Source organism: Panulirus ornatus, chromosome 23 (genome assembly GCF_036320965.1).
Source record: "Panulirus ornatus isolate Po-2019 chromosome 23, ASM3632096v1, whole genome shotgun sequence".
In the NCBI taxonomy this organism is placed as follows: domain Eukaryota; kingdom Metazoa; phylum Arthropoda; class Malacostraca; order Decapoda; family Palinuridae; genus Panulirus; species Panulirus ornatus.
In genome coordinates this window covers 2,659,235-2,803,413 of record NC_092246.1, presented here as the reverse complement: position 1 = coordinate 2,803,413, position 144,179 = coordinate 2,659,235, and the positions used below count along the sequence as shown (strand labels likewise).

Genomic DNA, 144,179 nt, shown 5'->3' with positions numbered 1-144,179 from the left:
GGCATTTATAAATGATAACCTAATCTCGCTGAACAGGTTAGGTGTGTGTTCTTGGGTGTCATTAATGGCTCAGAACAGCTCTTATGTGACTAGGATATTGGGTTCGCTTAATGGATTTGTGTTGTGTATAATGTGTCTTTTCATTCACGGTTGTCATTGTCTTGTGCAACTAGACGTGCAACTAGACTGGTGAAATCTTCTGGAAGACAGAATGTATAATTTTAGATTAAGAGTGTAAAGTTCTATGATATCTTTTTCATGTTATAAGGCATTAGATCTCATAGCTGTAGAATTCCACGAAATTGGTTTTGCCAAAGTACTTAGTTTACCTGGCAGTAAAAGTTTATATACAGTGATACGTGAGATTGCTGAGGATGACAGATGCATAGAACTTTTGTATCCATTTTGGAGTGAACCCCTACCATCCCATATAGATGTAGTTTACTTGAAGGAAAGTGAATATTCATCACTAATGTAATCGTAACTTTATGGCCACATGGAGAAATGACATAGACCAGTAAAACTTACGATACACATTAGCTACCCACGAAGAAGATCACGTTTTTCTTCGGTTGAAATGCATGAAAGAACATGTAAGAGCCTGATTATATGATGGGGTAACTGAAGCAAATGACTATGATTCTGTTAAATATTTTTCAAGGCCACTACATATACATGGTCACCTAAGTGGCATCTATTTTTTTCTTTTCCTTTACAGGGACGAGAAAAGATACAGTGACTAAATCTGATTTAACACTTTCCGTGTGATTATACGCAGGAACGTTGGCACAATGTGATTTGAATTCTGTCGAAAACGCGAATGGATGGTTTATTGTCAACAACAGATCTAGTTCGTAGTAGGGTCTTGGTCTCGAGCAAATTATGCTGATTAATGATAGATGTACAATTATTACTTCTTTGGCGACAATCGTTGGTTATAAAGACCCTTGTGCAGTTATCGAAAACATAATAATTTGTGCTCTGATAAGTTATTCAGGTGTTCAATCACAGGATCTTAGCAACAAAACTCGTAGTTTGTGTTGGAATATATATATATATATATATATATATATATATATATATATATATATATATATATATATATATAAATATATATATATGGGTGTGTGTGCGTGTGTGTGGTTTCAGTGCCTTGTACAGCCAGCCATAGCGTGGATATGAACAAACAAGGCCGGTTTTCGTTTGTTCTTAGTGCTACTTTGCTACTCGGGAAATTCCCTGTTACTGCCATGCCAGAGCAGACACTTACCTGACTTTAAAGGAAAAGTGGATGGTGCTTTTTCGTTAAGGTGGGTTGTGTGGGAGGTGGAAACAATCTTTGATGATGTTCGTTAATAGGGTGGCCGCAGTTTCAGTAGTAATCTCAGTACGCACACACACACACACACACACACACACACACACATAGATAGATAGATAGATAGATAGATAGATAGAGAGAGAGAGAGAGAGAGAGAGAGAGAGAGAGAGAGAGAGAGAGAGAGAGAGTCGGGAGCTCTGCAATGTGACGGAAGTGCTGAACAGCAACCGTGAATGATAATCACGGATCAGTTACCCAAGCTGCCATGCAGGTTGGTCCCCGAGATCAGGGTGCCACCGAATGTGATGACTCTTCACTTGTGGGAGACTTGGCCGCCACCCAGTCTGTAGTAACTCTCCATTTTCTAAGACGTCTTCTCGATCTTCGCCAAACTGAAGAACAGTGAGAGTTAGTTACTGATCTTAAGGCCCCACCAGTATAATCCGTACGTATCAGATAAAGAACGAATTCCCCTCTAGGAAGGTTACATCTATTGTTTGTATGTCCATTCCAGAAGGTGTTTGGGAACTTATTTGGCTTTATGATAAATGATAAAGGCATGGCCGCGATGCCCTAAGGAGCCTGATTGCATTCGTGGTACTTTGTATACGTTGTATAATTCATAAGTAATTTGTATATAGGTTACTTACCTCCTCTTACGTATTTATATGGCAGCATGATGCCCTTCAGTTATTTTATGCCATTGCCCTAAGAAAGAAATTAATCCTGGCTACTCCCGCGTGTAGTAAGAGAAATACTGTGCCACTCGACTTTATTACTCGTCGTAATGACTAGAAATTATTACTTGATGGAGCTGTTCGGGTGAAATTACTGTGGAGGTCCATAGCCATGGTTTAAGTAACACCCCTTAATAGAGACATTAATGACCCAACTAAGCTAATGGACTGCCAAGCATACTTTGACTACTCACTTTCCTGTAGGCTAAGGAAAGGCCTATAACCATCTTACATTTGATACCTAATGAAAATGAGTCCACATAATATGGCAATTAAATGTGCGTAAGCACGCATTCACTGAAATAGCATCTATATGGTTGCAACACTGCAAACATAATTTGCCATCATGCATGGGTCTGCGGATATCATTACTTTTGATATCTAAGGCTACTGATAGTATCAGAAATGATGTGTTATGCATCCTAACACAACTGCTAATGATAACTAAACACTAATTCGCAAGTGCAAGGGAATTCTTAATGATGCACTTAGACTCTTCAAAGTAAGCAGTACTCTATAATTCCTGCCACTCAGCATGATACTGACAAGCGAAGCGGTTCTGTTTAGTCACTGGTGACAAAGGTTCACATAAGACGGCATCAACTGGTTACCCATGTCTTTCCGGTTAGGTTGGTCTGTACGTGCACGGGGATCCGGGCGTGCATCGGCCAACGTTCCCCAGGTCAAGTCGGCCTTTATGTGCAATATTCATGTGCAGCACGGCGCGCTCAGCGTACGACCTTAGCTTACTTGTTTCCGTTCACACACTTAAGATTCTCCTTAGTCCCAAACTGGCGTGCGGCACGACCCCAATTGTTGTACGACCTTGATGCACAGCACCAGTTAAGTTAGCGTTACTGAATGTGAATCAACACTGCTCTCCCGTGGTCAGGCTCAGATGGCGTTTCATTCGACCATCACCTAAAATAGGTGTTCATTCTCCCCTCGGGGCTCTTCGACAAAATGAGGTTGAGGATGTGTTTGTGTGTGTGTGTGTGTGTGTACACGCATAGGAGTAAAGTCATAGTACCTCTACCAGTGTATAAGGTTATGCTTGATAGACGTGGCAACACTAGTAGAGTAGAAAAACGATTACTGCCTTGTAACACAGTAACCACATTTAGTGACCTTCCAGTAAATATTCACATAGACATACAGTACGTACATAATTACAGTCATACTTGCAGCCATGCCATAAAACGTCCTTATCATACCCTCATTTATAAGATCTTTTTATATAACTGCGTTGCGATGACCTTATCTGTTATATCGAGGTTATGTGGTGGCCCCCTGGCACTTTGCCTTATGACGTCACACACACACCCCTGGAAATAACCACTCAGGAGCTTCGCCTTGATGTCCCTTGTGTTCATACATATCATTATATAACCTCCGAAAGTATATATAATGTTTCGTAAATGCAATAAGGTTAATGAATCTATTGTAGAAACAGTCGCATTATCGGTGCATTGGCTGTGAAACACGTAACAAGAGTTGCTTACCTAATGCACATACGACCTTCTTGTCTCGAACACTTCGGGCATAAACTCTTCAAAAGAATGTCTTAAGTTCTTTTCTTAGATATTCTGCAGTGAATATCGGTGAAAATATTCATAGAATACATTGAGAATATGTAAATAGATATTTGCCTCGCCTAGATTGCGCAAATCGAGCAAATCACATGTATTTTTTTCGCAATTGTAATACGCAGTTGTGAGATTAGTAAAGTACTTGAATTAGTTTCTCAGGGGAAAAATAATTATAGTATATAAACATCAAGAAGATTACGTAATGAAAAGTTTCAGGTCATATAAATATCATCAGCTGATGTGAAGCTTAGTTGCATAAACCTCAATTTCAGTGCGAGTTGCCAGCTGCGTCGTTGGCTGATGCCTGTTGGAGTCAGGGTAAGCAACCATATACTCGTCCATTTTCGCCGAGGAGCCTGAGAGTTCAAGAATGGCGCTAAGCAGAACAATCCTTCGCAACCTGTGCCTTAGAACTGGCCCACAGCTTCTATCAAGGGCCCAACAGAGCTCTGCAGCAGCCCCACAAATAGACCAACAGAGTATCCTTTTCTTATGGCATTTGTCTCTTGAATGGTACTCCTTGATCTGTCCTAAGTACGTGTTAGTGAGACAATTTGTGATGCAGGGAGTCCCTCTGCATAATACAAGAGCTGTACTCAAAGTGCTGTTGCAGTTTCGTCGTTTCCATTTTTTCCCCGTGTTGTTATGTCGTCAAAGTGATGTAAGTGTTTATCATATGATTATGTAATGTTTCTCCTGAAAAGTGAAATTCTTTTTTCATATCGTTAACTAAATCTATGTGTTTGGTGTGTACACCATTATTTTCTACCATCTATAGTGTTTGTCTTTGTCTACTAGTACGGCATTTAGCTTTTGTTTACATATGTACCAGTTAGAAGTTTAACAATCAGACAAGTGATTTCCTAGTTTAGGTCTATCACTCTATTACCCTTGCATAATGACAAATAATTTTGCAATGGAAGCGTCATCCAGAAATAACAAAAAAGTATGCCAGTGTGATTTGGAGCTATGTCTCGTTCGTGGATAATAGATTTTGTGGGGAGGGTTGTGAAGCTCAGGGAAAATAATTGAAATATCTTGGTGAAGCATCTGTGAATCAGGAGACCCAGTGAAATTTACATAACTTACCAGGCAGCCCACATTTGCCATAGACTGTGATATTGTACTTAAGATTTAACATTTTATCCTTGTCTGCTACAAGATGCTGCGTAGTTATAACTAGATATAATCTCATGTATGGAAACAAATACAAGGCTGCGAAGTTCAGAAAAAATAAGAGGTTAGATGATTGGTTATTTTCTTTATGCCACTTTATCACAAGATTTATTAACTTTTTTACTGAAGAAAAGTTGTGATTATTGAGATGCAACTATCTGCATAGCACATAATTATGGGCGTAGTGATCTTGTTTTGCAGTGATTGTATTATGTTCAGAAAATACATTTCTATGTTTTCTCTAATGTTTCCTTAACTGAGTTTGCAGATGTGGCAAAACCAAAGACTCCAAAAGGTGCGTAACCCTTCAGATGTGTTTTGTAGAATAATGTCAATTCTTGATTATATAGATATCTTCTCCCATGATTGCACCCTTGATTACAGCATTCTTTCCATATGTCCAAACCACCTCAGAGTATTATGTTCCACCCACTATCCCTCCACAATTCATTCCCTTTGTATTCCCTGCCTTACCAAATGTATTAGTATGATTTTCTTTATGTTGAACTTCTTAATGATAGTTATATTTAAGAAACGTGAATGTGAGGTGAAGTATTAAATTTGAATGTTCGTATTTTTCAGTCAAATTTGACTGGCGTGATGCGCTTAATCTGGAGAGCCAACTCACAGAGGATGAGATCATGATTAGAGATGCCTTCAATCAGTATTGCCAAGAGAAGCTAATGCCACGTATTAAGGATGCAAACAGACATGAACGTAAGTGAATTCCAAGGTTCCAAGATTTTTAAAGGGTTGTAGATTATGCTGTATAGTGTGTACCTATCAAAACTAGTCTTCTGGCATTTTAATGTGATTTTTATAATTACAACTGCTCAAATATTTTGTATGTATGTAACTTCAGGAGTTAGACTGAGACTTTAGAACTTGCATTAAATTTTTAGATTAACCTGTATCACTTCTTTCGTATGCATTTCCTCATTCTGTTCTTACATCATGCCATTTCTGTTTTTTTGCCTCACTCATATAGTGAAGCCTTTTGAAGATAAAGTTCTTGTATTTAGATTTAGTGTTTAGAAATGGAGTTACCTGAGTTATATGTACTTCACAGTGAACCTTATTTTGAGCCGGTGAAGAAAGAATATTCATGCATAAAGGAGTTTTCTGTTGGATTTCAATGTGAAATGAAGATACTGATATACACTTCGCAATAAAAGAAAATAGCTTAGAAGGTCAAACAGTTTGGTGTCCAGGTGGAAAACATGAAGTGCAGCCTTAATGGGGTTGCCCTTTGACTTGAGAATTTGATGTTGATTTGAGGGGATTTTTTTAGTTTCAATGAGAAATTTTCAATAACGTCATATTTCCTTGTCTGTGATTTCTTGTAGGTGGACTGATGAAGCAGATGAAGTTAATGCAATTTTTTTCATTTCCTTGTGCTAGAACATTAATGCAATTTTTTTCATCTCCTTGTGTCTAGCACTTCAAACTGTGTTAATCCTTTATCCCTAGAAGGTTGCTACCTTATTAAAAGTTGGAAAGATTACATTTTGTTATTGTCTTAGATGCTAAAATTTTGTTTTACTCATAATTGTTTCCAGTTATTTGATTTAATAAAAACTCCTCTTTCATTCTAAATAGTATTTCTTTTACACCCTTTTGTGACTAGCCCATCTCCCATGATCCTTAGAGGAAGTTTCTTGGGAAGCATCACTATCATTACTTTGAATGCTATCAACAATCCATAACCCCCCAAGTGCCTTCATCACCATTTCTCTTGCTAAACCAGCCTCTTTTCTTGAATTTGTGAAAACTAGATGTTTACTAGGACATTTATTGCAGATTTTGATCGAGAGATTATGGCAGAAATGGGTGCTATGGGTGTATTAGGACCAACTATTCATGGGTATGGATGTCCCGGTGTCTCATCTGTAGCATATGGCCTCATAGCACGTGAAGTGGAGAGAGTTGATTCTGCATACAGGTATGCCATACCTCTGAAGTATTTTTATATACATTGAATATTAGCTTATGTTGTTAAGAATTTGGCTTGATTTTTCATCAGATTTAAGGTTGGCAAACTTTTCACATCTTTTTGTATTGTTACAATATTTCATGCATGCAAGTGGCAGTAGCTTCATTTGGTAAACAGTTCAGCAGAATCTTGTTGGTCTGAAATTTGATTAAGTGTAAATAGTCAATCAGAGAGCTTTGTGGTGATGCTACAAGTGCCATCCTACTTTGCATGAAGAGGAAGAGAGCCTACTTTTAATTGGATAATTTTGTTCTTGCTTTTTTTTGTGTGTGTGTGTGTGTGTGAAAGTGGTCCTTGCTCCTACATGTTTGATGTATCTGCCTGGCATAATGCATCCTTTTTTTCAAAGTACTTTCTTAACTACTCAGTGATACCCCATCTCCTACATTTCCTTCTCTCTGAGATCTTGGTGTTAATGCAAATAATTTAGTGTGTAACATCTTTCTTGTTAATGGGACTATAGCCATTGATGTAAATGCTTAAAAACTCAATGTTCAATTTGTTCTGGATGCCACACCATGAGAATTTCTTGGACTGTTCAGTGAATAGAATGTAGGATTTAAGGAGTCTGTTGATAGTTTATATGATAGGTTTTTTGTTAATTTTCAGCTCTTTTGACTTGATTTTTGGGATCATTTGTCCACTGTGCCTCTTACAGTGCTGAAATCATTCTTGAACCAATTTTGTGATGGGTTTGCTTCCATATTTGTCTATTTTTTACGACATCAAATGTTTCTTGGTCATAATTCCTGGCCATGCTTTACAAATGATAAAGCATACAGTTAGATACAGCATGATGATGACATTGTGGGAGATCATGTAGTTACTGAATGAAAGTCGCCAGGTTTTCAAATTTTTAGTGCAGTTTAATTGGCTTAGTGTGGTAGGGGGGATATGTACTGTCACTTGTATTCAGAGTTATTCTTAACTATATCATTATGATAACTGTTGACCCTTTACAGATCTGCAATGTCTGTCCAGTCATCACTGGTAATGTACCCTATCTGGGATTTTGGCACAGAAGAACAGAGGGAAAAATACCTTCCCAGACTAGGTAAGAGGATTCAACATTTGTTCTGTACATGGTCCCTGCAGAGAGAAATTAGAACAAGAAGGGAAGTAGGGAAAAATCAGAATTTTACCAAGACATGAAATGTTATAATGCCATATAGGGATTACTGGCCATTTTAACCATGTCCTTACCTCAGTAGATATGTCGAGGCTTCCCCTAAATGTATTAGTAATAAGTGTTGCCTTTTTTTATTTAAAGATTTTTGTTTATGATTGCTCCAGGACCTCTTTCTAAGGAAGGGTCACAATGTTAATCAAGATATTCTTTCCAGAGGATTCTGCAGCTCAAGTTTGTGCTACTTTTAGTAGCAGGGAAAATTAAGGACTTGGAAGTTGTTTGATGAGACTGTACTCCTAGTAATGCAGCCTTGTCAAAGATGACTTTTTATGCATGTTGTAACCTCGAGCTGGTGGGGCACAGTAATGCCTCAATTTTAGATTAGTTAGTCCATATACTTGATTTATTTGACATTACAATTTCATGAAAGACAAATTATTTTAATACAATTTCTTGCATAAACAGAATTTTTGAAAAGATAAACCCATTTCAAAGTATAATGTAAAATCTATCTATCTGTGTTTCTTATACACGTTCCCTTTAGTGATTCCCTCGAGTGGGTGGCCCTGGCAGTCTCCATGAATGTTGAAGTTCAGTGCAGCTTCTTAGCCTCAATTCCTTACTCTAAACAGGCCACTGGCAGAGGCCAACTCTAGAGTAGTGTTTTCAAAGGCTCTTTCTTAAGGTTCCTGCCAACTACTAACCACTGTGTTTGCTTAATGTCCCATCCTCCTACTTGTACCAAATGCTTCCACTAATAATACTTTTGGAAGTTCCTATCAACTACTACTGTCTATTGCTTCTAACGTTTTACTGAAAGGCAGGCTAGTGCATTATGCTCACTTTAGGAAAATCAAGAGATATATAGAATGAGTTGTGTGTTTAAGTGTCATGTGAGACAAGGAGAAATTGTATGTTTGTGGACAGAATGCTGGCAGTTCATGTATAGGTGAGGCAGAAAGAAAAGACAGCGACCTGGGTCATGCATATGTATGTGTTTGTATATATGTACACACATGACAGAGAATATGTGTGAGTGGATGTGGCCTTTCTTTAGTCTTGGTGCTGCTTCATTGTTGCAGGGGATGCCGATACTGTTTCCTGTTGGGCAGGGTAGCACCAGGAATGGATGAAGGTGAGCATGTATGAATATGTACATGTGTATATGTTTCGATATGTGTATGTGCATATATATGTATATGTGTGTGTATGCGAGTGCATGGATCTCTTTTTGTCAGTTTCCTTGAGCTAATTCACTAACATGAGAAATGGTGATCAAGTATGATAGATTATAATGATAATAATGATAATAATAATAATGGTGTGCAAAGTGAGAGGGTTAGGGAAAATGATTTGGTAAACCGAGAAGAGGTAGTAAAAGCTTTGCGGAAGATGAAAGCCGGCAAGGCAGCAGGTTTGGATGGTATTGCAGTGGAATTTATTAAAAAAGGGGGTGACTGTATTGTTGACTGGTTGGTAAGGTTATTTAATGTATGTATGACTCATGGTGAGGTGCCTGAGGATTGGCGGAATGCGTGCATAGTGCCATTGTACAGAGGCAAAGGGGATAAGAGTGAGTGCTCAAATTACAGAGGTATAAGTTTGTTGAGTATTCCTGGTAAATTATATGGGAGGGTATTGATTGAGAGGGTGAAGGCATGTACAGAGCATCAGATTGGGGAAGAGCAGTGCGGTTTCAGAAGTGGTAGAGGATGTGTGGATCAGGTGTTTGCTTTGAAGAATGTATGTGAGAAATACTTAGAAAAGCAAATGGATTTGTATGTAGCATTTATGGATCTGGAGAAGGCATATGATAGAGTTGATAGAGATGCTCTGTGGAAGGTATTAAGAATATATGGTGTGGGAGGCAAGTTGTTAGAAGCAGTGAAAAGTTTTTATCGAGGATGTAAGGCATGTGTACGTGTAGGAAGAGAGGAAAGTGATTGGTTCTCAGTGAATGTAGGTTTGCGGCAGGGGTGTGTGATGTCTCCATGGTTGTTTAATTTGTTTATGGATGGGGTTGTTAGGGAGGTAAATGCAAGAGTCCTGGAAAGAGGGGCAAGTATGAAGTCTGTTGGGGATGAGAGAGCTTGGGAAGTGAGTCAGTTGTTGTTCGCTGATGATACAGCGCTGGTGGCTGATTCATGTGAGAAACTGCAGAAGCTGGTGACTGAGTTTGGTAAAGTGTGTGGAAGAAGAAAGTTAAGAGTAAATGTGAATAAGAGCAAGGTTATTAGGTACAGTAGGGTTGAGGGTCAAGTCAATTGGGAGGTGAGTTTGAATGGAGAAAAACTGGAGGAAGTGAAGTGTTTTAGATATCTGGGAGTGGATCTGTCAGCGGATGGAACCATGGAAGCGGAAGTGGATCATAGGGTGGGGGAGGGGGCGAAAATTTTGGGAGCCTTGAAAAATGTGTGGAAGTCGAGAACATTATCTCGGAAAGCAAAAATGGGTATGTTTGAAGGAATAGTGGTTCCAACAATGTTGTATGGTTGCGAGGCGTGGGCTATGGATAGAGTTGTGCGCAGGAGGATGGATGTGCTGGAAATGAGATGTTTGAGGACAATGTGTGGTGTGAGGTGGTTTGATCGAGTAAGTAACGTAAGGGTAAGAGAGATGTGTGGAAATAAAAAGAGCGTGGTTGAGAGAGCAGAAGAGGGTGTTTTGAAATGGTTTGGGCACATGGAGAGAATGAGTGAGGAAAGATTGACCAAGAGGATATATGTGTCGGAGGTGGAGGGAACGAGGAGAAGAGGGAGACCAAATTGGAGGTGGAAAGATGGAGTGAAAAAGATTTTGTGTGATCGGGGCCTGAACATGCAGGAGGGTGAAAGGAGGGCAAGGAATAGAGTGAATTGGAGCGATGTGGTATACAGGGTTTGACGTGCTGTCAGTGGATTGAATCAAGGCATGTGAAGCGTCTGGGGTAAACCATGGAAAGCTGTGTAGGTATGTATATTTGCGTGTGTGGACGTGTGTATGTACATGTGTATGGGGGGGGGGTTGGGCCATTTCTTTCGTCTGTTTCCTTGCGCTACCTCGCAAACGCGGGAGACAGCGACAAAGTATAAAAAAAAAAAAAAAAAAAGTAATAATAATAATATGCATATATATGAGGGGGGGAGGGGGTTGTTATTCCATGTGTGGCAAGGTGGCGATGGGAATAAATAAAGGCAGACAGTATGAATTGTGTACATGTGTATATATGTATATGTCTGTATATATATGTGTACATTGAGATGTATAGGTATGTACATTTGCATGTGTGGACGTGTATGTATATTCATGTGTATGTGGGTGGGTTGGGCCATTCTTTCGTCTGTTTCCTTGCGCTACCTCGCTAACGCGGGAGACAGCGACAAAGCAATATTAATAAATAAATATAAATAATTAGGAACATACAATCAGTGGCCTTATTTGTACCAATCCAGTCTTTTGTTGTAGTGTTTATTGTATTGAAACCAGAGCCTACACTACAGACAGGACCCACAGACTACTTTAAGGTTTACTTTGCCTCATATGTCCTGGCTCAGGCCTTTGACAGCATGTCTTCCCTCATGTACCATATTGATTTAACTCATGCTCTCTGATGCTCACACTTACCCCCTAGACAAGAGTTGAATGTATAAAGTTTAGAAATTCAGAGAAGTTGATATGTCTTGTTTTATTAGGTACTTATTCCTCTTGTCACTCTTTACATATTTAGGATATTTTATAAGAAATACCTAGAAAGATAGAATTTCTGCACACATACATTCATATGGTTTTGCATATCTGTTGCTCAGGTTTGTAAGTTATTCCATTTTAAGTATCATCTTACATATTTCTTAAACTGGTATTTTGTCTTTCATAGCAATGGGAGAAATAATAGGTTGCTTTGGACTAACTGAGCCTAACCATGGAAGTGACCCAGCTGGTATGGAGACACGAGCGAAGTACATTCCTTCTGATAAGGTTTACATCCTTAATGGATCTAAGACATGGTAAGTTTCCAAGAACATTGAAAGATGCATGTGATGTAACATTTTTTTTAATACATACCCCTGCTAGAATCTCTTCTATGCCTTTGTTTGCTGAGATTAGGTATTAGAAAGAAAGAAATGTCAGGTGTCACATGTTACTGCTTGTTTAACTGCTTGATTTTGTATCCTGGAGTCAGTTTTTGGTACAGCTATAGTTTTTTATCCTTGTTAGTTATATATGAGGTATTCTTTTGTGGAATGCTTCTTGTTTTTCAGTCATAAGTAGTCTCACTGTTAAAGTACCAAGTGGGTCATGATGACAGTGAAAATATTCTGACACCTGTTTTCCCTTTTTTTTTACTTTCTTGAAAGTAATGCAAATTTACATTTCAGGATCACAAACTCGCCTATTGCAGATGTTGTTGTTGTCTGGGCCAAGTGTGAGGATGGTCACATTCGTGGCTTCATTATGGAGAAGGGCATGCCTGGCCTTGAGTGTCCGAAGATTGAAGGGAAATATTCCCTTCGTGCTTCCTATACGGGCATGATCCTGATGGATGATGTTGTGGTACCTGAGGAAAACATGTTACCTGGAGTTAAAGGACTAAAGGTAAATTCTTTCTTGATAAATATTAGACTATAATTACTATGAATTGTGCAGTGGTTGCTGCTGAATACTGGATATAGAGGATAAGTTTTTATTTAAGTATGTTAGTATAGTTGATATCACTGGACTGACTTTCTTAAATACTATGCATCATTTGATAGACTGCGTTGACTTTTGCATGATACATCGTTTGATAGACAGTGTAGACTTTTGTCTTTATTTTCATTTATTTTTGGGTCAAAGTCCTGGCTGAAATCTTGCAACAGAAATGTAGGAAATTAGAAAATATTTACAATTACATTTACTAGATTCTTTGGGTAGCTTTGAACTTAGTTTTACAGCTTTGGGGAACTCCTCATGACTGAACATAGTCTACATAGACACTTTGTTCATTATATAACCTCATTCCCCTAGATGGTCTTCCCCATCCCTGACCCATTGCCCTCCCCACCCCATGTACTGCTATCTCTTGCCCAGACCCCAACCACCTGCATGGCCTTCCTTTCCTCTGACTCCTACCCCCTACATGTTTCTGAACTCATGGCCCTCCTTTCCTCTGATCCCTACCCCTACATGTTTCTTTGTTCCTTTGACCTTCACCCCCAGCACTATCTTTTCTTCCCATGTATTGACTGTTATGATTTATTTTAAAGGAAAAGAGACAAAATCTCATATATTCTTGCTTGTTTATTTATATATATTTGGCATTAATAAGATGGCCCTGATATGTACTTGAGTAGCCCCATGCCATAGGCAACAATTTTTGAGTGCTAGTGGCATGCATAAGATGGCTTTAACTTAAATTATGATATAAACAATGGTAAAACATAAGAATAAACAAAGGAATCAGCAGGTTGACTTGAGAACGGGAATTAGTAATTGTTGTGTGTGTGATGTAAACTTGAGAGTGAGCAAAAAGGAAGACTGTTTGGTTTCCCAAGGCTGTTTTCGGATCAGGGATGTGTTGATAACCACATCGGCTGTTTGGCTTTTTTTTTTTTTTTTTTTTTAATATTTATGCACCATTGACTTTCACTGAATTTCTTTCTGAGCCTAAATGATCTTGGCATCCATTTGATTTGATTATCGTGACCAATGGATGAAGTGAAAATTATTTTCTGTTTTGGGCTACACTGCTTGAGAAAAAAGTAACATTGTTAGTTGTTAATTTAGGGAGAAAAGCTTAACAACGATTTTTTTACTGCAATGAAGACAAAAATGTTGCTGATGGAAAGAGACTTGCATTAGTCCTTCATAACAAAGTGTTTGATCATGTTCATTTTCAGGGTCCATTCAGCTGTCTAAATAATGCAAGATATGGTATTGCATGGGGTGCCCTTGGAGCTGCAGAGTTCTGCTTGGATGCTTCACGTACTTATACATTAGACAGAAAGCAATTTGGTCGCCCTCTGGCAAACAACCAGCTCATACAGAAGAAGATGGCTGATGCCTTGACTGAAATATCTTTAGGGCTTCAAGGTTGCCTTCATGTTGGACGCCTCAAGGATGAAGGAAAGTAAGAAACTTTTCTCTTTTACTTATTTACTACATTGTTGGTAGCAAACTGAATGGCCAATTTTCATGATTGTAAAAAAGATGAGTGATACAGATAATTTTTAGAAAGATTTGAGAATCAGTGGAAGAGTCTATTGAGCTTGCAGAGTGGAAAAGTGTAAATGCAGGGTAGAGCCCCATAATAATTTGAAGACCATACAACTTACAGTGATACCATAGTAGTTGCTTTGAAAGTAGGGTGTAGTTGATTTTATGGTGATGAGCAAACAAAAAGTATGAATTGAATGATTTCATTTGATGTATATAAGACAAGAGTAATGTTGTCTTGCTATTATTAATACATCAATCCAATATAGGAAAGTTGCAAGTCAAGATTGTGTGATGTTTCCATGGTTAATGTTTTTATGAGTGGGGGCTTTGTTTGAGATAAGAACAAGGTTGGGTGATTGTTTTGTGAAGCTTTACTTAAACATTGATAAAGAAAATGGAAGTTGCTGCATTTGTCGTATGCAGATAACTTGTTGTTAGCAAAGTCGACATAGTAAGAGGAAGAGTTAGATTATCCCCATTTGGAGAATGCTTAAAGTGAGTGTTGATAAGAGACAAGGCTTTTGAAAGGATGAGGTCTGAGCGTAAGATCACTGTGCATGAATGAGTGGAAGTTGTGGATGTGAGTAAATGTGAGTAGTAGTGGGAAATATGAAGTTGAAAGTAGTTATGGAAGGAAGAAAAATTGGGATGCACTGAAAACTTAATGCACTAGAAGCCTGCATGAAGGAATGCAAGACCCAGCACTGATGTATGGGTCTGAGACTTGAATGTTTTTAGCTCAAGATAGGTTAAAATGAGATAAGTGAAGACTGATGATTTAGAAATTATGGTTAGGATAGACAGAAAGATAGAGAGAAGAATGAAAATGTGAGAAAGAGATGTATGTTAAGAAGTTAAAAAATGGCATGGATAAATGTCATTCAAATAGTATGGTTATGTAGAATTTATGTTAGATGATTGGTTGGTCAAGCTGTATAGGAATATAGTAGAAAGTAAAAAGAGGAGCCCTTACCTTTGAGTGCTTGTTGCAGGCTAATTGTAAGCACTCACTGCTGATTCTAATTGTTGAATGGTGCTTTTACGGATATAGCTATATTGGCTTTGGTTGTTGAAAATAGCCAGGGTAACTTAATGTGTGATTGTGGTCAAAATAGCTTGACCATGCTTCACTGCTTTGATATTGGTACTGCACTATTCATAGATAAGTTTTAGGTGTGTCTGACAGTGGTTTTAACAGTAAATGGTAATGCTTCTCTGGATGATGAAATAGTATGCTAATCAATAGGAGAATGTAGAGAAATACTTTCCTTTAGTGAAGGAAGTTGCAAGTCTTCTTTGCTTTGATTTTATAAAGATTACTGTTTTTCATATCTTGTCATCTTCCAGGGCCACCCCTGAGATGATCAGTCTTCTTAAGCGAAATTCCTGTGGGAAGGCACTTGACATTGCTCGTCAAGCACGTGACATGCTGGGAGGCAATGGAATTTGTGATGAGTACCACATCATCCGACATGTCATGAATCTGGAAGCTGTTAATACCTATGAAGGTAATGGATACCTATATACAGTTTATACAGGTTTGCTGTTATTAGAATAGTTGACAATACTATTTTTTTAACTATGTTGGAGGCAAAGAATGCAAGTTTAGTGTCATTTATTGTGTATGTGCTTTCTTTCACGTAAAGTGGGATGACTTACTAAATCATCTAGAAGCTGTTGGGTTTTTGACTGAATAGTAGTGGAGACATTGTTTTTATCTTACATTTGTTTGCTATAAATTGCATATTTGTGGATGTTGCCTGAAAATGCATGTGATTTATTTCCCCCTAAAGACCACCTATTAAGGTGAAAAGAGCAAGTTGGCTATAATGAATGTTTCATTTATTTTTTGCTGTTTAGATTTGTTGATTGGCTTTGGCTGCCCTTAGCTTTTCTTATTTCCTCATGTTCCCATGAAATCTGCCTAGATTAAGGAATGTAAGTTTCTCTCTCTTTTGATGGATGAATATTATCTGCAGTTTCAGTGCAAGAAAGGAAGCCTTAGCAATAGGAGATTTGAATGCAAGAATAGGATATAAAGTATAAAGTAGTTTAGGGAATAATTAGGAGCATGAGATACTCATCATAAATGAAAATGATTAACAGCTTGTCAAGTTGGGTGCTCAAAAGAAATGGTGATTGGGAATACCTAATGTAAGAAAACGTGCCTTCATAAGTGTAAGTGGAGTGTGGCTGTTATGGGATTATGTAAATCTTGATTGGATTCAGGGAGATTCTGTTGGATGTAAATTTGCTGAAATGGGTAGTTGATGGAATGTTTTATCACTGGTTGAGGCAAGTGTGAAAATCTGTTGTGACTTTAGGAAATGAGGATATGACTTTAGAGGGTAGAGGATGGTGAAGGTCAGTGAGCTGGGAACAGGTGCTTTTTTGTTAGCTAACCAAGAGAAATTGGTTGAGGAATGACATAAGATGAGAGTATGTGAATCTAGGTAGTGGGCAAGGAATGGAAAATATTTAAGGAAGCATTCCTTACATATGCTGCTGAAGTGCTCTGCATGTGGAGGATGGGATGTGGTCATTTTATAAAGGGTGGTTAGTAGTGGAATAACGAAGTTCAGATGCAAGTGAAAGAGAAATGAGAGATGTATGGGGTGCTTCCTGCAGGGAAGAAGAGTGATTGATTGGGACCTGTTCAAGGGAAAGGAGGAGGACAGTAGAAAGGTACAGGGTCTGAAAAAGAGGGCAAAGCAGAGGTGAAGTGAGAAGTATAAGCAAACTTCAGGTAGAACTAGAAAATAGTTGTGGATTGGGATTCTGGTTTTGTTGCATTATACATTGCTGCTCAAGTGGATTTGTTGAGGCCATTTTTTGTATGCTTCTGGCAATACCTCTGTGCAGATAATGGCTGACTTATAAATGAAAATTTCAATTATTAGAACTAGGTTTACAGAAGCACCTGTAATTCCAAGAGTTAGATACAAATAAGGAAGTGATTCTTGAACTTCTCTTTTTATAAAGTTTGAAATTAAATCTGTATTTTCTGTTTCAGGTACACATGACATCCATGCTCTTATCTTAGGTCGTGCTATTACTGGACTTGCAGCATTCAGTGGTCAGTAAGTTGTTTCTGCCCCTTCATATGTTATTGAATTACCTGAAGTGCCAGAGTATATTCTAGTAATAATTTAAGAATTATAGTATATAAATTTTTTTTAAATGTATACCACACACCAAAAACATATACTGTGCAATTAACCTCTTCATTGTCACCTTTGAGGTAGTTGTATTGGTTTTACTAAGAAAAAAGTTTTATGGTCTAAGTTTCTATAAATGCTAGCAATGACATGCAGTTGGTGTAGCAAACAGTGACATGTAATTGGTGTCGAAAGGTGAGGGGTTTTTGATTGAATGGTTCAGAGGCAAAACTATTTTTTGTAGGGTCATATATTCATAAAGGTAGAAGTTGAACATGCTAGTGTATTGATTGGATTGAAAGCTAGCCTTAAGAAGAGTTTTGCATTGATGATGCTAAACATGTAGTAATGTAATGAAAGATTACTGTAAAGCTGACCTAAGGATGTAAAAAAAAAATTATTTTTCAGAGCTTCTTACTATAAGACAGAACTATCACTTTATATGAGGGTAGTGAATTGTCAAGTTTAGAAGATTAGTTAAAGCAGATAAGCATTATTTCTCATAATTAAACCAGTTGGTGTAGCAAACAGTGACTTGTAATTGGTGTAGAAAGGTGAGGGGTTTTTGATTGAATGGTTCAGAGGCAAAACTATTTTTTGTAGGGTCATATATTCACAGAGGTAGAAGTTGAACATGCTGTTGTGTTGATTGGATTGAAAGCTAGCCTTAAGAAGAGTTTTGCATTGATGATGCTAAACATGTAGTAATGAAATGAGAGATTACTGTAAAGCTGACCTAAGGATATAAAATCTATTTTTCAGAGCTTCTTACTATAAGGCAGAACTATCACTCTGATATGAGGGTAGTGAATTGTCAAGTTTAGAAGATTAGTTAAAGACTCTGATATGAGGGTAGTGATTGTCAAGTTTAGAAGATTAGTTAAAGCAGATAAGCATTATTTCTCATAGTTAAACCTGCTGGCGAATTTCTTTGTACATCACAAAATCTTGATGTAGATGTGTTGCAGAACACTTTGCTGGTAAGGTTTGTATGTTCTGTATTAAAAAGATATCAAATACTAGTTCTAGTATAGATAATATTCACTAAGGAATTTTTTTAGAATTCTCACTTGATATTTAGACCCATTTGATTTTATGAGAAATGCCATCAGTAAGTAAAAGTAGTTCAGGCTCATGTTGAAATTTGTGACATTCAGTCTGTGAGGTGCGTTAATTGTTAGAAAATGAATTCTCTGTAATGGCTTCGTAATCTTGCTTGCAGACTACAGACTTGCATGAAATGAAAGAAATGAAATGGCTGTAATAATGAATGTGGTGGTCAGTACATTGTAGTTAAAGTGATTATGTAATAAGTTTTGTCATGGTGGTGCCACTTTCAGGTAATTTCATTCATTTTATACAGTCCACTCAGGTTTAGAGAATATAGTTCCTGCATGGGAAAGCCAGGCTGAAATAAATTTGATTGAATATTGCTTTTTTTTTATTTCCTGTGAAATTTGATCTGAAAGGGAGCAAGACCTTTCACATGAAGCCACAGTGCATTCTGGTAATGAAAAAAGGTGAACAGATAGATAAATAGATGAATAGAAATAAGATGATTTGGGTTCATAAACTATATATACAATGCATTATCCTTACGAAAGAGCTCGTCACAATGTAGACTTATATTCAGACTTCATTCTATTTGAAATCTTTGATTTTAAGAAGCTTAACTGTAATGAAAGTAGTTGATAACCAACCAAAGCTTTCTCTCATAATTTAAAAAAAAAGTTCTGAATAGCTTTCTGTCTTAAACTGATTGAGTTTAAGATGTGGAAAGAATGAACATGTCCTTGGCAATTGAAATCAATTAAGTAGTTGCAAAAGCAAAGTAATCATTAATTAAGGGGACAAGAAAGTACTAAAGGAGTGAAAGATTTTCTTTTAAGTGATGGATCTCTCTGACCATGATATGAAAGACCACAATTAAGTACCAGTGAGAATGGGAGAAAGAATCCATGATACATTTTTGTAAACAGTCACATCTTGGGTCTAAATAAATTGAGGTGGAGCCACTTTATATTCGGATTGATAGATTTCAGTATTTCCCTTGGAACTAGCATGAGGTCTGAACATTTTCGTTACCTATTTTGGATTTTAGACGTATTTTAAGACTAGATATTATTTTTAGATTTAGTATCTCGTGTGCAAGCCTCCTCTGTAGAATTGGGGAATGATTGCCTGAAAGAAGAATGTATAGTATGTAGTGGTAGTTTTTAATAGATTTGTAGTTGGGATATTGTTTACTCAGTTCAAAGTACTTTTTGGGAAAAGGATTGCATAGTTATACCTTTGAAATGTAACTTATAGAGAGGATAGTAGTGAGTTTTTTATATCTTGGTTTTCTCAGCACTGTAAGTTTACTTTTGAAATGTAACTTATAGAGAAGATAGTAGTGATTGATATTATTGTATATCTTGGTTCTCTCAGCACTTCTTAGACAGATTTTTTTTGTTTATCCAAGTGTTTTACACACCTTATTTGATTAGAGTACTCTATTAGTCTCCATTTTAAAAGCAAGAATACTCTGGTGTTAAATGTATATTTTCCTCCAAGGCTCTGTCATCTGCTCCTAATGCTACCTTGCTCAACTAGGAAATAGTGAACATTTTTGATGAAATTGAAAAATAATTTACATTTTTTCTCTAACAGTAACTAATATATGTGAAATGAATTTTCATTTTTAGATATTTGTGGCTCAGTTTGACATTTTGTGGGAGATATTGTCATACTGACAATGTAGTTCAAACCTAGTTTTTTGAAGATGGTTTTTCATTAAGTTTAATATTCTAGTCATTGGCATGAGTATGATATGGTCACCATTTTAAGATTTCTTTGATAATTCATTGTTTGAAACTTTTTTTATATAAAACATGCTCCTAATGGGATAGATTTTTGTATTTCTTGGCTTGCTTTAGAAACACTTCAGTTGAACATTTTATCATGCTGACTGACTGCTTCATACCTGGCTCTTTAACAACCAGTTTATAGTAAATTTAATCTGGCTGTGCTTAGTGTTGGTACAATGGTGTTCACCATGATATAAATGAAATGTATGAGTTAGGAGCACTAGGTAGAAGTAGTCATTAGGAATATTAGGTAGGAGCTTCTGCAAACGCTGCATTAGACTTGTCCTCTGTCAGTGGCCTGTTAAGGGTGAGGCACTAAAAGCTAAGAAGCAGCACTGGAGTTCTTTTCTTTGGAGAGACTGTTGCTATGGCCACCCCTTTGAGGGTGTTCTAATTGGAACAGATATGAATAGATAGATAGATAGAATTTCATCTTTGAAATGTACCGTACAATTGTGATACTATTATTCATTGTTTTTTTAGATTTTTTGTGATTTTTTTTTCAGTAGCTTTTTGCTGATGGCTTTGTGGTAAGTTTAATGTGGTTATACAGAATATCACTGTGATGGTGGTTGCTTACTTTAAAAGCAAACAATTTCTAACACACAAGGGAGTTGTGTTCCACAGTGCTATACCATATGACAGTTTCTGACAAACTGATTGAAGTACACAAACAAAACATTAAAGTTAAATACCAAATATAAATCAGTGCATATGCATTATAGATGAATGCTTATCAAGAGCTGGTTTACCCATGTTTCAAATGATAGGTGACTGTCTTGTAGGAGAATGTAGAGCATAAGGTTGTTTGGGATAGTGGGTAAGTAGAGTCCATCCTTCTTTGGTTGTTATTTTCACTGGTAAAGCACGCAAGGCAACAGATTCTTATCCATAGCCGGGTGCATATGTATTGAGGGAATCTATGTTTGCTTGCTCAGGTTAAACATGAGGTCAGCTGTTGTAGGGACATCTCTACTTTCAGTTTGTTTAAGCACCTTTAGCTTGGTTTCACATGGTATCCTCCTTTGTATCTTCTTGTGGAGATCTTGAGAAGTGGAGAGAAAATTCAAACGTTATTAGAGAAACTTTTGGCATATCTGTGGGAGAAGAGGAGAGTATATCACTTCCTGTGGGTAAAGGAAGACATGCTTTCATGAATGAACACGTGTAGATATGTTCAAAGATTTGCCAAGACTGAGCATGGCAAGAGCTCTTATCATTGGCAGCTTGGTCTCAGGTGTACCGTGACCGGGTAAGTCAGGAATGTAGGTGCTCGGCGTGCCATTATTGGTACAAAGCTACACATGTGCAACTATAGTGTGGTGGTCTCCTCGGTGGATAAAATACTTAACTTTTCATTTTTTTTTTTTTTTTTTATACTTTGTCGCTGTCTCCCGCGTTTGCGAGGTAGCGCAAGGAAACAACCCCCCCCCCATACACATGTACATACACACGTCCACACACGCAAATATACATACCTACACAGCTTTCCATGGTTTACCCCAGACGCTTCACATGCCTTGATTCAATCCACTGACAGCACGTCAACCCCGGTATACCACATCGCTCCAATTCACTCTATTCCTTGCCCTCCTTTCACCCTCCTGCATGTTCAGGCCCCGATCACACAAAATCTTTTTCACTCCATCTTTCCACCTCCAATTTGGTCTCCCTCTTCTCCTCGTTCCCTCCACCTCCGACACATATATCCTCTTGGTCAATCTTTCCTCACTCATTCTCTCCATGTGCCCAAACCATTTCAAAACACCCTCTTCTGCTCTCTCAACCACGCTCTTTTTATTTCCGCACATCTCTCTTACCCTTACGTTACTTACTCGATCAAACTACCTCACACCACACATTTTCCTCAAACATCTAATTTCCAGCACGTCCATCCTCCTGCGCACAACTCTATCCATAGCCCACGCCTCGCAACCATACAACATTGTTGGAACCACTATTCCTTCAAACATACCCATTTTTGCTTTCCGAGATAATGTTCTCGACTTCCACACATTTTTCAAGGCTAAATCATTTTGAAAACTAGATTGTTTTCAGTATAAATCAAATATATATTTTGAATTATGTAGAATATACTTTGAAAATATTTCGTCAGTCTCAAAATATACATTAAATTACTAATTATCCTGCAGAATAGGGCCCTGAAAATTTGTCTGTAATGTAATGCCTTTGGAAATATTGTTTCAACTATTTGAATAGAATATTTCAAGAATTTGGTTATTGACTCGACGAAAAAATGTAATTTAGTTTTATAATTATATAGTTGAATATATTTTAAGTGTTTAAACGTGACACGGAAAATTTTTTTCCTATCTTTCAAGGATTCTATCGTTATTGATGGCATAGAACGCTATTATCCAGCTTTAAGGGCCCAAAAATTGTTGCTTTCATGTATGTCTTTCGTTATAGAAGTTTTTGTATTTCAAATATAATCATTTACCCATAGAAATTCGAATAATGACTTTGTATGCAATACTTGTAAAAAGTATTCAGTTTTTACTCGTATATCTTCAAATCTTTTTACTAGTAGATAATTGTATATATACTTTAAAATTCTCAAAACATACTGCAAAAAAATTCATCTTTAAGGCAAAAAAGAAATAGGAATTATGTTGAATGATTTGGGTTATCAGATGTCTTATTCCGCGAGGAAAATGAATCTTGCCGTTTTCTTATATGTTTCTAAATTGGTAAAAGTTTCGTGAGTTAAGTCTGGTATATACTGTGATTACAAGGGTTATCACCCTCGTGAATAACTTCAAGAAAATTATGTAAGGGTGACTGATTTCAGTCGTATCAGTTATCATTCTTTGTTTTTTTTTTACATGCAAATTTGACAATGGAGCTCTTATCTTGAGCTGTAGGGACTTTTCATTTCTATTTTGCTTAAGATTCTCTCTTGTTTTGTGCTTTCTTTATTTTTGTGGCTGGTCTACCCATCAGTAAGGGTTAGTGGCCATTGCAGAAGCTCTTTCTGTGGACTGGTAACGCTCTAATCTGCTAAATTGCAGTCTTCATAGACAAGGGAGATTGGTCTTCGTTCACTTGACACCCAGTCAGTCACTTGGGAATTAGAGACGAGGGAATGCTTATGATGGCTATCATCTGGAAAATATCTGATGACAAGGGACTTGTTCACAGTACTGTTTCACCAGTCATAGTCGACACTTTATTGGGATGCCATTATTGTCCCAGGTCGAATGCGTGTTCCCGCGTGTGCCATTACCGGCACGGGTCAAGTGTATGTATTTTCGGGGTGCCATTATTGGCTCAAGGAGGATTTGTGTTCGTGGGGTTACCATCATTAGAACACGTCAGGTGTGTGCAACAGGGGTGCCATTACTGGCATACTACGTCACCTGTGTGACCGAGTGTATGAGTATATTTGGGTGACTGTATGCTCTGTATGACATACACTTATAATAAAGATCTGTAATATAGCTTTTAACTGTTATTGTATCTATACGATCATATCATATAGCTGTGGGAATTTAGCTGTTATATTTAGTTCCAGAAGAAAAAGTTAATCCAAGGTTTCTTTGTTATCGATGGTACTCTATTATTATTCAGCTTTGCAATTAAATGAAGTAATTATTTTTATTAAGATAAAATAATTTTTTTGTGTAAATTAAAAAAGTTATACAGATAAACCAGATTTACGTAAGGTCGTCAAAAATTTGCATAGATAACTGGTATTCTTTCTTAGAAATGTATATTATATTTCTTATTATGGTAATTCGAAATTTCTGTACACCAATATAGAGAAAGTATACTAATTTCTGAGGGGATTACCCTTAATTATTAATAGAATACTTCATATGTCTTAAAATGAAAAAACAAATCATTGTAAATGATTATCGAGGAAATGCGTAGTAAAGAGGGAAATTTTAATTTGAGTTGCACAAAGCCACCAGCCAACGTGATTTCTGATCATTATTTTTATGGACTCAAAGAGGGGACAGGATTTCCTCAGAAGAGGTTGTTAAATATAATTTTATGCGTAAATCAGTGATGTTTCCTCACATGGTACTTTTACAACAGACATAGCAAGGATCATCTCTGTCTTATAACTCTTGAGTGTATTAGAATAGCGTAGGTTGAGAATATTTAAAGCTTCATAGGTAAGGTAAGGGGAGTACCTATGCATATTTAAAAAAAGTTTTTTAAAGGAGATCCTTCCATTTGGACACACTAAACACTTCATGTGAGTGTATATACAGTTTCCATTTATCCATTTTTTTCTTACCCTCCAACCAACCAGATCATTGTTGATAAGTATTTTTGAATTGGTTGTGGATATATACTTCCATTCAGGTATCATAAATGTATGTGTGTTTTGTGTTAAATGTGATAGAGTAAGAAAAAGAACAGTAAAAATGAAGGCATTTAAAATCTTCGTTGTCGATGAAAGAATACTTGTAACTGAAGTTACCCATGAAATATTGTCAGTATATTTTAATGAAATTGAATTTAGTAATTTGTCACTTGATTTAGAAAAGTGTTGCTAACGTAACATAATTATAAATAAATGTATTTCATATAGAATCAGATAATTTGATTGTGTTAAAGAATACAAGAAATAAAGTATAGATACCTCATTTACTTATTTAGCATTGTAATTCATTTACTTTTCAATGGCCAGTTCATTGTATTGCACAAAATGAATATAAGAACAAACTAAATTTTTGTAAGGTTGCTTTTAACCTTTATAACTGTTAATATACATTTAATTTTGTGCGATAGTTCAGTGACTAAGTAGTACCGCAATTTTTTCCAACAAACACTAGATTTAGCAGGTATGGGGACAGTTCAAAACGAAAAAGTAACATTGTAGTACCAGAATGTTTAAAGCTTCATATCTAAGGCGATGGGAGTAGTTATGCGTGTATAAACACGTTAATAAAGGATTTCCTTTCATTTGGACGCATTAGATACTTCATGGGACTGTTCAAACAGTTTGCTTATCTCCATTAAGTTCTTAGCAACGAGTTTCTGTACCATTTACGTGTTTGTATTTGTGTAAAGTCGCCCAGATTAAATATGGCATGAGTTTTTTCAACAACCTGTTCTCGACGTAACGTGTGGTACAAGTCGTCCCGTGTGCGACTTTTTTTTTTTTTCTTTTTTCTTTACGATCGTCGGACCTCGGTCCGACACGGGCATTGCCTGTTGGCGGCCCGTTCCCTGGTTCCTATACCTGGTCTTCTGAGATGCAGGTAACTTTTTATGGAGATGGTACTGGGTGCGCTATTTTCATCTGGGAGGTGGGTATTCATCTATGGTCCGGAGCTGGTTTTCCATATGGTTCTTTTCGGTCTTTCGAAGTAGAGGCCGCTGGTAGTACATGGTCTTCTTCACTGAAGTCGGGGACTCTTGCGCGGAGACTTTGTGTCACTTGTCAGTCCAGCATATAGTGTTGCAGTGGGTGCGTTGACGGCTCCTGACATAAGACGCAGTCTCTGATGACGCCGTCAATTTTTTGCTAGCTCCATTGGTACCCCAGTCGTAGATAGTATAGATCGACTAGAGTTTTCCTGCTCATGCCTCTATCTTTATATGGTGGGTTAGCTTCTTGGCCACCATGTACCACTTGACTGACAGGGATTCCTCTTGGTCCGAAGCCTTGCTGCTTTCTGTAGCTGGTGCTTGATTTGTTGCAGGCTCACTAGAACATGCACCTGGATTTTGCTAAAACGTGTAGCTGTTTTAGCTCCCTCGTCTGCTGCCTCGTTTTCCTCAATCCCCACGTGGCTGGGGATCCAGTGTATAGTGACAGGACGTCCCTGTCGCTGTAGCTCGTGAAATTGATTGAGGATCGAGGTGACAAGCTTGATATTGTCTTTTGGGAGGCTGTGTTGCAGCCCTTGCACTGATGATTTGGAGTACATGTGTATTATCACGAGCTTCGAGTGCGTGGTGGCTGTGTGTTCCAGGGCTTTAGAGATGGCTACCAGCTCCGTCTGTAGTGTGGAGCAGCCAACCGACAGCCTCCTGAGGCGAGTATGATCTTGTGTGTGGAAGGCCGCCTCCGACCTTCCCTCATCTGTCTGGTCCACTGAGCCGTCTGTGAAGTATGCTACAGCTTCAGCAAGTGTCTCATGCCACAGCTTCAGCAAGTGTCTCAGTGGCCACGGTTCTCAAGGCCAATCTTCCTAGGTCTTCCTGCTGGAGGCTGGACTTCTTGTCTCCTAATGCTGTGACTTCGAAGGTGGCTGGTGGAGGGTCCCATGGAGGCGGTAAACTATACCGATGGTGTGGTGTGTCCGTCTCTAGTATGGATGCCGCCGCTTGACACTTGCTGTTAGGGGTGGCAGCCCAGTCTCCATCTGCAGGTTTGCAGTTCCTGGTCCACATGGGAGCTCCCAGCAGGGTCCTGAGAGCATCATTTTGGATGACCTCCATGTTGGTCACCTGATCATCCCTCAGGTCAATGAGTGCTGGAGCACAGTGGTCTACCAGCGTGATCTGATGGCGGCGGTGTAGTAGGTCTTGAGCACCTCCATGGTAGTAGCCCCAGCGGCTGGCCTAGTCAGCGTTTCCTCTCTTTTATTGATGGTACTCATAATTTTGTTATTCAGCTTTGTAATAAAATTCAAGTAACTGTTTTCAATAGAATGATAATAGAATATTTTCTTTGTTAATTATTAAGAAAAATTATTAAAGTAAAGAAAATTGAAGAATTCTTGTTAAAAAAATTGCATACATAACTGCTATTCTTTTTGAAAAATGTACATTATATAATTTAGTATGGTAATTTCAAATTATTTTACACAAACAGAAAGTGCAATTTTGGAGGGGATAACCCCAAGTTATTAATGGAATACTTCGTATGATCTAATATAAAAATAATCTTTTTCATTGTAGATGGTAATTATGAGGAAATGCGTTGTATAAAGGTCAATTTTGAATTGAGTTGCACAAACCCACCAGCCAACGTTAATTCTGATCATTATTTGCACTGACTCATAGAGGGGACAGGATTTCCCAGAAGAGGTTGTTACATATACTTTTATGCGTAAATCAGTGATGTTTCCTCACATGGTACTTGTACAACAGACATAGCAAGCCTCATCTCTGTCTTATAACTCTTGAGTGTATTAGAATAACGTAGGTTGAGAATATTTAAAGCTTCATAGGTAAGGGGAGTACTTATGCACAAATATAATGTTTTAAAAAGGATTTCCTTCCATTTGGACGCACTAAATACTTCATGTGAGTGTATATACCGTTTGCATATATCCATTTTCTTAACCAACAACCAACTTGATCATTGATAGTATTTTTTGATTTGTCGTGGATATATACTTTCATTCAGAAATCATGATTATTTTTCTCCTTGAGCTTAGTGTGTGTATAAAGATTCGTCAAGAATTGGCTTGGCTAGGATCATTGTCAATGATGGTTTGTTTTCGGGTGTGCCATTACTGGCACGAGTCGGGTGTGTGTGCTCGGGTTGCTAATACCAGGACAGGACGGCCCGTGTGTAACTGTAATGTAATGGGCTTTTTTTTTTTTTTCGATGTATGTGTGTTTTGTGTTAAATGTGATGAAGTAAGAAAAAGAACCGTAAAAATGAAGGTATTCAGAATCTTCGTTGTCGATGAAAGCATACTTGTAACTGAAGTTACCCATAAAGTATTGTAGTATATTTTAACGAAACTGATTTTAATAATTTGCTATTTGATTTAGAAAGGTAATGATAAGGTAATGTAATTATAAATAAATATATTTCATATACATTAAATCAAGATATGATTATTTTAGATTATACAAGAAATAAAGTATAGATAACTGATTTACTTATTTCGCATTGTAAATAATTTTCGTTTTCCATGGCCAATTCATTGTATTGTACAAAATGAATATAAGAACAAACTAAATTTATGTAAGGTTGCTTTTAACCTTTAGTACTGGTAATATACATTTATTTTTGGGCGATAGTTCAATGATTAAGTAATACCGCAGTTCTTTTCCTTTGAATACCAAATTTTAACAGGCATGGGGACTTCAGAACAAAAAAAAAAAAGCAATAATGTAGTATCAAAATATTTAAAGCTTCATAACTAAGGCGAGGGGAGTAGTTATGCGTATAATAACACGTTTTTAGAGGATTTCCTTCCATTTGGACGCATTAAATACTTCATGGGGTTTGATACACTAGGGTTTAATACACTGGGGTTTAAGTCTTTTGTTTACCAAATTTTTGATTTTGAAATATTTTGAAAAAATTTGCACGTTTTTTCTTTTAAGATTACAATGTGATAAGTAAATCAGTTAAAACTGTCAGAGAAAATATGATATTCATGATTGTATTTGAGTATCTGTTGTTGTCTTACTCAGCCGAGAAAATTGCTTACCATTTTCATACGACAGTTGATGGCATCCTGATGGAATTCTAAGGAATAAAATCTGGCATGGTCTGTTATGATAAGATTTGTTACTAGCGTTAATAAGACTTACTCATTCGACCAGAGCACCCACTCCAACCCCAGACTTTATCATCTTGATAACAGCGTTCGTCTCACGCCAACCATGATTGACCATGGAGATTAACTTACGTTCCAGACAGTTAATGGTAATTACCAGAGCTGTTTCTCGTGTCTGACGACAACCTAATCGGCCAATTCTCAAAGTCTCCACGGAAAAAGTAGACCAGTTTGAAGAAATTTCGGGTCATGTCGCAACTGAACAAGCCTCCCAGAATCCAGCTTTGAACACGGCAGTGCCTATGATCTTCAACCAGATGGAGGCTATCATCAGGACAAGGTCTGGTGAGAAGAGGAAGAGTCCACACACTAGCAGTGTGTGTCACCCGAGTCGCCGTTGGCGTCCTGCCGTGATCCATTCCTGATCAGCAGTACTGAAGAGGAGAGAATTCTTTCACTGACTTAACCTTTGATATGTGTGCACCTGAGAGCATCAGGAGGCGGTACAACGTTCCTGTAATTGTATTGTAGCTTCGCATCAACACGTCCCTAGATGTACGAGTTTATGATTGGTATTAGAAAACGGTAAACCAATTTCTTTTCTTCTGTGGGGTAAGACTTTAATATATACTCGAGCTTAAAGATTATAAGCGTAACTTTTGTCATTCCGAGATATATACATTTTCAAATCCTAATGATAAAAACTGAAAAGAAATATAGATAAGATCATTGGAATTTGAGTAAAAGCATTTGATTCATTTAATTATTATAATGAAAAAAGAATCATACTTGGTTTTCAGGGAAAACTTTGGTACATATTGCTGAATTTTGTGAATAAAAGTTGTACAATATATCTATATACACAACTTTTTGTGCCCATGAATTGGGTTGTACGTATTTATGCAGCAAAGTTGTTCTAAGATGAGTATCAATAGTAATACCTCTCAAGCCATGAATTCATTTTTTTGGATGAAGCCATTCATGACATTTTACACAACATGCACCTCCACTTTAAGAGCCCACATTGGTCGCAGAGTGCCAGTAATGGCACCCCGAGTACACACACTCGACCTGTGTCAGTAATGGCGCACCCGTGTCAAGATCTTGTCCTAGTAATAGTTGCTGTCTGGCTGGGGATCATATGCACTGCCACGCCTGCAGTTGGATTCTGATAAGCTTGTATGGCTTTTACGTCAGGTGATAGCCTATGATTCCCATGTGAATGGGTGTTCCGTGACTTGCAGTTACGCACCGTTTAGCAATATCCAGGTGCATGTTCCTGTGAACCTGCAACAAGTCAAACACCAGCTACAGAAAGCAGCAAGGCTCCGCACCAAGACGCCTACAATGCCGGATCCCTGTCAGCCAAGCGGTACAAAGTGGCCACGAAACTGGAACCACCATATAACGACTGAGGCATGAGAAGGAAAACCCTAGTCGATTTACACCGTCTACGATTGGGGTCCTAAGCGTCATCAGAGACTGCGTCTGCTGTCAGCAGCCGTGAACGCACCCACTGCAACACTATATGCTGGACTGACAAGTGATACTAAGTCTCCGCGTAAGAGTCCCTGACTTCATTCCGGACCAAAGCTGAATATTCCCACCTCCCACATGAAAACAGCGCGCCCAGCACTATCTCCAATAGGGGTTGCCTGCATCTCAGAAGACATTGAACAGACACACGCAAGACATCGGCATACCATGCAAAACATCCAGGAAACAGGCCGCCAACGGGCAGAGGCCCGTGTCGGACCAAGCAGAGGCCCAGCGATCTTAAAGTTATCTGGTCGAGTTTTTATATTTATAATGTAAATACGACCGTAACCATGTAAGGAAATGCTGTTTACTAGAATTACATCAGTTCATCTTACGATTGCTATAAGAAAACGGTAGCTTTTTTTCTTTTTTTGTTCTCTTTCGTGTTGAAGATTACAAACTTTCGTTTAACCAATACAAGTGTAACGTTTTGTCAAATTGATCTAAACCATTATATTTTAAAACGTACAAAAGATAGAAGATTATCTAAAAGAAGATGAACATGCCCTTAAAATATTTGGTTAAAGATGATTACATGAAATTTATCATTACATGATTATTAAGAAACTATCACTTATATATATATCTGAAATCCAGGCAAAAGGCATTGTATCATATATCACTGCACTCGTAAATTGAATTTGTGAGATGAAGCAATTCATCACATACGTATTATATGTAGATTAATGGAAAGGCACACTGAAATGCATTTATGCACGAGTCCTTCTACTCCGGGCATACACATAACCGTGATATTCCCAGCCCATACCATAGAACGGGCTGCCATTGACAGAGGCCCGTGCCAAACTTAGTGAATCTTAATACACTTGAAATTCTTTATGTAAGAATAGTATTTCACATATTGTCCATGTAAACCACGAAACTGATATATTGATGTATATAGTACCAAAGCTTCCAACTAATCATTTTATAGAAACATGCATGTTGTTATGAACAGTCGTGATTATGTGTAGCTCGTTCTAATGGAAGGAAATCTTTCTAATGACAGTAAACTGAAAATTCATATACACTCAAGAGTTTATAATCTTTCTAATGGAACAACTTGAAATTCTTATAAACTCAAGAGTTTACAGTTGAATATTAGGAGTAGGTAGGTTGTGTGCGGGTATGTAAAGATTCGCTAATACTAAGTTTGGAACGATTTCTTGTCAGTGACAGCCCGTTCTTAGGTATGTGTGACCCAAGTCCCATTACAAGCAAAGGGTGACATTTGTATAAGTGTAGTGCAGTAAGTTTAAAGATGTGTGTGTTGTGTAAAATGTGATGAACTGTTTCGTTCCAACAGATCTGAGATTAACTAACGACTCGGTAAAGTATATTTCGTACTTTAATGAGAAGTATAACCTTAAGTACCGTTCACCATGATGTAGATATATACAGGACTCACTCCGAAGAGGATATCCTATTCAGGATAAAGTTAAAAGAAATTCAAATTAGACAATACATCTATTGATATTTTGAGATCTATTTTAACTTTAGATGTATTATGCTGCAAGAAAAAATTATTTATGCAAAGTTTATAAAAAAATCTTATAATTTTCAAAATTATGGTATTTTAAGTTTTAACAATATATTTTGTTTTAAATGGCAATAGAACAAATATATACTTAACTATCTTGAAGTTCAAATAGTATTTATTATTACACGAAAAGTTAGAATGTATGGGTAACTTACCGAATAATAACTTTAACCGACAAAGAAACTTTGGATTACATTAATTTTTTCTGTAATTAAGTAAAGCAAGAAAAATCTCTCGTATGGCATTACGATAGCAATTTGATATCCGTTTTCTCGTAACTTTGAAAAGAGAAGTTTGTGTTTTTTCCTAAGGTAAATGGACAATTGGGCTTTTGTATACCCAATTTCATTCATGGTACTATAATGATATATTTCACATAGAGATTTGTTAATTGTTAACAATACATATATTTTGGGAAGAAGCAGTTCATCATAACTTATAGTATACACATGAGCGTCAAGAGCCCACTACACTACAATTACATACGGGCCGCCATGTGCCAGAAATGGCACCTTGAGCACGCGCTCCCGACATATTCCTGTAATGACACACACGAGAGTAGGCAGTCATCGACAACATCTCGTGCAAAGCTTAGTCTCGATGAATCTTTACACACACACACATCATTTTTCATCTATCATTATTCCATAATACATGGATGGAATAAATGTACGCAGCAGCCGAACATCACATACACAACCCCAAGGCGTTCCTACAAAGTTAGTGATAAAGACCGAAATGACAGAGCAAAGCATTTTCCAGTTATGGTTATCTCGTATAAAAGAAAATAGGAGAAAAAAGAACCCAACTTAATGGGTTCCTTAGTGTTTGTGGTCCTAGTGTTAAAAGCAGAAAGACTGTAGGAAGAATGTATGATAAACGTCACTCTTCGAGTGTCTAGTCTCCTCCACACACAAACTATGGGATGCATTAATCGGATACATGCCACTGTCCCATACCTAGATGGCAGGGAGATATGCAGACTGCTTACGATATTTGCAGTTGAAATGATACCCGCAGAAAATTGAGAGGACAGCACCATTATGGTAGACGGAAAGTTACTTGTCAAGTAGATAAGATTTTTTAGGGCAAACGTGTCAATACTCGATTGCATTCGCCATGAAGAACAGTTGTTTGTGTAGTTATGGTACTTTACCCTCTTGTACCAGATGCATTTAACGTAAGATTTTAAAAGGGTTTGAATTCTAGGTAAATGTTTGAACGTATCTAGTGCTGACTTTGTGCGTGCATTGAATGATAGTTTGTATAAGAATTTGTTAAACCGTTGCTTCTCGTAACAAATGTATATACACTTCACACCGTGATTTTTACCAGTATGTTTCCTTTGCATGTCAAGGGGAGAGAGAGAGAGAGAGAGAGAGAGAGAGAGAGAGAGAGAGAGAGAGAGAGAGAGAGAGAGAGAGAGAGAGTTGACATCAAATGTCTCAGTGGTGGATGGACAAGTTACGTGTGGACTCGGGAGCTTCTAGGCCCCTTGAGCTATATTGTGATATCAGCCAAGCAGCTTAACTGTACAGTTTTTCGCCTGCTTCATTGTCCTTGGATGCAACTTATCAAGGCCTGCCGTTTTATTTATTCCGTTTATTGATGAAAATATGTCGTCCGCTTTTATGTCAGTTTGTTGTGGAACGTTTTAGTCTCTTATCACCGAAACTAGATTAGGGACATGGGTTGTCTTTCGATCGTAAATACAGAAACAAAAAAGTCTTTTAAGAATTTTGTGGCTTTGTTGTCGAACCAAATCACTGTTTTTTGTAATTGATTGACCATTTGACTGGATAATGATTCTCTTGCTTCTCGTCGCAAATAGGTTTCTGGATTAATTGAAGTAGAGTACTATCAAGCAAATTTAGGCAGAGTCCACGCCTAGAGCTACTGGAAAGGGATTCTCCCCACCTAGACACCCTTATGTTAAAGTCCCCTGTATTATAATCTTGTTCGTCACGAATTTCTGCTAACTGATCATGAAACCCTCGCACATAGGCACACACACACAACATCACTACACTTTATGACCACTGGTCAGCGTTTAGATTAAGAAGCTCATGATATGGTTTACTAACTATTATGTAACATTTGTAATTGAAGAAAAACTATCTTTAGCAGTTGCGTTTTTATGACGGTAGCTTTAGTGGGACTATAATACGCATGTTACCCCTAAATATAGTTTTCTTTAAAGAATTTGACAGTCAAAGAAAACAGGAATTTGCAAACCCCCATATCTTATATAGGAAACTATAACAAGCTTATGAGATGATTTTATTCTTTTCATAATCTTTGATGTTCGTAAAGATTTTTTAATTCCTTTAATGTTGCTTTTTTTTTATATTTTCATTCCTCTTAAAAGATAAGCAAAGATTTGGATCATGAAGTGATATTCAGCGTAACATTGTTTTCCACTGATTATATCAAGAGAATGAAATCCTCTCTGGCTTTCCGACATCACCATCGCCAGCTAGGCCAATCAAACCTAACATATTCCTTTGAATTTGTTGTAGTGTTAAGAGGAAAATATACACCTTACTTACGTACTTCACCTGTGCTCTTTGCACGGTCATGAAGATGATCTATGTAACATCACCTGATGATGATGTCTGCTGGACGATGCTGTCTGACTCACACATGCCCAGTAGAAATAGCGTTCAGTTCCGCGAATGTATGGCTGTTGATCTGATGATAATCAACTAATGAAATCAGCGATAATTTTTTTCCTTTGTCATAATTTTGCATTTTGGTTTAAATGTTCAGAAGAATATGTCTCAGTGGACAATTCGTACAGCCCTGTCAAATGAACAACATGCTCACATCCATTTCCTGGAGCAGATGTAATGTATTGGTTGCTGATCAGTAACACATCACGTCCTTGCGTGTGGTCGTCCATGTCAAGGAAGTAGACGAAGATTCGATCCTTCTGCTTGAGGGAGTTGAAGACGCGCCGCAATTTTATTTACAAAAGAACTTTCATTATGTGTTGATGTATAAAATGGTCTTGTTTGATTCTTTTGAAAACCATTGTCATAAGACTGAGTATACGAGTTTATGTGATATACGACACCAGCCCAGCAAATGCAGTCATGGTTAGCAGTAATGGAATTTGCCTTTACGTTACGCTTCGTTGTATTTAGAGACGCCAAGTGCTTGATGTGAGACTTTCTTTTCCTCTTGTGTAATTAAGTTTCTCACACTCAGCTTTATGAGTCGAGGCTTATATCCTGCAGTATTAGGATGACTCTACCTGCCACGAACATCAAGGTGGAGCGTATATGTTTCTCACACTGAATTATTAAGTACTTATTCAAGCAGGAAAAAGTAGCAGAAGATGAAGCTTCTTTTTTCCACTATCTTCCGAGTGTGATATTTTTGATCACTTCAGCCTACGTCATCACGAGTTGATATCTTTTTCTATTTCCGCTGTGATTTGACTTTGTTGAAACTGTAGTCTACGTGAGTTGAGGTGTCTGTCCTTTGTGGTTGCTTGAATGTCGTTCTCTCGTTCCCATCCCGTCTCGCTTAATGGGATTCAGTCAGTGTTATTGAAACCTATCAGGTTGTCAGCCACGGTCTTGTAACCCGGACCATCATCACTGCTTTGTCTTGAATGAGTTGGACGTCTGGAGAAGTACATAAGATGTGTTGCTACTAACGAGAGGAAACATTGTCACACGCCCAGAGGCAGCCGGGGATGCAACACTCCGCGCAGCTTACCCGTTGCTCGGAGTTGAGAAAGAGGAGTAAAGAACATGAGCCACCGAAAGCAGATAACATAAAGTTGGTTTTTTAACGATAAACAGTTTCGTCATCGCCAATCGTGTCATTTAGGCTTATCTTTATAAAGAGGTGATGGGATGATATGATAATAACATTCATTCCTGAATCTCTTTTGATTATTGGTAAATTTTGTATCAGGTCCTGATAATCTGGTTGAGTTTAGTGAACCAGTGTGATGATATGGATAAATCTAGATTATCATTAGACATTACTAAAAATGTTGGGACATAGATTACCAAATATTTATATCTAGAACAGACTCCTGTTATCATACACAATATTGTCCATACCATCACCTGAAATCCTTTGTCCATGTGTAATTAAGAGAAATATTTCAATATTGATATGTAAACAGGCTCTACGCACTCATGAGCCCTGCACGCGTTACGTGAGAAGCGCGTGGTCACACATAGTCAAAAACTGGAAGGATGTTTGTATTACTCTTGCACATCCGAGCTTATCATTTCTCCTGCAGGATGAGCCGCGCTCGTATGACCCATCTGCCCACATGCAGCAATGCAAGTAAATGTGTTAATCTGAAACACAAGTTTATAAAGGAAAATCTCGGGAAGATTAAACCCTGCTTATGTCGGGATTCGAACCAGCGAACCCTCAACGCCATTAGCAAATACCTCGATACGTCATCGTTAATATTAGTTGAAACTGCATGAATTACCCTCACCGTAGATAGACTTGCACCATAACCTCAATGGTATAATACCTAGTTGGCGGACATTTTGGAAAATGGTTGCTCCTGCCACTACAAGGAAAGTCCTGGATGACCAGAAAAGCAAAAAATTTGTATTTAAGCTTAGAAAAGATGATTGCGTCATTTAGATTATAATATCCACATATTTTTTTCCCCTTTGTCTCCTGTTCTGCTGATTGTGTCCAGGTGTAGACGGAACTGTGATATGAAAGAAAAATACATAAAATGGCGAATTGATTTTTACCTGAGATCTGTTGCTCGGGAATTTGTCTCCTAAGTGATTAGGTTAATGATTGTTGTAATCTAGATTCCCATCTAAGTAGACTTTTTTTTTTCATTGAGAATCCATCGAGTATGTTCATTTCGAAAGAAATCTAAATCATGTAATGAAATAGATGTGTGAACAGACGCGGCCTAAGGAGTCATTATGATAGGTTTTTAGGAATTTTACATTGTTTGAATAGAATTGCTACTCTCTAACGCCATCTGACAGATCTGTCCTTATGTGTGGTTTGAAATTGAACATCACTAAACTCAACTGTTTGATCTCTTCCAGCACTCGGTCAAAGGATGGACGCTGAGTTATTATAGGAGTTGATCGAGAGCGTTATGACGATGATGGAACTCCTCAGTAACACTGCCTCTGATGGAAGTACAAGGCAACACAGAGGTACGTCCATGACAGTTTTGTTCTGTAGCCTTTGTTTCCACTCTTATGTTTTCTTTATGTATAGAACGCCTCTTGAGCAGCATTCACAGCAGTTGTTAGACGTATGCTGGGTATACCTTAGTCGTACAAGGAAGGACCATATATATATTTATATATAGTGAGAGTATAGGTGGTTTTAAAAGTGTGTTAGATACCTGAATTAAAGTTTTTTGGTCGCTGGTTCTGTCTGGAAGTTGGCGGCCTTTTTTTGTGATTTTTGCGAGGGTTAAAACCCACCTTGCGGAACCACCAAATATTACGGGACAAGTAGCGCAGCGAGTGTGCAGGATCTTACATGGAATACCTGAAGTTACTCGTTTTTTTTTTTTCTTTGATGAATGATTCTAGCTGGACCCTGGTGACTTTAATGACCCTAGAAGTTAATAGGCGTATCAACCAACCATTGTAGAAAGATGCGGTGGAGATGCTCGAGTCTTGATTCTTACAGTTTCTGAGAAAGACTCACATCAGTGTTCGTTTGTGATGTAACGTGATGTATCGTTGTCGTTTGTCTGGACTTAAGGTCTGTAGATTGCCAGGGACATCAAGGCTGTCAGCACTGTGATGTAAAGTGATGTAAAGTTACACATACTGGTTGAATTTCCGTAATATTGCGTTGATATACAGTTATACATCTAATAGCGAACATGAGTGATGAATGTTTGTACTCGAGTTGCCTTACTGTAGTTCACATGTACATAGTAACGAGGAAACGAAGCCATTTGCTTGCTTAGTTGTGCACAGTAGTTGGTGTAGGCGTAGGGTTATTCTTGCATATGTCTGTAGGACCCATGGCTGGTAGGAGGTGACTGCGGTGACGGACGCAGGCTTGACACAAGCTCTTGTCAATGACAGTTTGTTCTATGGCGTGCCATTTCTGGCACAGGTCGTGTGTGTGTGTGTGTGTGTGTGTGTGTGTGTGTGTGTGTGTGTGTTTCGGGGTGCCAATATTTCTTTTCTCGCCAAGGTTGGCCCGAGTTTAGCTGTAGTGTCGTGTGAGCTTGGGTAGATATGTGTGTGTGTGTAAATTATGATGAATTGCCTCTTTCCAAAATAATTTTATGATCAGTTTCAACGTTGATGTGTATGCACTGCAATATATTGCAACGTCTGTTTTTCCCTCGTTCGCACATATAAAGTACTACACAAACATGTATCTGTGAGACGAAAGCGAAACATTTAGGCTGTTAATGTAATTCACTTAGGTTCCATGCCCCTGTTGGTGAAATCCAGATAATCGTATTAACATAATAAGCAAACCGGAAAGTAGATTTCCGCTACAGAGAAATGACAGCTTAACCGACTCATCGCAAATTGTGTTTAACTTCGTAACATTAAAGAGGCGTTACTGGGCTTGGCCTGTGGGTGGTGACACCGCGAGTGGAAAGTCTTCTTCAGCTGGGTTGTGTATCGTCGTCAGAGCGCGAAAAGGAACTTTCCACCCGAAAAGGAGTCCTTCGCTTTCTTGGTACTGATTGCAACGCAGCCTTGAAGCCCTGTAGAAGGGTTCCTGTGGTTATATAACGAAATCGATTCTCATTAGCCACGCTTTATGTGACTGTGCAGAGATGAGCGATCATAACGCCTCTGTAAAGATGATGATTGTAATTCTACTCGTATTAGATATGGATGTAGGATAGACATCATCGTAATTAACATTGAGATTTTGTAATGGACTTGAATCTCTGGGCAAACCACGAATATTTTTTCGTGATTAGGTATTACGTTTCATAATTCTATAATTGCAGTATACATACTTGTGTGCAATGTTCCAAATTTCTTTCCCTTTGATGGCGTCCGAGCATCCTATTTGCTGTCATATACTGTGAATAAGCCAATGTTTAAGACAGGATGTAGCAGGTTATGCATAGTGCACTGATTTTATTCATGTGTTTCTGACTGGGGCTTACACTTGGACCTTAATGTTCGAAAGGTCAGATTATTATAGATTATGACCTCGGTGGATTATTATTATGTAATGTGAAGTAGGTAGCCAAACAGACATTATGGAAACGGAGTAAGATGGACGGTGTAAAAATGTTTATTAACGATAAAGCAATGGCAAGTAATGAATGATCATATCTAAGCTGTGTTTTACGTTCTCTTTTAGATACTGATTCGCATATCATTCTTCCTCTACCATTTTTCGGTCTTATAAGCTGCTGTATATAGCTCTCGTTCGGTTCATTCTTCCTCTCCCATTTTCGGTCTTATCTCTCAAGCTACCGTATATCTCTCTCTCGTCTGGTTCTCTCTCCCCTTTCTTTTTCCTTCTGTGTCCCTTCCCCGCCGAATCCCGCTTCAGTAATAGCCCCAACCTGTTCTCTATTCTCGCTCCCTCATCACCAAACTCAGTCTCAAAATCTAATTTGGTAACAACCTTACGCTTCTCCACAATTGAGGTGGAGCGGGATCAACACAATGCTAACCTCCTGGAGCCCAAAAGCCCGAGAATCCTTATCGGCACACGTGGCTAATTGATCCTCGATGACACCCAACCCCTTGTGGCCCGTCTGCGCTCAGTTTTACACAGAGAGCGCGGTGTTTCTCTTTAAGGCTCTCGCTCCAGTTAAATTGCGTCCACAGGTGTGTAACTGGAAGTCTGCTGTGGTGGTGTGGTGCTCGGCTACAGTGTGTCGTATGTATGAAGAAAAAAAGAGAGAATCGGTGTTTGTTGTATGGTGTTGTGAGGTATGTTGTTGGTGGGTAGTGGTACCTCATTGTATGCTGCCCAAGTAGTGTGGCGAGTTTCATTGTGTTGTCGTATAGTGAGGTGGAGATAGAGTTGTAGGTCAGGGTGAGGTATGATGTTGCTTGGTAGGATGAGGAACAGTGCCGTGTGGTATGATTAGGTATGTTTCCCTTTAGTATATGGCGCTGTGTGGTGTGGTGGAGAAAGATACGGGCCTATATGGTGTGGTAGGAGTCTTCAGAAGATGGTGAAGTGTAGTGCTACATAGAAGTTGGGTTCTATAGTGAAATCCTCATACTCTATTTCAAACCAGGAGACGCAAATAGCTTGTCCAAGTAAGGGATTAGATAGTGATGACTCATAGTATTGGTAATTAGGTCTTTTAAGTTTGAGAATTCATAGAGGAAACTTTATCTCAAAAACATGTATGACAGTTGAGACATGTTGCACAACAGTATACATATAAGAGAGTAGTATTACCTCAAAGAGATGGTTACGAGACTTTTATGTGAAAACGTAGAATATGTATGTAAATGAAGCCTTCACACAATAAACATAAAATGAATCTAATGTTGACGTCATGTGAAAGGAACGCTCTGATTGGATTCTCTCGGTAATTATGTAGACAAACCAGATGAGAGTGTTGTAACGAGGGATTCGGCAGCACTGATTAATATGAATGATGCTGGTTTTTGTGACGGGATTATTCACGAAATGAAAAGATAATATCGAGAATTGAAAGTAGCTGGATCTTGGAGACTCACAGACAGCAGCGTTGAGCGTCGATCTGTTTGTCGTTTGAAGGAAAAGAAAGGGAATTAAGCCAGTAACAGACCACTGGGTCCTTTAGAGTCTGTTTGTGGTACTGGAAAGTGTCATACAAACTCACAGATTAGTGTGGTAAGAGTTGAAAGGCGTGCAGATGTTTCTAAGAGAAAAAGTTTCAAAACTTTCGTGTGATAGATTGTAACAGCTGAAGTCATGACATTAGAATCCGTACCAAACCTTAAACACGAATAAAAAAGAAAAAGGCTTTTAAAGATGATTAAAAAAAAGTCTTTTGTTTTTGTTACATTCGCCACAGCCAAGTGTGGCACAAGCTTCTCTTTTGTCGTTCCGTTGTTGCTCGGTTGTTTGGGCTTTAGGCCTATCAACCACCAGGGTTTTTACAACCATCTACTTTAAGTTGTAGTCACCAACTGAAACTCCTGGACATCTGCTCCAGTTGTTCCATATATCTAAGACTACATAAACTTTCCATATCTACGGCGTTTGATGGAGTTTTTGGTGCTGAAGGGAAGAAGTAGAAATTTGGAGATGTATGGAATTTATTACGCAAAATAATGAGGTTGTGAACAGGATCAAGCAACACAAGTCTGATGTTTCTAAAAGCATTATACTTGTAGATCTTAACTAGAACTAACTTTGAGATTAAAGTCAAAGATTTTTTTTTTCACTGGAACTATATCTTGTTGTTAAAGTCAAAACTTGATTTAGGCCTAGACTTTATACTTAAATGTTATCAAGAAAGCGAAATTTGAGCTTAACGTAACTTTATGATTTACGGATTCTCGGTGAAACGATAGTTTCATACAACTCCTCCCGCCATTCCACTGGAACCCTTTGTAAACATCTCATTGTCAGGCTGACTGCCATTTTCTTCACTCTGGGATATACAGTGACAACCGTATTTTTCTTTTTACAAAGAAATACGCAAACTGACTGGCTGAGCAGAACCATGGACTGTCAGCCGTAATATCTATACTTTTCAATTTAGTAGTTTTCGTACTTATTGCGTAGAGTACAAAATGCTCTTCATCCTCAAGGACAAAGAGATGCATCATATATATATATATATATATATATATATATATATATATATATTTTTTTTTTTTTTTTTTTTTTTTTTTTTTTTTTATACTTTGTCGCTGTCTCCCGCGTTTGCGAGGTAGCGCAAGGAAACAGACGAAAGAAATGGCCCAACCCCCCCCCCCCCATACACATGTACATACACACGTCCACACACGCAAATATACATACCTACACACCTTTCCATGGTTTACCCCAGACGCTTCACATGCCCTGATTCACTCCACTGACAGCACGTCAACCCCTGTATACCACATCGCTCCAATTCACTCTATTCCTTGCCCTCCTTACACCCTCCTGCATGTTCAGGCCCCGATCACACAAAATCTTTTTCACTCCATCTTTCCACCTCCAATTTGGTCTCCCTCTTCTCCTCGTTCCCTCCACCTCCGACACATATATCCTCTTAGTCAATCTTTCCTCACTCATTCTCTCCATGTGACCAAACCATTTCAAAACACCCTCTTCTGCTCTCTCAACCACGCTCTTTTTATTTCCACACATCTCTCTTACCCTTACGTTACTTACTCGATCAAACCACCTCACACCACACATTGTCCTCAAACATCTCATTTCCAGCACATCCATCCTCCTGCGCACAACTCTATCCATAGCCCACGCCTCGCAACCATACAACATTGTTGGAACCACTATTCCTTCAAACATACCCATTTTTGCTTTCCGAGATACTGTTCTCGACTTCCACACATTTTTCAAGGCTCCCAAAATTTTCGCCCCCTCCCCCACCCTATGATCCACTTCCGCTTCCATGGTTCCATCCGCTGACAGATCCACTCCCAGATATCTAAAACACCTCACTTCCTCCAGTTTTTCTCCATTCAAACTCACCTCCCAATTGACTTGACCCTCAACCCTACTGTACCTAATAACCTTGCTCTTATTCACATTTACTCTTAACTTTCTTCTTCCACACACTTTACCAAACTCAGTCACCAGCTTCTGCAGTTTCTCACATGAATCAGCCACCAGCGCTGTATCATCAGCGAACAACAACTGACTCACTTCCCAAGCTCTCTCATCCCCAACAGACTTCATACTTGCCCCTCTTTCCAGGACTCTTGCATTTACCTCCCTAACAACCCCATCCATAAACAAATTAAACAACCATGGAGACATCACACACCCCTGCCGCAAACCTACATTCACTGAGAACCAATCACTTTCCTCTCTTCCTACACGTACACATGCCTTACATCCTCGATAAAAACTTTTCACTGCTTCTAACAACTTGCCTCCCACACCATATATTCTTAATACCTTCCACAGAGCATCTCTATCAACTCTATCATATGCCTTCTCCAGATCCATAAATGCTACATACAAATCCATTTGCTTTTCTAAGTATTTCTCACATACATTCTTCAAAGCAAACACCTGATCCACACATCCTCTACCACTTCTGAAACCGCACTGCTCTTCCCCAATCTGATGCTCTGTACATGCCTTCACCCTCTCAATCAATACCCTCCCATATAATTTACCAGGAATACTCAACAAACTTATACCTCTGTAATTTGAGCACTCACTCTTATCCCCTTTGCCTTTGTACAATGGCACTATGCACGCATTCCGCCAATCCTCAGGCACCTCACCATGAGTCATACATACATTAAATAACCTTACCAACCAGTCAACAATACAGTCACCCCCTTTTTTAATAAATTCCACTGCAATACCATCCAAACCTGCTGCCTTGCCGACTTTCATCTTCCGCAAAGCTTTTACTACCTCTTCTCTGTTTACCAAATCATTTTCCCTAACCCTCTCACTTTGCACACCACCTCGACCAAAACACCCTATATCTGCCACTCTGTCATCAGACACATTCAACAAACCTTCAAAATACTCATTCCATCTCCTTCTCACATCACCACTACTTGTTATCACCTCCCCATTTACGCCCTTCACTGAAGTTCCCATTTGCTCCCTTGTCTTACGCACCCTATTTACCTCCTTCCAGAACATCTTTTTATTCTCCCTAAAATTTACTGATAGTCTCTCACCCCAACTCTCATTTGCCCTTTTTTTCACCTCTTGCACCTTTCTCTTGACCTCCTGTCTCTTTCTTTTATACTTCTCCCACTCAATTGCATTTTTTCCCTGCAAAAATCGTCCAAATGCCTCTCTCTTCTCTTTCACTAATACTCTTACTTCTTCATCCCACCACTCACTACCCTTTCTAAACAGCCCACCTCCCACTCTTCTCATGCCACAAGCATCTTTTGCGCAATCCATCACTGATTCCCTAAATACATCCCATTCCTCCCCCACTCCCCTTACTTCCATTGTTCTCACCTTTTTCCATTCTGTACACAGTCTCTCCTGGTACTTCCCCACACAGGTCTCCTTCCCAAGCTCACTTACTCTCACCACCTTCTTCACCCCAACATTCACTCCTCTTTTCTGAAAACCCATACTAATCTTCACCTTAGCCTCCACAAGATAATGATCAGACATCCCTCCAGTTGCACCTCTCAGCACATTAACATCCAAAAGTCTCTCTTTCGCACGCCTGTCAATTAACACGTAATCCAATAACGCTCTCTGGCCATCTCTCCTACTTACATAAGTATACTTATGTATATCTCGCTTTTTAAACCAGGTATTCCCAATCATCAGTCCTTTTTCAGCACATAAATCTACAAGCTCTTCACCATTTCCATTTACAACACTGAACACCCCATGCATACCAATTATTCCCTCAACTGCCACATTACTCACCTTTGCATTCAAATCACCCATCACTATAACCCGGTCTCGTGCATCAAAACCGCTAACACACTCATTTAGCTGCTCCCAATATATATATATATATATATATATATATATATATATATATATATATATATATATATATATATATATATATATATATATATTTATATATATGGTTTTATAGTCATCCAATTTGTTATTATCCTTATATTATTGCATGTAAATACAGTGTTGAAATTGCTATACATCGTTGCTTTCGAGGGTTTGAAATCATCGTTGTCGAAGTCTTTCTGATGGAGGGGTAAGGCGAGGTTGGCTGGGGCCATTGTTTGCCAGCTAGTTTGGTTGCTGTCTGCTTTAACCCCCGAGCTGGTTGAACCATCTTAAAGGCAAAGACCACATTGCGTGATGAAGGTGTACGTGGTCTTATGCTTTATCTCCAACACCTGAAGGTGTGGATGGTTTTTCGGCTGGTGGATGTAGGTGGAGCAAGACGGTGGGACCGTTGAGCTGGACGGTAAGACCGTTGAGCTAGACGGTACGACCGTTGGGCAGGACGGTACGACCGTTGGGCAGGACGGTACAAATCTTCGGTGTGATGGTGTGACCTTCGACTTGTCCTTTACGGATCAGGCCAGAAGGCTAGGCTATCCTAAGCCAAAGCTGGTACCGTCATACTCAAATGTAGTAACGTCATTCTCATAGTTTCCTGTTTGGATCTACCTGTAGTTCGTCGATTAATCTCTTACATGAAGAAAAAATATGTAATTTGAATATTTAGATGATTTTTGCTTATTGTCAAAAATCTTGTTTTCCTAAACAATTATCTGGTATTCTAGGTCATAAACCTTTGTATTAATCAGCAGTGATTTTTTCTACATACACTTTTATCAGTTTCATAATTGTATCAATATTTTGTTCTTTTGACCGTATCCACCAGTGCAAAAACGTGTAGGTTAAAAGGCAACCTGTTATAAGCCATTTTGTGACGGATGCCTTTAATCACGCTGGCCTTTTGTTCAGATGCCATTGTCTCTAATAACTTTTGTTACGGATACTGAAAAATCCACTGCAGTGAGGCTATGTGAATACTTACATATGGTTAGGTAAATATAAAGACTCAGGTAGACAGACACACGCTGACACAAACAGAGACAAAGACACAGACACATACTGACACAAACAGAGACAAAAACACAGACACACTGACACAGAGACAAAAACACAGACACACTGACACAAACAGAAACAAAGACAAAGACACAGGCACACTGACACAAACAGAGACAAAGACACAGACACACACGGACAGAAACAAAGGCAAAGACACAGGTACACTGACACAAATAGAGACAAAGACACAGACACACTGACACAGAGACAAACACACAGACACACTGACACAAACAGACACAAAGACACAGACACACACTGACACAAACAGTGACAAAGACAGACACACAAAGACACAGACACACAAAGACAGACACACAAAGACACAGACACACACTGACACAAACAGTGACAAAGACACAGACACACTGACCACAGAAAAAGCCACGGCTAAAGACAGAAGCAAAAGACCCACAGACTCCCGTCTTAGAAGTAAAGCGTCTATATAGACGAAACATACACAACCCTAGGCCAGGCGAGGGAGGGAAGGCGTACCATATTTTGCATGTTGGCGATAAACGTCTTCATCAGTTAGAAATTAGATATGCGAAAGTTTAGCCATCGAGTTGTGCGAGTTTGAGGAAAACTTTTCTTGGGCGTTGAAAACACACTCCGTGCGGAGGATGGAACGGGAGGCCTCGCTTCAAAATATTTTTACTCGTAGAGAGCGACCTCCTCTGATTTCAAGGTAGCGCCTTAGAGAGAATTTATATATATAAATATTTTTTATAATTCAAGATGTTTTCCTTGATCTCCTAAGAGGAGGGTTCTATGTTTGTGAGGAGTATATATATGACCCTGTTTTGTGGGCAAAAATTAGTATGACTTATTGACGATCTGTTTGAAACATTCTGGTTTAGGAAGAGATGTTGTGTATCTGATTATATTCTTGACAGGATATTTTAGGAAAAGGTTTCTCTAAGTTCCCGTGTTTATTTCTCTCATATATTGTGTTTATAGAGGTTTTCTCTCTCTTGATATGTTTGGATAGTGATTTTCCTCGTATACTGAGGTTAGAGAAGGATTTCTCTCGTTTACTGTGTTTAAAGAGGATGTCTCTCTCTTATACGGTGGCTCAGAGAGGGAATTCTAACTTTCAGTGAGAGAGAGAGAGAGACATTATACAGGACTTTCTGACATTTTCCTGTTTACTTAGATTAATTCTAGTGTCCTGTTTGCTGATTTTTAGAAGTGGTCCACTTACGTTCGATGTTCAATGTATCGTTTCTTATCTCTTAAAGTTTTTGTACCATTTTTTTTGTCCGATTCCAAGTGCTTAAAGGAGCTATTTGGGATTTTTAGAAGTTTTTGAAAGCCACAGGGATTATTACCTGATAAGGTAAAGCTTTTTACCGTCTGAAGACTATGACAGAAAAAGTATTGGAAAACATGATGGATTGGTCTTTCGTATACCTCTGTTATCTGTCTCTTTCTGATATATATATATATATATATATATATATATATATATATATATATATATATATATATATATATATAAGTGTACTTAACTGCGTTGCCAGGTCGCATGATAACAAAAGTTGTGAATTTGTGTGATACTGAAATTACACCTGTGTGGCCATCAAACTTTTTCATTTATTTATATGTCATAACACCATCACAATGGCCGCTACCACAACCATTGCCACCACCACCTCGAAAACCATCCACTGTTGTCACTCCAACCGTCCTAAACAAACGACCGCCAACACTTTGAACAACAACAACACCAAAAAAAAAGGACAGTACCTTCACCAACACTTAATCACCAAGAATGACCACCATCACTAACATTCATGCTCACCATCACCACCACGATCTCCACCATCACCATTACCACCACGATCTCCACCATCACCATTACCACCACGATCTCCACCATCACCATTACTACCACGATCTCCACCATCACCATTACCACCACGATCTCCACCATCACCATTACCACCATGATCTCTACCATCACCATTACCACCATGATCTCTACCAACACCATTACCACCATGATCTCTACCATCACCATTACCACCATGATCTCTACCATCACCATTACCACCATGATCTCTACCAACACCATTACCACCACGATCTCTACCAACACCATTACCACCACGATCTCTACCAACACTACCACCACGATCTCTACCAACACCATTACCACCACGATCTCTACCAACACCATTACCACCACGATCTCTACCAACACTACCACCACGATCTCTACCAACACTACCACCATCACCACCACCAACTCAACACTTACCCGAACTCGGTGTTTCCTAACTGAATCTGCTACAAAATGAGGAGACTCGGGTCGAGGCCGCACTGTGTGTGAGGGTTTCTCAGGATTTTACCGCGTCTTCCTCACCCACAACCACGTCATACCACGTCTTCCTCAACCACAACCACGTCATACCACGTCTTCCCTCACCCACAACCACGTCATACCACGTTTCCCTCACCCGCAACCACATCATACCATGTCTTCATCATCCACAACCACATCATACTACGTCTTCCTCACCCACAACCACGTCATACCACGTCTTCCTCACCCACAACCACATCATACCACGTCTCCCTCACCCACAACCACATCTCCACCATCATCACACACACATCGCCCTCATGGCGTTAGTGTCTGGTTGTTTTGGTGCGTAAATGAAGCCAGACCTCAAATTACTCTTTTTTTCCCGTTTCTAGGATGAGAATGACGATGATGATGATGGTAGGGGAGAGAGAGAGAGAGAGAGAGAGAGAGAGAGAGAGAGAGAGAGAGAGAGAGAGAGAGAGAGAGAGAGAGAGAATTCTGGCCGCCCACCAGCACAGAAAATTTCTCTAAATTCCCGAAGAGAGGATTTTTTTTTTTCTTTTTTTAAGGCGTTATTTTCAATCAGGAGTGTAGAAGCGTTTTGCATTTTAGATTTTTTTCTTGTTCGTGTGGAGACATGATTCCGAGGGTGGGATTCCCTGTGACCCCGAGCTGTGGGGATTAGAATAGGAGGAGGAGGAGGAAGAAGAGGGAAGGAGGAGGGGGAGAAGGAGGAGGAGTTGGAAGATGGAAGGTAGGAAAAGAGAATTTCACACTGAGAGAAGAGTAATTTTATTGAATATATGAAGATCAGTTACATTTGTACTTGACATGTATCAAACAGACAGACAGACACACATCCACACGACCACACATCCACACGACCACACATCCACATATTTGTAATTAAAACGACCGCGTAACATCCAGCCCCACACACGTAGAAGATCTTGACTTATAATTCAGAACTTTTCCCTCCCGAGTCTGCCAGACTTTCTAGTTATAATATTGCAAGTAATCAACAAGAGGTAGGAGGAGTATTTCAATATCTTCCTGACCAATATATCAAAGTTTTCCCTCTCTCTCTCTCTCTCTCTCTCTCTCTCTCTCTCTCTCTCTCTCTCTCTCTCTCTCTCTCTCTCTCTCTCTCTCCTTAGTACTCTAATCCATCATATCCTCTCTCCTTTTATCTGTGTCCCTTTTCCTCACGTATATCCTCTCTTTCTCTCTCCTTATGTCTGTCTTGAATTAGGCCTTTGGACCTCTCTCTCTCTCTCTCTCTCTCTCTCTCTCTCTCTCTCTCTCTCTCTCTCTGCTCTTCAGAATCATCAGGGTAATGCAGTACACGTAGCAGAGATGCATACATTAAACCCTGTTCGCCTCAGCGACTAATGACAATGGAAAAAAAAAAGACCACCTCGGCAAGACTGTCTACACTTGTTTTCAATGAAGCGCAAGAAATCCACATATTTTGTGTCTTGACGTAGAAGGGCAAACCATATTCCTTTGATCATTGGCGTCTGTGAGCTTGCGGCACAACCACAGTTGAGACAGACTGCCACCAGCCATTAAGGAGCTCAAGATAGAATGGAGTACACCATGTTATACTGTCCTAATACACTGATACCTGTACGACTGACCCACTACACTATAGAGGATTACACTGTCTTTATTGCAGTACATTGCTCTTGAATATGTAATTTCTATACACGTACTTGGTCCCCACTACTCTACGCTATACTCATCATTTAGTATATATTTAGAGAAACCACGGGACGGATTCGAACCCTGGGTAGGGCGCCTGGCTATGTCTGCGACACAGGCTAAAAGACACACACACACACACACACCAAGGTCAGGAGGTTAGGACACACGTCAACTCTCCAGAATTCTGGCGTATTATGTCTTTCAACTTCCGTGTGGCCGAGGTAGTCAAGCGTCCTGCCCAGGGGTCGATCAGACCCGTGGTGTATATACGTTAGTCTATCCATCGCCACCATTACAGTACAGATGTTTTCCCAACGCACGGCTAAGTACACGAGCCCATTCACCCTCCCTGTACATCAGAATTAGGAGGGGAAGACGTCATCATTGCCACTGCTGTAGAAGCACGAAGGATGGTTCGTGTTTAACGTGTAGGAAGACCTCAGGATGTAGGTGGGGATCTGCCCGTCCCTGGGACCTCCTGGAAGAGGTGGGTAAGGCCTTGTCGTAGGTCCTGCTGGAGGACGGTGGGCGTCTCGCCCAAGGCGCGCTTCTTCCTCCTCCTCCGATCTGGAACTCAAGATTAGGTTTAACTATTGAATTGTGAAAGAGGAAATGCATACCTTTGTTACACACACACACACACACACACACACACACACACACACAGTACATAAATGTATTCTTGCAGAACTACATAGATCATGTAAGAAAACTGAAATTGATAACAGAACCTGAAAATATCAGGTAAAGAAAGACGGCAGAAGATGAAAGATGAAAGGGAGACCAAGGAATGGGAGAACATAAGTGAAAGAAGGTAATGGATATCAGTGTGATCGAAGATGGGAATCCGTGTGAAAATGGGTATTTAAGTGGGAAAGAAGATGGGGTATCAGGGTAGACATAGATGAGGATCATTATGAAAGAATAATGAGTAGTAGTGTGAAGAGAATTAGGCGTCTAGATGAAAGATGATGGTTGTTAGAGTGGAAGGAGATGGGTGTGGTTTCTGAAAGAAGTAACAGTATGATTAAGAAAGGTAACGCTGTGAAAGAATATATATTTCTTATTATAATTGTCATTATATATATATATATATATATATATATATATATATATATATATATATATATATATATATATATATATATATATATATATATATGTGTGTGTGTGTGTGTGTGTGTGTAAAGTATAAAAAATGACTTGCCATAGAAATGGAAAGATCAAAGCAGCCATTGGTAGGAATCAAACAGGAAACCAGAACTGAGGGATAGAGAGTAGACTAAGAAGATAGTAGGACACACGAGGAAGGAGAAAACCCAGAAGAAGGCAAAGAAGATAATGAAAACGGGGTCGGGTCGGAAGGGAGTCGGGGCGGGGCGGGGCGGGTCTTGCTACACTGTGCTCGACGTATGAATCTCATATTCACAATAAAGGCCGCTGGGAGAGCATGGCCGGGACCTTCCTCCCCCTCTCCTCTCCCCTTACTCTTCGTCCTCCCCTCTTTTTCTCCCCTCTCACTCTCTCTTTCTCTCCCGCACTCCTTCCCCCACACTCTCCAGCCAACAAGCCTCTCTCACGAAGGCACTGCTACCAACACAAGGGTGTACCCTGGGCCACCTTGCGCCCTCTTGCTGAGGCACAGTCACCAAGGGGTCTCTCGTGGGATCTTGCGTTGGTAAGAGTTGCTCTTACCTAATGATGTAGAGGAAGTTTGTGGACTTCGAAAACGCCGTTGATCCGTCTATACATCTTTCTTTTGTGCATTCTAAGATGAAATTAGTTTGATTCTTATAGTTTGCTGAGTCATAGATTAGATTTTTTTTTTCATTTGTCTAATGAGGTATGCGTGTATTTTTTAGGCTGCCTGTGTAATTTAAGGTAATCGTGGACGTATATTCCCGTCCTGTAGTGTAATTTGGGCTAGGGTGCGTCGCTCCCTCTTCCAGGCTCCCTCTGGAATTCTGTACATGTATTTAGGGAAGGGCGGAGGGGTTCCCACTGTGGAGACTGGCGCGAAGGGCGCGGCCTCTGGCTCCCTTACTATAAAATGGTGAAGGCTGGGGGAAGGAGGGAGGAGGATTTCTCCCTTTGACTTAGAATTCTTTTTTTAAGGAGATGGAACAATGTGTGTGTGTGTGTGTGTGTGTGTGTGTGTGTGTGTGTGTGTGTGTGTGTGTGTGTGTGTGTTGCTACCCCCTCAGAAAAGCAAAGTGGTATATAGGGTATGGTTGATCACCTCCTCATCTCCCTAATACATGGAAAATAAGCGTGGCTCCCCACCTCCCTCATCTCCCCTCCTTAACCATCCTCCTCCTCCTCCTCCTCCCTTCACCTTGGGCACCGCCACCCTTGGCGACACTGACAAGAATCAATAAGGGAGGGGATGAAAGGCCAGCCTCGGAGTCAACTAACGCCACCACCGGAGGAAAGATGGGGGGAAAAAAAGAGAGAAAAAATCGGGTTAAGAGCTTTAGTTTGCCCGGCCGCAGAGCAGCAGCAGAGCGGGCGACCCCCGACGCCGCCGCCGACGACGACACCATCGCTGTTTTTCCAACGTTTCGCTGCCAGACTTACGACGGTCTCAGACTTGCGACAGTCTCACACTTACGACGGTGTCAGGCTTACGGCAGTCTCAGACTTACGCTATCTTATACGCTGTCTAACACCTTAGGGGTATGTTGTTTGTCATACAATGAATGTGCGACAATTGGCGATGATCGAAGGACTACCTTGTTGTTGTCATGCAATGTAACCTATGCACATTCGAGATATAGTGAATTGTGACGAAAGGTAAAGAGTTACTGATTTAACCCATACGTTCAGCAGAATTGCCCTTTCTTCATTCTCTTCGTCTCGTTCCTGTAAGAAAAAAGAAAAGTATACAGAAAAAAGTAAATGCTGAAGATATGCAGTTCAAATGCAAGAATTTGTCAAAGGCAACGGACAGAGGAGAAAGAACAGGTCTCCAATAGACTAGGTAAAGAATCAGGCGTAGAGGAAAATTGATAAACGTGGGACGAATGAAAGCGAGGACAAGTTATGATTAGGGACTTCGCGGTGAACACGGCAAACCTAGCCGTATTCAGTGAATATAGATAACATACAAATTATACAAAACAACGTGATAGATCAAGCAAATTGTGTAAACAAATTGTAAAAAAAAAGTGTTATAGATATCACAGAGTGAGTGGGAAGTATATACACGTACAGAGAGGAGGTGATATGCATGAGTCTGTCAAGTTGATGGTACTCAACGTCATTTCGGCTGCGACGTCTTGTGTACGAAGGTACAACCCTTGAAGCTCGACTATACGACAATTGAGGATGATGTCACGGCCCTTGAGTACGACTATACGACACTTGAGGATGATGGCACGGCCCTTGAGTACGACTATACGACACTTGAGGATGATGGCACGGCCCTTGAGTACGACTATGCAACTCTTGAGCATGGCGGCACGGCTCCTGAGCATGACGTATGATGGCAAAACCTTTGACCTGACCGTTATCGGTCAGGTGAGATGTTAGGCCATCGTATTCAGGGGTCATACTGTGGTGTTCAAGGATCATGTTATTGTGTTCAAATATCTTACCGTGGTGTTCAAGGGTCATAATGTTGGTGTTCAAGGGTCGTACTGTCGTGTTCAGTAGCTCAAAAAAATGGTTGATCTCTCCCTCTTTCTCTCTCTTTCCAAGAGGAGTGTGAGCGAGAAGCTGATGTTTACCAGGGGTCAAAGGTCGATATCATTGCCCCCATCATCGTGGACATTAAGGGCGCGGTAATTAACGACCATTAGCAGCATTCGAAGTCAAGGACGTGGCTCCTTAATATCGACAGCAGACGACTCGCGGGTCCTGACCTTCACATATTGCCAGCGATCAACATCAAAGCCTTTGCCTTCTACGAGAAAGAATGTACATATCGCCAGCAAACGACATTGTTCTCTGGATATTGCCGGCAGTCGATGTTTAAGGACCTGACTCCTCGGCATCGCCTGCACTTTTGATGAAATGATTGCGATCAACGTGCATTTTAGCATCGCGCATCGTTCTCGACTTTAAGTCTGACAAATGTTTTAAGGACACACCCTAAAAGCCTCTCTCTCTCTACTCTTTGAGGACTCTCCCTTAAAGTCCGTAGGTCAGGCGTATTTTAAGGACTGACCTGTAAAGTGTTGCGTTGCGGGAATTTAAGAAAAGTGTCCATATGAGTCACGAGAATCTTAAGTTGTCCATACTTTTATACGAGAGAATTTTTGATATCGGCGATCTTCTAGTGTTCGGGGAAGCCGTTGGACCGATTCAGGGATACGGGCGAACTCGCTGGGTGTGAAAGGGCACCGGGCTGTAAGACCAGAGCCAAGTGAAGCGTGAGAGGAGGGAAGACCTCGTGGCCAAGAAAGAAAAGCGAGGTCTTGGAGGCATAGGAAATAAAAGATCTTTGTGGCGAGAAGGTGAAATTTATTTCTGATGACGTGTTATTTTCTTTTTAAAGAAAATGGTGTCTGCTTGCATTGAAGAGACATTGTGGATTTTGTTTTCGGTAATGTGAATTTTGAGAAAATGGCATCTGTATGCAAAGAAGAGACAGAGTGTGACAAAAAAAGGGTTCGTATGAGTGGCGTTGAAAAAAAAGTCCTTTATCAAAAACTGATGAAATTTTCTGAATTCGAAGAGATTCAGTTGGAAAAAAGAGGGAATTTCATTCAAGGTACAGCAGTAGAGGGGAAAATGTAAGATTTACCCGGAGCGAAAAATTAGGAAAAAGCGAGAAAAAAATCTTTAGGCGAAGCAAAGAGTTAGTTGTGGCAAAGATGATTATATTAACGTATGGGTAAGTTAGCGGGCATTGTCTTTGGAGTGACTGTGGCGAAGGAAAGGGAGTTAGGACCGAAGAAATGGAAAATTTATGTGCGGAAAAAAAAGGAATCGCAACGTAAAGCAGGATTTATCTGAGGAGTAACGGTAGACACAAAGACTTTTTAACAATGAGAAAGGAATTTGGCTGTAGATAAGGAAACTGGTCTTACGCTGAAGTGAAAAACTTGCTTTTATAGTCGAGATGGGAAATCGCCAGAGGCTGGAATTGCTGATAGGCTGATAAACTAACGACGAACAAAGAGTCGATATTTATGAGACAGAGAGAGAGAGAGAGAGAGAGAGAGAGAGAGAGAGAGAGAGAGAGAGAGAGAGAGAGAGAGAGAGAGATCCGTTGGTGAAGACACTCGCATTACGATGATAATGAAATACGTTATTGGCAATTTCTTTTCTTTTTTGTTAGTGACACAGACGTGCATGCCAGGGACAAAAAATGAATGATTACCAAGATCTTTCTTTACATAGGCTGGTGTTTACGTGCACCAAGCGAAGTGAGAATAAAGGTGATTAGAAATTATAAGACGTTTTGCCCAAGAGTAGTAGTTCACGAACAGCATAGAAAATGGGACCTGCAGAATTTTTGTTATATCTCTCCTGGTCTTATTAGACTTCTCCCCTCCTTATCTCCCCACACCACCACTAAAAAAAAAAAAAAGTCTCTCCTCAGTAAGACTTGATAAAGAAACTTCTGATTAGTGACTTGCACGGCCCCCGAATTTTGATGTCGAAATGTCTTTTCATCTGTCCACAAACTATTTTCCCTGGGCTGAGGGAGAGAAAGGAATTACTCACGGGAGAAACGTGACCCAGGAACCCTCACCACCCCGATTAACGCTCCTAGAATCCTTTGATCTCGGCGGGTCCTTCTCCTTCAAGGGGAGGATCCGAAGAAAATGAAAAGAATGAATTCCTCTGCCGGGGATATGTATATACGGGCCGACCCGACTGTCTGGGACGTCCTCTCCCTCCCTCCCTCCCTGTCTGAGACGATTCCTCCCTTTCTCTCTCTCTCTCTCTCTCTCTTCTCTCTCTCTCTCTCTCTCTCTCTCTCTCTCTCTCTCTCTCTCTCTCTCTCTCTCTCGTGTGCCTCCTCCTCTTCTCTGGTCTTCTGTTGTTTCTTTCTTGTCCGTTGTTGTGTTTGTTTCTCGTTTTGATTTTGGTTTCCTTTCATGTTATTGTCCTTGTATACATCTCTCACGTGGCAGGAGCTAAATGTTTTTTATTACTCTCTCTCTCTCTCTCTCTCTCTCTCTCTCTCTCTCTCTCTCTCTCTCTCTCTCTCTCTCTCTCTCTCTCTCTCTCTCTCTCTCTCTCCACTTAATATATTCCCCTCCTGGCGTGGTTCATCTCGCATTTGTATGTGACACTGGAAGAGGAGGAGGGGAAGATGATGATGATGATGGAGATGAAGAAGGAAGAGGAGGAGGAAGAGGAGGAATAGGAAGAGAGGAAGAGTATGAGGAGCAGAAGGAGAAGGAGAGGAGGAGGAGGAGGAGTAGGCGGAGGAGGAGGAGGAGGAGTAGGAGGAGGAGGAAATTGCTGTTCTGGAGAAGGATGTCACTGACGTCTTCTTCCTTCCCTTATGATCGACTCTTGCCATCCCCCCTCCTCCTCCTCCTCCTCCTCCTCCTCTTCATCCCCCCCACCCCATCATCATCCCCCCCAACACTTCCTGCGTCTCTGTCCCGAAATTTCAAAATCCATCTCAAAATCCATTTCCATTCCTGCCTTGCGCAACAAAATTTAACCAATAACCCAAAAGTTTCTGCTCCACTCGTTACAACAAAGGCAAGAATTCAATTTCCATTTGATATTCGTGAGATGGCGAGCTGTGCCCAGGGCGGCGGCGGCGGCGGCAGTGATGGCGGCGGCGGCAGTGGCAGTGATGGTGGCGGCGGTGGTGGCAGTGATGGCGGCAGCATCAGCAGTGACAACACCCTCCCTCCCCCTACTACCGGCGGTGTATCAATAAGTACCTGCGTCGCTGACGTTGACAGTGATGATGGTGGAGGCGGGGAAATGTCACTGCTGGAGACGCACAATTTCACTGCCTGGCGAGGGGAGGAGGGTTGAGATTCACCTACCAACGGGAGTCAACTGCTGCTGCTTCTCATAGTTTGTTCTCTCTCATGTTTGCCCAAGGTCGTAATGAGGTCGCGACCTATTGACCTGAGCCTCAAATCATCATCCTTAAATTCGTACATCCTCGCGACTCCGTTACCTGAGAAATTAATAAGAATCGCGAGCGCGCGTTGCAGCCGGGAACCAGAGGCAAAAAATATTTTCCAACGTATTTTTCAGGCTTACAGCTCACGTATCCATCACTGTTCAAGAAATTTTTTTTTATTTATTTTTTTTGTAAAGACATCGACAATTTTTTCAGCTGGGGTTAATCTTACTGGTAATTTTGCGTGTGTGAGGATGATGATGGGATCATATCCGCCAGGGCTAAAAGATATCAGGTTATTTTCTCAGAAAATGGTGGAGGGGTGTTTATATGTTACGATCCCAAGCGAAAAAATATAAGTGCACGGGTTCGATTCTCCCCTACGGCGTGTGCCAGACGCTTTATATACAAACGGATTTTTTTATGAAAGAATTCACAGTATATTTTATTCGCAATACACCTTTTGAATTTAGCGAACAATTGAAATAAGAGTCTTAGCGTAATGGACAATTTAGGAATATAAACAAAAGATGTTTTCTGTTAAACGCCATCAAGGCATCATACATAGATTCATAGAAATACGAACGTATGTATGATCTAAGGATTATCTAGAACACCTGATGAGGGTCTTCACCTTTCCCCAACTAGTGGTTGTAACGACGTTGACGGCCTTTGATAACCCTGACAGTCGGTAGGCCTGATTCCCCAAATAACCAGCCAATTTCGAAGATCTTTTTTGACGTCATGTAATTAGTTGACATTTTTCTCCTATACTCCTTGTCACCGTATTTTGGTTATCCATATAATGTTGATCATAAACCTGGAATCACTGTAGCTCTCCTCCTTGTTGTAGATGTGTCGCTTTTGTGCTGGGAGGAACAGTCCATTTTGTACACTTAGAGTGTTGGTGAAGAGGCTCTGTAAGAAGAAGGATATTTACTGTGGGTTTTGGAGTCAGAGGAAGATACAGACTCGGTTAAAAGATGAAGGTGTGTGATAGGACAACATGTAAAGAAAGAGGGAGATTTAGACTGAAAAAGTAGATGACTTAAGGTAATACAAGGCGAAGATGTAGAGTGAATAGAGGAACACCCAGCATGAATATGAATGACCTTAGAATTTAAGAAAAGTACTTGATTTACAGTGGAAGTAAGATCTAAAGTAAATTGAGAATAGATCCGGAACAAACCAGGAGAACGCTAAGTAAGGAAAATCTAAGTAATAGAGAGGAGTTAATTTGGAATAATGATGGGTTGATAGACGAAGGTCTGAAACTAACAAAGTCTTCATACAACGTAGTTCCACAAAACGTGTTAAGAAAGTACATTAAGTATTTTGAGAAATATGTGGGCGTATGGTAACGAGACAGTTTTTAAATTAACTGGAGGAATGTTAGGAAAGACATTATTATATTTCTCCTAGGAGAAAAAAAAGAAAAGAGGAGAAAACTCAGATTAGCGTATATCACGCAGCCAGGGAGATTATCAACATACTACCTCATTAGAGTATACGCCAGGCGAAGTTTATCAAGGTATTAGCTCAAGGGAGCAGGAGGGTGGAAAGAGAAAAGGTAATGTGGGTGTGCACTGGTCGTAGGCTGGCTGCTACTGCCTCCTGCCTCCTCCTCCAGGGACAATGACCTAGTGTTTGCACAAGAGATGAAGACTAGAGTGTCGTGTGTGTGTGTGTGTGTGTGTGTGTGTGTCGTGTGTGTCTGTGTGTGTATGTGTGTGTGTGTGTGTGTGTGTAGAATGGTCAGGAGACCTGGGTTTCTTAGCTTATTTTTTTTTGTTTCTCTCTCCCACTTACATCATAACTCGTTCTGTTGTGTTGCTGATACTGTTTTGACTTCCCCCTACCTCCCGTTTTTTATGTCTATGTCTATGTTGATGCTTTTATTATGGTTTTGTTTGCTGGTGATGCCGTTGTTTTATTTGGTTTTCGGACAGTCGTCCCCTTTTCTTGTTTTGTTTTTAGTACTTGTCTTGATGGGAGGATAAAGTGTCCTTGCTGCTGCTGATGCTGTGACTCATGTTTTTGTGTGTGGGTGTTGTCCTTGCGCGTGCGGACCGTTTTTTCTTGTTTTTTGTCTAGGTTTGTGTTGTCGTTGCTGTCATCGACGCTGTGTTTTCGTTGGTCCTGTGGCGGTTGGTCGTAGGTATAGCAGACCAAACAGCGTATCCCACTGTCCCGGGACTGTGTACGCGTCCAGTGTACTGTACAAGCCCAGGACGATATACAAGGCGAGGGTTAAGTACAAAGCAAGGGTCATGCACAAGTCCAGGATAATGTACAAGCCTGGATGATGGACAAGCCAAGGGTAATTTACAAGCTGAGGATAATGAACAAGACGAGCGTAATGTACAAGCCACGGATGATGTATTTGGGTTGATGGACTAAATTGAGATAGTGTACAAGCCGCGGATAAAAGTGTACAAGCATATCGTTATCTATAAGACCCCGCTGTCACTGGTCCAGGAGTTACCACTCTCAGTGGCCGGGAAGACTCAGGCTCCAAGGGCGGTGTGCCCCTGGCAGAGGCTTTTACGAGCCAACCTACAGGATCAGGCTGAGGACGGGTTGAGAGAAGAAAGAAAAATGGGTAAGAAGAAGAAAGAAATTAATCTGAGCCCCTCTGGTGTTTGTATAGACTCGACTTTTAGAGACAGAAAGATTGCAGAAAGAAAAGAAGAGGAAGGATTAGAGTTACACAGCTTTGCTGTTCGAGAGGAGATATCATAAAGGTCATTCTTCGTGTGGCTCGTCGCTACACAGAAACTATGGGAAACAGCAGCCAGACACGAGTCAGGGGACACGACGGAGGCAGCTCATGAGAACAGTGGCCGAAATGATAGCTGTAGAAGAGGGAGAGAAGAGCAACAACACGGTGGACTGTGAGGGTACGGCGGTTGTCACGTGTATATATCTATCCATCTATCTGTTTATCTGTCTATCAATCGATCGATCTAACTATCATTCTATCTATTTATCTATATTTTCATTCTCATGGTATATATAATCAAGGTTTTCTGCGGGATTTGGAAAACCCTCATTTCAATCTTGTATTTCCACTACTGTGTATATTATCACACTAATACGTAGGTCATAGAAATTTAAGGCTCCCTTTTTTATATTGTAAATATTACGACTACACAATTTTCCTACAACCGTAAGAGAATTTAATCTTGGTAAACATTGCGAGGCGGCCTCACATGCTCAGCAGTAGTGAGTCCCGAAATTGTTGGTTCTGTTATTACAGTCACTAAAGGTCCACCAACGTCGGGTGGAGAAAATTGGTTTTGTTAATGACAAGCCCCGCAGGCGCTTCCTCCTCCTCCTCCTCCTCCTACTCCCGACGGAGGGGTAAGGAAAAGAGAAAGATTCCTTCGGGGTTGTGAAGACGTTGGTAATGAACTGATGCCACAGTTCTCTCTCTTTTTTTTTTTTTTAACAGATCTTGGGGAATATTTTTTCTCCTCTCTCTCGATTCCCGAACCACATCTTTTAATTGCAGGGGAATTTCGATATATCCCCCAAATTGCCTTTCTGGTAATGACGTTTGGAAACGTTAAGTTGATTACTTCAGTAAAAGCTTTGTAAAGTAGGAGACTCCTTTGGGGCAAGACGCCCAATTCTGTTGCTATAACTTCCCTATCAAGCGGGAGGTGCTCAGGGCTACGAGCGCCGACCCCGCCACTAAACGATGGAGGCCACACTGCTGGTAAACCCTCAATGGTCCTGGTATCGAGTTACCGTCCAAGACTGAACCTCAGGAATGTAGAATCCTTAAAACAGTCAAGGTGAAATGGACCAAGCATTGTTAAGAACAGATGATGTATCATTGGTGAGATTCTGTCAATGAACTTATCAAAATCTATTCCCACATCATCGCCAGTCTAAGGTGAACATTTCTTTTTAGTAATTTGGTAATCAGGGTCCACAGTCAACCCAGCTGTTCATCCTTTCTTAGGGGCTTGTCAATAAATATAACGAAAAAAAGTCAATTTTTTCGTAGATATTGCTAATTACATTCTCAGTATATGGATCTAGAATGCTGATATTCCTAGCAAACAAATGTAGTAAGCATTTTACTAAGTGCGTTTAATCCCGACTTTTTAAGATGGCTGAGGTTAAACTCAACACGACATTGTATTTAGATTTTACCTGTACTGTAGTAGCCATTATCTTGTTTTTAATCTATTACTTTATGTCTTCAAGTTGATATCTGGTGGGAAAGCTTATTCTTTAGCAGTTCATCTGTCTTCGACTTTTGCTGTTCTCTGTGGATCCGGTCGCGTTCAGGACCAACGTGTAAAGTGTTTGTATTAAGAGTGGAAGGAGCTGTGGGAGTCATTCTGCAACGATCTATGGATGCTTGCCCAGCCAGATGATGTGAGGTACTGCCACAAAAAGGGGCATTTCCTAAGCTGGGAAAATTCTGATGTGGAATATTACAATGAGAGAGAAAGTCAAGTCTCTTTTCCCTCGCTGTTTGTTGGCTTTTGAATATATCTGCTATCGAAAAAAATGCCTCATTCATATGAAAAGAAATTTTTTTTTCCCCCAGTGGTGCTTTGTCGGCCATTGTTGGTACATTCTTCCCCCAAAAAATGGCTGATTTATAACGTTCAAATACCGACCTTTATTTCATTTTTGGGCGCAGAGATCATGTCGAAACCACCAGCTATTGTGTACTATGTCAGAGTGGCGGGCATTGTCGCTACGGGGGCGAGAAAGACTCGTCAGGAACAGTAATGTAATGAGTAATACTGTTTGTTGTTTTCGAAGGTGGATGCTGCAGGAGCAGGCTGCTTCCTCCGCCCGCCCATAGATGGCGGGCATATTCGAGAATTGAGTTCCCCTGCGGGTTCATAGATGGCGAGGATGTAAGAGTCTTCGTTTACCTATATGCTTGAAGATATGGATAATACTCAAGCCCGCAGTTTATATGCATAGTCACTACAGCAGCTGTATTCGAGCCTTTAGTCTAAATGCGTCCTCATATATGGCTGAGTTTTCAGTCTGCATGCGTCCTTATATATGGCTGTCGCATCTGAGACGTTTCTTCATCTTGCTACTCAAACAGTCGTAGTTCATACGCTCGCCCCACAGATGGCATTCGTCATACCCTTACCTCGGGGCGCGCTCATACATGGCAGTCTTGTATGAATCATGAAAATGACCGACCATCTTTCTTGTATTGTGAAACTTGATACAGGCTTTACTCATCCCACATCTTTATCTCTATGTAAGATATTTAGCTCTCGGGTATATATTCTAGAGAAGCAGACTGATAGCAAAGGTATGACTGTATTTCCAAAAAGACTCATTTGATATGATAATGATAATAATGATATTAATGACAAGGATAGTGCTACAACTGCTGCTTCCTCCAATATTAATGAAAATAATAACAATAATGATAATTGAAGAAATTATAAGTATTAGATAATAATAATAGTAAGGATAGTACTAAAAGTGATAATGATAGTGATGGAGTAACGATAATAGTAATGATAGTAATAGTGATAAAAATTCTACCAGTGATAATAATTATACCGCAGAATATTTCCAGTGTCAGCTGTGTAATTAATTACGACAGATCCAGAACTGCGAATAATCAAGGTGGACATTTCGATGCATCGTTGGTCAGAGTTTGATGATGCTGACGTATGATTTTATGAACGCACATTCTTCTAAAATTTTATATCATAGGAAAAAAGAAATGAAATTGCAATAATTTATGGATAAAAATAGAAAGACGTAGATGCAGACTTTGTCCTGAAAATGTTCACTAAAACATTAGGAATTAATTAATGAAGTAGAAACATGATGGCGATGAAGGATGCCAAAGAAATCACGTCTTGGTTTCCAAGAGGCAAAATTTTGAAGCTTGTATGTGTATAGGATCAGGCGTGCCAAATACAGCCATGAGGGCATACAGAATACAGCTGAATCCCGGACATGCAGGTATAGGCAAGATGTGTATCATTTCACGGCAGATAAACAGCGGATGTATATTGTTGTTGTAACGGGAAAGTCTGCCCTTCTTACCCCGTAACTAGGAGCTCCAGGCAGAGTGCAGTCTGGTGGAAAGATGCTGGAGGGTTGGGGATAGCGAGGAGCAGGTGTGGACTGATGGTGTGTGGTGGAGAGGGGGCGGGAGGGAGTGTTCAAGTAGGTGTGGAGGGAGGGAACTGTGGATTTATGGAGAGGACAGATAACAGGAGACCTGATGGTATGTGATAAGGTTATCTACTGTTAAGATGTAAATCGTTGCAGCAGAAACAGGATTGTAAAGGATTAGGCACATCCCACCCACCTCTCCCTCCGGCTCAACAGGAAGAAGGAAAACTGTTGAAATGGACCACCGCCATGGGAATGTTAGAGGATGTGTATGGGCACAGATGTGGCAGTGCAGGGGTGTGGAGTGGAGTGTGGGACAGTGGCGGGCCAGTATGGAATGGAAGGCAGGGATGAGGAGATTGCAGGGGCGTCGAGACGGGAGCCACCGTGAGGGGAAATTCCTTGTGGAGATAATTAATTAAAGTAGCATGGGAGATGTTTGCGATACGCCGCTGTATATCATGTTATAGGTACCTTGGGAACACTCTCTCTCTCTCTCTCTCTCTCTCTCTCTCTCTCTCTCTCTCTCTCTCTCTCTCTCTCTCTCTCTCTCTCTCTATTCTTTCTCTCTCCCTCTCTCCTGCTACGTCTCTTACAAGTCATCACCTGAAATCGACTAGTCTACCTTTTTTTTTCCTCCCTTAGTAACCATCTACCAGCTCCTGTCCATTATTTTAAATCACTACACCGCTTCCCGCAGAGAAGGAAAACGGATGATTTTATTTTCCTGGTAAACTTGAGGGGAAATCATGACGATAATTGAGAACACAGCCGAATGCATTTGACGATCAAATAGACTCGTAAATAGGAGTGCTTTCGCGTGGGCAAGAGGAGAGGGAAGATTAAAGGAAGAACTGCCGGGAAGGAAGAAGAAGAAGGAAGAGGAGGGATGGAAGCATGAGTGAGATGGGGGGAAGAAAGGATGGGAGGAAGGGGAAAGAGGAACAGGGAAAGGCTTGGGAGGACGCAAAGAAGACCAAGATGTTTGAAATGTTACCACTGTCTTACCACCGACGGCGCTAGTGTCCAGGCCCCTCGCTGGTCTGCTGGTGTTAACAAGGCTGCTGGAATCGGCCAGACAGCCTTGGAACTTCACCTCTAATGACTCTCCTACTGGAAGAGTCAGTGATATACCCCCAGCCTTAGCGTGGTATCCAGGTGGTGTTTAGGGCTGATGGAGACGGCGTAGAGCCATGGGCGCGTCGTCCTAGATGACCCTCTCAGGAGATGAAGCTGCTCTGCGGGTCGCCTTCTCGCCTCTAGTTAGAGAGATGGAGAAGGATCGTCAGCTCCTAAGTCTGTTGTTTACTATCAGGTGAGGGCAAGAGGTGGGTGGGGTTTGAATGATTCACTTTGGCCTGAACGTGACATACGGATGGTGGAACACAACCAAACAAGATACACAATTATGGCAGTAATTTTGAGCCAAAAGAACCTGGATTAAGACAGCAAAAACTGGATGTGGTTATCTTAAATGAGTTGTATTCCATAAGAAATCAAAAAAAAAAGGAAAAGAAAAGGAGGGGGAACGGATAAAGAGAGCTTAAACCACAGATTAAAGTATAGAAAGTATGGAAAATTAGATAGTTTAGATGGTAAGAAATGTGATAGAGTTACTTTGAGTCAGTCGCTGGGAAAGACAACAGCTTAAGCAGGAGTCTGTGTAAAAGATTTTTGATCCTCACATTGACTACCACAGCCAATGTGAAGGACTGTGAATCCCTTGTGATTCGGCTGCGTCATATACCAACATTAGAATGACTAATGTTACCTTGTTGAACAGTTAGGTCATTCATGTATGCAAGTGGATGTATAGACGTGCTCACATGAACATTCACGTACATACGTATACATACAAACTAACACACACATAATCCTACACACATACACATATGCATAAAAAGACACAGGTGTACACATATATCAAACACACACACACACACACACACACACACACACACACACACACACACAAACATACAAGAGGTCGTCACCTGACCTTCCTTCCTCCAGCTACAGGTTAACCCATCCTCCCGCCACAAGTCGTCACTCCCGAATAATTAAGCGAGGACATCAAGGCTGCCTCCCCGGCTCTGAGGAAGAGAGAGAGAGAGAGAGAGAGAGAGAGAGAGAGAGAGAGAGAGAGAGAGAGAGAGAGAGAGAGAGAGAGAGAGAGGAAAAAAATAATTGATTAATCAGTTGGTAAAGTGGAACCGTTGGCAGGTTATCGCTTTGGGTAGAGAGAGAGAGAGAGAGAGAGAGAGAGAGAGAGAGAGAGAGAGAGAGAGAGAGAGAGAGAGAGAGAGAGAGACACTTAGCGTTGGTCGTGGAAACAACTTGTTGATTGTCTTGGAGGCAAGTCAGTGCTCCACTTCGAGGTTACTTAGTGTTCCTTATGGAGGTAATTATTTTGCTCCTTGTCCAAGTCATTTACCGCATCTCTTGTTAGGTGGTGAAGTGGGGTTTTGAGGTGAATTTCTGTCGTTTGTTATGATAAGAATTGGTGAAATGTGTGCTTGTGTGTGTGTGTGTGTGGGTGTGGGTGTGTGTGGGATGTGTGTATGTATCAAAAGAGTACACATATGCAAGGTTAAGAGACGGAGCAACACAAGTGTACAACTCTCTCCCCGCAGCACAGAAATAGTAAACACAAATGATAGTAACACACACACACACACACACACACACACACACACACACACACACACACACACATAGTCACCACTCATACCCAGCCAACTTGATCGTACTCATCCTACTTCCTCACCTCACTTCTCCCCTCATTCTCTCCCTCCCCTCCTACGCTTCCTCCAGCATCTCTGCCTCCTTCGCTCGCTCCTCCTCTCCCTCCCTCCCCCCCAATATCCCTTCTCCTCTCTCCTCCAATATCGGCAACATGGCTGTATTGATCACCGGTGAGCACCGACCTCCACCTTACACATATTGCTAATTAATTGAAACTCGGAACCTATTGTGCCCAGTTCAGGTGAGATGCTAAATTAAAACTTTTTTCTTTTTTTTTTTTTTTTGCCTCTGTCGCCTGCGTCGGGCCCCAGCTGCCCAAGGGTACAACATCGTTGCCAGGCTGGCCCCGGACACGGGTTACTCGGTGCCTCCACACGGGGTCAAGTGGGTGCCTCATTACAGGGTCAGTTGGGGTGCCAAAACAAGGAGTGCAATTGGTGTTTCAACGTGGGGTCGTTCGGTATTCAAATACGGAGTCATTATGAGGTTAACCTGAATGTGGGGTTGATTCCTCCTTTAACACAGGGGTAATTGGATTCTCAGCTCAAGGTTAATTGGTGTCTCATCGCCAGGATGTTTGTTTTTCTCAGTTCGGCGTAAGCTATCAGCTCGTATTCTTCAGGAGCCCCCAAACTGGTTGAATTCGTGACCTAAGGTGATGTAAGCTGGTATTTCATTTTGACCTTGTATCGTATTTCATCATGGGGTTGAACTGGATATTCGAAATTGGTTAATTTGGTGATACAAAAGACGCGAGTCTCAGGCTTCAACCCCGCGCTTAATTGGTGCCGCAAATTGGGTTCCCTTGGCGTCTCGACACCGAGGTTAATTGGTGTATCAGCTTTTGAATATTTGCTGCCTCATTAAGAGGGCAATTAGTGCCTCAGCACGTGGTTATTTGGTGCATCGACACGGAGTTAGTTGGCTCCTCTTGTCCTGGTGTTTGGTGATTTGGTGAATCGACACAGTCTTCGCGAAGCCTTCACACGAGACTAAGTGGTTATTCAACAAGTCAGAATGGTGCTTTAACATTTGGATTTCTTGGTGACCGAACGGAGAAGTGCTTCGAGATCCGGCTCACTAGTTTTTAAAGAAGCGAATCGTCGTCTAGATGTGGAATTGACTAGCGCTACCAGCACTCCTGCTTCGACATAGGATTAACCAGTGTTTTGATGAGCGGATGATATGCGTTGCAACACGGAACGGGACGCTGATTTGATGATGGTGGCTCACACCTTCCTAAGTTTAACTGATGCCTTCTTATGTAGGTGACTGACACCCTGGAATCAGGGCTTCCAGTGTTGTGAGATTAAGAGGTTCAACATGGCTCTGTTGCGTGTAGCCGAAGGTGCCAAGACTAAGGAACTGTGGCCTCGAAGGAGCAGATAATGGCTCGAGTGTAGGAGGAGAAGAATAGACGAGAGGATAAGTCATTGCTTATAGAAACTTCATCCTAAACCATCCAGATCCTGCCTTCGTTCTGTTGATCCCATCTATGCAGCTCCATTTTCCATAGAAATGTCTTTATACAGTTTCAGTCGTCAGCTCTCGCTTCACACGTCAGTATAGTTACATTTCTCATGTCATATATTTTTTTCACCCATTTCAAATGTTTTCTCCCCTCTACATCCTAATTCGTTATCTCTCGCTCCTTACATCTACTCACTCTTTCTCTCGTTCGCTCATTACACCTACACCCACCCTCTCTCTCCCTCCTTGAAGCCCTAATTCGGCTTCTGCCTTTGGCAAAAGCCTCATCCTCCCAAGAGGCTACGCTTTGCATCTGTCTCCCTGACAGACAGAATCTCCTCCCTCCCCTCAGCGGTGCCACATTGTACCTCCCCCATCCGGAAGTTGATCCACAGGAGAGAGTAATCCCTCCAGATCACTTACAGATGCGTGTCGTACCACCGGCAGGAACATGGCTTTGAAAATTAACAAGAAGGGTTACTATGAATTTGTAATGCCTTCGACACAGATAAGCCATGGCGAGGTTCCTGGTCACGATGCTGATGTGGATTTCTTAAGAATATTTAATAGTATTTAATCCATCTTAACGTTGTGTAGAAGTAAGTGTTTTCTTTCGAAGGCTTTCCTACGTACTATCCTCCAGCAGTTAACTTTGACATAAACCATCAGGTCCTCCGTTGTTTGGACTTCCCAAGTCTGTTTTCATCTGGCCAACCAATATACATAACACGGAAGTAGAATAGACGAAAAGAAATAAGGAGGTGAGGGAGTTTGGAGGAATAATTGGCAGAATCTCTCCCAGGTCTCTTGATCAAGTGACGTCGCTTTGCCCAATTTCCTGTGGCTTTAACAGAGACACGGGCCAGTCTGAAAATTTTTTATGACCCATGATTATTACACCTAAACTGCTGTTACTTGGCTATGTAGCTTTTTCTCATTACTGGTACGGAGAGCATGGTGTCCAGATTTTGTTGTGAGTGCTGTTAAGAATTCTATTACTTCTTGGGGTAAATATCATTTCAAAATGCATGAATACCTTTGACAGTTTAAAAAAAATGAAATGTTAATGTTAATTATTTTCCGTAAATATTGTCGTTAATGTTCCATACACCGACTAAAGAAACTATCTCTTCATTATCGATTTAGTATTTATAATCTTTCCAAAGAAAAACGAAAAGAATTTTGTCTAAGGGCCATTGTGTCTTCCTTACCCCGCATGTTGAAGTCCGCGACATAGCCATCATTCCCTGACGGGATGAAACACATTATGGAGGGGAACGTTGTGGGGAAAACAAGTGAGCATCGCCAAGAATCCCGCCAAAATACGACACTGTTATCGGATCACCGACAATTGAGAGATGTCGCCTGCGTCTTTATCACCTTACGTGTCCTCGGCTCTTATATCGTGTTGTTATAAGCTTTCTATTTGCTGATACGTAGTATCCACATGTCTTTAATAATCATGCCTAAAGTGAGCTACATGAGATCAGAGAGAAGTCGAAGAATACGGTAGAAAGAAAATAAATGATATAGAGATCATTGGTATCAAGCGCACATCACTCGGTAAACAGCGTCTTGGGCTGGAAGTTTCTGATCTGTCCGCGAAGGCGAGCTTCTTCCCCGCGTCATCCATAAACACTGGAACTGAGATGTCACAAATAGCCTTCTTGTAACACGGCCTGTTAGGCGTCTTCGTATAGATTCATTTTTGTGTTTATCTTGTTAGTCGCCATAGAAGGCGACTGAGGGCGGGAGCGTATACTGGAAATCCTCCCCTTTTGTATTATCACTTTAGAAGAAAGAACAATGGAAGGGGGTAAGTGGGGAGTATCGTCTTCAAAGGCTTTGTCATCTGTTCCTCAAGTTACTTTTCTAACGCAGGAAACAGCAAATAATTATGAAAGTATCTATCTGTCTATCTATCCATCTTGGGGCTTCTGCACACACACACACACACACACACACACACACACACACGGAGCATACGAGGGATATATGTATACGGCACGAAAGATCCATGAAATCATTCACACATCACTCGTCTTTACACACAATAACTGTCCTTTGTATCTCCACTTGACCTTACTTTCCGAACCTTTTTCCCCACACAGCAATTAAACAGAGACAGTTTACAAAAGACTCCTCAAAGAATTTCTTCCCATAACTCGTAGAAAACACCTCAGCAATTGCACACTTATCAAAATCTGTTCCCTTTTTAAAACAAAGCTGTTGAACTGTCCTTAGTTTCTCTCTCATTCTAATTGAAATAAAGAAAGAATTACTCATTGCTCTTGTTTAGAGTGACTTGCTAAAGCATCTCTTACCCATTCTAAAACTTCGACAAAAGGCAGATCCAAATGAAATCACTCCTCCTCTCTCTCCTTCACTCTGCAGAAGCTGCCAACAAACACACTCAAAAAGCCTCGCCTACACACCCCACCCCATGCCGCTCGTCCTCCCGCCTTCCTTCACCTTCTTCAGAAACCCATCATCGACACCTAAACCCCCGCCATCACCGCGGAATTTTCCCTTTATCGTCCCGGAGCCATTACCATCAAGACGTCCATTACCACCACCTATAGTGGAATTCGCCGCCGACAACCTCTCCCTGCGGGGGTGTCATCAGCGTCTTCGTGTCGCCTGGGCTGTCGACCTTGTCTGCTTTACGGACTCTAGAATCTTACGAAAATATCGAAAGCTTCTTGTCACTCGAATATTCTTCGATATTCCGTACCTTACCGTTGAAGAGCTTTGTGGGTGTAATGAATCGCTTTCGATTATCTTTGGGCTTCAATCGTCATCATTCAAAGATTTATGAGTTGAAGTTCCCTCGAAGTTAACAAGCTTAGACTCCAACCAACCAAGGCCTCACAGGCTGAGAAATGTTTTGAATATATCTGGGCTTTGAATTTTATCACCCGCAGCTCCCTGGGCGAGAAACGGCGTTATCTCCAAACTTTGATTCATTCCTTTTGGGACTTCACAAATGGAAGAGACCTCAAAAAACTACCTTAAAGACTTCGGTTCCTTATGCCAGAAGCCTTTTTCACCAGAAAAACGTTTTGATTCTCTCCAAAGCTCTGGTTCCTGGCTTTTTTTGAATCTTCAAGTAAAATAAATGGAACAATCGAATCTGAATCCTTTGGTTCATGATCTCTAGGGGCAAATGGGATGAATGATATATGTCGTGGACGTAAAGCGGGAATTGAATATATAAAGAAAACGTAGCCGACGTTGAGTTGCTCTTAAATGGAATCTGACGGCAGATGGTGTGATGAACTCTGACCCAGAAATTGTGTAAGATGAGAGTCAAGAGGTCAACCAAGACAGCCACGGGAAAGGATCACAGGGACGGGTTGTCAGCTGCGGTGACGGGAGAGAGAGAATTCAAGCATAGTGTCAACAGTAAGGAGGTCAACTGTAAGAGATAGGGAGGCGTTTCCTCTGTTGGTTCCTTGGTTGACGTTCAAGAACATAGTGTCTTGGAGAGGATCCGATGTTGAACTGAAGCTTAGCTACATATGGAAGTCTTAGGCAGGGCTCCGGGAGGAATTCGAAAGGAGTTCACTGAAGGGGCTGAGTGGAACTGTGGAAATGGAAGGTTTAAGTGGATTTGCAGGGAGGGTCTACGAGCTTAGTTTAGGGAGGGGGTACGAGTACTAGAGTCAGGGAGAGGTTCACAGGGAGGTTTCACGACGAGAGAGGAATGGAAGATTCAAGGAGAGGTTTTCATAACGTCGATGTATAGGCAACTCTTCAAGGAAAATAACTGTGGTGCAAATACAATACTCTGAGCTTATGGGAAGTATATTTCTTGATGTTATGTAGGGTTTCCAGGACAGAATAGACGGTGTAGTAATTGCCAGCATGTTTATGTTAATGTGGGGTTGAATTTTGGTATTTCGAAATTTCGAAATTCGTTATCAGAAAATAAGTGAGATAAAGAGATTTGAATAGAGATTGCGTTTTTATATTTTTGAAATTGACCATGTAACTCGTTCTCCATTAGAGATTCTGTGCAGATCCGTATTAAGATTGGAATTATGTTCAGTGCGAGAAAAAGAACAAATATTGAAATGAGGAGGGGAAAGATTAGCGAGCTGAAGTAAGTAGAGGGGAATCGTCGTCAACAGAATGTGAATGAATCGAGTACTTAAGAATGAAAAACTCCTCTAGAAATGATCAGCTAGCCTTCCCTAAGTCATTCTTCGAAGTAAGTAACCACCGCTTCTAAGACATTTAGTCACGGAAAACGTGAACAATAAAACGTGAACAGTATCTTCCGAATCGTGCAGAGGAAGGAGTAAAAAGTGAAAAAAGAGACGAGAGTTAACGAGAAAAGGGAGAGAGCTAAGGGAGGCGAGAGATTGAATCAAAAAATAAAAACAAAATTTTAAAGAAACCATCCATCAGCTGGCAGCCCTGATAACGAGGGCAGCAGCAGGAGGAGGAGGCGACGCAGAAGGCATCTGACATAAACAACAACATCTGGCTGGAGGGGGCCACCCGCCAGGGGATATCATGTTGGACTGTTGATGGCGATGCCTCCCAAGTTTTGATGGCAAGACCTCCGGAATTGCATACACGATGTGTCTTGGGAGCCGCGGCAGAAAGCGAGGAGGAGGCAGAAGGGTCCTTCCCACTCACTACCGCAGGTACCAGTATGGAGATTGGTTGGAAGACGTGGGAACTCCTCTATCATATTAGCTTTTCCCGGCCAGGACCATCTTTTCAGGATGGAGCGTCTCATAAATAAAGATTTGATTTTCCGAGGCGCGCGAATACTTCTGTCGAAATCTGGCGTAAATTCGTTCTTTTTTTTCCTTGCGTTTTAAAGAAATAATTGTATGTAGTGTGAAAGATTTATTTCCATCTGGTTAGATTCAGATACCATAACGTGGCGTCGATGGGTGGTCATTAGGAGTTCGATACGTGTGATCATCTGGACCTTCGTCAAAAAAGGACCTCACCTCTTCGGACTTCGTCATCATTGGTGCTCCAGTTGTGGCCACCGTCATATATAATGGGCAGACAACAGTCAACAAATGAAAGACAAATACCGACACTGTCCTCATCTCTCGCCTTAATCACGGGGGGATGGAAGGTCGGAAATGATTCCGATCAGAGGAGTTATGGATGGTAGGGAAGTGGGCTATCTGAGTCGAATTAATATGGATGGTCGGAACTGAGTCGAATTAAGATGGATGGTCGGAAGTGAGTCGACTCAAGAGTAGATGGTCGGAACTGAGGCGAATCAAGAGTAGATGGTCGAAACTGAGGCGAATAAAGAGTAGATGGTCGAAACTGAATCGAATCAAGAGAAGATGGTCGAAACTGAATCGAATCAAGAGTAGATGGTCGGAACTGAGTCGAACCCATAAGAGAGTCAAATGAAGGCAGCGTTGATTGCAGGATAGTGGTCGGCTGTGTGTCGCGTCAGCAGAATTTACCTGGTCAGAAAGCAGTCAGTCAGAATTTGACACAAGAGATGGCAGGAACAGAGTCATGTGAACCATGGCTGCCTCTGACGATACCCGGCACCTCAGATGATGATCATTCTGTACGACACGCCATCCATTAACTTCTCTTTCAAGAAGAAATTAATGGTATGATATTCTCTTCGAACAACAATACGCCCTAGAGAATGAGTAGATTTAATTTATTATGTTTTGAAATTCTACGTCATTTAGAAAGAGTAGTCGCTACAATGAACATACACACACATACGTGGTATGGAGGTCCATGTGAGCTGCTGGAGAAAATTTTCTCATAGCCTAAATCTTTCCTGTTAAATGCAATACATACAATGAAGGTGCCTCCAAGAGCCATCAAGTTATTAATATTAACTTTTGGAAACTTCCTCGGAGACTAATAATAAAATCAGGTTTGTGTAAGTCTTCTGAAAAGTCAGAAGGATTTTTTTCTGAGGAGGGAAAAGGGAAGGAATAAACTGAGTGATGAAATGAAAATTTTTTCTGATGTAAAGATGAATGAAGCAAACAATGCGGTAGTGATAATAAAAGGCAATTGCGTGTGAAGAGAGAGTGTAAAAACCTGCCCTAGCGTTCAAGACTTGAATATTTCATAGTATTGTATACTCACATATGAGTGTGCTTTCGTCAAAGGTAATTTCCCCCAGTTCTAAGCCCTGAAATTGTTCCTCTTTCTCTTGGTGAAGGCAACTGTCCTATTCCACATCGCTACTGATTCCTTTTAACGCCTCGGGAGATCAATACACCAAGACCAGTCAAGAGACACTGTAAATGCATAGATATAAGAAATGTATGTACATATATCAAGTTTCGAATTCTAGCCAAGATAACCATTTGAAGGTTGGAGGCTATGAAGTCCAACAACATATATATATATATATATATATATATATATATATATATATATATATATATATATATATATATATATATATATATGTTATATATATATATATATATATATATATATATATATATATATATATATATATATATATATATATATATATATATTATCTCGGAAAGCAAAAATGGGTATGTTTGAAGGAATAGTGGTTCCAACAATGTTGTATGGTTGCGAGGCGTGGGCTATGGATAGAGTTGTGCGCAGGAGGATGGATGTGCTGGAAATGAGATGTTTGAGGACAATGTGTGGTGTGAGGTGGTTTGATCGAGTGAGTAACGTAAGGGTAAGAGAGATGTGTGGAAATAAAAAGAGCGTGGTTGAGAGAGCAGAAGAGGGTGTTTTGAAGTGGTTTGGGCACATGGAGAGAATGAGTGAGGAAAGATTGACCAAGAGGATATATGTGTCGGAGGTGGAGGGAACGAGGAGAAGAGGGAGACCAAATTGGAGGTGGAAAGATGGAGTGAAAAAGATTTTGTGTGATCGGGGCCTGAACATGCAGGAGGGTGAAAGGAGGGCAAGGAATAGAGTGAATTGGAGCGATGTGGTATACCGGGGTTGACGTGCTGTCAGTGGATTGAATCAAGGCATGTGAAGCGTCTGGGGTAAACCATGGAAAGCTGTGTAGGTATGTATATTTGCGTGTGTGGACGTATGTATATACATGTGTATGGGGGGGGTTGGGCCATTTCTTTCGTCTGTTTCCTTGCGCTACCTCGCAAACGCGGGAGACAGCGACAAAGTATTAAAAAAAAAAAAAAAAAAAAAAAAAAAAAAAAATATATATATATATATATATATATATATATATATATATATATATATATATATATAACTTATTTCTATACCCAAACTTAGTCTTTCGAACTTATTGCTGTTGATCAGATAGGTATAGAATACATAAGTAATCACCATAGAATCATGTACTCATACGTTCATGTACCTATTGATCTGTAACTTCATGGTGTAAATGATATCAGGATAATCTATAATACTTCTTCAGTAAACCCGTAAGAGCAACACAAAAAAGGGCATTAACAAGAAAGAATCAGAAGACTAGAATGATTAGAATTGGGGGTTAGAGTTATCTGAAGCAATGAAAGTGGTATAAGAGGGGGAAAAAAAAGTCAGGAAAAAGTGGCAAGCGCGTAGCAGAGGTCGTTAATCAGGTACATAAGGAGAGGAGTTGGCATTTAATTTTGAAACAGACTCCGGGAGCCAGCCACCAATTACTCACGGGGGAGAGCTTAATGAGAGACACTCCCAGCTCCTTTATGGTCTTGCTACAATTACCTTCGCTCAGGACTAAATTAAAGTGATATTGCATCCTCGCGAGTAATTCATCAGATATGCCTTCTCTCTGGCGCAATCTCGACGCTCTGTTATAAAATCCCCCTCAGTGATGGTATAGCGGGTGATATGCGCCATATTGCCCAAGGTATATCATGCCCCTGGGGGGGTCCATTTCGACGCCTGGCTGACGCCAGCGCCGCCGAGATGCGGGATGTAGGAGATAAGATGGGATAAATCCCACCATCCCAGGTATTGAGGTCGGGCGGGGTTTCCTCGGAGAGAACAGGTTAATCTGCGGTAATGTTGGGGTTAGTGTCCTTAGAGCCCTCAGCACGGCTAGATCTCGGGGTAATACGGTGGCGACCACCGACTTGCTAACTCGCCCTAATTGTGTTGTTTCTCATAATTGAAACAGAGAAGTGGCATATCATTATCATCCCTGGGCTGGAGGGGTTCTTGCGGCTTCCAGTCAAAACCTAAATTGCCTGGGATGGTTTTCGTTCTTAAGGTCTGGTCGAGTGAGACGATCTTAAGTCTACTTAACCTGTTTGTTGGGCGATATTACAAGGAAGGAAAATAATGTGAAATATAATCATGATTCTTCTTATACTTTCGGTGAAATAGTATTCATATTTCATCACTCTCGAAGGCATTTGATGTATGAGTATTTTTCAAAGTGGTCGTATTTCTTCTTGAATTTCTTTTTATCTGTATTGCAGTAAATTATGTAAAGAAATAATCTCTATCATCGAAGGCTCTTTTCTGCCATAGGAACAAATCTATAACCACAACAGCAATCACTATAAACTCCACATATAACTAAGAAGACGACACATAACATCAGTCATGGACTTGAAGCTAAGTATTTGTTGAGTCTATTCATATACGTATTTACGGTGCTGCAATGAACTACTGTAACCGGTATGTCATCCCATATGTTTACAATCTTTGAAGAAAAGGTACTTCGCCTCATTCGAAGTGAAACGTTTGCCCATGAGTGTTTGTGTTCGTCACTGCGGAATAGACAAATCCTTAGACAGCATTTTAGATCGGGTTCATCAAAGCCTTTGACAACTTGAATACGCGTTTCAGATCACTTGTTGACTTACTCTTTTCTAAGATAGATAAGTTGAAGTCATCCAGTCGGTTCTCATAGGATTTGTTTCTCACTCTAGGAATCATCTTGGTGCGAACAACTATCTCTCTCTCTCTCCACTCTGTTTATTTCTTTTTTCAATTAGCGATCAAAAGTGAGGACAGCATTCGAGGTGGAGACGCACCAGTGATCTTAGAAGAATCAAGATTAGATTCCTTGATCCGAATGCCCTACTTATGAATCCAAGACTATTGTTCGCCTTTTCTACTGCTTATAATCACTGCTTACTTGACTTTAGGTCAATTTCTGTTAACATTTTCATTATCTAGTCGTTTTGTTTGTGTCCTCAGTATTTCCTTTGCTTATCATAATTTACTTCATCACTTCTTTTTCCATTATTTCTATTATTGTTTTCATTGACTTTATTCACACATGGTAAATGGTTTAGTGTACGTAGTCTCTTGGTCGCGCCTTCTAGTTATATTTGTTGTATCATCGATGGTTTCGAAAACCCGATCAGGTTCTGCTGTGCTTTTCACAGGTCTCTGGTGACCTTTTACAGGTTTCGAAACTGTATTCACTTGTTCATAAGTAAGATATCAAGTTCGCTCCACCATTATGTGTTTCGAGAGCTTGTTAGAAAAGTAATATTCATAAGGTCGACGTCTTTTCTATTATGATTGGCTTCCAAGGTTTTCTTCAGGTCCCATGGATTTATCTTATCAGTCTGTTGTTATCAATGTTCCTTACTGATTTCAAAGACTTATTGATTAGTCTCTTTTGGTCATCTTGCGAAGGATCTAAGAAAAAGAAAAGAAGAGGAATGTTTTTCCCTGTTGCAGACCAGAATCCTGCGATATACGAAATTTACATAATTTTTAGCACCAATATATATATATATATATATATATATATATATATATATATATATATATATATATATATATATATATACTAGGCGAAATCTCCGTGAAATCACTTTCTTGTAGAATGAGCAAAGTTATTTTGCTGGAAGCTTTCAGTTGAGAATAAAATATACGATACGTCCGCGTCGGTAGACTGTGAAAGCAAAGAGCCTCCAGTCTGCGCGAGAGGAATGGGTGGGAAATTAGGGAAAAATGTTTTAGCTGGACTGAAATGAGTTGGATACAAAATTCGGTGTGTTGAAGGTCATTTAAAGTCGGTTCGATCCATTTCAAGGCGATTTGACGCAGTTTGAACATCGTTAAAGTGCTGAGAGGAGAGTGATACATTCTATTTGCAATAGATGATTTTGTGGTCTTCTAACGCCAACTCAAGCTGTGCATAGCCAGTTAACAACAGGCCAGGGATATATACACGGTTGAGATATCATTTCAGTACTTAAGGGCACCGCTCTCCTTCCTCCTGTGCAATATAGATGGAGAAAAGAAAGTCATCTTTTGGATAACGATGGAATAATTTATTTTGAGTCTCGCCCTGACGGTGAAGCTGGCTGAACATCGGCCCCGTTAAGGCGAGTGAACGCACTGGAGGTGTACACTCTTCGATGACCCCGAGGAGTGTTAATGACCAGCGTGGCTTGGTGGCCTCCTACCATCCGTTGCCAAGTGGAGGAAAACTGGAAGAGGGCGAGGAGGACGAGAAGGACGAGAAGGGTAGATGAACCTCAGCATCATCAGCAGGAGACGATTATAGTCGTTGGTTTTTGGTCCTTGGTTCTTAGTCCTTAGTCCATAGAATTCACTCTTTGGTCCATCTTTGTGTGCATGATAGTCTTTGATTGTTAGTCCTTATCTCTGTCCTCAAGGTCTTGATATCTCGGTCGTTTAGCTGATAGTCTTTCTCTCGCGGTCCTCAGTCCTTGAGATGTCGTCTTTGGCACTTGATCCATTCCTCATCTTCACATTACGGAATGCAGTTCAATGATCGAAGTTAAGCCAGGAAACAAAGAACAAACCACTAGAACTCTGTTTTTTACCTGCTTAAGAGCTAAACCCTATTGTCCGTCATGCAGTACAGGGGATGCATGTAGATATATGTGCATGGCCACATTAGCTATGCATGCTGTAGGTTTTTTCCCATTTATCATTTCGAATTCTCTCTATATTTTTTTTCGCGTTGATGTCACTGGAAGAATAATTATTTCTATGCATGTGATTATTTCCAGCGTTAGTAGCCATTGTGTTCTCGACGTATGTGTTCATATATCTCACTTCAAAAGTAGATACGAAAAATCTCTTCATTTTAGAGTGTTATCTTTGGCTTAATCTTTGACGCGCATACAGTAGATATTTAGACGGATGACATGTTGGTGGTAGAAGCGAGGTGTATTATGCTCATTGTGTGTTCCTGTTTTTGAGGTAGAGCATAAAAGTAAGTGAAAAAGCCTCTTCATTATTTCATTTTGATATTGCTATATTTAAGCGTGTACTGATTATCTGTTTATAACGATAGGAACATATTTCTGCGCCTCACTCTCTGGACTGTTGTCTTTCTTGCTTCTTTGTTGTTCATTGTCTATCTATCCGTCTGTCTGTCCTCTCTCTCTCTCTCTCTCTCTCTCTCTCTCTCTCTCTCTCTCTCTCTCTCTCTCTCTCTCTCTCATATATGCTTTTGCCTCCTCGGGCCATTTGGCGTAGGATGAGCTGCGTCTTATTTTTCACGCCGTGGGCGAGTCGATAACAACATCTCTTTGATCGAGGGTTGAGAATGTGCAGGGAGATGGGGGAGGGAAGGAAGCAAGGCCTGAGAGAGATGGGGCTAAAGTGAAAGGGTGATGAGAAACGGAATGTTGAGAGAGAGAGAGAGAGAGAGAGAGAGAGAGAGAGAGAGAGAGAGAGAGAGAGAGAGAGAGAGAACTGAGAAAGCCTTGCCGAGATGAGGCAGCGAGAGAAAATGACGTCGTGGTGAGGAGAACGAGGAGTGAGAGAAAATAAGAGTTATAAGATGAGAGCGTAACTGTGAGAGTGGGAAGTCTATTGTTAACGTGGGCTGGATGGAGGTGGGAGGATGGGAGAGGGTACAGGAGGGAGGGAGGGAAAGGAGGGACGGAGGGAAGGAGATGATTGTTGCTTGTTAGGCGTGTAAGATGACAGACGAGAGAGAGACAGAGCCACCTCCTTCTGCATGAGGTGACATCGCAGAGGAGACGTTGCTTCTGTCAAGGATATATCACTGTCAGTGGAGGAAAAATGACAACAATCTCTTTGAAGAGCCTCTCTCTCCAAAGGAGTCCATCATTTCCCTGATGTTGACTGCGGCGCAACCTAGGTGATGTAGGAGCCCCATAAAAGGGGTCCAAAGATTGTATTATATATATACATATATATATGTGTGTGTGTGTGTGTGTGTGTGTGTGTGTGTGTGTGTGTATAGGTTCTTGTGCTACCGGACTGTTTAGTGGTTATACTGTAAGCGAGAAGTAAGCATTAGGAAGGCTGTATCATCGTCATTAAATGAAGGGTCCATCATTTCCCTGCTTCTGCATGTAGTGCAGCCTGGGGACCCCATATATGGAGTCCTGGAGTTGTACAATAATAATGATGATAATGATGATAATGTTAATGATAATGGTAATGATAATGATAGTAATAATAATAATGATAATAATAATAATAATAATAATAATAATAATAATAATAATAATAATAATAATGATGATAGTAGTAGTAATGGTAATAATAACAATATGATAATAATGATAATAATAATAATAATAATAATAATGATAATAGTAATGATTACAGTAATAATAACATAAATGATGACAGTAATAAAATGGTTTAATTACATATGTATATATAAATAATCATATGTTGAAAATCGGCTTAACTGAAGAAAGCTCGTAATAAAACAGAAATAAACATTTCATAACATCAGAACACAAAGAAACACCGTGACTATAACAAGATGCAAACACCGCAAACAAGAATTCCTTACAGTCGAAATAACAGCTCAAGGGAAGGTGTGCGACGGATCGGATGTAGTGAACGAAGAGCTTAGGGGAAAGGAGAGGTGGAAGAGGAGGAAGGGGTGGGAGGGAGGGAGTGAAGGGGAGAGGCCCTTAGGGAGAGGTGAAGGGAAGAAAATAAGGAAGGAAGGGCGATACGAAGAGGTGGGCGACAACCTTTCCTGGGTGTGGAGGTGGTGGCGTCTTATGGGGATGTGTAGAATGGGGGTGGGAGGGAGTGATGGGTGAGGGTGGGAGGGAGGGAGGGTCAAGGAGGGCGGGGCAGGAGATGAAGGAGGAGGAGGAGGAGGAGGAGGAAGAGGAGGAGTGACGCTCGACAATCCAGAACACTTCGCTGTCTGATCATATCGATTTTCCCCCGTGGCTGATGCCATACCTCCATTTTTTTTCCCTCCCTCGAATCTGTCACAATCAGTGTACTTGCCTGGGACTCCCCAAAAAGTACAGAGCAGTTATCATCTCCCCAGAGAGAGATAAAGAGAGAGAGAGTTAGTATCCTTTTTTATACCTTTAAGTGGGGGTAGGATCAAGGGAGTGATTACCATGTGTGAGAGGACAGAAGTAGTAGATGTGAGGAACTTGAGCTGAGCGGAAACTGACCCATCATCGCCTAAGATCTTCCCTCTGCAGGAGTATGGAAGGCGGATGTTTCTGTTAAATCCACGGTAAGAAGGGAGAGGTCCTGTTGGTCTAGGTGGGTGCTCAGGACGGACGCCGTCGTAGGAAATGAGATGATTATTATTAGTTGTGTGTTTACTGGGAGAAGAATTATAAGGCCGAGTTAAGTCTTATGTAGAAGTAATAGTTTTCTTTGTCTTACATTTCTCGAATGTATCATGTTGCACAAGCCAGAACTTGCCACGTTTGTGCTGTGTTGGTAAATAAGGCTGGCGTATGTTTTAAGAGAACAGATGATCTAGGAGTCGGTTGGTACAGGGAACTAAAATCATGAGGCGAAACTGTTATACAGTCTTAGTTGTAGATTTCAGAGGAAGATGCTTGAGGAGTGATTGTTGGAGTGGATGGAAAGAAAGCATTTTGTGAATGATATTAGTATGAATAGAAACATTGGTTTCACTTGACGAATCAACGTCCTGTTGATAGTGAAACGGCAAGAAGCACTTTAGATAAGAGTGGAAGTCTGTGTTTGATAGACACATTGGGCATATGTTGAGGATGTGTGTATGAGTGGTGTCAGAAGCTGTATATGCCCCATCCATCATGTCGATCTGGGAATGGAACTGATTGTGATGAGATGAATGTAGATGAAAATTCTGCAAGTTAGTTATGACAGCTTTTGGAGATTTAGAGGATCAAATACAGAGGATTCACCTTTTCATTTCTTGTTTCATGATATTTACACGGTATTCCTTCCATCTCTCACTGATTTTAAGGGAATCGAACAGCAGCAGACCAGTGGGTTCTTTTAGAAAAATTACTTAAAAGCCAACATTATATCACTGGACTAAGTTACCTTGCAATGACTATGCTCTGAATTTTAGTAGTCTTCTTATCAGTCCTGTTCCAGTCTTCTTAAGAAAATCTTTTGATAGTATATAACAAAGCTTTAAGATCAGATGTAATGATTTTGCCTTAGTTGATCTATGATATTTTCAATCTCCGACGAGTTTTTGAATATAAATGATAAATGTATGAATAGCAGTAAGAGAGAGAAGAATGACAGTAATTATAATAGTGATGATTATGATTTTTATAATTAAAATTTTTATATTTTTTTATTGGGTTAGGACAGTTCTCATAAAATTTTTGATGATGAAAATCTTTTTTTATTATTTCATTGGGTTAGGACAGTTCGCATAAAATTCAGTCACAATATGAAGCATTGCAGCCTAACGCTATTGGGATCTTATCATTGCAAACACTCTAGTTGACTTATTCCGCAGCCAACTTCACTGAGACATCGACTGCAGGTCCCCAAATCTTTTTTGTTTACGGCCTATTTATTTTCTCTCTGTACCTAAGACGACAAAAGGCATGTGAGCTTTTTAATCAAGGCCAACCTATTAATGTTATATACTCTAGCCTAAGTTAGGAATGGAGTTTATCGCCCAACCCGAAGGGAAGATGATCAGATAGGGTGAACTGCAGACCGTTCTCTCCCGCTAGGGATTCGAACCCATAACAGTCTCTCTCAATACACTTGGGTCTTGTTCATCAATTTTTTTTTTCCACTTCGCTTTTAGTCTTTCCAGTTGTCTTCTGTCAACCACTGTACACTGATGCAGCTTTCCGACACGTCTGTCTTCCTTTGCTCTTGGTTCTCTCCCACACCAAGTTTTCTGTTGCTTTTTCGCATAGATGAAGAAATAAAGTGGCTCGGACACTTGAACAAAAAACACTAAGACAAAGGAAAAGCATCCTTACTTCAAGGAGAAAAGAATAAACCCCTTGGTCTATAATAAACCCCTTGCTCTGTGATAAACCCCTTGCTCCATGATAAACCCCTTGCTCGATGATAAACCCCTTGCTTTACAGTAAACCCCTTGCTCTATGATGAACCCCTTGCTCTCCGAACTTAAAGAAAAAAGGTTATAGAGAAGGTCCAGAAAGTGAGGGGGGGGGGGGGGGGAACAAAAAGAAAATGGTACCAGAAATAAGAGCTGAATTACACTGAGCTTCACAAGCCAAAAAAAAATAAAAAGTAAAAAAACTCATCGACTGTGGAAGACAGATGAATAGGGAGTGACTTGATCATAACTTTCAGTTTTATAAAAACCAGTTTGGAGATGTCAGAGGTGAACCTTTCTTTGAAATATGCAAAGATAGGACTAGCAGAGGCTGTTGCAAGGTATTAAGCAAGAAACGTGGTAGAAAATATGCAAAGAAGTACGTCTGTAGTATCAAGAGATTGAAAAATAATGGATTAAGCAAAGTTATGAAATGGGAAAGTGGACAGTTATATAGAAGTTTAAAACGTTTCACGATAGTAGAGAAGGTTGAAGAATGGCCCCAAGTGTGTAGAACTTGCTCCTCGCACTATTCAAATAGGTAATTAAAGTAAATACAAGGGCAAAGTGAAATTGATTAGTATTATCGCTGTATTCCGGAATAATAATGATGATGATGATAATAATAATAGTAATAATAATAATAATGACAATAATGATAATAATAATGATAATAACATCATTATAGTAATCTTTAAAGTGATAATTATTATGATGTTCGTAATGGTAATGATTATAATAATCCAAGTAAGGAGAGTTTTCGTGAAGCCGGTATCTAAAGATTAGAAAAATCATGACCAGTTTCCATTTGTTAATAGTGACGAGAGATGGTAACTGATTCTAACTGAAAAGCAACATTGGATAAATCTTCATAATCCGATAATTTAGTATAATTTAGTATGACAGTGTGATGGATTATATTAGCATTTAATAAGATGCGATAGTATAGGTTATTACTCTGATTGCTTAATTATAGTTGTAGACGCGTAAGTGGTTGAAGATAATGATATTAAAGAATCCTCATTAAGGGTCATAAAAAATATTTCAAATGAATTAAAAGATTACGACAAAAAGTAAATGTAAATTGGAGGGTCTTAGAGAGTACGTTTTACAAGTTACATAAGAATACCTTTTGTTTACATTTGTATGGACAGAATTGACAAAAATGAGAGAAAACCATGGGCGAAATGCATAGTGGATGTGATCTTAGAATTATCTGCAACACATGAAGAAGGTGTTAAGGAGATTATTCGCTTGTTGGATGTAACTTACATTGACGACCCTAATGACTCTGGCAGTTGATAGGTCTAAAGTCCAACTTAAGTAAATGAGGCAGTTCAAGATGCCCTAAATGAGTCTGATATACCTACATATCAGATTGTTTTTTAAGAACGTATTTTACTTTATGATATTGTTAGAGGTTTCTTAATGTACTACCCCACGTCCCTGTCTCTTGTTTATATGAAGATTATCTTTAAAGACGACCATTTTGTTTTGTTTTTTGTTTTCAATTGGATTGATGTTGAGGAAAAGCTATTGCAACATTTATTCGTCTTTATCAAACAGACTTGGCTGACGGTACGAATATGATGAAGATATTTTGTCAAGGAGTAAATGGAATGTGCATGGAATAGATATTGACATCCAGTATATATATATATATATATATATATATATATATATATATATATATATATATATATATATATATGTGTGAGACAGGATTCGAATCTATGAGGGCTTGACCCCTAAACTTTGATGCCTGCATCACGGTGTAGAACAGAATATTACGGTAAAATTTTCCTCAAATAGTTGATAGATAGACAGACAGATAGATAGGTAGATAGACAGATAGACTTTCAGATACATATATTATCCAGCAGAATTGTATTATTGTGTATATTTCATACATAAGTTTGTTCATGGTGTAATAGTCTAGAGGTGATTAAGAGAAATTTTTTCGAATTTGATGATATTAATAATAATAATAATGATAATGATAATAATAATAGATATCATTATCATTATTATAATGACATTGACAATGTGTGATCACTATCATCGTCGATGCCCTCATCATTATTATCACTATGATCATCAACATTACTACCTCTGTTTTAAATGTATAATTTACAGTAATCATCATAATGTTAATCATAATAGTTATAGTAAAACTAAAAGAGTATAATAATGATGATTAATAATAATAATGATAATGATAATAGTAATAATGATTATATTAATATAATCATAATGAGAATTGAAATTATGCTGATTATAATGATATTGATTGCATTCAGTAGACTTTGATAATAATAATAATGATAATGATAATAGTAATAATAATAATAATAGTAATAATAATAATAATGATAAAATACAAAGTCTTTTGATATGGTTGGCAATAATATAAGAAATTACCGGGTATTTTTGTGAGAGCAGGTAATTACCTAATATATACGCGCTTTTGATGCAACATTTTTTTCTCGAATCTGCAATTGAAACATAAATATAACTCATCCAAAAGATTATAAACAACACTGGGGGAAAAATATATAGAATTAACCCCGGGAAAAAAAAAAAAGGTGCCATTTTCGACTCGGTTTAATTATCAGAAATTTAAGCGCTTGCGAGTGATCATCGCCATGGGTAGTGATCTCCTATTCCCAACTACACGGTGACTTACTATATATATAAAAATAATCTTTTGATGTGATCCTGTATTCTATGGATTATTATTGGGGTTTGGATTTAACAAGCTGGGCCTGTCGAATGACGCGCTGGCAACTCTTCGGGGACTACTCGTCTCATTTGAATTATTGGAGTCGGCTTTAAACATTAGGGGGTCGGTGGTCAGTTCGTGTTTTCTGTCATTATTTATGGAGGTCGATGGGCGAGTTACTGAGCTGGAACAACCCCCTACTATTAGACTGATTCTTTTTTTTCTTTTTTTTTGAATTAGCGAAAGAAAGTTAGGTATATTAATAGCGGAGGAGGAGACGGGAGGACGGAGAGGAGAAGTGGATTACGTCGACCGGGTAATACAGATGCCGTTGACTTCACTTTCATCTGAAGGGGGGGCAGAGGGCTCACAAAGCCCTTGCAAATGAGAGATGAAAATACAAGGGCGGCTGTAAGCTGCTGCTGCTGCTGCTGCAGCACCGCCGGCACACAGTTACCAGACCTCTAAGTGCCGACACATCCGGACAGGAAAAATTGATTGGTTGGCAGCTGGTGTCCGCCGACCAATCGCACACCCGCGTCACACATCAATACCGACTTTCGTGTACCGTCCGAGCCCCGCCCACTGGCCAATCAGGAGACAGAAAAATGTAAACAGTAATGGCTGCCTTTTTCCATATTCCATTTGAGGCTGCGGGAGGGTGGCGGAGGTACGATGTAGGCCTCTGACATCCGTTCCTCGCCCGGCTCGCCGGGGCTGCCGAGCTATGGTCTCTACAAATATTTAAAAGAGAAATTTATTGACAAGTGATTATAACAATATTCGAAATTCCCAGCGACGAATTCAATTATCAAACAAAATGGAGAGCGGTTTGCAAATACTGGTACGAGATGCCTTTTATCCATTACAAATATCACGTAGGAGATTTTTTCTCCCTCCTTTTTCCACCCAGGTTTCTGAGATTAAAACCCGCAAAAAGGAAAGGCTAGATTAAATCCTGTGGGGAATGCTTAGTAACTGCGGTGTTGAGATTACTCCCTCTAACCCCGAAATTAACTGCGGGTCTGGATGACTTACGAGGCCCGCGAGTCGCAATGAGTCAGGTCGAGTTAGGTCACCCACCAGCAGCAGTCCCTCCGTACTGTTGCCGACTCCCTGCGTCTCCTGTCTGCCTGGGCCTCCTACCCCCTTGCCACCAGTGTGTTGTGCGTTCACCGCAAACCACCGCTGTGAACGGGGCAGCAGGTAAAGTAAACCAAACGTTGATTATATCCTTGTTGATGGTGGCATCATTCGACGTGGGCTTCGGCAGGAGACAGATGGATGAGTCTGGTGGTGAGGTGAGGATCGTGGCAAATGACTCGTGATGTGGAGCTGATAGACATGACACCACAGGGGGGCGCGAATGACAGCTCGACAGTCTACCACAGCTTAATATTTTCATTCATGCTTATTGTAAATAGTGCCTCATACTACGGCTTGTATTGATCTAGTATGCAGGAAGTACATACTAGAAATTAGATGCTTTGATGAAGTCTTTGGATCGGTAGAATTAAGAGCCTCGGTAGAAGATTAGCTGAGCAAGTGATTAGAATACTTCTTTTTGTTGTTATCCAGAGAAGGTACATTAAATACCCTTGTTTACATGTGTTTTTACAACTAGGCGAGAATATTTAAGTAAAATGAAAAAGAAAACATGTTTTTCAGGTACTGTAAAAAGTCTTGTTTACCTACGCGGAGTAAATGATAGACAAAAACTAATCACTGAAATAGTGTTATCGCTCAAGTATCAGTAAAACACATTGTATTAGAAAGAGTTAAACTTCCTATTAGAACCATCGTGTCTGAAAGGCTTCAAATACTTCACCTGTGTCCCGCAGTGTGACTCACACTTTTGAAAGACATATATAGAAAAAGCGAATACTCTGTCTTTCTAGTGGACTTTGCGTTCTTACAGTCTTATATGCCAATTACTTAATGCATTCTTTCTAATGGTTGTTTTGAGAGGGTTCGCCTGAAATGGTAATCTTTGCATTTCATTATCGAATTAAATCCTTTTAAGTGTAGATACGTCTAAGAAATTGGATTGTGACTTGAGGATTATATTTACATATGCACACATACAAATTTATTTAAATATTATAGATAACTGTCTATACGTTTGTCTGTCTGTCTGTCTTTCTCGAGCTATCTACCTTTGTATAGATAGGAGTGGTTCTTCTTTTGACAAGTTTCGTGAAAGAGCCAGGAAGTAATTCTTTTCATTACTTTTTGTGGGTTAATTCTTAAGCCCTCATTTCCTTGCGAGTGTCTATAGGTAGTCAATATGTTTGGTCTCTGAAGGAACTGTCAAAGTTTCTCTCTACTTTTAGGTATTCAAGCAGTTCGTCAGTGTATATCGGAAAGATGTACAGAAAAGGAATTATAGCAAAAGAATAAAAAAAATTTTCACCAATTCGTATGTAAGTCACTAGTTGAATTATGGTATATATATATATATATATATATATATATATATATATATATATATATATATATATATATATATATATGAGACAGAGAGAGAGAGAGAGAGAGAGAGAGAGAGACGAAAGTACCTAGGGCTTTATATCTGTCACTATAATGTTAATGATACTTAATATATTCAGATTACTTCAGCCAGAGCAGTAGCAACATAAGTAACCAATAATCATGATGTAAGTGATGATGTAACGGTAATATCAATAACTAATAACAGTGGTATTTATAATGACTTACTACAACCAAAACTACCACTAATTATATTTCTACTACTACTACTACTACTACTACTACTACTACTACTACTACGACTGCTGCTGGAGCAAATGTTTCATATGCCATTACTATTCACATCACTATAAGTGTTGCTCCATGCACCACTGCCTTCAGCTGTGCACTTAAAAAGTAATTATACAAATCACTGTATCAGAATTCTGTTCATTTTTCAAAAAGTGAATTAACTTCCCCAAAACACGTTTCGCATAATTGTTACTTAAGCTGATACCTTAAATATGTGGATGATAGATAATATATCTATGTATATAGATTTAAGTATGTGATGTGGCAGATAAGTAAATTACTACAATTCTCGTTAATTGTAGAACTGGTAGTAAAGTGTATGTGATTTTCTTTAACGAGTCCTTACGACGAGAATTATTGTCCAAAAGGCCAGGCCAGCGCGTAGCACTCACCACAGGAAATTCTAGAGTTGCGTGGGGGTCGAGTTTCGTGTTGTCGAGTGTTATTCATGAGAACGTGAGTCTGTATGTTTGTGGACTATAAGCCAAAAGACCGTATGTGGGTAAGGCAGGAAGAACAGGTCGCTATTTGTGCCAAAGGAGAGACACTAGACAGCCACTGAAGTGCTAAGGATATATATATATATATATATATCTACAGTGTCCGGAAACATATAGCTGCATCTCTTTAAGATTTTTATTATTATAGTCGTTCCTTTTAGCTTAATAACAAATTCATAACTTTGATTGAAAATTGATACGAACGAAAAAATGATCAACAAATTTTCAAAAATAAAATCGTTTACTGGTATTTGGTTTCAAAAAGTAATTAAAATGTAAACTGTATTGATACAGCGTAGTAAAGTATTATGGTAAAGGATATTCTAATGGTAAATAGAATTAAGACTGGAATTTATTTTTATTGTACGATCTGAGAATATGGTAAAGTGTATTGTGATAGACGTATTGCTATGGGCAGGCGTCGCGACGTGGGTTTAGAGAGTCATCTCGCCTGCTATATCTATATTTGTAATGGTTGTATTCATATATATCAATACTAGATAGACGGTACGGTTATACACACTAGAAAGTACGGTGATGTTGACATAGTGAATGTGCATTACTGGAGGGTGAAAGTGAAATTCATCAACATTTCTTTATGTTGGAAACGGATTCTTCAAAAACCAAGCTAAAAAAAAGCTATGAAATATTTGATTGATTCTGAACTACTGAGTTTTGAAGGCCTGATCTGATATTATATAGATATTGGACGTATTTTATGTGCAGTTGCAGACACCCCATAAAGCCTTAATCGTGTGCGACGTGATGTAAAACAAAGAATAAACAAAGTCGAAAATTTCGCCTTTAATTAGGGCAATGATGGTGAATATAGTTGAATGATACATAGGTTTGATGAATGATCTTTCATACGAGGATTTCCAGAAGGACGCGTCCTCAAACAGTTTTACGGACAGGAATGTATTTCTGAGGGACTACGTCTCCTCAAACACTTGGCCTGACAGACAGGGACATCTTAATGATCGATAATTAACTCTGGGAGTCGTCTAGTCCAGAGAGGTGTGAGGGAGAGAGAATGAAGGGAGAGGAAGCAGGGAGATGGGTTATGCCCAGTTGTCTTTATAGGTCAGTTGTGTTAGGGAGTACTTACCTACCTCTTAGTACATAGGATAAGATTTGCCATAGGACAGGGCTAGCGCGTAGCTCTCACCACAGGAAAATATAGAGTTGAGAATAACAAGTCGTGCGAGTTAGGTAAGATGAGGAAACTGGAAAAACTGTGTCTCTGAGGACGGATGGCCAGCAACCCGTGTGTAGGTGAGGCAGAAGGAAAAGACAAGAATCTGAGCCAGGGAGGGGAACTTGATGGCCACTACAGATCACTGGCAATTGACCCTCTTGATATCCAGGGGGTAGTGCCTCCTGGGTGAGTGTTTGCCTGACCCACTGTTTTATGGAAGAGAGAGAGAGAGAGAGAGAGAGAGAGAGAGAGAGAGAGAGAGAGAGAGAGAGAGAGAGAGAGAGAGAGTTTTCTATTTCTTGATAACATATTACTTGAAGAGATTTTGCAAGAGCGCTGAAGATAGTGGAGCAAAAAAGAATCTCCTTAGAAGGTTGTGTTTTGAATTCACCTGACCACATCTTAGAACCCAGTTGTAGATATAATGATTAGAGGTTAATACTGAATAAATTGATACTGATGAACTTGAGATAATCACTCGTTAGTGTCGCCCAACCGATCCAGAGTGCAGGCTGACTATAAACGCAAAGAAAAATATAAAAAAGATCAGAAAGTCATTTACCACATCCACGAATACTTCAAAAATTCTGTTGACCATCTGATAATACTCGCTATTTATGAGTCTTTGCCATCTAATACCTGGCCTCGGTGAGGAGTCTTGTCCGTGACTGGAGTTTTAAATTTAAGAGAAAAAAAAAGGCATTATTTTCTGTTTACCACTATATCTGTTGTTTAATGATCCTGTTTACTCATTTATTCTGATCAATGAAACTGGAAATAAGTTGGTTACTTCTTCGTAGATAACTGGTGCGGCTGTGGCTCATCTCACTCTCGAGTAATTAGTCTCTTGTGTCCCAAGGGATGCTGCAACGAAGTCTTTCATCCCACCGCTGGGATATTGGTGTCATGGGTCCTGCGAGATGAGACGATGAAAGATATCTCTCTGATCCCACTGGTGAGGAGATGGTCTCTTTTCTAGCTGTAGCAGTAGTTGTGTGTTCAGTGGCCGATCTGTATATTTGTGAAGTTTGGTGCCGATACCATATCAACCATTGCCTTTCCGATAGCGGCGTGTTTACAAGTTCCTTTCCGATGCCATGTTCACAACGGTATCCGTGCCTACAGCAAGTTGATAACTTGAGTCTGTATATCAGTGCTCACAACAGAGCATACATCTGGGTCAGTATACATATGATAATGTATACATGTGATAGAGTATAGAAATTATCTTGTATACGTTCTTTGCTGTTCAGTGGTGCGTTCCCACCATGAGGATTGTGTTCAGTTTTGGTCACCCTACCTGAGAATAGACATATATAGAATGGTAATGATACGATGGCGAGCTACCAAGATGATACCCGAACTGACGAATAAGTCCTTTGAAGATGTCTAGATTCCCTAAACGTATTTAATGTAGAAAAGAGAAGGTTGAAAAGTAACTTGGAACGGGTACTCAAAATCATCAACTGCTTATGACAGTCTTGATCTATGCATCTGTTTAAGACTAAATCATTCCGATTTCGTTTAAAAGATATAACCTTTTGGCCACACGTTTTATCTCGAATGAAGCAAAGCACTTTTTATCTTAACAGGTTTGTTAACGATGGAATGATTTACCGATAATACAAATATTTCAAGTCCACGACTGATGTAATTTGCATCTCCTTAGTTGCAAATAAAGTTTGCACAATTCTTCCGTAAGTTTTCTGTCTACTGTTCTACTCTCACCTACACTAACTTCTCTTATGTTCCTGATGTCGTCTACCGTCACAAACAGCCTCGAAAGGACCCAGTGGTCTGTTGCTCTTTGCAATGTTATGTATTCCTCTTTATTCCAGTGTAATAAGCCAATACATAATTGTAAGTAACCGATGTTCAAGACAGGTATTAGTGTACCTATGAGTTAGAATTTACATGAGGCGCTGGACAGATAAGTGGTTGTTAGAGTTATTAAATACATTCCAAAGTCTTGTTAGGGAGAAATCTGCACAAGAGGAGAAGGTTTATGACCTGGTTTATTACACGCACTGAGGTTGTGTGCGGCTTGTTGTGGTCCAGAGAAAGGTGCTTTCTGAGGGAGAGATGCAGGAGAAAATAAGATAAAAGATATAGTGTTACACAAAAATAGATAAATGAGAGAGTACTCCGCATTGTGGAAGCGACGATATTCTTTGCCGTTATTCTAGCACCTAGCGAGTGAGAAATATTTTCAGGGTGTATATTTCAAAGTTCATGTTTAACGAAGTCATTCTTGTTTTATTCTCGTTTCATCGTACATGGGGAATCATTCTTTGTAGTTGTTTTTCTTTGGCAATACAGTGCCTCGTGTTATGAAAACATATGAGGATGATTTATTTGTAGTTGAAGTTGTAGATGTCTAGCCTGGTATGGTGGTGTTAACCTGCTCAATATATATATATATATATATATATATATATATATATATATATATATATATATATATGGAATCTAAAACTACATTTTTAGTGAATCTATGGATACTTCTGTCGTCGATTAACAGCATTTTAGGTCATTAGGTTCACTGTCTTAATCATGATCACTATCGTCATCATCATCATCATCCATTGTCATTATCATTATCCCAGAGACCACACCCACCACCATCTTCACTGTTCATCACCATCCATACCATCATAACCACCATCACAACCACCTAATCACCCTCACCCACCACCATCATTACTTCTCCAACACTACCTCCACCATCGTCATCAGTTTATCACCGCCACCTCCCGCACGCACAGACACACCACCACAAGCACTGCCATCCATCATATTCATAATCACAGATTATCTTCATCACGATTAGCATCACTATCATTCACCTTTATCTACCATCATCACTACCATCACCACCACCACTGCCACTACAGGACCACTACCTCTACTACTACTACTACTACTACTACTACATCATTTCACTCCACAACTATTTAGCGCCACATAACCTCCAGCACAAACATCTACTCACCATCACTTCCACCTACGCACCATCACTGCCACCACCACCAACACCACAATCCCTCACCACACCACAGCAGCCACTCACTACCACCACCACCTACCACCTACCACCACCACCACGACCCTCGCCAGCAGCGCCTCCAAAGACTCTAGACTTTACCGGGAATTTCCTCACATTTAATCTCCGAGGCGAGATATTTAAAACGATCACACTGAATTTTTCCCCTGATTTCTCAAAAGCTTTCTGAGGTCGTGAGAGCATCCTCGTTTTGGGTCGTCGCTGTCTTGGTGGTCGTCGTCCCGCATGAGGGTCCAACCACAGGGACGGGGGAAGGGTAAAGGGGGGGATGGGGAGGAGGGAGAGGGAGAGAATAAGGGAGGAGGATAAGAGGGGAAATAAGGAAGGGGGTGGGGTGGAGGCGGGAAGGATGAGGGGCGTCATTATGATGGTCCTGGGAAATTCCTTGGAACAGCACTCTCCGTGAAGTCTCGAATTTTTGGGAGATAATTGCATCACTTTCAATGCTCTCTCTCTCTCTCTCTCTCTCTCTCTCTCTCTCTCTCTCTCTCTCTCTCTCTCTCTCTCTCTCTCTCTCTGTCTCCTGTGTCTGTGCGTCTCTTTATCTGTGTCTGTCTGTATATTTCTGCGCTTACTTCAAGCGTAATCTTTCTCATTCCGGCTGACTGGGCAAAGGATTGAGAACTAGAGATAAGCATCGAACTTGCTTTCCTCTGACGCAAGTTCCACTACTAAAGTTTCACAAGGCCCTTGTGTCTCCTTGATCCATCAGGCTGTTGCGATAAGTCTATGGTGTCATTAACGATGAAGGTGTGGTGTAAACAAAGGTGAATTTCCAGAAAGTTAGTTTAATTGTGTACCACAACTGTCTACATCAATTGACCATCTCTTTTCTCCTTGAGTAACAGTTTCAATGAACACAAAAGTGGCGGTAATAACAGCAAACAGTAATGGCAGAAATACCATCAGTTCTGTCATTATGAACCGTTACATCTTCAGTAAGGTCGAGGGGAACTACAGCGATTGTATCAATAAGCAAGAACAGCCAAAAATCGTAACAACATCAAGTGTAGGTAACATTACAACCATGACACAAGGAGCAACACCAGTTAACCCCAGCTGTCTGCCACAACACGCGTGACAGGATACGTGACAACATAGTAACACAGGCAGTAACATGTGCATTTATAATGAGAGAATGACTGCATGACAGCCCATAAGATCCACACACACACACACACACACACACACACACACACACGCCACAGCAGCCCGACCTACGCCGCTAAGCTTTGGAGATGTTTATATTTTCATGTCTTCCCTCATAACACCTACGAGACTCCTTTTTGAAAAGGTAGGTCTTCTACTTTTTCTCCTCTTCTTTATCATCCCTTTCAGCCTCATTGAGAAGTCCTCTCCTAGACTGAAGCCGACGATATATCAACATACATATATAGTATCATTATCATCATCATCAAAAGACGGTCGTAGGACCTCTTTCACAAAGGAGTCCTAGGCAATAACCCCTAGGATCCCCCTCCAGGAGCTCCTGCAGCTCCAAGTCTGCGCTACTCGCAGTAGCAGGGACTCCTTTGAAGCGAGAGGCTTATTTGAGGACACTTCTCTCTCTCGTTATCCTACGAAGATACCAGCTTGCTTAAGATAACTTTTCACTCGCGGCGTAACGATTCAGACGGAGCACGGCAGCGCAGATACTGTAAATATATATATATATATATATATATATATATATATATATATATATATATATATATATATATATATATATGGCAGATGTAAAAGCGGTAACTTTAACGAAAGACTGGAAACAACGGTGATAACGAGACAGTGAAATAAAAGCATGAGCAACAGGGTCTCAGCAGTGACTACCCCTTCCCCAAGCACCCCCAAGAGAGAATCTAGCCAAGCCATAACGTCATTGTACGATGTGGGAGACATGGTTAGGCCCAAGTGGTTATTGGATTGTGATCATCTAGGCCTTGAGCGTTGTGTGTGTGTGTGTGTGTGTGTGTGTAGTTGTTTGCGTTTAGGTTTAGATTCGCTTGTGTCTGTGTGTATAGTGTGTATTTGTATACTGAGCAAGTTGTATTTCCGTGTCCTTGCGTATGTGTTGGGTATAAGGATTTTCGTGAAGTATTTATAAATTGGTTGAAGCTGTATTTCTAACTATCCAATTTGGGACCTATTTCGAAGTCAGGTTTAATCGCAAAACGGCACAAAATGGGATTTTTTTTGGTTCAACTAAGAACCAATTACTGTTGATGCAGTACACACAATATATTATTCTTGTTCTGACAAAGACCTGTGATAATTCACACTCTCTGTGATGCGTTTGTTGTTGATACCGTGGAAGGAGTGTGATAATTGATACATTTTGTGATGATGTGTTTCTTGTTAATTTCTGTCACCTGGGGACTTTTAGGAAGGTAAAGAGAAGCTTAACACGTTGCCTTAGGAAGATCAAAGGAGGTTCTGAGATGAATGTGTTGGCTGATGAAATAAACTGAGTTGCTTTTACTTAAAAGAAGACTTCAGACAATTTCCTGATCCTAAGACCTACAGGGAGATTACAGGAACTCGTAAGAAACGAACTATAAAGTTGCGATGGTTGCAGAGAACTTAGAGGTGACTTAGGGATAAGGATAACACAATTATTGTAGCTTGAGACATCAGTTGAAGTGAGACAAATTATCAATGACTTGTCTGAGATGCCTCAAAGATGTAGCTTTCACCATCTATATGGGAAGTGATGATTAGAATTATTTTTATTATAATTTTTCCTATTTCAAGATATTATTTTTCCTGAAGAGATTTAAGGCTATGAAATTTCATGGCTTTGAAAGATCTTGGCCCATCTTTCGTTAAGTCAAAGCGCACTTAGAAGAAAAGTGTTGTCATTCTGCGTGTTTCAAAGTAAATGTTTCTCTATCTTAACAATAAAATTTTACCATCAGTGAAGTTGATTAAGTTTATGATGCCATATTTAGTGATTGTCAACAGATGAAGATCATAAAGCTATAATGTCTGAGATAAAGGTTGTCTCACTTATCGAAATTCAAAGGAGGATCCTCATCTCATTTGATGGATGTTAAGAACTGAGTTCACATGATTGAAATTGAAATACGGAACTCAAAAAGTATAGCACTATAAAATCATGCATAGAAAAGAAGGAAGTTTATTGAAGTATAATGCAGAATGAATAATAATAAATTCTGATAGTGATGATAAGAACATACATAAGAATATATTGGTGGCTGATAAGGGACAGGAAAGAGGAGGTAACTGATGAAAAAGGAGAAGGCGGAGATTAAGGGAATTAAGATTGAAGTGGAATGGATGAGGATAACGGAAACCGACCAAGAAATAAATGGAAGATAGAAAGAAAATAATGGAATAAGACGGTGAGTCAAAACATAATAAATACCGGTAAGAAAAGTTGATATATTCCTAAGAGGAATATTTAGAAGAATAGACAGAATGAGGCAATGAGAAAAGAAAGATGGAAAAATTAAAAAAAAGATAGGCTTATAACTGGAGAGAAGGGTGGATGAAAAGGAACACAGAAGAAATTTAGACAAGGAGGCTGTGGAAACGAGTAAGTAAAGCGATATAAGAAAGCAAAAACGAAGGAGAGAGGAAGAGAGAGAAGAAAGGAACGAAAAGAAAATGAGAGACGAGAAAAACCAACCATAAAATTGGTTAGGGAAGAGAAAGGAACATCAAGGAAATGAGATGTAGGAACAACAACATCAAGGAAATGAGAGAGAGAGAGAGAGAACAAGCCAATAAGGGAATGAAAGGAGAGCAAGGCAATAAGGGAATGAGGGGGAGGGTTAGGGTGACAACAAAGGAAGGAGTGGGAGGAGCAAGCAATGGCCAACTGGTTCGACCTTGCAAGCAACTTCGAGTTTTTGGTTGACTGTCGAGGAACGAGTTTACAGCTGCACCTGTCGACTAGTTTTCGAACCTCTTTATGTCGAAACGATTGTTCTTCAGGTATCGCCGGTGATGACCTGTGCCCCAAGCAGTGTCCTATCAACGTGGAGATCTTCGCTTGGGAACCTGTCAGCGAATCGCGTAGGATATGATGGAGTGTTTAGCACGAATGGGCTGAACTCTTAAGGAGGGCAAGCAGCCGCCCTGTGCTTGCAGAACTGGTTCTGTGCTTGTCTGATTGAACAGGTTTGTGGCTGAATGACGCAAACTGGTTTGAACCTGTGTCGGTGTGGGAGTTGTCACCTCCGGCAGGGGGACTAGCATGACGAGTTCTGCGTGATGCATGAGATTCTGACAGGATTATTGTTCTTACATGCTGTAGAATCAGTCCGATAGCTTGCCCGGCCGTGCTTGCCTTATCTTTATGGATTCCTTGTTATGCTTTTAGTTTATGCATCACTCTGAGAGGTTTTTCTTTCATTTATGTGTAAGATATGGAAAGTAGATTGGGGAATTTACAAACGGAAAGGTCTGTACCTGGAGGAGCTTGTAAATGAAGCAATCAATCGCACGTAAGGATCAGCCATCATAAGATAAGAGACGATTAAGCTACAGAAAATACAATTCTCTAATCTACGGGAAAATCAGGAATCATTCTGAAGTGTCTTATTTCTATTTCTCATTTTGAGTGACCTTATTGCAAAAGAGATTCGGAGAAAATCTTGTTTAGGCTGCTGGATTTGTATATGGAAAACACTTTAGATTCATTTTGATCATTGATACGCATCTAGATTCTGCTAATTCGTCTCTTAAGCCAATTTCCATCTCTGTTTGAAGTCAATTTTTTTTCGTATGTACGCGTCTTTGGTTTGGTAATAGCTTACAGTGAAGAAATTATATGAATAGCGCATTTGACATTGAGTGATTGGAAGTTGGTGAACTAGATGATTAAATGAATGGATTTTTTTTTCCTTATCTCTGTCATTCTTTCTCTTTTCTCTCTCTCTCTCTCTCTCTCTCTCTCTCTCTCTCTCTCTCTCTCTCTCTCTCTCTCTCTCTCTCTCTCTCTCTCTCTCACGCACGCACACACTATGATAAAAGAAATCATGAACAACATCTACAAGCGCCTAAAGGAATGATATACGTAGCCTCTTTCATCTTGTATTACAATTCGCTAGTGCTACGTTTTCTCAGAGATTATATCAATTATCTAGTGATTCCTTTCCCTATGATGAATCACAAGTGAAGGAAGCATAGCAGAGGGTAATTAATGTCCCATCCCCCCAATCAGTCTGTTAACTGTGCCAGGAATTACTGGAACAAAGCGCCAACCTTGTGATATTTTCGGGCGCACAAATGGCAGAAAGGAGATGCAGGATAGCCTATCTCGGGTCTGGGATGGGGAATAAGATGGGATGCCTATCCCATGTCTATGGGTAGAGAAGGGGACGCCTATCCCATCCCATTGTTAAAACGGCTGAACTCTCCTGTACCTCCACAGGCAATCAGTCTTGGGCCACCACCAGTGTCGGCGCTTCCACCGTACCTCTTCTTTGTTTTAAGACTCCTCCGCCTGTGTCTGGGGCATTAACGTTGGGGGGCCAGTCACTTAAAGATATTCCTCGGGAGATCACCTCAGACTGGAGATCGGTGTCGTCTGAACCATTTCACCGTGATGGTTTAATTCAGGCTTTTCTGACGTAACCTCCAGCTTGGAGCAGATGCAATCATTTCCCTGAGAATCTTATTTCACAGCTGATGACCTTGTAGCGTTTAAGGTCCACTCCTTCTTTCTCCCCCCCTTCCCCTAATTTTTTTTTCTATCTCATTTGAATTTGAATATTTATTCCTACCACGAAAAAAAGACATATAAAAAAGGAAAATAGAGCCTAAAAGCCTGTCTTCGCGAGTGAGGATAATGCCATCATCTCTGCTCCTTGCTGGATAAGAATAAATTTCGTTTTCCCGTATAAGAATAAATTTTATTTTCGCGAAGGAGGTACCCATTCTCGTGTGCCAGGTCCCCCGAGGCGAAGGTAAGAGCATCCTTTTGCCTTTACCCACACATATCAGGTCTCTGCTGAGGAAACTTTCGCCTTCCAGCGAACACTCCCCCTGTATATTCCATCACACAGAGCCCGGCACACGGATATATACCGCCTGACTTTTCCGAGATGGATCTTGGAAGACGATGAATAAAACATCAAATGCAAATGATGGAAATTCCCCGCCGAAACAATCTACGCCCATTATTCTTTCTATGCATTTCCCGGGCACAATTTCTCTCCCCCCATCTTATTTCTCGTCGCTTCTACTGGGGGCGCGAGCCAGTGGTGGGAAGGTGAGCTGAGGAGTTGAGGGATTTTGAGCAGTGACGGAAGCCGTAGCCTCGATCGACACTTCACACTCGTGTTGCGTCGAATATTCCTAACAGTTATTGGATTTTAGTCGACCAGTTCAAGATGTGTTTCTGGGCCGAGCATCCCAGGGTTTCTGAAGGTCCACCAAGTCCATATTATTCTCCGTATCATTGAACAGGTTTTTGAATCCTGGACCGCTGGAAGACGTCTCGATTCGTGTCTTGAATAAACGTGAAAGATTCTTTTTATATATGATTACCTGACGATGTCAGTGCGCGATGACTTAAGAAAATCGTTAAGGAAACTATTGAATGGTTAACGCTGATGATAAATCACCCTTAAGAAAGAAAATGATAAAGGTTCCTGAAAGAATATTTCAGAACCCCCTCCCCAGACAAGTACGTCGTTAACAATCATTGAGGAATAAGGTAATTAGGCTGTCAGTCGAGAAGGGCGAAAACAAAGGCTATCACACAAATTGCTCGTTGACGAGTGTGTGTGTGTGGGGAAGGCGAACGCCTTAAGCTTGATTGGCAGAAGACTAATTACTTAACCAATCAATAATCTGGAGAACAACTGGGTCACGGGGGTTGGCCCGTAACATACTTGCAAGAAACCGAAGCGGTTCTTCAGTGCAAAAAATTGAAACGGTTCTTCAGTACAAGAAACTGAAGCGGTTCTTCGGTGCAAAAAAATTGAAGCGGTTCTTCAGTACAAGAAACTGAAGCGGCTTTTCGGTACAAGAAACCGAAGCAGCTCTTCAGTGCGAAAAAAAACTGAGGCGGCTCTTCAGTAAAAGAAGCCGAAGCGGCTCTTCTGTGCAAAAAATTGAATCGGTTCCTCATTACAAGAAACTGAAGAGACCCCAGTATTGTAAAAAAGAAGAGAGAGAGAGAGAGAGAGAGAGAGAGAGAGAGAGAGAGAGAGAGAGAGAGAGAGAGAGAGAGATAAGGTTTGGAAGCCACATGAGGAGAGTTTACTCACTGTATCAGTTTACATGAGGTCAACAGACTGTGTTTACTTCCCGGCAGACAGAAGCGGAGGGACGGTATTTACAATTGGTCACTGAAATTCATTACAGACTTAATCGTCACTTGTATCAAAGGACGAGTTTAGATTTTGAAGGAACGTTGATCAATTCATGGCGTTGTCTATCTTCAATAGACGTTTGAAAATGAAAATCGTCTGCTTCTATTGGCAAGCAACTGATAGATTCAGCAAGCAAGCAAAGAGTGATGACATGCAGATCATCCATGTTGATCTTGAAATCATTTGAAAGAAATTGCTACGAGAAAGCTGGCATGATTTTCGAGAAGAAATCTGACTTTCGTAGCGAAATGGTGATTGAATACTGGTGGTTTCGTTGTTTGGGCTTAAGTCTATCGACTGCCAGGGTCATTAAGGCTGTCAACATCAAGTTTACGGTCACCAGTCTGTAAAGTCTTGAACTTCCTAACAGCTGATTAAGATAATTTCAAGGTCTCATACTTCGCACTGGATGTATGACCCTCGTACTATGAATACATGTATATTGTTATTATACATAGGTTGAGAACAAGCAATCACAGCTTTACCACTCTGCAGAATAACTCAAGAACAATTATATATCGAAAAATGTTCAGGTTAATAATTGCGGAATAACCATATATGTTGAACAATGCAGGATCAATTATAAATGTCTCATTATCTGGTGTACAACTTGTCATATCACGAAAGATAACATGAACTCATTTGTCTGATAAATAATCACTTCATCATCACCTAAAAAGTAATCAGAATATAATTGATTAAGCAGAGATTAATCAGGACGTTCTGTTCTGTACTCTACAGAACAGTTACGTTACTTAGCTTGTGAAGAACATTAGTATTGTCATCTTACTCTTATGAACCCATCGCCTTGCTCATTCAACCACCCGACTCGCACCTTGCTACTTGAACGGCAGTTGATGATTCTATCCAATAATGAACATGTCTGCGTGTTTATGATTTGTCTTTTGCTCGTGGCGGTAACGGCACTGAATACCGAAGGGATATTTTGCCGATGAAAGCCGCCATTTGGTTCAGGCGACCGACCTACATTGGTATCATTTCGTGACGTTTTCAGCGTCTGAGATGGTGTAATTGGCAGTTAACTTGATCTAGTGTGACTTATGTTCATCTAACCTACCCGAAGTTAATCCTAACCAAGAACCAAAACCCAGCAAAACGGAACCAACGTAATATGAAACATAATATATATATATATATATATATATATATATATATATATATATATATATATATATATATATATATAGTATCTTGCAAATTTAATGTCATCAACCCTCCAATAACTTAGCAAGTTACGAGGGTCTGTTTAAACCTGAGAGACATGATTTACATGTCGTCGTTTACGAGAAACCTTACTCATTAACCTCATTTACAGCCTCTAACTACTCCCATTTACATTCGCTCTCATTTACATCATCAACCGGACGCATTTAATCCGTTCATTTGACTCATAATCGGGTCTAGAATGACGACGGTTCGGTTGAATTCGGTGAAGAGGGAGATATAGAACGCTCTTCACGTGCACGGTGAAATGGTCCCCCTCGACGCGACCTGACCTAACCATCGAAGTAGCGGCTCCCGAAGTGTGTGAAACACGAGCGTATGTCACTGGAAATCACTGTATGTGTTTGTGTGTGTGTGTGTATGTGTGTGTGTGTGTGTGTGTGTGTGTGTGTGTGTGTGGTATAGGAGAGTTTGATTGTTTCCGACGATGGGTAGTCAGGAGTGACGGAGGAGGAGGTCCATGATCTTACCTACCTGTTGGAGCCGATAGAGAGTCTCTCTGGTGAGGTTGATGGAGGGAGTACGAGGTAGACCAGATGATTAGATTGATATATTGGTAGATAGGCAGATATATGGGTAGACAGGTAGGTAGGTAGGTAGACATACGTTTAGAAAGATAGACATGTATGTTGAAAGGAACGAAAAAGGGAAAAATAGGGATATTGAGGAGAAAAGACAAAGATTGGTAGAGAAATGAGAGAGAGAGAGAGAGAGAGAGAGAGAGAGAGAGAGAGAGAGAGAGAGAGAGAGAGAGAGAGAGAGAGAGAGAGAGAGAATTACTTCTATCGGTTATATTAGAAAATATGTAAATTCAGACTTATATGATCCGTCTGTATATTTCTATAGACATTATATCCATAGATACTGTATATATCTATGGACACTGTGTACATCCATACATGCCATGTACATCTATAGATACTGAAGTTTGCAGATGTAGATGGTTATCACTGAGGTAAATAGGCATACACGATGATAAGTATTTCAAACTTGAACATACACGACTTTATAAAGATAACATTGATTACAGAAATCAGTTGTTCTTTCATTATGACGAATGAGTTGCCAGGCCTTCCTTTGATTTGGTAGAATAAGTCTTCAGAGCTGCTGATTAATTGCCCACGTTATCAGCTATTACAACCCAGGAATATTTTATCATCAAACAAGTTATGAGGAAAGGAAAGACCCCTGACCAAAGACGGTATCAGGAGTGAATTAAGACTTCGAGGTTAAACACAGTGCGATTTGTGCTGATATGAAAATGCTGGTAACATTGCTTCAGCTTATCGTTAGGTTTGTCGCGGGTTTGACAACACTGGAGATTAATTCTAGATATAGTTGATTAAGAGTTGAGCTGCCGAACGCCTCCGTAGAGCATTAGGTGCTGATTTTTAGAAAAAAGTCTGCCTCTTTTCAGCCGTCATTTGTATATAATTGTAATCTTCAAGTGTTTGGTCTATACAGCGTCAGCTTTTGCTACTTGTGACCTTTATATATATAGAGTCAGCTACACTCAGTGGTCCTCTGTATATAGCTTATATGCACTTAGCAATTACTTCCATATTGCCTTTACTTCTATGGAAGGTTAACCCATTGAATACCTGTTGGTGGCCACTGTCTTGACCCTTACCGTATGTGACAAGCAGAACTGGTTCGTCAGGTCCCAAGCCTGGGTGTTGTATGGAGCTATGGGAAATACGTTTCATTCATAAAGACGAGAATTATCTTGTGGTCAAATTCACAAGCAAGGAGATTGATGGACACCACCGACGGTTAACTTGAAAGTTTAATGACGATGCAAATCATTCTTCGCAATTCGTGTCTGTTGTTGGGACATTTTCATGCGGTGTCATAGATAGATAGATTTGGAAATATATATACATTATGGTTTAGATATTTATATGTGACTGATATAAGCTTTGTGAAAGTGACGTATAATTGGGATAGATCTCTACATGTTATTTGATGTAGTGACAAGGTGCCAGGATGTAGATGAAGAATATATACGTAAAAACAGTGTGCTGTTACAGTAGATTATCTTGTGAATTTGTTGTACACTGACACAGAAGCCAGAGGCTTAAGGACAAACGCTGACCACACGAGCACATACACACACGCAGTAGGTGGCGTGCCTTCACCTACCAGGAAAGTAATGCCACCTGGCCAGTGGGTGGTTTAGTGGTGGTGGAGCACGAAACAAGATCTAAAGTGGCCGTCAAGTTCCCCTCCTTAGTTCATGGCTACTCTATTTCTCTCCCTGCCTCACATACACACACACACTCTCTCTCTCTCTCTCTCTCTCTCTCTCTCTCTCTCTCTCCCTCTCAGGTTACACATAACTCTTATCAAACATGTGAATCACGCGACTATCTGTTGTAAACACTAAACATTGAAAATAGTTTCCCATGAGCCATTGTTATGACCTTGCAATTGCAACTGCAAGCACAAAGAACCACAGCTTGAGTTAATGAACAGCAGAACACATGAAGTCAGAATATGGTAGGATTCTTAGCATTATACTTCAGATAATAACGAAGAGATTAAGTATAATTCTATAACTGGATTTCAGTATTATGTCCGGATTTCAGATATATGGGGTCGGTGTTTCAGTATTCTGTACGAATTTCAGATTCAAGGGAAAGGATTCTCCATACTATTTCCGAATTTTGAACTCCAACACTTTCAATTCCCACCTCCAACATTTCGAGGTCTCTTAACTCCAACATTTAAGGTATCTAACTCTTGTGCTTTGCGGTCTCCCCTGATACCAGTATTGCAAAAACCCTAGTCTAGTTATACGAAAGTTATGTCACAGTGTCTATGGAGATTAGGATCTAACTCAATCCTACGAAGGCTTCAAGAAATTAAGAGGCTTTTCTTGTCTTACTCTCATAATAATTCGAACATTGTGCGTATCAGTGCCATTTGTAACTCAACATTATCAGTGAGTGACCTTTTAATAAACGCTCTGTTACTGGACATATGCTTTCTCAGTCTAACATGTATCACCATCAGTCTAACTGTGTCAGTCTATCACTTAACACCCTCAGTCTAACAGTGCCTAACACTAACAGTGTCTAATTAACACCATCGACCAAACAAAGTCAAGCACTATCAGTCTCACATTGTCCATCTAACACCTCCCCCTCCATCTAACACTTCCCCCCACTTGAACACGTATGGTACAACCTTCGTGTTACTCGTATGACCATCAGTCCAGCATCATCTGTGTACACAGCTCTGACAACCTGCGTCTTAACACGAACACCTGTGGCTCCTTCGGGTGTTAACACCATCATTCGCAGTCAGAGATGACGCTAGTAATAAGGTAACTCCATATCTTGCAAAATTCACGTCACTGTTTGGAATACAAAGGCCGGAATCTCAGTTAGATGTCAGAAATAAACACAGTGTCTACAGTTAACGTAAGGTAATTCTCTGTATATTGCTATACCCAATTGGTCGTTTCTCACAATGGTAAGATTCGTAACTGTAATGAGAAATAGCGTAATGTAAAGACCGGTCGTTGCTAAGGGTTGTATATCAAAGAACGTTGACGACGGCTTGATTTCCGTGTAATGTGGTGGATGATTACATATGGGTATCTACTCACGCAAGCGTCTGGTTGCGGGTCGGTTGATTGTTCGTTGAGGGAGTGATGTATACGAATGACGTATGGTCAAGCGACGCAAAGGAGACGATGAGTGACGACGGAACTATGAGACGAAGATGACGACTTACCTCAGGGGTGTGTATGTGTGTGTGTGTACTGGTCGACGTGCAACAGGGTACTATACCATCACACGACCTACCTCCTTCCCTTGCCCACCACCGCCGCCACCACATCCCCTCCAGCAGGACATATTCAGCAAGACCCCTCTTCCTCCCTCCCTTCCAGAACCCTCCCCCATCAACCCTTCTGTTGGGTCATGCTCCCACTTTTTACCTTGCACAGAGGCGCCTTTGTACGTGGTGAGTTTTTGTGTTGCAGGGTCCAGGAGAGCGCCCCCGTCACTCACCCAACCACCGCTTCTGTCGTCACCCCCGTGTATGGGACGCGGCCTCGTGTCGTCCACAGGTCCTCGTGCCTTTTAAAAGCCCCGTCTGAGGCTTCTGCTGTGGGTGTAGGTCGTTATAAGGATACGTATAGAGATGTAGGGTATCAGAGTTGCATGCGGGGTTGATGAGTGTGGCTAAGAATATCGAGATCTGAGATCGTGAGGGGTTTGATGTTTTTTTGTTTTTTTTTTGGCCGGGTGTGCATGGATGGGCAGAGTGTATGGTGGAATATGGTAATGTCGGCAACATGCCCCGCCCTTTTGCCCTCTCCCTCTCTCTCCCTCCCTCCCTTCACATACCGCTGACCTGCCATCCTCGCTTCCCTCTTCGTCCCGAGCCTCTTCTCTTACCCTCTGCATCATCAACCTTTCACGTATGAATATATTATCTCCATCCCTGTCATCGCCCTAAACAAATACGACCATCCGTAAGACAGATGGTGGACGCTCTGGTATGACTTAACTCATCACGGAAATGTTGGTGCTAGATGCCAAGCAAATTGCTAGGCGTCAGGAAGCAAGTCGCAAAGTAGTACACACACACACACACACACACACACACACACACACACACACACACGTCACAGACCAACCAGTCCAAAAAGCAGATGACTAACAGTCACTCGTTATAAACCGTCGGTCTGAAAAATAGTGGCAGGCTACAGTCGAATGTATATAAGGCAACGCAATCAAAGAACTGTTTATATACATTTTTTCCCCCGGTACGTAAGTACAATGATTCTGAATAAGAATAATCCTTATATCAAGGGTGTACAAGTACCATGATGGTTCCTGTTCAAGCAAGAACACCATGAGTAAGCAAAAACACCTCCAAAATAAACACACACACACACACACACCACACACACACACACACACACACACACACACATGATGTCACTGTATTATAGTTCATTGTTATGGGCCACAGTTTCTTAAGTGTTATACCACTGATCATGAAGCACTGAGCGATGATAGACACAGATTATGAATAATGGTATATAGAGTTCCATGGAGATAAGAGACTTGGTTGTTGTAGACAAAGGTGAAGTCACGAACAACAGTGAAGTCACGAACAACGGTGAAGTCACAAGGGAAAACAGAAATCAGAAACAACGGTGATTTCTCCCTGAAGTTAATTGATTTGCCTGATTTCCTCTTGGAAAGTTTTGCTTAACAAGTTGTTTTGTGGAGGAAGATGTGCAGGTCTTCCCAAATCTCGAGAATTTTGTCCAAACACTTGACTAAAGAATTACTTCTCTGTTTAATTTAAGACACGAAAGTTTAAGAAGTTTTGCTAATTTCCTGTGGGATGGAAACTTTTCCCTCGCGACCTCACCGAAAAATAACCCTTACTACAAAAGCTGCTCTGCCCAACCCCCCATTTTCTTCTTATTATTATCATTATATATCGAAAAGATATATATTAGTTTCCTGAGATTAACACACACACTCACACACACACACACTGGGCAGCTGTCGCAAATTAAGATGTGTTTGTGTGTAAACACACAGGGTTTAGAGACGCGACAAGATAAGTGTGAAACCGTTTCTTAGAAACAGACAAATGATGGTTAGATAGTAATCACACCCATAGTGTGTGTGTGTGTGTATGTGTATGTGTGTGTGTGTGTGTGTGTGTATAAATGCATTCGATTTCTGAAGCCATCTAAAACATATCTATGAAATCGAATACCAGACACAATGGTGCTGATACGCACCAAGTACTGGCGTGGCATAAGACTCATAGGATCATCCTGATGTGGATACTTTGGCAAAAGGATCAACATTCACGGCTCCGAATCCTTACACCTTATTGAGGAGAGACATTTGTTTCTGAGCTGTAAACGTTGACTTCCATGAACATACGAATTACCATTGCTGTACACGAATCAATCAACTTCACTTTTCTGACCCTAGACGGAAATTTGAAAGCATTTGCATATTCCTTTTTACCAGTTATATTTGATATTTTGGGTTATGATTATATGTGGACAAAGCCTCTTAATGATAAGTGATAGATTGTTTTATTTCAAATTATTTCGTTTATAATCAATTTCTTGCTAATAAGATAGCGACATTTTTCATCCCATATCATCGTTCGTTCACTCATTTTGGGACTTCGTTTTGTAAATCAGTCACCAACACATGGTGAACCATCTGAAAATGATGGTTAATTAGACTGTTACGGGAGGTATTCTGCCCCTGGGGATAGGGCATGGGGTTAGCCAAAGTCGTCTTCATCTTTCCCATTCCCAAGCAATGGGAGATGTAGTGTCAAATTTGCATTTTGCTCATGAAGTCTTTTATTCACATTTCCATTTTGACTTCTTCTGTCATACTCCATTCTTCAGTTTTGATCTATTATCATTCATTCGTAGACGCTTCATTTATATATTCAGCCATTTCCTCATTCTACACATCAGTCAGTTTTGTAGACCAGACTTCCAATTCCCCATTCATTTCTCTTATCGTGCCATTCTTATCCATCAGCAATTTCATAATTATTTCATCAACTCATTCCACCCTGGACTATGGCATTCAAATCCTACTTTAAAGCAACTTGCTACGGCTTTATTTAAGCTTAGGTCTTTATTTCAGCTTGCTTCAGTCTGTGTTTAAGCTTTATTTGGCCTTTATAATAGCCTTCTTCAGCCATTCTCAGCTCACTTCGGCAAGTATATCAGCTTGTTTCAGCCTTTGATTCAGCATACTTCAGCCTTTATGTCAGCTTGCTACAAACTGTTTAACCAGCTCACTTCAGCTCCAATATCAGCTTGTTTCAGGATTTGTTAGTTTATTTCGACCTGTATATCAGCTTGCTTCAGCCTTTACATCAGTTTATTTTAGCCTCTACATCAGCTTACTTCAATCTATATATCAGCATACCTCAGCCTCTGCATCATATACATCGGTATATACTATTGAATATCCTTCTCTGAAATGCCCTCCCGTATGTATAACGTATTCATAGTTATACAGATGTATATATGCAAATGAGCAAGCAAGTAACGATTATTTGCTTGTACCATTAATGTGTGCTAATGCCTCAGTCGCTGGGGATGTATGTCATCGCGACAAAAAATGTATTTGTTAATTGGAAATAAATGACGACCATAATGCGAATAAACATATAAACGATACTTGGAATTGTGGGATGAAAGATGTTCTTAATTGGGCCCTAATAACTAAGGGAATTGGGAGGTAATTGGGATCCGTAAATTGGAGATAGATAATGCTCGTAATGATGAGGTTGAAGGTTGGTAACGTGAGGTTAGAATAACTGACATGTCTCGAAAAGTAACATGATGCTAGAAATTGTGAAGTAACAGGCAGTGATGATGTTTTATAAGGTTAAAACTGAGTCTAATTATTGTGACCTGATGGTGATTATCAGCAATTTGTAGAACATACTGATGACTATCTTCAGATTGTATGCGACCTGATGATATACCAATTGTGTTGATAATGGCATGATTAGTGTGAGGTTACAGGCATAATTGGTACTTTAGATATATATATTCGGAGTATTGAGAATTATGGGATTTTAGATAATCTTGGTCTGTGTTGTGAAGAATGTAGATTACAGACAGTGATTATTAGTGTTAGCTTAAGGATTAATGTTAAATTCTGTTACGTTGTAGACTAAGCAGATAACTCTGAAACTACAGATAATCCTAATGTTCATCTGTTCTCAAGAATAACGATCATGAAGCGATTTTTTAAAGCTGGATCCAACGGCATTTAAAAAATGCGAATCATTCTAATCTTAAAGGTTATTATGAAGTTTGAAGGACAAATTTGATGGTGATAATTCGTGATTTAATGATGGGTGATTTGCAGCTTAAAGAAGACTGTTATTTTTAAAAATCTTGGAAGCTCCTATATAATCAAAGGCAAAAAAAGAAATTGAAGATATATTACTCAAGATGACAAGGGTCAAGGGTCAAAGGTCAAGGGTCTAACGAGGTAGAAATGTCATCTGGTAGATGACAAGGTCGAGGATTAGACTGAGATGCGAGGGACTGTGACGTTCAGGCAAGTCTGAAACAAGTTCTGAAGAAGTTCTGAAAGCTTTGATTAAAATGTAGTACTGGAAGTTTTTGGAGGAGGAGGAGGAGAATATTTAAGAACTTTATGGATTTCCGAGGTTTTTTTTTTGAAGGCTGTGAGGGGATGAATGAGAGTGGATGAGGAAAGAATGAGTCAATTCTCTCACTCGCAGATTCGTTCTAGAGTTTGTAGAAGGAAGGATTAAGTTCTAAATTGTTCTAGTTATTTGCATATTATATACAATCTACTTTTTCTTTCTTATCTTAAGATACTTGTGTTGTATGCGGTGGAAAGTTGAACCTAAGGTCGAGAGTCGTTCCTCGTATTCCATTAACCATTTTCATGCCACTAACTACCTCGCCAACCAACCCGCTAGGTCCTTCTGATCAGCCAGTCATGTCCTAGCCAACCAACCTGCCAACCACACCACGCACGTCCTGCCCAACCAATCAACCACACCACACACGTCCCAACCAGCAAATTACGTGTGAACAAATGACACCCACCGCACATTCTCTTAAACCTCAAGTCGATGACAAACACATTCTTCGGTGCCTTAGGTTGATGATATACATTCTCCTGTGCCCTCGGATGATCATATACATCCTCCTGAGACTCACGATGATCATGTACATCCTCCGGTGCTTCAGGATGATGGTATACATTCGCGTGTATCCTAGAACGGTAACACACACACACACACAGTGGTTCCTAAAACATAACTCCTGGAAGTGATAGTACCCAGTGCTACAACACAAGACATAATGGACAGGAAGATGCACTCTCATAAAGTTAATGCTTGACCGTGGTGTACGTAAAGAGGATAAAAGTTTATTCGTAAGTCGATGAGTGAATGGAGTGTGAGAAGAAATGAAAACACAAGTTAAGCAGCGAGTTACTACCTTGCTGAACGCTCTTTTGCTACATCATATCTTGGCTCTGACTAGAACCTTTCTTAACTAGTCTTACACAACACACGTCCCCTCAGTAAATTCTCCCTTCAGTTAACCCTCACCAAAACTCCTCCCTTTCAAGCTTTCCTCCCCCACCCCAGTGTTTTATCAGTAAGTTAAGCTAAAGCGTTTTACGGAAGTCGGAAATTCCCTCTGGGATGAAGGGGTCGCTGTCTTTCGCACTGAGTGCGTGCCGAATCATTGTAGAGCTGAAGACAGATGACAAAATCCACCAGTTGATTAATTAAATATTTTCAACCAGTCACGCTAATTGCATTTACAGTGCGAACTGGAACTAGTTTAGGAAATAAAATTCATATAGGTGTTGTAGCATTTATAACTAGATGCTCGAGCAGGACTGAAACTGTGCATTTGTAAAAGCGAACAACTGATGCACGAAATATAAAACACTTCAATTATCGTTATCTTCATATATTTTTCCTTATTTTCTCCTCATTTCCACCTGTTATCCTGTAAGGTTCAAGATCAGCAAGTATAGATTGATATAGTACGGATATAGAGGAATCACAGATTGCTTTTAATTTAACGGAAAACAGTGTTTCACAGAGAGATTGAGTTGCGTTACGGCTTCAGCCTGAACATCGAAGTCCAAGAACCGACCTCGGTTGATACTAGAGAAAACGAAGTTCTTGAAGGGGATACTGGGAGAATCGTGACTTCCGTCTTCCAGGTTTCTACTAGGGAAGAGTTATTTCCGCGAGGGGTGACTCAGGCATTCAAATACAGCTTTTAGTAATTGAAGTTTATTGATATTGCTTTGATTTACTAAGACGGGATTCATGTCTACTTTGGTATTTACGATTAACGATGAATATTCACTTCTTATATTGATATGGTATATAGTTTTTACTTACATTTGTAGTTAATACTCATAAGACTTTGAATTCATTCTGAGCGAAAGCACATTGCCCATAGTGATGTGATAAAATCAAGTTCGCTTCCGCACGATAGAGAAAAATGAATGATAAGAAAAGGTAAAACCATCATCAGCTTTCTCCCCAAAATGGCCGTTGCCACGCTGACAAAGATGGCTCGATATAGCCGATGGGGAGAGGGGTCGGGGCGGGAAGGATGGGGAGAGGAGGAGGAGGAGGAGGAGGAGGGACGGGGGAGGATGTGGGTGTTAATGGGCGAGTCACTCACAAACATTCACACGGAAATGAGGAAAACCTTTTTCAATTACGAGGAAGAAAGTACCTGCTAGAGGCTGAAGCCATCTACTCTGACGAGCCTCCCACCAAAAGAATGATGATGTAATTACCAGAAACGTCAGGTGAATGGATATATATGTATATATTTTTCCCCACCACACACGAGCGTTGTATGGCAATCTGTCTCGTGTGACAATGAATGTGGCATCGACTAAAAGTGTAATGCGAGCCTCGATCCAAATGAAAAAAAGGACGACTGATGGCCATATAAGATGAAATGAACTCATGTGTTTCTTTCCAGACAGTGTCTAGAGAGATCATGTGGTTCTTGTAGCATGTGAGACATGTGTTACGTCTGACACAGCAGTAACGATGTTGATGAGTAATAAGGTATTGGAAAATGTTGCCACAGACATATCTAGAAAGGCTTCTAAAGACGGTTTTTCAGTCGATGCACTTCTTGATTGGTCTATTGATTACCTCTAAAGATGGTTTTCCGTCAATGTATTTCATCAATAGCTTCATGAATCTCATTCAAAGATGGGTTTTCCATCGGTGTACTTCATTGGGCTAAAGAATATCACCCAGGTTCATGGACAGGTTCCAAGCTCGTTAGAATCCTTCATGTGATTTTATGTATTGAGATCATGGTAATGGAGGAGATTGAACCTATTCTAGTACTCGAAGTCGAGACTCTTAGCATGCCATCGTCCGAAAGCGTCGTTGATTGTATAGTTAATGAAATAATATCGTAATTCATTTTAAGGACATTTTTTTCCAGGTTGATTTACTAGGTAGTGCCGGCGATGGTCGATGGGTGAGGCCTCATTTCTGAACATTGGTGGCGATGTTTGAAAGTCAGATTCATAGTTCCAAGTGTTGAAGATTGATTAGGATCTTCTTGACTTTCATGTCAAATGATAGCGAAGCGCCTCGATCAAACCCAAAGTGTCAAATGCTTAACGTTCAGGTCAAGAGAATGCTGACGATGTGTCAAGGGTTGAGGTTCGCATTGCGGCTCTGGCGATATGTGGGTTCAGGTCCTTATTGTCAAGTTCAGACGATGTTCTAGGGCCAGACCCTCACTGCCATGTTCAGGTTGCATCTTGGGTAGGTCCTTAGAGTCAGTTGAAGACTGTATGAAGACTGTATTTAGTATCAAGTGGTGATTATATGTACGGGACAGCAACTTACTCTTGAGTTCAAGTGTCAAGTGGTGATTATGTGTAAGGGACAGCAACTTACCCTTGAGTTCAAACAATGTTAGAGAGACAGGACCTTAATGTCAAGTGCAGGCGATACCTACTGGACAGTGTAAGGGTCTGGTCCATAGTATACGTGCTAGCGACGTTTAAGGGTCAGGTCCATAGTACTGAGTGCTAGCGACGTTTAAGCGTCTGGTCCATAGTACTGAGTGCTGCTCATGTTTAAGGGTCAAGCCCTTAGTTGTAAGTGATGAGGATGTTTAAGGGTTAGGCCCCTGATGTTAGGTGACTGGTAAAGTTGAAGTGGATGGTGGATGTTCATAGAGACACAAATGTGATTGAACTGGCTAGGCAACAGGGAGAGTTGACAGACATCCAGTCATCAACTATATGTTTTTGAGTTAATATTTTTCCAGCGATTTTGAAGCGTTTCGTATTGTTCCATTGATTGGTGGATCTATTGAACAATTTCCATTGGGAAAAACACATGTATGGCTTCCTGGGTATACACAGATTGATCCTGAGTTCTCGTCTTTAACACTTGCGTGTACAGAGGAAGACAAATAAAAATGGATAGCAAAAACATTAGACCACTGGGTTCTTCCGAGGCTACATGTGATGGCGGAGATCCGAAACACAGAGGTAATTGTAGGAAGAGGTTGATGTGGTCATAGGATAAAAGCAGATCGTTAACTTATGTAGAAATACCTATGGCCATTATATGCACCCGTTTTATGAGTATCCTTTTAGTTCATTTACGATGTATGGTGATTCATCGTACAGGAGGTAATGATTAAGGAAAAAATGTGTTGTATATTTGGGTGTCCCGCAAAGCTTGGGTGTGTTTAGGGTTGTGTGTTATGCTGTGATTGAAGCAGTTCTCTGCTGAACACACACACACACACACACACACACACACACACACAGTGCCGTAGGCCATTTTACGCAGAATTCCTGTCACCAATCCAGCCCACCCAAGATATTAGCAAAGAACATTTGATCCGGACATAGAATGGATTCCCTCACTCCCACAAGAGTGAGTGTGTGTGTGTGTGTGTGTGTGTGTGTGCGCGCGCGCACACACACACACACACACACACACACACACACACACACACACACACACACTGTCAACAGCAACACAACAGAATCAACGGCTTTCCGGGGTATTGACGATGGTCAGGACGGGCACATAGGCCGCCAGGAGGGGGTGCAAGAGGGCCTGGGGAGTGGGCAGAAAGCCCACGTGGGCTGCCTCAATGCCCACTACCCCGGACAGCGTTGCAAAAACGCAATCTGAAACTGTACATCTGCTGGCCCGGCCGCTTCAACACACCGTTGTCAACCGCGGGGTCGTAGCTCACCCCTCACGTCAATACGCCCTAGTGGTGTGTAGTTATCACCATTTGACACTTGTTATACGCCATTTATAATCTTACGCCAACTGGTGTTCATGACGATTCTATCTCACGTGGTTTGCGTAGTGGTTAGTTATAGGTATAATGGAGTGACCAGCGGAGCGTTGGCACCGCTGGTTGAGAGAGAGAGAGAGAGAGAGAGAGAGAGAGAGAGAGAGAGAGAGAGAGAGAGAGAGAGAGAGAGAGAGAGAGAGCGGGGCCTTCCTCAACCCGACGCAAGGCATGATTAGCAACAAAAAAGCAACAGAATAGATTAGAAAAAAAAGGGGCAGCAGGAGCAGCAGTCGGCCGTGCGCACCGGTACGCTGCTGGCCTCCTTCCTGGCCTGGCAGGATGTTTCATCAGCTCTGGGGAGTGATGGATGGGGGAGAAGGGTCGAAGAAGAGTCGGATTGCTAACAGTTGATGGCTGGGTTGATGTGGCCACAGTGGAGGAGGTCAGCTGAGATCATGTGTGACTGTTGCTTGTGGTGTTGCCAGGCTCTGACTCCTCTTGCTCGAACGATCAACACACACACACACACACACACACACACACACACACACACACACACACACACGACTCACACAGGATCATGACACTTGTCCGTAACGAAAATTGAGTCAAGGATTCATAAGAAAAGTTTGGACTACGTAATATTTCACGATCGTGACGCCGTCTCTCACAACTCGCTGGTGAGGAGGATGAGGTGAACGTAGGATCTGGTCGTATACCCTCCGTGATCGGGGGATTGTCGGTGATGACAGCGTGGAAACGAGTGTTGTCTTCACTGGGTGAAACTGAATTCGACGTTTTGTGCGTCACAGTCCTTATAATGATGAGCATCGCAGCATCACCACGCTAACAAGTGGCGACTTCGAGCAATGAAATCTACCGTGTGTGTGTGTGTGTGTGTGTGTGTGTGTGTGTGTGTGTGTGTGTGTGAGAGAGAGAGAGAGAGAGAGAGAGAGAGAGAGAGAGAGAGAGAGAGAGAGAGAGAGAGTGTACGTACCTTGGCGATTACCTGCGACGAGGTTTTGGCCGTGAGGAGAGGGCCGTGTCGTAGTGCTCACACAGCACGCACACATGTGCTTGTTTTCTCATCATCGCCGTTGCTCGCTGTGAGCGGCCACAGCGCATTACTGCACCGTGGCCAGCGGTGGGTTCACGTGAGGAGGCTTCTCCTAGCCTCTCTGTAAGGCTTCATGTCTCACTCTTTGTAGGTTTCCTTATTGCGCGTGACGGAACATGTAACACGGGGTCTCTTCATCTTATTTTTTCTTTTTTGTCTGTGAGGCGAAAGAGGTAGACAGATAGATAGATAGATAGATAGATGGACATATAGATAGATAGATAGATAGATAGATAGATAGATAGATGGATAGATAGAGAGATAGATAGGAGAGAGAGAGAGAGAGAGAGAGAGAGAGAGAGAGAGAGAGAGAGAGAGAGAGAGAGAGCCTACCATTATCAAGCTATGTTGCTCTTACCAAGATGCCTCGATTAAGAGAGAGAAGAAAAAAAAGGAAATTCTTTTCACTGTAGCATGCTAGTAGTGGGGGTCCCGTCTCTCCTCCTCCCTCACCCCTGGCGGCCGCTGAAGAAAGACCCCAGAGCTGGTCAGAAAAAAGGAGAGTTGGTTGTGCCTTTCCCTACCTTGCCATTCAACCCTTTTACTCTTCCCTATTACCCTCTCCTCCTCCTCCTCTCTAGGCCTCCTTCAACCGTCTCTCCGGCCACCAGGCCCCTAACTACCCACCCTTTCCTATCTCTTATCTTCCCATCGTTCCTTAAACATAAGCCTGCAAGAAGTCCTGTGCGATATAGGCGCGTCATTTCTCGGCAAATGAACCGTTTCGTCAGGCCTGATCCAACTGTTTGGAACCTGACTCGACTGTTTCATCAGTCATGATCCAACTGTTTCGAACCTGACTCGATTATCTTTTGATTCATTGTTTCCTTCTGGTTGAAACATGATTAAGGAGGGATCCATGTGAAGCTACGGGTGAGAAGGATATGAGAAAACCCCATAGAGTAGATGATAAGTAGATACTAGGGTGAAGGATACAAAAAAACTACTAGGGTGAAGGATACAGGGAAATTACAAGGGTGGAGGATACAGGGGAAATTACTGAGGTGGAGGATATACTACTAGGGTGGTGATTACAAGGAATACTAGAGTGATGGATACAGCGAGCGAGCTTACTTCAGGATACAGTAAAAGAAAATGTGAGATATGGGGAACTGAGAGAGGACAGGAGACAGTGTCAGATACAGGCTGCGACCAGCGTGTTGGACGAAGAAAACGACAACACTGACACTTAGAGTGAGCGACCTGGGTCTAGAATACAGAATACAGACTGGGAACGGCTTGGGTACAGATGATACGGAACGACCAGGGTCTGGGGTCACTAGGAACGACCCCAGTGTTCCTACAAGGAATGGATGTGGATTGGAAATACGAAGAACGACCTCAGAGCACAGCATGCGGGAACGACCCTTAAATACGACACAAGGAAACGTATGACGAGTTTGATACGTGCAGTAAGTGGCTGTGTCTGTACCAGGACAGGAATCAGTCAGTTTAAGAGCGAGGGAACGTCTGTGGGTTATTGCTGAGGGAGAGATGATCGCTGGCGATACGATGACCACGCGTGATGGGAATGAAACGACCAGGACGAACCCAAGGTACCAGGAAATGCTTATCATCCCCAGACACACACACACACACACACACACACACACACACACACACACACACACACACACACACAGAACACCTGGCGCGAACCGGACGTAAACATGTACTAACTCAAAACATTAGCCATCATTAGACACATAAAATAACTCAGCCAAGGTCCTGTATGTCGTGTCGTCTCTCTCGCTCTCTCTCTCTCTCTCTCTCTCTCTCTCTCTCTCTCTCTCTCTCTCTCTCTCTCTCTATATATATATATATATATATATATATATATATATATACACACTGGTGTTTGAGCTCGCGCTTAATGGTAAAAGAATACTGTGAAAATTAGAAAACATGAAAAAGAAGATTAATAACAGTAAAGAAGCTGTCGTATTTATCCCTTCGTGCATATATATATATATATATATATATATATATATATATATATATATATATATATATATATATATATATATATATATGAACCCGCTTTAAGATGATTTACCGTCGAGTGTTTACAGCTGGGGTATAAATCACGCTTTTTAAAGCCTGTATGATTGTCGGGGTAATTGTGGTGTTGGTGGCTTGCCTGCTCGGCTAAAAGCGAGGAACACAAAGCTCTTTCTCCTCCTTGACTCTTTTCTCCGTACTCTAAGCACACACACACACACACACACACACACACACACACACATTCTCTGGATCATAATAATTCTTGCATGATCCGCCTGCCTTGTTCTCTCGCTCTGTGTTGTCTTTCATCCTCCGCACCAGCCTGCCCACCCAGCCCACCTCACCCGCCCACCACCCCACCCCTCCTTGCCTACGTGGGGGTAGCTTTAGGAGGTAAGGTGGAATGGGGTAGTCTTTGTGGGAGTGGGGTGCGGGGTACGGTTTGTGTACCCAGGGTACGAGGTGTGTGTGTGTGTGTAAAACTCACTCCCCATAAGACACAAATATTAATGACACACACACATACACACACACACACGCACACACACACACGCACACACACACACACTCACACACACACACACACACACACACACACACACACACACACACAGCGAAAGGTTGGAGGTCATAGGCCATAAACCTGTCCATGAAGGAAGAGAGAAGAGTAAGAGATGATTTAATCACAGCATTCATTTTAATGATTCTTTTTTTTGACAGTAATCAGTCCTTCAGAAGTTGCAAAGACAGAAGAACAGGAGGCAATAACGTGAAATTAAGCCAAAAACTTCAAAGAGAATGTGTAAAGGAAATGGACCTTCACTTACAGAATAAAAGTAGTGGATGAATGGAAGAAAATGGGTGATGATTTTGAGGACGTGGACAGCATACAAAAGAATAAAAAGCTGCATGGTAGTAGAAAATGTCCAGATTGCGATGGTAGAGTGTGGTAGTAGTGATGATGTACGATAGCGGTGTATGTAAAAAAATGTGGTATATGGTTCGATGGGGGTGTATGGTGTGGTGGTGATGTATAGTGGTCATGAATGTGTATGGTGGAGATATACAGCAACAATAGGTTCGTTTAATGATATTGGTCCATGATGGCCATGGTTTATAGTAGTGGTATTTGATGGTCTTGTATATCCATGATGGTGTATGAGAACTTACTATGATCCTGTATGATTATGGTGATGTTATATGATGGAGTTGTATTATGGTGGTGATGACAGTGGCAGTGTATGGTGATTTGTGGTGTATAATGTCCCTGTATGACTGAGGTGGTGTATGAATAATGTGGTTTTTACACAAAGATCATGTGTGATGAATTCATGATGATCAATAATGATATGATAGCATAGTGACAGTGATGGTGTTCCACAATGAAGCAATAACCGTGGCGGTGACGTATGATGTATGGTGATGGTGTATGGTGATGAAGGTAGTGAGGGATAGTGTTGATAGTGTTGGTACGTGATACTGTTTGCGGTGTATGATTGTGTATAATGGTGATAATATATGATGGTGATGGTAGCTTATGGTGGTGGTCATGATATACAGTGGTGATAGTGATGGCTATTGTGCGTGACAATGATACTGATGATGGTGATCGTGGCGAGTGATGACTGCATGACACGTATGGTGAATAATGATAGTGATACTGTATGGCAGATGATGCATGATGGTGATAGAGTATGATGGTATATTCATGTTGTTGTTGATGTACAAATGGTGGTAGGTGGTAGGTGGTGGTGGTAGGTGGTAGGTGGAGGAGGTGGCGACACTAGCAGAAGGAGGAGGAGGAGGAGGAGGAGGTGGACGAGCGGCGGGAGTTCGACTGCCTCCTGCTGCGTGAGGTGTCACCGGGGGTAATGGTAATGTCAGGTAATGAGAGGCGTTATGGTGCCGGTCTCGGGATTAGCACGGGCGGACCCATTACCTTAACCTGCTGGTGTTAGAAAACTGCAAGTGACGGAAACTGTGGGATGTGTGCATTGTGTAATGATTATCATTGGGTATATACATCCTCCACCCCCCCCCTCTCTCTCTCTCTCTCTAGTCTCTGTCCGTCTCTGTTTGTTTGTCTTGCTGTCTGTCATAGCAAAGGCCATTTTTCCCTCTTGTCATCCGGCCCAGCTGTGTACAACATGGGCGGCGTTACCCCCCGCGTCCGTGGCAATGCCGTAGTGAACACTGGTGTTGTTGGATCAATGGTCTGGTATCCAGAATCATCTCCTCCGCAAGCATGTTTTCAGTGCAAGCTTAGGCCTTTGAAGCTGTGATCATGATTAAGCTTTAGCTGATTTTCTTGGTCAGCTTTATTTTGTCAACATTTCCCCCCATGCTTCGAGCCTTTAAATGCAGTCACAACTACGAGAATTAAACAGAGAAATGGTTATCTTTGAATCCTTGTTTCAGGCGTGGTTGAATGTGTAGAAATATTCTAATTCTAGCCAAAGGACTTCGATTACAATGTCAGCCAGAATCAACACTCAGTCTTGTCTCTTCTTTACTCATTTTGTTCAAGGTTCCGGTCGCGGATCAAAGGCCTTATTCAGGCCAATTCTTGAGTAAAGTATGAAAAGAATGAAAACAGTCCCGATCGGGTGATCAAGTGCTGCACTTGTCTTTCTTCACGTCCAGTGTAACTCACCAGAGGCATCGTATTATGTTTACAACAGAGCCCAGCGGAGGCATTGCCCCTGTGTCCAGTACATGTCAGAAAAGATGGAGTGAGTCTCTCTCTCTCTCTCTCTCTCTCTCTCTCTCTCTCTCTCTCTCTCTCTCTCTCTCTCTCTCTCTCTCGCTCTCCATTATAGCTTAGCGGAGACATTCTATTTTGGTCGTGACTCGTTTGTTGAGGCAGATTACGGAACTTGTTCACTCAGCTCACTTCGCTATGTGGTTAGAGGCAGACTCCAGTGGTCTTTATCAGCTGTGATGGAAGTTCTGACACCGGGAAGGAAGAGGCTTGTCCACTTATGTCCTTCGTGACGCGATTGTTGATGATGAAGTGTGTGTGTGTGTGTGTGTGTGTGTGTGTGTGTGTGTGTGTGCGTGTGTGCGTGTGAGTCTCTCTGTTCTGAGTGGATATTTGTGAGGTAAATGATTGTGATTTATGTGAATGGTGTCTGTGTTAGGGGTCAGGTCTTACGTGTGTGTGTGTGTGTGTGTGTGTGTGTGTGTGTGTGTGTGTGTGTGTGTGTGTCTGTGTTTGTATGTGTCATAAGCTCTTTTTGACTATGTATTTGTACAGGACAGGGGGAGAGAGAGAGAGAGAGAGAGAGAGAGAGAGAGAGAGAGAGAGAGAGAGAGAGAGAGAGAGAGAGAGAGAGAGAGAGATTTCTACGCTGGTGCATGTGTACGTATATGTGTTTATGTGTTGCTATATCAAGTCCAGAACTTGAGTAACGTAACCATACATGAGAGGAAGAGCGACCTCGAGTCCTTGCAAGAAGAAGCAAGACGAAGATGATGATGATGGTGTGCACTTCCTTCCCTCACAACACTGGGTTCCGTCCTGTGTCCCCACGTGTATGGATCCTCCCCTCACGTGCTGTACAAGCAGGTGATTATGGTGAGACATCACGCAAGGAGGGGCAGGAGTGGGCGCCCAAGAGGGTGAAATAGAGGTCATGCAATTGACTTTGCTCACACTTCATTAAGATGCGAACATTTGAAAGGGAGAGGTGGAGGGGGAGTTAATACAATTGTATGAGGAATGTAGTAATGATTTATATGTGATTGAATATAAAGTTGCTTTTGAGACATAGTAGCAATTAACTATTGCATCAGTATTGTCTAAATTCAATTATTTTTTACCATCGGCAACTCTTTCTCAAGTTCCCATTTTCATGAAGAGGATGACATATCTAGGCTGAAGTGAAATTTCAGAATGGGTAAAAAGCTACCAATACTTTTGATCGCTGGAAAAAATATTAATTTGCGGATCTGGCTTACGTTTTCCTGAACGTACGTAATTCACAGTGTTTAAAAGTTTCTTTCATAAACTATACCCAAAAAGAGTTAAGCTACATCTTGGATTTCAGAAGATTTTACACGATATTAGAATCACAACTCACTTTCTCTTTTTTTTCCCGCATACTCGTGTACACACTGACCAACATGGCATTACCTCTGTCTCTTCCTGTTGTCCACACTGCCGCTGAGACTGGCCAAAGCAGACACACCTAACCCAAGCTTACCAGTGTTGATGTACTGGTCAACTGACAGACTAACTGGCTGCTTCTGTGGAATTTTTGTGTGGTATTAGAACCCATTGGTCATCCTGAGATTGGTTTTAGCTCGAAAAGTGTATGTAAAAACTTGAAGTTGTGTACTTAGATTTATATATATTTTGTTCCTTCTTAAGAATATATCCAAAGACTAAACCACATTGGCGTATAACCAAAGATATATGAAGACTTAAAACATACATACATATATATATATATATGTGTGTGTGTGTGTGTGTGTGTGTGTGTGTGTGTGTGTGTTTATAGATAATGGATATCTTTATTACCCTTGTACGGGCATTTGATATGCACGAAGGTGATAAGATAACTTTTTGCCAGTACTACCCCAGCAAGAACATGTTCGGTCGGGAGGGGGGTGTGTGTGCAATGTCTGTGTGTTGACCCCCTAAGTGGGAACAGACACTGAGAGCGAACTTTAATGTTGACAGGTTCGAGTGGTTAAGGCGGAAAGAATGATGCGTAATAACCATCATTAGCGAGACCGTAACTACAAAGAAGACAGAAGCGAATGTTTTCTTTTTTTTCCCTAGGGGTTGTCCATCTGACTTGGGTTAGATCCCTTCTGGCCGCGTGAATAAGGGCGAATTCCATACGGGTAACACATGGGGCGCCCGATGCCTATAATTACATGAATGTATGTTTCCATGATGGCTATTTAGTCACTTTTATCGCTGGATAAGCGGCGTATAAAAGCCCCACAAACCCCACAAATAATGTGGGCAAATTACCGAGGCCAGGATATAGATGTTAAGACTGTACGCAGGTTTTCCGCCTCACAGCTACCACACCTTAGGTGGCAGGTAAGTGTTCTCAGGTATACCCGCCGTAAACCTCGGTTCTCAGTGGTTTACTTGGGTTTACACAGGTCATTTCCAGAACCATCAGAATGTAATGGGTTGTGGGCTCGGTAGAGGCTACTGTAAAATAATAAATCTTCAATCGTAGATTTATGGCACTCCCTCTGTGTGTATATATATATATATATATATATATATATATATATATATATATATATATATATATATATATATAGATCGATCGATAGATAGATAGATAGATGATTAGATGAATAAGTGTGATAGACGATATGAAATGATCCACATTACTCCAATATATATATATTGCAAACAATTTCTTTTTTGGAAGAATCAGAGATCAGGTCTTTCAAAGATGTATCTTTTCACAGGCCTGTTTGTAGAGAGAGAGAGAGAGAGAGAGAGAGAGAGAGAGAGAGAGAGAGAGAGAGAGAGAGAGAGAGAGAGAGAACATCAAAAACAAGAGGACCTGTTGGAAAACTACACAGGCAGAGTGTCAAAATGAACAGGAGGAAGCATTTTTATTTTTCAGCAGGGTCGTGAACACGAAGAAGCCAAGCAAAAATGACGTACAGATTGCACTGGAATGTTCAGAAGTTTACGTGACAGGTATGCGTTGTCATGAGGTGGGGGTCCCAAGAATGTAAAGCCCTTCTTACAGAAAGCACATTAAGGTGTGACGTACAAACATCGATAAAGCGCCACCGCATGTGTATCCTATCACACCAACAGAAGTACAAGGGAACTCTCCCAGTGGTCGTATACCACAGCTGGTCACTTACCACCTGCCGAAGGTGCTAGGCGGAGGGAGGAAGATTGTCTACGCCTGACGAAGGACTTTCTGACGAAGGAAGACTCTCACTTGACGAAGGAAGGCTCCCTTTGCCTGACGAAGGAAGATACTTTATCTGTGACGTAGAAAGGCTCCTTCCTCTCTCATTATCTTGGAGAAAAGAAAGGAAATAATCACCACAGAGTAATTGGGTTAAGGAATCTATTTGCTCGTCTTTGACCCACTGATCATGGAGAATACAAATGAATATGAGCTAAACACCTTTTTTTTCAATTTTCTAATTCTTTGATTTTTTGTGTTATCTTCAGTCATTCCACTACAAAATATCTTGTAATTTTCAGTCATTCAACTACAAAAATAAGATTTCAAGTATGAAAATGACTAAAAGTCTATTGGACGTCGTGTTCCTAGATGTGTCGATTCTATTCCTCATCAAAAATGGCGCAATGTATCGCTTTCATGCGGGTGATGAATGGCGAGAATAGATCAGGAAAGACTGATGGCAGAATGCTCATTATCACAGCTAAATAGAAATGAAAGGAAATCGCTTCTTGTCCAGAGAAGATTACCTCACCGCAAGAGATACACCACCATCCATTTTTCTTCCAATACTTCAGAAAAAAAAACAAAAAACAAATCAAAACCGAATTTCCACGAAGTTCTATTTACCCACGTGCTTGTACATCAACGCGAACATATGATTATATTCCCCCGCGAAGCAACGCAGAATAAAATGAGGCGCAGAAGCGGAATTGACCAAGCACATGAACACAATTTTGACCTTATGTCCAAATTTATGTATAATTCTGAGAACTGTCATGTTCTGAGAATGAGACTCGTCATCATGTAATTGAGGCATTTATAAACACCATTTTGAGACGTTTGTATACGACCTGATCCCGTTACTTTATAGTGTCTGTAGTTTCAGATAGTATACAGGTACAAACACCCATTATAGAATCACACACAATGTTAGGCATTTTCCCTTTTTCTAACACCGCGATCCTCCTCCTCCTCCTCTTCCTCCTCCTCCTCCTCCTCCTCCTCCTCCTCCTCCTCCTCCTCCTCCTCATCGAAGGAATTGGTCATGGAACATAAACATGACCAACTCCTCGTCGTCGTCGCCTTCCAATGCCTGAGAGAGAGAGAGAGAGAGAGAGAGAGAGAGAGAGAGAGAGAGAGAGAGAGAGAGAGAGAGAGAGAGAGAGAGAATTTGAAATAGATGTATTCAAATGCAATGATTTGATATTCTCTCTATTTTTTCCTCTGGTATTGTAGGGCTTGATATATTTAACCCACCTCAACTGGACAATTGTAGAGTTATATGCAATAAATCGCTGCATATTTCTCAATAATATCATCATGTATTAGTACGATAATTCCATTTATATAATGTAATGTGGGATCTTGTATAGTGTCCCGTTAGATGGGCATGACAGTTTCTGTATCGTGATACAGTCACTACAACGATCCATTTTCTACTTGCGGCTTCAACTTTGACAGGGTAACAAATCTATATCTCAGATAGTCACTTTGATCCATGGCGTTCATTGAGACAAAATATTTATAGCAGTGACTCACAGTACACAAACACTACCAAGATATTCCCTTACAGAGCTGTAGAATACGAGGGATTTATTGTTGATATAGCGTTAAAAGTAAGTAAATCTAGTGAAGTAAATGTGAACATGCATTGTTTCATTAAAGAAGTAAATTTAAAAGTTTTTCTCTATGTACAATGTTCATATAATCATATTTCACCGGTCAGTTTGCAGATTGCATACCAAATGATGGTTTCACTTCGTTAAATGTTCCTTTAGTGATTTGCGATGTTACATTATTGGTTTCCAGAGAACTCAAATGTTTGAGTCAAAAGTAATGTTCATCTGATAGATAGATCATTCATATTTGGTAAATAGGTTGTATTAAGATTTGGCAAAGCTATTTTCTTCTCAGGGAGCGAATGCTGTTGACACTCAGCTAAAAACCACGTAGGTGTTGAAAGTTAGCTGGGCTACGTCGTGCATCTAGTCAAGCCAGGAGCAAGGCTGAGCACACATATAGGTTATGAGCATTGGTATGTTTCGTCTAGCAGCACGTCTATAACGACATCAAGGCCTCATTCAGGCTTCAGAGTGAGGAAAACAATGCTACGTAACAACAAGACTATACTGCAGGTAGCATTCAGGCTCAAAGGAAGCTAGTCTTAGAGCAAGGCTTCGGAAAGGTTTAGCATTAGCTACAGAAAGGAATCCATTTTAAAGACTTCGGGAAGTGCTTCCCGCCACCCATAATCAGGAAGACAGATATTACGGCAGAACTAATGGCCAACGGTAATCAGTAGTTTTATGTGGGAGAAATAAGATGTCGATATGTTAAACCCGTCGGCCGGGTAACTCTCTAAATCATTCACTAAACTCAATGATTTTGTGTAAGTTATGCCTACTGGTTTCCTGCCGGATGAGTAATAAGGGGAAAAGCCTATCTTTTTTTTTTCCCCCTACAACAATAGACTTACAATAGACCAACAAGAGCTTAGTGGGTGTTCTGCTTAGCTACTGCGTCTCAGACTAGCCGAAGGAGAATATAGAACTGTTGCAATATTGTAGAAACGACGAAGATCTCATCTCTCTTTATCTTCAAAATGTATTAATCTAATTTGATGTGGTCATGTAGCTCTGTGATGGCGATTCACAGAACACGTTTGCCTAACAAGCGTAAAACAAGTTCCATTTTCGATCCGACTTACAATTTACCATAGGGAAGTCATTACAAAAATGGCACCACGATCCAGAAAAAAAAAAAAAATTAAAAGATATTACCGAAGCGAACGGGAGCATCAGTACATTGCCCTCGCTTAACCGAATTTTTAAATGGAGTAACTATACCCCCAAAAAAATGTTGTTCTATGTCCACGTAACAGATGGTTTATGAGCATATCATTGGCGGACCGCATGGGGCATGGCAATTAATTGTGGAGACGAGAATCCTTTACTGACGCAGCCACGGTGATCGTTGCTAAATCGGTCGGATTTTGTGCAATTAAATGTGTTATCGATGCGAAATGTATTGTCATATTTACAGATGATCGCCATAGCTAGGTAAAACCTCGTAAATCTGGTTTGGACAATTTTACAGGCGAGTGATTTTATTACGCTTGTGACATGTAATATGATACAGGAATGGAGGAGGAGGAGGTGGAGGAGGAGGAGGTGGAGGAGGGGGTTTGGAGGGAGGGCCTTGTAGGTGAGAACGAACGAGGACACCAGCTCTGCGCTCTCCCTCTAATATCGTCAACAAGGACTGGCGCCCTAGGTGGAGAGAGAGAGAGAGAGAGAGAGAGAGAGAGAGAGAGAGAGAGAGAGAGAGAGAGAGAGAGAGAGAGAATACGCCGAGGACCTTCTTACTCCAAAGGAATCCTTCGTTTCCTTGCTCCTGTGTGGATTGCAGTTTTGAGGATGTAGGAGTCCCATGAATGGGGTCCTGGGGTCCTGGGACATTCCCCCCTTCTTCCATCATGAAAGCATCCTCAGGAACAAGGAAGGTGAGAACTGACCGGATTCTGATGCGAGAAAGGTGGACGCGAATGTAGCCCCATGCGCCCGGCCAACGGCTGTGGAGGGAATGTGGTAGGTTAAGTCTGCGGATGAATCTATCAGCTGCATGAAGCTCTGGCCTCCAGGTATTACCTGATGATGAAGATATGGAACTTGCGTTCTCGTTCGCTGCGTTGTAAGACATACTACAGGTCGTATGTCACGAATATGCGAAACCTGTTTTGATACAGACGTTTGGTATTTCTGAGATGCATGAGTAAATTGGTTGAATTTTACATCTCTTGTCTTGTTAGGTGATGGGGAACGCATGATGGGGAGGACTGGTGTGATAGGGAGGAAATTGATGATGGGGAGGAACGTGGTGATGGGGAGCAAAGTGATGATGGGGAGGAGGTACTGAAGGGAAGCTTGAAGGATTAACCCTTCCCTTCCCTCTACCTCCCTTCACTCCCACTATCCTCTCTACTACCCTCCCTCATGACACTTTCCCTCCCCACCATCCTCCCTCCCTCCCCGACATTTTCCCTCCCGACATCCTCCCTCCCTTTCAGCGTGAGATATTTTTTTTATATATTCCAAATGTAGACATTTGAAACACTGGGAGGACTTCCATCCAGATGTCGGTGTCAGGGCCACCAGTGCCCTCAGCTCAAGGCTAGACAAGCCCTTCACTGATGTGCATTGTCTGAAAATACGTCTATTTTCAGAAAGGAAAAAAAAAGTGACATTTGAATTTGTTTTAAAAAAGATTTCTATTTTTTTTTCTAACAGTTTTGCTTGTGAGCCTCTTCTCCCTCGACGGGAGAACCTCGCCACAGTTCGAGTGGGCAAAGTTTCCCTCCACTGTTTCCCTACAGAATTTCCATAGCGGTATAGTCTGGCCACACACTGCATGGCTGTCATTTCTCAACTCCCGCCCACCGTATCGACTGTTGAGCCGGAGGGACAGGTGGGTAGGGGAGAGTCTATTGCCTTACTATCTCGTCTCCATCACTACTAAGGTTATAAGGTTAGTACGCTACTAAGTGTACTAATTACTTAGTACGCTACTAATCTTCCCGTGCCATGTACTCCCCAACACCCCTCTCTTCCAACACCCTCCCTCCCCAGCATTATCCCTCCCCACCACCACCACCACCAACCTCCCTCCTTCCCTCCCCACGCCTCCCTCAGCTCCCCTACTGAGAAGTATCGTCTAAGGTTACCCCGGGCGAGGGGTATCCAGGCAAAGATACCCCTCGCCCTTATCCGCTCTCTACCACTCTGTGTATTTTCCTATTCTTAGGGTTTTTTTTCTCTCATTCATTTACATATTTCTCTCTCATTTTTTTTCTCTGTCTCTTTGTCTGTGTCTCTGGATCTCTGTCTGTTTCTCTAGTTTGCTTATTTTCCTTTCTGTTTCTTTCGCTTTCTTTTTTCACTGTTTTGTCTCTCTCTCTCTCTCTCTCTCTCTCTCTCTCTCTCTCTCTCTCTCTCTCTCTCTCTCTCTCTCTCTCTCTCTCTCTCTCTCTCTTCCTTGTTATTTTCTCTTTCATTGTTTCCACCCCGCATTATCCTCCTCAAACCACACAAAGCTCCTCCCCGACCCCTCTCTAAATTCCTCCCCTACCCATATTATATCCCTCCCCAACCCGCACTATCCTCCTCAACCCACACTCTCCTCCCCATCTCACACTTTCCTCTCAGCCTACACTATTTTCCTAATCCAAACTCTCCTCCTTGCCCATACTATCCCCCACTGTCCTCTCTAACTCATACTAACCTATCCACCTCACACTGTCCTCTCTGTCTAGACTCTCCTCCCCAGGCCATGCTATCCTCCCAGCCCACACTATCCTCTCCAGCCCATACTATCCTCCCCAGCTCACAATGTTTTTCCTGACCCAGACTCTCTTCCCCCTACCCATACTATCCTCCTTGACCCATACTATCGATCAATGACCCCTTACTATTCCCACACTCACCCTGCCCTACATACATCACCCTGCCCTACCTACATCACCCTGCCCTACCTACATCACCCTGCCTTACCTACCTCACTCCTCCCTACCTACTCCACAAACTTCCCTTCTATTCAAATTCAAGTCGTCAGAAACTATCCTTTCCCATCACCGTCCATCTCTCTCTCTCTCTCTCTCTCTCTCTCTCTCTCTCTCTCTCTCTCTCTCTCTCTCTCTCTCTCTCTCTCTCCCTAATTCCTCTCTCTCTTTCTCTCTCTCTTTCTTTGCCTGTGCCTCTCTCCCTCCCCCCTTTCCCCCCCCAACTAGCCTATGCATTGTCCTCCGCGAATACGTGGTAGAAACACCCCCCTCCCCCCTACCCCGGCCCAGGTCTTTATTCAAATGAAATGGGCCTCGTCGCTGCGTCTTTTTTTTCTTTTCCTTTTTTTTTCATGTGCGCAAATCAGATAGCTTTGTGTGCCGTACATCTGTGACGCTGCTCCCTGCAGGACGCTACGCCCGGGCTGTGTGCGTATATAATCATTGCTTGTGGATGTTGCTTCTGCTGCTGCTGCTATTGGTTCCCTCCAGTGTACAGACTGAGTCGGGAGGGATAGCAGTGAGGTTGGCATGGCTGCTGCTGAAGTGGCCGTCCCTCCTCCTCTTTTCTTTTTCGCACATATGTTGGTTGATGTCTTGAAGATGTATCCCAATGTCTTCACGTACCAGTGTGTCCTTTTATCTCTCTGTTTCTCTGTCTCTTTCTTCTTTTCTCCCTGTCTCACACACTCTTGTCTCTCTTCTCGTTTGTTCACTTTCCCCGGCTCCCTCCCTCCTTCCCTCCCTCCCTCTCGACATGTCCTGCTACCGCTGCTTCTGGATCTGTTAATCCTAGGATAAACACGAGCACAACATACGCTAAATTTAGGGACTGTATATTCCGTCTGGATTTCCTTTTTTTTCTTTTTCTCTCTTTTTTCTTTGTTACTGTAAATGATTTTTCTGCGATTTATAGTTCATCTTTTCCTCGATATTTTTGCCATGCGGGTTCAGCAGCCCAAGATGAATAGACGGAGAAACAGAAATTCGAGATGAATTGACGGAAATATGAGCGAAGACGGACGTAATGGTGTGTAAAAACAATCCATAAACGAAAGTCATCGCTTCTAATCACCAAAAAAGGTTTTAAACCTTTTTTTTCTATGTAAGAACTTGGTCTTAAGGTCCTCTCGATCCTAAGATCAGAGTTCAGAAGACCAGGTTGGAGCCACGACTGATGATGAATACACAGTGCGTACCAGGAAGCCTTATTTATCATCCTTCCGTCAGGCCAATGAATGGGTCCCTTTGAAACAGGCCGACAGAGGGAGCACATATTTTCATTGAATTGTATTGGGATATCTCTGTCCTGGGCTACTGATGATTATATTATGATATGTTAGAGCACTTTCGGCCGCTTCGGGGCTGCGCGTACTTAAAGGGTGGGTTTGGTAGTCAGAAATATGACCCAGTACTTGATCGTGACTAAAGTGTTTTGGTTTTGAGTGATTATGAGGCGTTAGTATGGGTGTGGGTTGTCTAGGGTGTTGAGTAAAGGTTGAAGATGAGGCATTAAGGGACAGGGGAGGAGTGAAAAAAGAAGAATATCGAGAGGAAATATGGTAAGCGGAAGGTTTAGAAGAATATTTGATAAAGAGGGTGAGGAGGAGAGGAATGAGGAGAGAGGAATAAGGAGGGATGAAGAGAGCAGAGGGGAAGGGGAGAGGAGGAGGAGGAGGAGGAGGAGGAGGAGAGAAAGGGATCATTACATTCAAAAGCCGTAGGTTCGACCGCCCTTTCAGTAGGACGGGGTGGGTAGGGGTAGTTTGCATATTTGTACTGGTAAAGGGTTATGGCTTGGCTGGGGGAGAAGGGGGGAAGGAGGGTAAGGAAGGAAAGGTGGTGGGGGGGATGATGGAGGGAGGGGGGGGAATGGTTGGTCCAAGCTACAGGGCTGCGAGGGGGGACACAGACCAGTTGTAAGAGGTGCCCCTGGCAGACGGACGCCCGAGACCCACTACCTCACAGCATCCACAAGAGGGGAACATCGATCTCTGGGGCGACCGTTCTCCGACAGGAGGAGAGACATCAAAGCTTGAGGGAGAGACTCAGAAGACACGACCTCTCAAGCTTGGACGGCGGAGGAGAACGTCTGGAAAAAAAAAAAAAAACCACCGGGACAAACTGTGACCCCAAGCTTAAGCTTCACCCCAGCAGTATCAAGCTTTGAAGGAGACCCACAAAGCTTCAAGGACCAGTGGGGGCGATTTAAGGATCGCGGTGACTACTTGACGTCTGCCCTTACTGGCTCTGGGGAGAGTCCGACTCGAGAGGTCGAGAAATAGAGTTTGGTGACCGACTGGAGACGTGGAGTGTTGTCATCAAGGAGCGTGGAGGACGGGTGACGCGTGAGGCGCCGAGGACGACCTCCACCCGAGGGAGGACCAGGTTCAAGGAGGAGGAGGAAAGGGTAACCGGAGGTTTGGAAACAGGAAGGTGAGTGTGTCACGTGTTCATGTGGTTAAGACAAGCGAAGAGGGACATGAGAAAGATGGATATGTAGGAGATAAGATAGGCTGATAGGAGAATAGATAAGATGGTATATAGATAAGCGTAAAAGAGATATGAATATACAGAAGTAGTAAGCAATTATGAGGGGCCAGGGGATGATGATGTGGTAAATATATCTAATTAATCAATTAATGATCTAGTGTATATTTAAAAAGTAAATTACAGAGTGAATTACGAGGTTACGAGTAGGATTAACTGTGTCGTAATTCATTGTTGATCTGTTTTTCGTTTTTCATTTTTCATTTCTTTAATGTGTGACTCTAATGTCTGCGAAAATTATGTTTAGCATTTAGAGAAATTGAAAGTTATTTATGTGTTTGTATGGTTAACTGCCTACTTGTACTGTGCGGGGAGGGAGTTCTACACTCGTTGGGCCTCATCTCTTAAACTTTATATCAGACAACTTTTAAAATATGTGCATGCTGTCCACATCCATAAACTCATAACTCAATTTATTCCATTCATCCACTTCATAACTCAGTTTATTCCATTCATCCATTTCATAACTCAATGTATTCCATTCATCCACTTTCCTTATACTATAAAAGTATCTATTTATATCTTTTTTAACAAATTGCTTGTTATATTTGATGCTGTGTCTTGTAGTGCTATCATTCTTGCAACTTTAGAAAAATTATTCACTATAAAGGACATCCCTATAGCTGCCTCATACGTGTGTGAAATTGTAATCCCAGCAATTATCAATAATTGTAACTTTTGATGAACGAATGCAATGTGAGTCAGGGCAAAAATCTTGGACCCAGTAGTGAAGACAACGAACTGAATATCCCGTCGGTGATGCAAAAAGCTCCAAAAGAGGAAATACATTTTGAATTTGCTTGAATACGAATATTAAAGCGTTCTTCTGCTTCTCATTTTCATTAAACGTAGAATCCTGACGAGGAAATGTCATGGGGGGTAATGGATGGGAAATTGAAAAGATGTACTTTTCTCGTTTTCTGTTTCTACAGACTTTTAACGTCCATGAAAAAATGATATATATCAGGTACAGGAGAGTGTGTGGGTCGCATTTTCGTTTCATCTGTAAGATACAGGAATATCTTAACGGAAAATGTTTGCTTTCAGCTGTGGTCCAATGGAATACATGAAATCGTCAAACAGACTTCAGAACTGAGCTTATGAAACGTGCTTGGATGAACGAAAGGATAAAATGAAAATTATTATATACCTTTTGATGTGATGATCATTGATAATGATTTTAATGACTATGATAATGATTCATAATGATACCATTGGTAATGACACACGTGTTTTTATATCTTTTTATATTTGTTTCTACAGATTCAGTCCCAACGTATTTGCATATATCAGGGTCTTATACCCTCGCTGTTTGACATGTTCTTCAAATTCCTCAGGTATAAAGGAGAGGTTGTCGTATTCTACCAATGATAACTAAAGCTGACCTTGGCAGGATTGAAGTCAGTTTTACATTATTCAACCCTTCCAATTTTCTAGATTTCCTTCACATATTTTTTTGGCTCAAATGTTACTGTGACGTATTGATCTCCATTGATTCCTTAGCTTCCCTTGCAAGCTCTTGAAATCCTTAGTTTTCCTTGCAAGATCATGACGCCTTAGCTTTCCTTGCAAGCACTTGAAATCCTCAGCTTTCCTTGCAAGATCATGATGCTTTAGCTTCCCTTACAAGCTCTTGAAATCCTTAGTTTTCCTTGCAAGATCATGACGCTTTAGCTTCCCTTACAAGCTCTTAAAATCCTTAGTTTTCCTTGCAAGATCATGAGACGTATCTCTCTCCTCCTTCCTCCTCCACTCTACCTTCCTGTCACAGATGACGCTCCCATAACTCACTCTCTCCCTCGCCTGGGGGTCCACTCCAGATCAATCGTTTGGATGCTGAAATTTCAGAGAGATTTTCTTTTCATTTCTTTTTTTCATTTTCTTCTGTCGTCCTCTACCTACCACTCATCCTAAGTCTCCATATTCAGTGTTACAGCCGCCTGTACTGAGGGCATAATGACCTGACCTTCCCATATAATGTAGGGTCTTTTACGTACATTTAATCGTACATTCTGTACTCTCATCTTCTGGTCTTTATGTCTGTCAATTCATCTTTTTCTTTGCTTTTTCCTCTTTGTTTCTCTTTCTTTCCTCTTCTTCACGACACAATTATAGTAATTTTATGTTATTATTATTATTATCATTATTATTATTATTATTATATAATGATGATGATGATAATGATAGTAATATTGATATGATAATGATAATGATAATAGTAACAAAAATGATAATGGTATTATTATTATTATTATTATTATTATTATTATTATCATTATTATTATTATTATTATTATTATTATTACAACTACAGTTTCAGTACTACTACTACTACTACTACTACTATTGCTACTACTCAGTCATAACCTGATGGTGATAACCTCTCAAACCTTCCCCAGATGAATGCCGGGTCCTTCTGTAGTCTCCTTCCTCATTATGAGTCTGGTGGTCAGTCTCGTGGAGACGAATCATCCCTGGTCTCATTATTATGTATTCTTCCTATGTACGTATTATGTGGGGGTGAGCTAGAAGGATGACTTAATCGAATCGCGAATTAATCAGGAATTTTTTTTACAGAGAGAGGAAGCGAAGGTACGGCCTCCCATCCAGACACAAGTGGCGTTTCTAGCCCAAGCTCAGGACCTCTGAACTCAGTCCTAAGACCTCCAGCAAACCCAGGAGATCACAGGCGGGAGATGGGAGGACCTGGAGATCACAGGCAGGAGATAGGAGGACCTGGAGATCACAGGCAGGAGATGGAGATGCGTAACAAGATGTCTCTGAGAAGAGGTAGGTCGTAATCTCTCAACTCAAAGACTCCGTAAGAGGAGGTTGTCTGGGCGTAGATGGGGCTCTCCTGGTGGCTGGATGGTCTGGAGGTGAGGGGCGAGCGGACGGGGTATTACGAGGAGGAGGAGGAGGAGGAGGGGGATGAGGAGGAGGAGGAGGAGATGAGGTATAAGCGGAGGAGAGAAGGTTGAGGAAAGAGCCTATCAGACGAAGGGAATGAGTAAAGAGCGTTGGGGAGAGAGAGAGAGAGAGAGAGAGAGAGAGAGAGAGAGAGAGAGAGAGAGAGAGAGAGAGAGAGAGAGAGAATCTCAGGCGTCAGGGAGAGGAAATTTGAGGTCATGGCTGGTTGTAATTTATCCATTTTTTTCGTCCTTTCAATACACTTCCGGAGGAGAATGACTTTTCTGCAGCTTTTTATGTAGTGTCTGTGTTTACCATCAGTTAAGCTGTACACTCAAATTCATGATAATTATTTTCATGCGATAATCATTTTTTTTTTATTTGAGATAGAGATCATCATATTTGATGAAAAAACAAACAAACAAACAAACACTGAGGAAGAGAGAGAGAGAGAGAGAGAGAGAGAGAGAGAGAGAGAGAGAGAGAGAGAGAGAGAGAGAGCAGTAAAGACGGTCAGAGTCACTTGGCCCAACTCTGCTAAGAAGCTTAACTTAAATAATATAGAGAACTCGGTAATAGCAGTGAGCTCCAGTATCCCTATTACCACATGGCCAGCCATTCAACCCACCTCCCGTGTCCACCACTCCCGTGTCCATGTCTCCTGTGTTCACCGCTCCCGTGTTCACCACTTCCGTATCCATGTCTCCCGTGTTCACCGCTCCCGTGTTCCCCACTTCCGTATCCATCGTCACCTCACGTCCAACAGTCTCTACCACAGTATACTCATTCTCACCACCGTGTGTGTGTCTCGTCCTCCGCCACACTTGTCTATCGATTTCCGTATCTGCACACTTTGTGTCCGTTTTCCCCGTGTCCAGAGCATAGAGGGACCTTGTCCTCCCGTGTATCTATCCCAGTCTTATAAGAGGAGATGAACTACCTACGTACTTGTACCTACAACGTAGATTTGGCGGAAGGCATGGCTAGTGCTCAATGCTCAACGCACGTCTTGATTATTGAGCAATGTATATCCTGCTCAATGGGCAGCATAGGGTCTGCCACCACGTATCTTATTCACCTTATTTAGGCACATCTGGGACTCACTTCAACCTTATATCAAGTTTTCTTTTAAATGTTTTGATGCAGTTGTAGCATGCGTATTTGTTATGTATCCTGGGGTTGTACATCTTCCTGGTTTTGGTACGTTCCGTGGTGGACATGGAGAACTGACAACTGTTATATTTTTTTACCCTGGTTGTTGAGAGGCTTTCAGGCCAAGGGTGCTGTCGTCCAGTCTTGCAATTTATTTTTTTTTTCTTTTTAGGTTGTAAAATTCCGAGTTCTTTTCAACTGATGATGATAGTTCAGTATGGTCCATCCTCTCTGTTTTAATCGTGAAGTGCCCCTGAGAGAGAGAGAGAGAGAGAATGAGAGAAAGAAAAAGTAAATAAGTAAACAAGGTAAACTAGTATAGAAGGAGGAGTAAGTGAGGGTAAACAAGTAAAGAAGGGAGATCTAAGTAACGATAAGCAGCAATCAAGTTTGATAATCAAGGTTGAGCAAATAGATAAAAGTAATTGAAGACAAGCAAGCAAACAAGAAAAAGTGATTAAAGGTTAACAAGTAATAGAGAGAAAACAAATAAGTAAAGGAGAGGAAGTAAGAATAAACAAATAAACAAGGGAGAGCAAGTGTGAAATACGCAAGTGACACCTTGACTGAAAGAGTGAGCCAGTGTGAAATAAGAGAGAATATAACAAGAAATCAATACGTCAAACGAGAATAAGAAAGGGAGCTTAAGTGAAAGACTGATCAAATCAGAGGAAAGGAAATAGGATAAGAAAGGAAAACGTGATAAGAGAGATAGGAGGAATGCAATACCGTACATAGATGAAAAGAAAATGATTGAGGCAAGGGAGAGTAAAGCGAGGATAAGCAAGTGGTCGAAGCAATGGTTCATGGGAGATAAATGGGTAAGCAAAGGAAAAGAACCGGAAGGCAGAGCAGTAAGGGAGAGTCACAGAAGGGTAGGGAGATAACCTGGTCGAGAACAAGAAGTGGGAACAGATAGATCATAATCGGTGGAGCGTAATGAGGGAGAGGAGTAAAGGGAGACTAAGGAAGTGAGGAGTACAGAAGGGAGAGTTAAGGAGGGAGGAGGGGGGGGGAGGGTGAGGAGGAGAGAGTGGCCTGTGCGGGAGAGCGCATGATCAGTCGGGTCTCATCAGTGCTCATTAGTGCGACGGAGGAGAGGGCCTTAATTCACGAGTGAAAACAGTGGTTTATGCAGGGCAGCGGCGGGTGGAGGGAGGCGTTGCTCGCTCCTCCCGTTCCTTTACCCCTCACGCCCCTCCGCCAGGATATTGATCCTCCCGACGGCGACACCCTGCTGGATATACTCTCGGACCAGCCAAGCTGGACACCACCGCCTCCCCTGACTAACTTCTCATTACCACCGACGGGGCGACGGCGGAGGCTCCGGTGGTGACCTGGTGTGCTTCCTGTGTCGTCTCGTCCCCCTCCTGCTACCCCTCCTGCTGCTGCCGGTGCGTGTCTTTGTGTGACCCAATTATAGTGTTGTCAAGGTCCCGCTGGCCAAGGTCAAGGTCGTTAATCACGTGGTGTTAAACTCTCTATTGTGACCGAGGTTGACCTTGAAGTGTTGCTGACTCTCCTGGGAGCGTGGCGTCCAGTGGGGTGACCTGGGTTCGCCCTAGAGGTAGGTTGGTCCTGATGTGTGGTGTGGCCAGTGTAAGGCGATCTCCGTCATCCGTGGTTAGATGATGACTGTGGTGTGAGTGCGCTCAGAACAAGGACGGACGATGGGTCTGTGAAGGGGAAAAGGTGCGATAGTGTGGAAAAAGTGTGTTGCATTGACGCTCTTCGATCGTGCTTTTATTTTTGTAGATCTGTGTGTGTGTATGTCTCTGACGTTGAAAATGATATGCAAATGTCTCTTGTATCCTATCAAAATCATTCTCATTTCCCCCTATGGTCCATAAGGCACAGCATGAGCCCATTCCCAGTACTAGCGGGCATAAGCCAAAACTTAAATGTATTCCTTTACAAAAAAAGAGAAATATGAATGTTCTTCACTAGGGGGGAAACGTGAAAGAATGATTTTCGGGATATTTTTTTTTTGTACTGTTCCTCTCACGACCACATACCACTGGGAAGTACCTGAGGGTGACCTGGTCTGGCATCAGAGCACCCAAGGCTGAGGGTGTGGTAGGATGTGCACGGTGGGAGGAAGAAGGAAAGACGTAGAGAGCGCGGGGGGGAGGGAAGTGAGGATGGCGGCGGTGGTGGTGGTGGTGAGGGAGTCAACCAACACACCACGCATGCGTCAACACCCGGGAGAGTGAGAGTAAGGGAGAGAGAGAGAGAGAGAGAGAGAGAGAGAGTGTGTGTGTGTGTGTGTATGTGTGTGAGAGTGAGAGAGTGAGAGAGAGAGGGACCAATCCATATTCCTCGCGAGATGCCATGCTCCTCCTCCCGTTACTACCTGTTCATCTGGCCTTTTACGATTCCCTGCTGTTTAATGGCGATATATTACCAATATACTGAAGTCGTGAGGTACAGTCTGTGTTTGGGGGGCGTGGTGGCAGCCTGGGAGAATGGGAAACCTCGTGTGTTTGAAGTGGAAAAGATGGGAGGGGCGAGAGAGAGGAGTGGTCGAGTTTGGTGTGCAACATTAAGATGGGTGTCCTGTGGGACGGCTACTATGAGTGCGTGCTTACTTAAGTGTGTGTGTGTGTGTGTGTGTGTGTGTGTGTGTGTGTGTGTGTTTGAGTGGGATGACCCAGCGTAAGTGCATAGAGGTTTGTTGATGTTTACGTACGTAGATTACATTATTAGGTTTTGTTCATTTAGTTTCCCTTTTTATTAAGAATAAATGAATTGTTCCCTCAACTAGAATGATGAATGTTTATGAGGGTTTACCACGAATGGTATGTTTAGGTTGCTGTGGTAGATCATATAGGTAGATGAAAACAATTTACCGCTGAACACAAGTCATGTAAACAAATCAGTGTGTTTACATATATCCAGACACAGAGACCAACCTACAATGATACATAGGTCTGTATCTCTGCAACATGGATACGCACAGGTGGAAGAAACAAAGACACACAAACACACGGACACACACTGATGAGTGTGGAATTGGGTGCGCGCGCGCGCACACACACACACACACACACACACAATACCAGTTAGACGAAAACTCATATATATGTGTGTGTGTGTGTGTGTGTGTGTGTGTGTGTGTGTGTGCACATAAGAGTAAAGACATGATACATATATACACTGTTAAGAGACGAAGAAACACGAAAGTTAAACTCTCTCCCTACACCACACAAATAGTAACCACAGACAGCCAGCCAGCCAGCCAGACAGCCAGCCAGCCAGCCAGACAGCCAGCCATCCAGCTAGACAGACAAACAGACAGACAGATACACCCATACCCAATACACGCTGCCTCAATCAAGCAGGCTGGGCTGCGCCTCGTGTGCTATCAGTGTATGTAGATGAGTGGCCCTGTCTTCCCTCCCTCCCTCCCTCACTCTTGCTGTCTGTCTGTCTGTCTCTCTTTCTCCCTTCCGTCCTCCATCCCCCCCCCCTCTCTCTCTCTCTCTCTCTCTCTCTCTCTCTCTCTCTCTCTCTCTCTCCAGGCTAGTAATGGGTGGCAGGCAGCCACAGACCCAGGGAGGTATAGTACCATTATTACCCCCACCTGGGTGTCGCGCAGGGAGCCAACACTTCTGTGCCTGACAAGTTTCACTCCTTTGGTCCCAGTTTGTTGTCTTTTGGCTTCATCCACACGTGGGCTGCTGGCTGTTCCGCCACATGATACAGTCACTCCACCTCACACAGGACATCTGACAGGAGGTAACTCAAACGAGCGGTTCTTTACATCCCTAGATATTCCTGCGGTAAGCACTACGCGCTAGCCCTACCTTTTGGCTGAGTATCGTCGTAATAACTCGTAAGCAATTACTTTACACTCTCTCTCTCTCTCTCTCTCTCTCTCTCTCTCTCTCTCTCTCTCTCTCTCTCTCTCTAAACCCACTCCCCTTTCCCTCCCCCCCTCCCCCCACCCAAACACCCCAGCCCACCTTCTCCTCCCCTCCTCCCCCTTCCCTCTCTCTCTCTCCCCGCCCATGGGAACTTTTGATTGTTATGACTGGTTGCTTTGTGCTCCTATATGCAAATTTGGCCTGCGTTCATAAAGTGGGCGGAGGCACACGATCCTGAGGCTTATTCCGGCTGCTCCTAAGGTGTGGTGTTCGCTTTTATGGCTCGTAGATCGACGTTCTAGCCTCTCTCTCTCAGGCTTGAGGGAGTGGAGGTTTCGTCAGGCAAATTTTTCCTAACGGATCTTGCTGTGTTTTGGGGGCCCGATCGATTCTACTACGTTGGAGCTTAGCCCTCCCACTGTGTAAAGCTGAACGTTCAACGTGTCTTGAGATGCACGTTCCTTCTGATTGAACGAATGTCGGGAATATATATATATATATATATATATATATATATATATATATATATATATATATATATATATATATATATATATATATATATATCCGCGTGGCAGAAATGTAATTGCATTTTTCTTTTCGCGTCTCCAAGCTTTGAGGGACGAGGGTGTTCCTTGCTTAAAAGGTAACTCGAGGATCTGGATGTTTTGTGAAGCTTGGTATTGAACGGGTGGGGGAGAGGCGTACGTAGGTGTACTCTCCCATGCAGGGGTGGTATATTGAGCCACCTGAGTCCTGAGGTAGTTAGCCAGATGGGTACCTCTCTCTCTCTCTCTCTCTCTCTCTCTCTCTCTCTCTCTCTCTCTCTCTCTCTCGTAGGGAGCTAGCTAGTTCCACTGGTTGCTGGTCAGACGGTTTCTGTCATGGGTTCTGCAGGAGTGGTAGTTAGCCAGCTGAGTCGTCTGGTTACCAGCTAGGTTCTCTGTCATCCAGCTGGGTCTTGTGGTAGCTAGCCAGCTGGTTATCGTCAGCCTTTTGGGTACTGTGGTAGCTAGCTGTCTGGGTCTTGTGTAGCTAACTAGCTGCTTCTATTGCTAGCCAGCTGGGTTCTGTGGTAGCTAGCCATCTGGGTCTTGTGGTTAGCTAACCGCTTGCTTCCTCTGCTAGCCAACTTCTTCCTCGCTAGCCAGCTGGGTCTTGTGGTAAATAGCTAGTTGCTTCCTTGCTAGCCAGCTGGGTCTTGTGTGGTTCCCCAGTACAATAACATGGATAATGGCGAGGCAAGGGTTAAGCCAGCCGTTGTGTAAACTCTCCAATAATTTGTGTGGGTGTCAGTGCCTTGCGCGATAGGTTCGAACCCCGCTTGGCTTGACGTGTGTGTGTGTGTGTGTGTGTGTGTGTGTGTGTGTGTGTGTAGTTCTACACTCGTGGGGCCTCGTCTCTTGAACTTTCTCCACTTTCATACAACTTTTTTTTTCAGCTTCTGTATGCTGTCCACATTCGCAATTTCGTCATTCACTTTCGTCCATTCATCCACAACTCTTATATTCATAACAAAAGTACCTCACAACTTTTATTACAACTTTCTCACTTAATTCCACGTTATGGCCTCTGGTTGTTATATCCTCACAACTTTCGGACGGCTGTTCGTTGTCGACATCATCAAACTGGTTGAAAAACATGAAGGTTGTGATCAGATTGCCTCTTAACCTTTTCTCTTCCTTCGTGAAGATATTTGATCTTTTTCTAACCTTTTCCTGGAACTCAGTTCTCTTCTCTGGACCTTCTCTAGTAGTTCGTTGTGCTTCTTCAGTGCGGTGACCACAATCGAAAAGCTTGTTATAGCCGTGTGTGTGTGTGTGTGTGTGTGTGTGTGTGTGTGTGTGTGTGTGTGTGTGTGTGTGTGAGAGAGAGAGAGAGAGAGAGAGAGAGAGAGAGAGAGAGAGAGAGAGAGAGAGAGAAGAGGATGAAGTAAAGTAGGTGAGAACTGAATGAAGATAAAGATGTGAACGAGAAGAATGATATGCAAGACATTTCAATATATATATATATATATATATATATATATATATATATATATATATATATATATATATATATATATATATATATGGCAGGGGTTCAGAGCGAAGACGGCAAAGAGTGACTCGCATGTGTCTGGGGAGTGTAGTTTCCGATGGGTGTGTATCTCGCGGCGTGGTGTTTAAGACGGCTGAAAGGACCGTCGTTTAGTGTTTGTAGGGTCATTTTGGTGTGTATATGTTTTGATTTTGTGTTTGTCGGGCCAATTTGGTGCTTATATTTTATTTTTTTGCTTGTTGTGGGGTGGGTGGGAATGGAAGGAGAGAAGGAAGATGTGGGAGTATATGTCTCTACAGTGTGGGGCAGGGGTCAGTGTTTTACTTGTGCTCTGGGGTTACTTATGGAGCGGCTTGGATGAGAAGGTTGTGGTGGTGCTGCAAAGGACTGGTCTTCCGAGCATGTTGGGTCGGGATTGTATTGGAGGAATATTTGTATTCATATGTATGTTGGACCCGGATGTGTATATGTTATATACGATCCTCTGTCCGGGCTGAGTTATGTATGAAGTTTTGTATGCATATACATGTTGGCCTGAGATATATATTTTGTTTGCATAAATAAGTGCTGGGTCGCGAGAGAGATTTTGTATGTACGCATATGCATGTTAGTCCGAGATTTGCAGATAGGCTGTAGGCACGCAAGCCCACATCCATACATGTGCACACACTCATACATACAAACAAACACACGTACATAAAGAAATAACTGAAAACTCTACCCATACCACTCGTACAGAAAAGGCTATATCACTAAGGTAAACAAACCTGTCGTTTGGAGTATAAACCAGCGCTTTCCACCTTCCATCACCTTCAATATATATAAAGGAAAAGATAAACAGAGTTTGGAGTAGATTTCCTCGTGTAGTAAAGAACTGAGAATAGCAATTCGTTGAACCTTTATACAGGGGTCTCCTTATCAAGTCCTTGTGGCTAAACAAGCGGGAGAGGAAAGACTAATCGAGTTAAAATACTTTTTTTGAGGGGGATCCGATACTTTTTTTTTTTTTTGGTCATTTTCCTCGATGTTTCAGTTTCTATTAGCGATTCATAAAGAAAATTAGAACAGGAAGATATAGTATAGATGGTTTAGACGACGTCTTGATTCACTGATCATGTAGTTGTTGATAGGTGGTTGTGGGGTTTGAGATAATTGAAGGATGGTCATAGTGAGGTGATTGACGTGTTTTGAAGTCTATGTTCAAGGTCCACCTTAAGACTTGCCTCTCTGGCTGATAACAGTGGCATAATCTTGAGTCTGACATACGGCTGGGTCAACACAACTGGTGTGGTCAACAGTACTGTTGTGGTCAGTACTACTGTTGTGGGCAGTCCTATCGTTGTTGCCAATACTACCGTTGTGGTTAGCTCCACTGTTGTGGTCAGTAATGTTGTTGTGGCCAACACTACTGGTGTGGTCAGAATTACCGGTGTGGTTGACACTACTGTTGTGGTTAATATTGCTATTGTGGTTAACACTGCTGTTGTGGTCAGCTTGATCATTGAGATCAACACTACTGTTGTGGTTAACCCCATTTCTGTGTTCAATAATACTGTTGTGGTCAACACTACTGTTGTGGTGAGCACTGCTGTCGTGTCGTCATTTTTCTCTTGATCAGCAATGCTTTTGTGGTTAACAATTTGGTTATGGTCATCGCCACGAGAGTGGTCATTCAGGATTTATGGTCATCACTACGTTACGAAGACTTTGGTCAATAATATTGTTGTATAGTAAGAATAGACCCTTGTGTTACTCCACTGCAGTCATATGAATACACATGTTGTGGTCATCAATTCATTTATACTCATTTATATATCTGGTCAATGATAATGCCAGTTGAGGTCAGTAACATCTATGAGGCGTGATGAGGGCTTATAGCTAACGATAGAAAATGGGAGGAAGGCCTTTATAACGAGTGTTTGGGAATATACGTGAGGTATGCGAAATGAGAGCTGGGGTAAGTTTCATGTTCAACGAGAAAGGGATAGATGTGCACATGTGTACTGAGATGACGATGACGGGGTTAACAACACACGATTAACGAGAGAAACATAGGGTAGAAGGATGATTGTTAAACGAGGAAAAGGGGAAGACGCGTACGTAACGAAAGAAGGTGTGGGTGGACGGGTGGGTTAAACTTGTTTAACGAGACGGAGGTGTGGGGTATAACGAGAGTCGAGGAATGCTCTTGTCTAACGAGAAAACTTTGCCGACTTCGAGACGTGTGTCGGGGGAAGATAAACGACTTTAGCTTGGCGTCTGCATGACTCCCTCGGGGGGGAGGAGGGTGGGGGGTGGACGACGGACGACGACGGACGGAGAAGGACCAGGGAAGGGAACTGGTCGTCTTAGACCTCGGCCTGCACGACGCGTCGCGCTGAACGAGCGATAATGATACTCAAAACGACGTTCAACGAAATATATTCTGGAGTGAATTAATCTTTCATCTCCCCGGGACTGAGTCTTGGGAACGGGTCTTGCCCTCATCAGAGGGATCCCCTGCCAACTTAAGACGCTTTAAACGCTTAAGTTGAGCTAGTTAGCTTTGTCAAGTTGAGCTAGTTAGCATCGTTAAGTTAAGCTAGTTAGCATCAAGTTGAGCTAGTTAGCATCAAGTTGAGCTAGTTAGCTTCGTCACGTTAAGCTACTTAGCTTTGTCAAGTTGAGCTAGTTAGCATCGTTAAGTTAAGCTAGTTAGCATCGTTAAGTTAAGCTAGTTAGCATCGTTAAGTTGAGGTAGTTAGCATCGTCAATCGCGGACCACTAACCCTCTCTCACATGCTACTGCTGTGTATTAACTTATCACATCGTACCGTCATATTTCTGCAGCTATCTCTGTACTGGTGTGTGATATCCGACCGTGATGCATGCACAGACCGCCCAGGGTTCGAAGCCCGCATGGTGTTCGAATTCAGGTGGCGGTGGTCGGTCCGCAGTCTACCTAGCTGTTCATCCTCCTCTCGGGGCTAGTCGTGAGAGATATGGTTTTGATCAGGGCATTCAACTGCCAGCACCGTCACAGTTATTGTTAAGCAAAATAGACAGGAATTCAAGTAACCAATCATATATAAAAGATATCTCCAAGACGAGATAAGCTGAAGGAACTACGTTTGTGTTTTTGTTACTGTTGGAGTTTGTTGTGATTGTTAGTGTTGTGTTACTTGTTAGTGGTCTGATGGTTGGTGGAATATATTCTGATGGGATAGTGGAATGTCTCTTCTGATCTTTTGATAGTGATGTCTAATTCGATGGTTAGTGGAGTTTGTTCTGATGGTTATTGGCGTGTGTTCTGATGATCAGTAATGTGTGTTTTGAAAGGGAAGTTTGTTAAAAGGCGTAACAATTGTTTGTTATATGTGATTTGCAACTTAAGAAATGCATGAAAGACTAAAGAATATTCAAAGGAACTTTAAGATAGTACAATAATTTA

General features: G+C 41.1%; 1 protein-coding gene and 2 long non-coding RNA genes across 4 annotated transcripts in view; 2 read left to right on the top strand and 1 right to left on the bottom strand.

Annotated features, from left to right (window-relative positions):
• Nucleotides 1-3,757: 3,757 nt before the first annotated feature.
• On the top strand, nt 3,758-18,709 carry LOC139756715 (glutaryl-CoA dehydrogenase, mitochondrial). Its single transcript, XM_071676397.1, has 10 exons — nt 3,758-4,126; nt 5,092-5,118; nt 5,406-5,540; nt 6,624-6,765; nt 7,779-7,870; nt 11,799-11,928; nt 12,301-12,517; nt 13,801-14,030; nt 15,467-15,627; nt 17,133-18,709. Exons 1-10 carry the CDS (start codon nt 4,018-4,020, stop codon nt 17,201-17,203), a joined length of 1,314 nt encoding a protein of 437 aa, XP_071532498.1. The 5' UTR covers nt 3,758-4,017; the 3' UTR covers nt 17,204-18,709.
• A 29,354-nt stretch (nt 18,710-48,063) lies between these two features.
• On the bottom strand, nt 48,064-104,598 carry LOC139756714 (uncharacterized). Of its 2 annotated transcripts, XR_011714424.1 has the most exons (4): nt 104,539-104,595; nt 72,839-72,993; nt 63,530-63,780; nt 48,064-49,914 (listed from the first exon to the last, which is right to left on the bottom strand). It is a non-coding gene; the product is annotated as an uncharacterized lncRNA (long non-coding RNA). The 2 variants fall into 2 exon arrangements; XR_011714423.1 differs by lacking the exon at nt 72,839-72,993 and having other exon boundaries at nt 104,539-104,598.
• A 25,542-nt stretch (nt 104,599-130,140) lies between these two features.
• LOC139756713 (uncharacterized) overlaps nt 130,141-144,179 on the top strand; it is a 99,132-nt gene continuing 85,093 nt past the window's right edge. The window contains exons 1-2 of the long non-coding RNA XR_011714422.1: nt 130,141-130,667; nt 133,359-133,571. This is a non-coding gene — a long non-coding RNA (uncharacterized lncRNA). The remainder of the gene's footprint in view (nt 130,668-133,358; nt 133,572-144,179) is intronic.

What these genes read in the sequence shown, in the direction of transcription:
- LOC139756715 (XM_071676397.1), top strand. Translation starts at nt 4,018, where the DNA reads ATGGCGCTAAGCAGAACAATCCTTCGCAACCTGTGCCTTAGAACTGGC. An exon ending in AAAACCAAAGACTCCAAAAG is followed by an intron (nt 5,119 to 5,405) that starts GTGCGTAACCCT and finishes CGTATTTTTCAG; the next exon opens with TCAAATTTGACTGGCGTGAT. An exon ending in CTGGAGTTAAAGGACTAAAG is followed by an intron (nt 12,518 to 13,800) that starts GTAAATTCTTTC and finishes GTTCATTTTCAG; the next exon opens with GGTCCATTCAGCTGTCTAAA.